Below are 118,110 nucleotides of genomic sequence, written 5' to 3'. Positions count from 1 at the left end.
TATGTATGAAACTTAAACTCTTAAGACATATTTATTCAAACAATATGAAGGTTTAAAATTAATAACTTATTTATATCATTTTATAGGTACAACTAAGCTATTTATTACGGAGCCTCCCTTTCTCTTGCACACAAGTGTTTAGTTTGAAGAGGAGGGTGGGTTCCAGTCATCTTCTGTCTTGCTCTTTTGCTGGTGCATGGACTCGTTACCCTGGGATACCCTGGAAGCACAGGACTGCACTACAAAGAATTCAGTGCACAACTCTCCATTTAATCTCTTGGATGTCGTAAGGGTTAGATGTGAATTGCTTTCGTCAATGAGGACTGGAATTATCCAGGCCCCTGATTTTGTAATAGATTAGATACAAAAATGATTGTGTCGCTGACTGCACAAGCTTCAGAGTGGAGGGGTTCGCTTTACCAAGATAGTAATTCCTATCAAGGAAAGAAGCAAGGCTTTGGAGCAGGCTTGAAAGGTTCTCCTTGACAAGGTTTATTTTTACTTTTCCTTAGTTAGGGTGGTATCTCCAGTAAATCAAGAGTTGGTCAGGCTGGAATCCAAATGCCTTTGCTTGCTTGCTTGCTTGTTCAGAAGCTCACTGTACAGCTGAGTAGAGGAGGTGAAGTCAACTAGGACCAGTCCCTTCTGCAAAGTGCGTCACAGTACTGCTGATTCTTTGTGCAAGGGGACCACAGGGAATTAGCTGCCCAAGTTTGTTTTGCATGCTGAGTTTCTAGCAGTTGTTTTTGAGGAAGTGGCTGGAACATGCAAAATATCCTTGACGGCAGAGATCCAGAGGAGTTAGCCGTGTTAGTCTGTAGTTGCAAAATAGTAAAGAGTCCAGTAGCATCTTTAAGACTAACCAACTTCATTGTAGCATAAGCTTTCAAGAACCACAGCTGTCTTTGTCAGATGCATCTGATGAAGAGAGAAGTGGTTCTCAAAAGCTTATGCTACAATAAAGTTGCATCAGACGAAGAGAGCAGTGGTTCTCAAAAGTTTATGCTATAATAAAGCTGGTTAGTCTTAAAGATGCTACTGGGCTCTTTACTACTTGACAGGGCCCTTTCTTTATGGCCATGCTTATCTGTTAATCTTTCTTTTAAAAAAATGTTATGGATAGTGTTTGGAGAGCAGGAGCAGCCAGTGGAGAAAGAGTTAAGCACACCCAAACCTGTACATCGCTGCTTTTCGGCTCCTGATGGTAGCCTTTTGAGGCCGCTTTTCCAAATGTGGAGAATGTTGCATTCAGCTGAGTATTAGTTGGGCCATTAAATGAAGAAAATTATCTGTGGAATAATGAATGATGCCACAATTAAGAGACTGCTTCTGATAATGTGCACGTGCTGTGCAATCTTTTTTTTTTTTTTAAAGCCAAATGCAGCACTTTGCCTTCTGGAGCACCACTGTGAATAGTATTTCCCAGCCATGCTGATGCTTAGAGGGACCAGAATAGTGAGGTTTCTCCTAAGAATTAAGAGGGTCGCCCATCTTAAAACATGCAGATTGTGAAGCGGGTCATGAATTGCCTCAACTACAGTGAACTTTTTTAAAGCCAGTTGTTATGCAGGTCATCTTTCAGTTATGAAATCCCAGCACTTTGCAACAAATCCCATTATTTAGAGACCTATTCTGAGCCATAAATTAAGATGGCAGTTTTACTAAGGAGCGTATTCTTTCCAACTTAATTTTTTTTTATTTTTCAGATGTCAAAGTGTCTAGGTGCCGGCCAGTGCCCCTTCATATGGTCTCCAGCCCCCGGTTCTGGAAAAGCACATCTCGTGTGAAGGGAACGGAGCTGGTGTTGTGCAGATGTGGTTATTTATTGAATCTGATTTCAAAGATTTCATAGGAAGACAAGTGGAGATGCCTTCCCAGGACTGGGGGGGTCTCTATGGGAGATACAGCAGTTCCGGAGAGCAGGGCACAGCAAGTATAAGCAGCCTTGTCAGTCCCCCCGCCCCCGCTCCCCCACTTGGAACTCACACTAGTGAAGCGTGATTAAGATGGATAGCTGTTAGTCTGTCTGTAGCAGTAGAAAAGAGCAATAGAAAAGTACCCAAATTTGTGGTAGGGTAGGAGTTTTCTTGAGCCACAAATTTTGTTAGTCTTATAGGTGCTACTGGACTCTTGCTGTTTTCTAGTGAAGCTTGGTATTTGAGGAAAACTTGGGCCCAAGATGAGGGGGCCACTTTTGCAAATATTAAGTCTTCAGAGGGCTGCATTTTCTCTTTGTTTTTCCCATCACTTGAACAGTAGAAGTGGCGTGAGTTAACAAAATAACTGTCAAAAATTCTGTCAGTGAGTCTTTCAAAACTCTATAAAGCTAGGAGTTGCTCTAAAAAGATAGATACATTTAGCTTGTTTTCCCTTGAGAGCAGCTAGAAACCAAATGCTAGAGGTGTTTTGTCCAGGGATTCTAGCCCCCATGATGGTCAAGCAGGCAGCATCGCAACCTGTTTAGATGCAACCAAATGCGTGTCTTGCTGCTTCTGAACCTTTAATTTAGAGCTGCAGCAATGATTGCATTTATTGGTTTAAAAACATGGCCCCTAATTGAGCAGACTTTGAATATTTTTTTAATAACTTTTTAATGTGTCCAGAGGAGTTAGCTGTGTTAGTCTGTAGTTGCAAAATAGTAAAAAGTCCAGTAGTACCTTTGAGATAAACCAACTTTATTGAGGCATAAACTTTCGAGACCCACAGCTCTCTTTGTCAGATGCATGCATGCACTGCAGCGACCGTCCAAAGAGCAGCCCTTCCTTTCCCTCTCACGTGCCCCTTCTAGGAGAGGGCAGCGGCACTTGCATGCATCACAAAGTAACGTTTCCCCTCCCTGAGGAACTCTTGTCTGAATTCACATGCAAATGTGTGCAGATGCAACTGGTGAAAAGGGTTGCCAACTCTGGGTTGGGAAATTCCTGGAGATTTGAGGGTAGAGCCTTGTGAGATCAGCACTTAGGGGAGGGGAAGAACTTCAGCTGCATATAATGCCAGAAAGTCCATCCTTGAGAACAGCAACTGTTCTCTGCCCTCTGGAGATCTGTTGTCATTCCAGGTGATCTCCCGGCTCCACCTGGAAGTTGAAAAGCCAAGCCAAGCGATTTGTCAACCAAGCCTCCTTCAGTTGGTTTGTACAAAGCTGCTTCTCCAGCCAAGCTGCCCAAGGAACTGCTTGAGGTGGCAGAGCAAGGAGACTGTGGACTGGCTGCAGAGGCTCACCTTGCTCCTGGCTGCCAGTGGCATGGAGGGCAGGGCCGTCTCGTCAACGTGGGGTTCAGCTTGGGCCTTGGTGGGACATGGATAGAAACAGCAGGCTTGAGTGACAAAACACCCTGAGTTTGGCAGCCCTAAGGCAAATAACAGGAGCCAATGGTCTAGTGCCGTTACGGGCACAAAGCTGCCCTGCCCTTGCACAGAGGGTTTCCGATCTAAGCACAACAGAAGTGTCAGAAGGAAGGCCTTGGTGGTTAGGTCAGGTGAGGGCTGGGGGTGGGCGGGTTGCTGGCACACCCTTGACTACAGGTGGTCAACCCTCTCAGCATCTAATCCTATCCACTTTTCTCCAGAAAGCTCCAAGTGGTATCCATAGAGCACCCTGCCTTTGTTTTGTCTCAGAGGAATCCTGTGAGGTAGGCTAGGCTGAGAGAGAGGTCACCCAGTAGGCTCATGGCTGAATGGGGGCTTGAGCCCAGCCCTTCCCATTCAAAGTCTTAATATTTTAGCCCCTGCTCTACGCTAGCTTGTAATTGCCTGCCTAAAACCCTTAACCACATTCCAAGAAAGGCCAAAATGCAAAGCCATATTGCTTCGATGTAACTTCCACTCAAAGGTAAGAGTGTTTTATTGTCCCTGGCTATGCATGAGACATTTCATTCTGGCAAGTCAGGCTGTGCAGCATTAAACAGGCTTATAAGGTTAGTAGCTTCTAGATGGTGGGTCACAAGAGCTTTGGCAATGGACTGTTCAGCTAGAAGACTCTGGGTGCTTCTGCAGCTGGGATTCAGGTTTCATTGAGCAGCCATGAAATTCTAATGGTGGTTCTCCAAAGGCTGAGGAAGCCCCATGCAAGGGAAATAAGGATAACCCGTAGAACAGAGCTATTCTCTCCCTAGAGTCTGCCGAGGGAAACAAGTTAACGTATCGGGCAAATTTGTATATACATTTTGTTCCCCTTTTAACTCCTGTTGGTGAAAGTTGGAGAGAAGCAAGTGAAGTAGAAAGGTTGCATGTTGGGAGGGGGGGTACAGCAGGAACTAGATGCTCTGGCATGAAACCAGGCCTCCCTTTCCAGTCACTGGAAGTTCTGGCCAAATAACCTCATTGGCACCCTAGCCTTCAGCAGGTGCGGCATCCTTATGAAGGCTTTGAGCGTCTGTGAAGATCTTTGTGAATCCAGATTCTTTGTTGGGCAGCACGTGCATGCCCACCGGGTCTATTGAATTCGGTGACAAAATGTTTGCATTTGGGGAGCGTAATGCCTGGTTGGGAAAGAAAAGCACATGGATGAAAAGTTCTGTGTGAGCTTATTTTTGCACTTTACTATTCAGAAGCATGAAAGCGAGTATTAAAAAATTGCTTCATTGGATTCTGGTTTCTTACAGAATTTCCCTTCCCCCAAAAAAGCTGTATTCTGCAGAGCTTTAAATTTGATTTTGAGAGCATGGCAGGGTGTGAAACATTGCTGTTGCAACATGTGCAGATACTCGCTACATTGAACTCAGGTGCCATACACAGCTACTCTCTTGGATGCTAGTACTTTCCATTTTCCTTCCCCCAGATGCATTAATTGTTTAAATCATTATACTGTGACCTTTTCAATGCAAAATTTTTAAACACAGGTGGCAAGCCATTCTAGACAGCCAATGGCAAAAGCTATTTTAAGGGCCTTTATCAGCACCATCGTAAGTTGCACTTTTCATCTTCTGATGGCCTTGCAAGTGCTACTTAAATTGTCCCCAGAGGGTGGCTGTCCACATTGACAGGCAAGGCTGGTGTCCCGCATGAGGACAAAGCCCTTTTAGAGGCACTGAACACCTGAGCTGCTCAAAAGGGCATTCTGAAAAATGTAAACTGAAAAAGCTGATATGCTCTTCCTTTTTTAAAAACAGCTGTTCATTTCTGTCAGCCAAAAAAAAAAAAAGGATCAAACTATATGCATGCATAAATGTGATGTTAAAGCTCCATTTTGGCAGGGCGAAGCTGTATATTGCTGGTATGTTTCTGTTCTCCATTTTCTGTAAATTAAAAATAAATCCGTAAATTGATCGAGCTGGGTGGAGCAGAGGTCGTGGTTCATTTACAGTGGGCTCCTCTGTGTCAGGTCAGCCCCGTGGAAATGTAGTGTGTCCCTATCCCTTAACCATGGTTAAATTATCAGGAATGTTGCACAACCTCATCCATTCACCGCACCCTTTCCCCAAGGGAGCTATTCTTGGATCAAGGTTAACACGAAGCCACGGTTAGCTAAAACCGGAACTCAAAAGAGTTGATCTCTGCAAGCTGTTTAAAGATGTCCAGAATCGGCATTTGCCTTTGTAAGTGGCACTAAGCTATGATAAATACTGTAATAGGAGAGGGGTGGAGTCTGGATGGCAACCTGCCTCTCCTAATTTGTTCTTTTAGCCACACTGTTTAAACAATTCTCAAAGTTTTAATGTAGTCTAAAACATGTAAGAACTTGGTTTTAAGAAAGACTTGGCTGAATTCTTAGGCTGAAGCTGCTTTTTAAGATCTGCCTGACTTCTGTCCTCTTCCCCCACCCCACAGGAACATGAAATGGGATCCATTGCAGATTTCATAGGCACGATGACTGACTGAACTGAAGACCTCTACTGGCCCTAAATCCATTTTCCCCTTGGTAATCTGCAGGCATAGTTAATTATTATCTGGGGAAAACATTGTATTGGATATATATATACTTGATAAATTGCCCTCTTTGCATCTTACGGTTTCTTCAATGCTGACAATTCACATTACTGTCCTTCTCAGCATGAGCAAGATCCCAAACCACGTCTGTCCTTAGGAGAGAGGTGGAAAACTCTCTTTCTCAGTGCGGAGTGTGCTTTGCCTCTTGTGCTGGGCTTCCTTCTGTTTTGCCCTGTTGGGCCTGCCGTACAGCTCTGATGTTGTAGACCCAAGCTCTTTCCAAACCATCACCAGTGAAGCCAGTTGGTGTCCATTCAAGGAAAGGGAAACGAGCCACCACGACACAGGCGTCCTCTGGCAGTTCTGCAAGCAGCTTATTCTCTAGGAGGGGGACCTGACAAGGAGGGAAGCGGTTGATACAGCAACAGCAAAGCTGGCTGAAAACAAATCCCAACAGGGACCCAAATACTGAGGAGAGCAAACGCTGCTCTGTATAACTTCAGCCTCAAACATCTGCAATTATTTTGTTGGTTTAGATATTTATAGCCCTGCTTTTCTGCCCAATGGGGACCCAAAGCAGCTTACAGCAGTATTCTCCCCCTCCATTTTTACCCCTAAGTTGAAAGAGCAACTGGTCCCAAGATCACCTAGCAAGCTTCCAAACTGACAAAGCTTAAAACTGCTACAGGAGGCTTCTATTCTATGCCAACTTTAACAGATTCCGACTTTCATATTCAGGTGACCCACGATGAGCCAACTCGGGAATTGTTTCGGATTGACTCTTAAGGGCTCAGTTTTTGGATGGAGATTCTCATACAGTTTAGTCAACCTACAGTGGGCTGTTCACCAGGCCTGAGACAGTCAGTGCTTATAAGGGACACCTTACAAAATGGCCTGCCTGTGATTAGTTTTGTGAAGTTGCCATCCGTTAGTATATTCGTAGTTGTGTGGTTGCTGAGACTGACTTAACGGTGTGCGTCTTTGTCACTGTTGATGCTCTCAACTCTCTTGCCCCACTGGCCAAAAATGCACCAGTACCTCTGCAGCTGGTTCTAGGGTGTTTTCTTTTGAGAATGTGTCTGTGTGGTGCAGGGCGATGGGGGAAATGTGGCGTTCAGACTGCAGCCTCTGCAGAAATTAGGTGCTCTTTGCTTTTGGCTGACTTTGCAGTCAGGGGAAAAGCCGAAGGCTCAGCAGCTGGTCGGAGCGAGTCTGCAGCAGCGACACTCTAAATGGAACATGCAGATGTGATGTTTCAGCACGATGGTGTCAAGTGCTTCTACAGTAATAGCTATTCTTTACTAATGGGTAGATTCTGCTCTTGCCCCCTGCTCCACGAAGCAGAAAGCCAGCTAATGTTAAAATGAATGAAATAGTATGCATTTAATCAATCAGTTATATATACCCCTTTGGCCATCAGCAGAGGGGAACGACCAAAGGAGTGTGTGTGTGATTGATGACTCAGGCTTTTGCTAATGCTTTGCATTTGTGTGTAGGAGATTGATCCTTAGTTCCAAACGGAAGTCCCATGTCCCTAAATAACAACCTGGGTGCAAAGAAGTGGGGCTTACAGGGCAAAGGGTGTGATCAGCACTGAGCAATGAGGCTCCTGACTCGGGGGGGGGGGAGGGGGGGAGTTCATGTTAGTGAAACTTGACAGGGACTCAGGGCTTCCCTCACCCTCCTTGCAGACTCGGAGGGTGAAAGAGAGAACAAGAAGGTAGTTGTTGTGGGTTTTCCGGGCTGTATTGCCGTGGTCTTGGCATTGTAGTTCCTGACGTTTCGCCAGCAGCTGTGGCTGGCATCTTCAGAGGTGTAGCACCAAAAGACAGAGATCTGAGAGACACTGACACTGAGAGTGACACTGAGAGATCTCTGTCTTTTGGTGCTACACCTCTGAAGATGCCAGCCACAGCTGCTGGCGAAATGTCAGGAACTACAATGCCAAGACCACGGCAATACAGCCCGGAAAACCCACAACAACCATCGTTCTCCGGCCGTGAAAGCCTTCGACAATACATCAAACAAGACGGTAGTTAATTCTTTCACAGTTAGTCTGTTTTTCCAGGCATTTGCCTCACCAAGCCACCCTTTCCCCAGGCTTCTAGCTGTGGACTTAATCCTGCTTCCAAAATCCCTTTTAACTGATGAAGACAGGAACTGCATGCAAAAAGCTGCTGCTGAGCCTCGGGGCCTCTTCTCATGCACATGAGAAGTCTGAATCCCTAGATCTGTCTTTGAATGCCTAGACAGCCAACAGGGCGTAGCAGTTAAGTGTCATCTTAGGATCTGACCATGCAGCTCAATGCTCTTGACTCATTTTGTGCCTTGCCTACCTCGCAGGGGTGGTGGTGCAGATAAAACAAGGCAACAGAAGTGTGTATAGGATGCTGAAAGGAAAGGCAGGATTACAATGTACTAGCTAAATCTGCAGGGGAGACTGATACAGAGGCTGCCCACTTCCAAACAGCAAACAAAAGCATACATTGCCTCCAGTGATAAGAACCAGTAGCAGGAGCTGGAGAGAATATTTTCGTCTGCTTGCAACAAGTGGCTAACTGTAATAAATCCAGAAGTTAGTCGTGTTAGTCTGTAGCTGCAAAATAGTAAAGAGTCCAGTAGCACCTTTAAGACTTTAGCAACTTTATTGTAGCATAAGCTTTCAAGAACCACAGCTCTCTTCATCAGATGCATCTGACAAAGAGAGCTGTGGTTCTCAAAAGCTTATGCTACAATAAAGTTGGTTAGTCTTAAAGGTGCTACTCGACTCTTGACTGTAATAAGGCAACCGTAGTTTATTTTATTTATTTTGAAACATTTGCCACCTTTCCAACCAAACAGGGTCCCCAAGCCAGCAACATTATATCATTAAAATAGTATTCAAAACATATATATAAATACGGTAAGAACATATAAACATACAAACACACACACAACCAGGGAAGAGGGCCAATTAAGAGTTTACTGGGGATACACCAAATGAAACAAAAAAGTCTTCACTTGTTGGTGGAAGACAATGACAATATACAATCTACGAAGAGCACTGGTCCGTAAGACACTGGGAAGATTGCGCCCTGCTTCTGAATATCCCTCCTTCTCTACTTAGCAGACATAGAAACAGTTGGTTCAAAACAGCTCTTACTCACCAGGCCAGGGGCCAGGAACGCAGTTACATTGCTGCAGTCAGTGAGATCTGCCTTTAAAGGAAAATAGATAGCTCAATGACCACCTCTTTTGGCAGGGCACCACCCCAGACCCCATTAGGCTCCCTCAAGCTAGCTACAGGGCCAGAGACTGGAATACAGCAAGATAGCAACAGTCGCAGCGCAGCAGCACGGCATGTGCAACCAGGAAGAAATGATTGTAGGATACACTATGTGCGCTCCCCGAAGGCTCTTCCATCTGTTTCGGGACTTCTGGTGCGGCGTAGGGGAGCCTGTGAGGGTTTCAGAACATAATGTGTTTTGTTGGCTCTCTGCTGTGCCTTGGGAAAAAGAAAGAACACAAGACCTGTGCTGGAGGTTCATCTTGTCCAGCAACTTCTTTCGAAACGTGACCAGGCAGACACCTCTGAGGATGTCCATGAGCTGAGTGTGAATTCCCCCCGTTCTTGGACCCTAGTCACTGGTAGTCAAGGGTATGCCTGCCTCTGGAACTGGAGGTTCCTCATCATGGTTCTGTATGGGTGGAAAGTATCCTGGGCTCTCTTCCAGCCCCACTCATGTCAAGAAGAGGGATGCTATGCTGATCAATCTATCCCCTGAGAATCTCTCTGATTTATATATATCTATATACATAAAAAGACAAGTGTCTTGACTGACTCATCAACGCCCAGCCCAAACCCCTGGGCCTAGAAACATGAAATTTTCGGAGAACTTCCCTTTCATGATGTAAACACCCTCTAAGAAGGGATTTTAAGAAATTGGCCCCCTAAGAGGGTAAAAAGGGGTCAAATGTGTTTTCCCACAAGGATACAACTTGTGTGGCTGGCAGGCTGCTGCTTGCTTGCACCTCCACCCACTGCCAGCTTGGCCACTCTTCCCTGATTGGGCCAGCCTTTCAAGGTTATTTGCATATGAGGGCTGATTGGGGTTCACAACATTCCACATCTCATCTCCCCCTGCCCCAGAGGTCATTTGCATATGAGGCCTGATTGGTCCTCACCCCTACATTCTAAACAGTATGCAGTTGCTTTTGGGTCTTTCCCTCAAAGTTCACTAGGATTGCCAACTCAAAAAAAAAAAAAACCCATGCAAACCCAAAAATGTTATATACCCGTAAGTATTATAACTGGATTTAAAGTAGTCAAATACCATAGCAAAACATGGGTATCAAGCTAATCTCCTATAAGCCAGTGGCTGTCACCCCCTTTATAGATGTCTGGGAATTTGGTTTTCTTGTGGATAACAAGAAGAAAAGGTTGGGATCCTGGGGATAGCTGAGCTGTGTTGCTTTTTGTTTCACTGTACCACCTCTGTTAGTCTCTTTCCATGAAAACCCCACCAGGGCCACCATAAATCATAAACTTGAGGGCACTTTCCTCCACCACCACCCTATTGCTTGTGCTTCATAAACCACAGCTGCCATGCTAGTTCGTAACAAAAACTTGGTTGTACTCAATTTTTAGGGTTTTTTTACTGATAGTTTCTATCTTGTTTGAGGGAGAAGTTCACAAGTAGGGCATGAAAATGCCCATCCCTTATCATTAACTTCCATCTTCTGGTAGGTGGCAGTATGTTTTTTGAGGGGGGAAAAACCAGCCATTGTACCCGATGCTTCATATTTACTCTTGTTATGAGGAAAACAGATCCAGCAAGATTTAGTTGTCTTTCCCTCTCTGCTATGGCTAATTACAACACAGGAGTGAGATTTCTTTGGGGGAAAGAGGGGTTTTTTTTAAGCCTCCCCTAGTACTGTGGCCTGATTCAAATTATCTTTGGATGTTTGGCCTGTATTTTCCACATCAAAAGAATTTACCTTCCAATGATCTTGCCGGAAGTAAACCTTTCCGTAACACCCAGCCCTCCAGGCACGAATGTTGGACAGATGCAACAGCCATGGATTGAGTTCATAGCCAATCACAGGTCTGAAGCCTCGTCTGTAGGCCTCCACTACCTAGAAAGCACAGCCTGAATCAGTTGCTTTGTCTGTGGCTGGAAAGTGCTTAGAGGGTAGGGCGGGTGTGACTGGACAACTTCCAGGTACAATCGTTTGGGGGAAATAGAAGACAGCATCGTTCTGGATTTCAGGAAATTATACTTAGTGGAGATCTCTAAGAGTCTCTCTACTCGAGACCTCTTACACAAGGACGCTCAAGTGAAGGGAGACCCCATGTTAGCAGGGAAACCGAGTTTTAAAAGACAGATGGAAGGCTTTGTCAATTTCGCCTCTCTAGAGCCTGAAGATATCACTCCTCAGAGGGTTTGTTTATTTCCTCTTCCCCTCCTGGAAGGCTCTGTCAATTTCATCTCCCATTCTAGGAGGCAAAGCAAAATAAACCCTCTGAGGAGCAATCTCTGCCTGCTCTAGAGAGGTGAAATTAACAAAGCCTTCTGATCTGTCTTTTAAAACTTGGCTTACCGGCTAACATTGCGTCTCCCTTCTCTTGAGTGTCCTCGTGTAAGAGTAAGAGTCAGATGCAACTTTATTGATGATGAGAGCTGTGGTTCCCGAAAGCTTATGCTACAACTAAGTTGGTTAGTCTTAAAGGTGCTACTGGTCGCTTTACTATTTTGCGACTACAGACTGACACGGCTAATTCCTCTGGCTTCTCATATAAGAAGTCTCATGTAGAGAGAGACTCAGCTCTAGTGTAGTACAAACAAAATAACAATGAGATGTAATTGTGAGAAGTGTATCATTGAAAATTAGTTGTTCCCATTTGTACGTCCTTTATACTGTTGGACTCCTGGGGCCATACAGCCAAAATCGTCTCTTCTGAGCTTTCCCTGTCCTGAGATCCTTTTAATGGGGCAGGGCAGGACTTGAACCGTGGACCATCTACAAGCCCTCTCCTACTGAGGGTTACAGTCTCTTTCCACTTAGTCTGTAAACCTTTGAAGACAGGCACCCATTGATGCTGAAGCCATATAAACCGTAAGGAAGACACAATCCTTTTTTTGCCTAAATAGCAGAAACGCACTGAACTGCACAGGAGAAAGAAAATTCCTCATGAGGGAAGTGTCCTGAGGTACAGGCAATGGGATGTATCCAGCCACTGGGGTCTCCTGGGAGGAGGGGGGGGGCATGCTGTTTTGGCTCATTTATCTAGTAGCTTTTTTTATCCCATCCATCCAGAGAGACCAGGGTGGTGTCTGTGGCTCTCTTTCCCCTCACTTTATCCTCCCAGCCACCCTGTGAGCTATGTCAGCTGCATGCTCTAGGCATAAACTACCTCACAGGGTTGTTGTGGGGATAAAATGTAGGAGAGGAGAATTATGTAAGCCACCTTGGGTCCCCACTGGGGAGAAAGGTGGGGTATAACTAAAGTGCATACACAGGCTCCAGTACCCCCAGCAAACTGTGTGCCAAAATGGGGGTTTGAACCAAGGGCTCTCCTTAGATCTTAGTCAGACACTGACTCTCCCGCTGCAGACCCTGCGCTGCTCACGATGGAATCATGACTACCAGAAGGGGGGGTGGATTCTATGGGCTGCAGCAGGAGGGAGGAGATATGGGCAATCCTGTTCTGTAAACTGCTCCATTTGGGTTTTGTTGGATATAATCCAGCGGATTATCTCAACCCAAGAGGAGTGTGAGAAGCCATATGTGGGTTTTTCCTCCTGCTGGGTGCTAGCTACACCAAGTGCTTTGTCACTCTTACAATTCTGCCGTCGCCCGATCCTAAATCCACCAGCTTCCCTGAGCGTCCCTCCAGCAGTGACATCATGTTCTCCACTTGCTTGGCACTTGACGGTACATACGGCACCTGGGTTGAAGGAAAGAGAGCAATGAAGTACACAAAGAACAGGGATTTTCTTTCTGCCCTTCGAACAAGCACAGAATCGGGACGTGCTAATTTATGTGGCCTGCATCACCTTCTAAGATCTCTGCCTACTCATCAGGGGCATGTGGCTGTTCTGTACAGTAACGTATTGCAAATTAGGAAACAGTGCAAAAGAACTAGAAGATCTAAACCACAATACTAAAGGGACTAGAGACTGATTCCACAAGCAGCCTAGAAGCCAGGAAAAACCTTACCACAGCAAAGCAGTGTGTGTATTTGTGATGAAGTAAATACTGTTTTTAGCAATGAAGGCATTTCATTTGACATGACTGTGATTATTAAATAATAACTTGTACAAGATAAATTAGGAAGAGCCAATCTTATTCTCTCGCCAGGTTAAAAGATGGGGTTACATGCTGTGGACCTGGAAGACCTTCCTACATCAGTGGAAAGCTCTTTCTGTCACAGGGAAGTGCCACGGAAGAGCAGATTTGCAGGATTCAACTCACTGTTTTCTAGTAGGCCCCTTTCTCCAACACACAATTTCTCCTTGCCCAACTTGAAAGTTACAATAAACTAGCTACCTGTAACCTGAAAGGCACTCTGTGGAAGCCAAATGCTTTTGTCCTCACAACATAGACTATTAAGCCTGTGCCTGCTGCCATCTGCCAAAGGTGCCAGCCTTTCCTCTTCCCATGCGACGTGGTAGGTGCCAGCTGTCCCAGATCCAAGTCATCAGCATCCATGTCTGAAAAGAAAAGTGATCTTGAATCAATTCTTATCCTTTGCATGTAGATTACTAATCAACTGTGAGGGTTAAATTGATCCTGGTAGAGAGGTTTTTCACATCACCTATGACCTGTTCCTTTTTTTGGCTGGACTGAACCTGTTTTTTTCTGCACAGCTTATACAATGTAAGTTTGCTGTATTTTCACTGTGCTCACTAGATATTCCCTTTCGATGCAGCTGGAGGTAAAAGTGACCCAAACACTGCCACTGTATATACTTGGAACTTTACAAAAAAAATTGTGTGTGGGGGGGCAGTTAGGTCCCTTTAAGTTCCCCACAGTTAACACACAGTTGAAGCAACTTTATTAGAGATCCATACAGTCCAAGGTGTTCACACAAAGGTGGCAATTGGCAGAAGTGACAATTCAAACAAAGGCATTACTAATTATAGGGAAACTTCCCGCCCTTTGGGTCTGTTGACATTTTGGTGCAAAAACCCAAAGGAGTTACATGGGAACTGATCAGCTTAGACTAAATGAAGCACCAAGTGAAAATATCCCAGTCACTGGGAAAAGATACAGCCTTAGCTGCTAGCAGCTCGCCTTCAAGGACACTTGCTGGAAAAGTGAAAGTACATATTTTCAACAGATAATGGAGAGGCCTCACTGGCTCTCCTGCATTTTATGTTAGCAGTTAAGACACTCTCAGATGACCTATACAGTATACAGAATATAACTTTGGCAAACAGTTATAATCAGCACAACACAATAATGGCAGGTATGCTGGCCTACGTGACATACTGCCTCCCCCAAGATTGGCTCCCCTCACAACGGGCCAGGTTTGTCAGGGTAGAGTCTATGGAATTTTCTTATAAGCCTTGGAGCATTCATGTTTGAGCGCTCTACCCACTCCGTGACTCTCAGCAAAATATTTCCAATGAACCAAGTAAAAAAGTCTTCCCCATTTTATTTCGGAGTCCAGGATGTCGGCTACTTCATGGTGTATTTGTCCATCCACCAGGATGGGGCAGGGAGCTCCACGCTCTGGATGCCATTTGTCACGGGGGGGGGGGAGCTTTTTTCAGCAGGCTAAAGTGAAATACTGGGTGGATGTTTTTTAAGTTCTTTGGTAAGTCTCCTGCTTGAAGTTTCCACTGGATGGATCGTTTCCTGTCAGCAAACTTTTTGTAATCCTCTTTGGCTTTTTCTAAAGTATTTTTTATGACCTCCCACTGGGTTATTAAGTTAGTCCACCACTCCCCCAGATCTTCTGGTTGCTGAGATTTTGGGGTTTGAGCAAAAGGCATTGCTGTACCCTTGTCGCCTTGTGCTACCATAAATGGGGAGGCACCTGCGGAACTGTGTATTGAGTTGTTATAACAATATTTGGCAAAAACCAAGAAATCAGTCCAGTTATCCTGTTGATAATTGATGTAGCATCTTAGGAACTGTTCTAACACCTGGATAGTTCTCTCCGTTTGCACATTGGTCTTGGGATGATGGGCGGAGCTAAGTCCTTGTTAAATCCCTAATACTTTTAATAGCCCCCGCCAGAAGTTGGCAACGAAGTGGACTCCCCTGTTGGAAATTACCTTCTTTGGAAAAGAGTGCAGCCTGACCACATGTTGCATAAAGAGGGTGGCCTGCTTCTTTACTGTGGGAATAGTAGCGCAGCGAACAAAATGAGCTTGCTTAGAAAACAAATCAACCACCACTAGAATTACAGTTTTCCCTTTCGATGGGGGAAGATCAGTGATAAAGTCCATCGAGACCACAGCCCATGGTCTAGGGGGTGTTTCAAGTAGTTGTAACAGTCCGGGGACAGTCCGGGGGGTTTCCCTCCTCTGGGTTTCCCCATTATACATACTTGACATGAAGATACATACTGAGAAATATCTTTTCTCATATTTGGCCACCAAAATTGCCTTTGACTAGATGCAATGTTTTCAAGTATCCAAAATGACCAGCCAATTTGGAATCATGACATTGTTTCAACACTTCTCCTCTTAAGCTGGCTGGAACATACAATTTATTGTTTCTGTACCAGTTACCATTTCCCCCTTCTTTCAGTTCAGTTTTTGGTACAGCTTCCCCCTACTTTTTCAACTCTTTTTTAACTCTTTCCTCTCAGTTGGGGAGGTCAGGCTCCACATTTGCCTTTGTAGTCTGACTACGGGTAATCATGGCCCCTCCCAGTTGGGTTGGTGAGAACATGGTGTCTCTCACCTCTGTCATGTCTGAGCCCCATCCATGCCAATGCTGATGCTGTTGCTAGCAAGACTAATGCTAATGCTGACATGTTGTTCTGAATCAACGTCTGTGTCTGAATCAATGCTATAACTTGATGTCATATTGCCAATGACCAGCATTCCCGCAAACGTGAGCTCGTGCGCAATGGTGCACGAATTTTAGTAGCCAGCGCACAGCGGGAGAAGCTCAGCACACAGAGAGTTGCCCTTTGCCTCTCTGTCCCGGACTCCCAGCTCTGGAAGCGAAGGCAGGCTGCCAAGCAAACTTCCTGTCCTGCGCGGTCTTTCTGCCACTGAGCAGACTCTCTGTCCTGGTGGCAGGAACTGGGAGGAGCCAGGGAGGAGCTGGAGAAAGCGGCGGCCCACGCAGTTTCTTTGCTGGCGGCGGGAGTCTGAGAAACACATGCGGTGCTTCTCCCGCAACTCCTTTGCTGGCTGGGGACGGAGCCGGAGAAGGCGGCAGCCTGCGCCGCTTCTGTGCCGCAGGCAGGAGTCGGAGAAGGGCATGCTGGTACTTCCTGCATGGCTCCTTTGCCAATTGGGGACAGGGCCGGAGAAGGCAGCAGCGTGCGCTGCATCTTTGCTGCGAAGAAGCCTCCTCATCAATCCCGGTGGAAGTGGCGGTGGGAGCTGGAGGAGAGGGCCACCAAGCAGCTTCTCTATCCATTTGGTGAGTCCAGTTGTGTGGATCAGAGTCCATGCTGGAGGCATTCCTCCAAGAATATAAGCCAACAGCTCATTTAACATAAAAATGAGAGGTGGTGGGTAGATGGTTTTCTTCCTTACAGTTGGGGAGCAATCCTAAGCAGGTCTACAGTAAGTCACGTTATTGAATAGGGCTTACTCCCAGGAAAGCATCCATAGGATTGCAGCAGGCTATTTTAATCCATTCTAAGCCAATTGAGGTAATTGGTCTTATACTGGAGTTACTCTGTTTAGGATTGCACTGTATATTTGTCAACTTATGATGATATTAAAAGCTTACATTTGTGAATTGTTACCATAAGGTACTAGGAAAGTGAAACCTCTTCCTCAAACTTGGATGAAACTTGTTCCTTTTTTTCCTCAACAAGCTTCCACTACTGTATACTTTCCTGAAGCATGTAAAATATATAAACTAGTACTGTCAACAAAGCCTTTCTCACTGTTGGTTAAACATCCACTTCACCAGAGCTATATTCAAAATTAATACTTGTAGGAGTTATAGTCCCATGAATCTCTCTTATGTTGCTTTATATTAAATGATTCTTTTAGCCCTTGACTTTTTTCTAAGCTTCTTAACACACACAATTTTTGATGTAATTTAATGTAAAAACATCTCAGGGCTCTACGGAACATTTTTCTTTTTATAAAAAATATGGAATAAAATTAATATTATAAACAAAAATATGGAATAAAGGATTTAAGCACTTCAGTTTTGAAGGAAAATTAATTTAGAAGTGCCTGTTTAATGAACTCGTATAGTCTGTTAGCAAAGGTTCTGACAGCTGTGCACACAATTCCCATTCTGCACTAGGTACAAACACGTGTTTTTAACCTGGGTGTGCAAAGTGGTGGCTGTCCGCCTATCTATTTTTTCTCAGCACTTCACAAGATAATTTGAATGTGTGTATTGATATTCATCAATGGTCCATGTCTGGGCAGGTACCCTGTGTGAAAAACTCATCTTTAACCAAGCAAAAAAATTGGGGTGGAGATATTTAGGACCTTTTCCTATAAAGAAATTAATCAACGAAGTGACTGTAGAAATTGAGCTCCCCAAGAATTTAAGACAAATCTTCCCATTTTCCATTTGACAAACGGATCATGGTCCTAAAGCCATGTGATCCCCAACACCAGAGGGAACTTGGTAGCTGTACTAACCACAAAAGTTCTTGATTCCCAGTGATTTTCCCTGCCCAGCGGGACTGGTTCTGTCTGACAGCGGGCGGGTTCCCCTTTTATGTGGGATCCATCCACTTGTTTGAACACAATGGGGTGTTCCAATTCATTTACACTCAGTCCCAATCCTGTGACTAGGGCTGGGGCTATTAAATCTCGAGTGCATCCCGAGTCAATTAACGCTTGCACTCGCATACGAGTCCCTCTTTTGGGGTTCATTAAAGTTATTGGCAGGTAAAGTAGGGCTCCTTTTTGTCTCACCTTCTCCGGTGCCGTTGCTTTTGGGACCTGCCACCGGGGCCTTTTCACAGCAGGTCATTGTCGTTTCCCGCCGGTTGGGCAGGCTGGTCCTCCTCTCCCTCTGAGGGGTTCTCACCTGCGCCATCCACGGTTTCGGTGGCTTTGAGGCTCATCTCAGTGCTGCTCCATTTCTTAGGCACCTTCTTAGTTGCTGCTTTGGCCGATGGCGCAACTCGTGGGGCGACTTCTCCACAGGTTCTCTCTTTCCCGGGCATTCGGCAGTGAAATGACCCACGCCACCACATATGATGCCTAGGCCGTTCCTCCAACAGAGGGCCTTTTGTGTCTCTGGAGAGTGGGGTTTAGGCAACTGGCGTTCTTTTCCTCCTGTGTCCGGGTGGGGTTTTTTAGCTCCCCCTTGATGCTGTATTTTCAAGACCTTCACTATTCGGTCTCAGTTCTCGAACTCACATGCAAGCTGGATCCATCCCAGAAAGGTTCTGGGGTCATCTTGCACTAGGACTTTTGCAACTAAGTCCGCATTTAGCCCCATTTGAAAGAATTCTATTTTAATTTCCTCAGACCAATCTCGCACCTTGGCGGCATATTGCCTGAATTTGGCTGTGTACTCCCGTACCGGCCGATGCCCTTGCCGCAGCATTTTCAGTTTTGTTCAAGCCGGTTCTTCCTCAAGGGGGTCCTCAAATTGGTCTCTTAGCGCTCGCAGGAACGCATCGAGTGTCTGTAGCTCGGATGCTTCCGCTTCATATCGGCTACATACCAATTGGCTGTGGATCTACCTAGTCTCGATCCTAGGTGGCTCACCCTGCTATGTTCGTTGGGGAAAACATGGCCCCATTCTTGGAAAAATTCCAGTGCTTGCACAATGAAGAATCCTAGTTCTTCTGGGTTCCCTTCAAACTTTGCATCTAACTTGTGTATTCCTGTTGTGGTCCCACTGCCAAGGGTCCTCCTCCTGGAGCGGCTTGCATTCCGAAGATCAGGACTGCAGGGGGGAGGTTGTGGTAATTGTCCTCCCAAGTGTAGTGGTGGCACAACTTGTGCTTGATACAGTGGAGGGGTCATCCGTGGTTGAAACATCGGTGGTGGTCCTCCTGGTATTTGTCATGGGCTCTGATTCCTCTGAGGATGAAGACTTCGTGGAGGATGACAGGGGACAGAGTATTCCAAGCTCCGCAGGAGTCAGGCACATGGAGGACCAGCAGGGAGTGGAACAGCAGGAGCCCTTGCCAGAGCAGGCTGAGGAATCCTTGGCAGAATCAGAGACAGAAGCTGTTCCCTTACCTGCACCAGCAGTCGAGACCAGGGCAACATCCCCACCCAGCTCCCCTGAACATGATAAGGAGCATAGGGTACAACAGCGACTTGTTATACACGACAGGAGACGAAGTGCGAGGCTTCAGGAACTGAAACAGCGGCGTAATGACCTTTACTAGCAGGATGCAGCACTGCCTTGGAGGTGATTGCTTTTAAGCCAAGACGTCCTTTCCCTCATTGCAGAAGCACCTGCGCAAAGACCTGCCTGGCTGTACTGCGACCCAGCTCTCTGCTCTACCTGTACTCCCAGCTCTGACCCTTGGACTCAGGGTTCTGGACCAAGTTCTCTTCCTTGTTCCCTGGATAGCTTTGGCATACTTCAGACTATAGTTAGGTTTGTGTCTGTTTCCTGCCTGTACTCAGCACAACATTCTGCCCGTAGGGTGCCCTGCCGGGGCACTCTGGTATAGCAGCCCTCATCGTAATCCGTTTCCTGCCGGTGCAGGGGGACCTGGAGGCAGTTGTCCCCTCCTTGGGGGAGGTGGTGGCAGGCCCACCACCATTCTTGGTAGTGGCATTATGAAGGGGCCCCTCTGAAGTGGCGGCTCCATTGGTGAGCCATGTCGGGACTGGCTGTGTTCCGATGGGTACTCTTTGGACAGGCCTCGGTGGGTAAGCTTGCCTTGGTAGTCCTCCTCTTTCTCCCAGCTGGATTGAGGCCAGTACGGTGGCCCCCAGTAATGGAGATCCAGTCGGAAGTGGTTGTCGCAGTGGTGGCACCATTATCCCCCCTTGGGGCTGTGAGGCAGCCATCTGTTGCGGAGTAGCAGAGATTGATTGTAATCCCGTCACCAATCTGACCTGTTGCGATGTCCCTGGACTGCTCTGGGGAGTCGATCCTCCTGGGGGCGGTACAGTGGCAGTAGGGCATCCAGTATCAATTGTAATCCCATTGCCAGTTCATGATGTGGCGACGCTTGAGAACTGTTCTGGGGGGGGGGTCAACCCCCTCCCCATCCTGTCCTGAGGTGGAGCGTTCAGTGCAAAGGGATGGTTGCACGGGAGCGGCTTGTTGCAGCCCTGATACAAGCCCACTTGTGTCAGGTAGCGCTCCCACTTGGGTCCCAGCTCTAGGTGACCCCCACATCAACTCTTGCAAACCTTGCATTAATTGTCCCATGTCCCACTGGAATTCATCCATTTCAGCTCACATAATCCTTAATTCCTGGGACTCAGTCGCCTCCGGGCCTCCTCCCATGAGACTTTATTGGGGCTCCAGCCCGACGTGTTCATTCCTCCCTAGCTGGGGTTTTAGAGAGTCATGCTGAATCTCTCCCAGCGGGGTGACCTCATCTTGCATTACTAAAGTCTTAATATAATGCTCCAATGTCATATTCCACATTGGGTGTATCGGCCCAGCCGCCGCTGCGCCAAGCCCACGCACTTGTGCAGGGTCTTTGATAACAGACTCCACAGGTAGTAGGGTTCCATACTCCATGGGCCACTTCTGCTCGGTGGAGGATCCCTTTTTCTGGGCCTCCTTGAGTTTGAAGTATTCTCCCAGTTCAAGAGACTGGTGGAGAAAAATTGCTCCACACCGCCGTACCTTTCTCTCCCTCATCTCTTGGGTTGCTGACTGACATGATGCCCCCTCTTGGGCAGTAGCTAGGGTCCAGTTCCAATAAGTAGCACCCCTCTTGGGTTTTGCTCCAAGTTCCTCATATGTTCGGGCAGCAGCCACTGCTGCAAGCCCACACATCTCTGCGGGGTCTTGGTCTACCAGGAACTCCACCTCATATTGGGGTCTGGGTACTAATTCAGCAGCAAGATCCCCAGCTGTTTAATCTCCCAGCATTGGAATCACCTGGGGTTCGAGGATGGGCAGTGACTCCTCCGGCTCCGTTGTCCCTGGGTCCAACTTGTGCGACATAATGCTGGTAGTCGAACTTCAGAGGTTTTGGGTCCAGAGGGAAAAAGGACTTCTGCCAAAATGTCAGTCCCTGGCAGTTAGGTCCCTTCAAGTTCTCCACAGTTAACACACAGGTGTTCAAGTTGAAGCAACTTTATTAGAGATCCATACAGTTCAGGGTGTTCACACAAAGGTAGCAAACAAAGGCAATACTAATTATAGGGAAACTTCCCGCCCTTTGGGTCCACTGACATTTTGGCGTGAAACCCCAAAGAAGTTGCATGGGAACTGATTAGTTTAGACTAAATGTACAAAGTGAAAAATTCCCAGTCTCTGGGAAAAGATACAACCTTCGCTGCTAGCAGCTCGCCTTCAAGGACACTTACTGGAAAAGTGAAAGTACATATTTTCAACAGATAACGGAGAGGGCCCACTGGCTCTCCTGCATTTTATGTTAGCAGTTAAGACACTCTCAGATGACCTATACAGTATACAGAATGTAACTTTGGCAAATAGCTATGATCAGCACAACAGAATAATGGCAGGTATGCTGGCCTACATGACAGCTGACCTCATTACAGTTTAAGAATACATGAGAGAGGGGATGGAGTTAGAGAAGTTGGTTTGAAAACAAAGTTTTGTCTGTTTCCCCTCCTCTCCCACATCCTCAGGTCAATTTAACCCCACTTTTTAAGCTAAGAGTTCTGATTATGCCACATCTCTGCAGCCAGTGTCTGGCACATTCTGTTCTGCATAAAATCCTTCATGTGTATGTGAGCAGCTGAGAAAGAATTGCCAGATCTCAGAATCTGATTGGAAGGGGGCTTTGCGTAATCTCAGGGTGAAAGAATGGATACATACAACACAGAACTCTCAACTCCTTAGTCAACTATGATTTCCAGGGTTCTTTGGAACAAACGATTACATCGTGATATAAAAGACATACCAGTATTGCGTGGATAGGGTCCAAACCACACAAAGAAATTAGTGTGAGAACTAGGGCTTTTTTTTCTGGGAAAAGAGGTGGTGGAACTCAGTGGGTTGCCCTTGGAGAAAATGGTCACATGGCTGGTGGCCCCACCCCCTGATCTCTAGACAGAGGGGAGTTGAGATTGCCCTCGGTGCGGCTGGGGCCACCAGCCATGTGACTATTTTCAAGAGGTTCCGGAACTCCATTCCACCGAGTTCCTGCTGAAAAAAAGCCCTGGTGAGAACCATCCTCACACTACCAAGTTTATTATATTGTATGTATTTTATTATGTTGTCTGTCTATTCTGAGCCCATTTACGGGGAGGGTAGAGTACAAATCAAGTCAAATAAATAAACTATGGTGTGACTACAATTTATTTACTTACTTCATTTATTCACCCACCTCTCTTTCCAGTAGAGGCCCAAAGCAGTTAACAATCATTCTTCTCTCTGCCATTATATCCTCACAACAACCCTGCGAGGTAGCTTAGTCTGACAGCATGTTACTGGCCCAGGGTCACCCAGAAAGCATCCATCACGGCAAAGGAAGGATTTGAACCTGGGTCTCCCAGATCCTAGTCCACCACTCTAATCACTACAGCACAGCAGCTGAACCAGCAGACCCAGACTGAAATCCCTCCTTCCCAGGAAACTCACTGGGAGTGGAATTCTAAAGAGGCAGTTACACTCTTCCTATTGGAGTCAATAGGCTTAGAAGGGTGTAACTCTGTTTAGGAATAACAAAAACAGTAATAACAAAGACATTCAATGTATATACCACCCTTCAGAACAACTTAATGCCACTCAAAGTGGTTAACAAAGGAACTTCCGGTTTGAGATCCATGGAGGTCTAACGCAGCTCTAAGTGCTGAGCTGACCGGGCTGCCATTTGGACGGCCGGCGGGGCAAAAGAGCCCGCGGCCAACTGTTCTCAGGCGGAGAACAGGCCTAGAACGCTCAAGAACCTCAGGGTGCGTTGATCTCGGGCGAGGGGGGGTCCTGCACAACGGACTCTCTCCCGTCCCTTGAGGTCCCACCCGAAGACAGGTCGGCTTAAACCTCTGCGGCAGTCCTGGAGCCAATGCGATTGGCATAAGACCTACATGCCCAAGCTTCAACAGGGACAAGAAGAATTGATGGGAATTTGAGATTGAAACAGCGATTACAACCCGTGAAAAGCGCTCGAGAAGGTAAAGATCACTATCTCTGGAAACGGGACAGATAACTGAAAGTAAGGAAGTATTAAAGTAGACTTTTAAACTGCAACAGATTGATTATAAGGAGGGGAAGACTCGGCAAGAACTATATTAGAAAAAGGACTAAGTTAAACGGAGTTATCAAAGAAATTGGACTATTGTTTTACATACCTGTGGTCACAAGGAGATATCAGGCTGTGAGAAAGTTTTACCATCGCAAGAATTGCTGTGGGAAGTCGGGAAACAGGAAGTACGTAACAGTGATAGAGTTGCTGGAGAGAAGCGGCTCTTTCTAGACGGCAGGAAGAAGGGAATCACCATCTTTGTAAGGGGAAGAGCTGCGGCTTCAGCGGAAGAGGAAGTAGGCCATACTGGATTACAAAAACCATAGAGGAACCATAGAGAAAAGACGCCCGACATTTTGGACTCTTTAAGTGACTTTGCTGGGAAAAGACCGGGACATTTAAATTAAAAGGACACCAAGCCAAGCGCCACGGAGTTAAGGAAGCGAGCAGACTCGTGGGAGCGAGGTAAAGCAACCCCCACGATGTCGAAAAAAGAGTGGCAAGCGGCGATAGAGAACTTGGATAAAAAACTTTCAGAAGCGATTAAGGAGCTTAAGGATATGAAACCTGAGTTGGTGAAAGGGGTTAAAGAGACAGTAAAAAATGAACTGGCAGAAGTGAAGAAGGGCATGGAAACAATACAAAATGACTTGCAGGCGACGCAGCAAAGAGTTAAGGTAGTGGAAAATGCGGTGGAGAACCTAGCAGACACGCAACGAACAGAGATAAGGGCGATGAGGGGAAGAATGGCAGTTGCGGAGAGCAAACACATGGAGAAGCAGCTGAGGTTTCGTGGCTTGCCGGAAGTGGAAGGAAAGACGGCCCAAGAACAGATTACTGAGGTGTTAGCTGAATACCTGGGAAAGGAGGAGGAGGAAACTGTGGCTATCCTAGATGTGGTGTACCGAATAAATTCAAGATTTGCGACCCAGAGGAAATTACCAAGAGATGTGATTGTGCAATTTACGACTAGAAATATAAGAGAAATGATTGTGTCTAAGCAATTTCAGGATCCACTGGAGGTTGATGGCAAGACGGTTATTATTATGAAGGAGCTACCCAGATTGGTGCTGCTAGATCGGAAAAAATACAAAGCTTTAGTCCAGATTCTGAAAGACATGAAAATAAGGTACAGGTGGGAATTGCCGGAAGGATTGTCTTTTGAATTTGGAGGAGTGAAAAAGCGCATCAGATCTGAATCTGAAATGGAAAAGTTTATTAGGGACAATGAAAAGGACTTACCAACAACAAGGCTATGAATATGGAGTGTAAAGTTTTATCTTGGAATGTAAACGGACTTAATTCACCGAATAAGAGGAAAAGTATTTTCCACTGGCTATCAAAACAAAAATGTGATATAGTGTGTTTGCAAGAGACTCATATTAGAAAGCAAGATGTAAAATATCTTAAAATGAATAAACTGGGCAATGACTTTGTAGCAGCCTCAAAAAAGAAAAAAAGGGGAGTGGCATTGTATATAAAAGAGGAGCTACAGCCAAAATTAGTGATGAGAGATGTGGAAGCCAGATTTTTAGCAGTGGAATGTACATGGAATTTAAAGAGAGTGTTGGTGATTGGAATTTATGCTCCGAACGGAGCAAAAGAAAGCTTCTTTGAGGATTTGAGGAAGCAATTAGAGGAACTTTCTTATGACCAGATAATTCTTGCAGGAGACTTTAATGGAGTTACAAATTTGGAACAGGATAAAAAATCAGCAACAACACAAAAGAAAAGAGGATTATTACCAAAGACTTTTTTTTGCTTTAATGCAACAGGAAACCTTAGAAGATGTATGGAGAAGACAGAATCCCAAAGGTAGACAATATACGTTTTTCTCCGCGAGACATTCTACGTTATCACGAATTGATATGATCTGGGCCTCAAAAGACTTAGCGCTTTGGACTAAGGATGTGGAAATAATGCCTATGGTAGGCTCAGATCATAATCCAATTATGTGGAAGTTTGGAAAAAGAACTAAAAGGAGAGGATGGAGAATAAATGAGGACTTGTTACAAGAGGGAGAAAATATGGAGACGCTGAGAAGGGAAACTAAGTTCTTCATACAACACAACATGAACAGAGAAGTACCAACCAACAAGGTATGGGATACTTATAAGGCAGTAATTAGAGGCATACTAATGGACTTGAATGGAAGAGCCAGGAAAAAAAGAGAAGAGAAGAGACAGGAGATTATGGAGAAAATAAAAGCCAAGGAAGTACAACTTAAGAAAAGACCAGGGAAAAAGAAAATATATCAGGATATTAAAATCCTTCAAGAGCAGTTGATGGCAATGAGTAATAAAGAACTGGAATGGAACCTTAAGAGAATGAACCAAAAGTCGTTTGAAGGCGCAAATAAACCTGGGAAATATCTGGCGTGGCAATTGAAGAAGAGAAAGGAGAAGAAGACAATAAATAAAATTTGTGAGGACAATAAAGTATACCTGGAACAGACGGCTATTAGTAGAGCCTTTTATAAATTTTATGCTAAACTGTATAACAAAAAAGAAGTGAAAAAGGACTTAATAGTGACATATTTGGAGAAAATGAAGCTCCCAGTAATTTCGGAAGGATGGAGAGATAAATTGAATAGTGAAGTAACGGAGGAAGAGATAAGGAAGAAAATACAGGCAACAAATTTGGGAAAGGCGCCAGGACCTGATGGACTTACAGCCAAATTCTATAAGGTAATGGTCAACGAACTGGTGCCATTCCTAAAAGAAGTGATTAATGGTGTTCTGAGGGATCAAAGGATTCCAGATACTTGGAGTGAAGCTAATATATCACTGATTCCCAAAGAAGGACAAGATTTGACTAATGTTAAAAATTACAGACCTATTTCGTTACTCAACAATGACTATAAAATGACTGGATGTACAAATTGCTGTACATGGCGGAAATGGACAAAATGACAAGGAAACTGAGAGACCTTGATCCAGGACAGTTCAACATGGATTGGGAAAAGTTGAAGCAATATTTGGTGAAAAAATGGGAGGTGGGAGAACTGTGGCAGTTTGAAAATTACTGAAATACAACAAAAGAAGAGGGAAGTGACTTTACCGAGGGGAGGAGAGTTAAATGAGAAATTCTAAGCAAATATTTTATTTGACTACTATACATAGTACTAAGTAATAGAGGTGTTACTATAAGAATTATAAGGATAGAAATTAACTAATTTTATTTCTGGCAGATAATTGTATAATGGAGGAATTATATAACCAAGAAAGAATGAATATAAGATAGAAGGAAGTAAAGAGCAACATATAGAGTATGAGTTAAATTGATTGACTTACAGTGAATGTATATAATGCTTATAGAAGTACTTAAAGTTATGCAGAATAAGGGACAAATTGTTTGCCCCATATTGACGAGACAAGAAATAAGATAGAATATGGAGTACAAAAGTAGACAAATGACTGTTATTATTAAAGAATATATGCCAGGAATGTAACATTTAGTCGATAAGTTAAGTGGGAAAGGGAATAGAGATAGCACTGTGTTATAATAGAAGCTGAGAAGAGAGTGAAAGTATATGTTTAATAGAATAAAATAAGTTTGAAATGAGTAGGGGGAAAAAACGGATAAGGGGTTGGAAAACTGTTGGAAGTCAACAAAAGGGGGGGAAAGGGAGGGGGTTAGAACTGGAATATTTAAAGGAAATTGATGGTAATAGATATTATAGAGATTTCTAATCCAATAAAAAAATTTTAATAAAAAAAACAATGACTATAAAATTTTTGCGAAGATATTGGCGGAAAGATTAAAGGGATGGCTATCCGAAGTTATTGAGGAGGAACAAGCTGGGTTTTTGCCAAACAGACAAATGAAAGACAATTTAAGGACAGTTATAAATGCTATTGAATATTATGACAAGCGTTGCGACAAAGAGGTTGGTTTCTTCTTCGTGGACGCTGAAAAAGCATTTGACAATTTGAACTGGGATTTTATGTTTGCGACTATGGAACAGCTACAAATGGGGGAAAGATTTGTAATAGCAGTGAAAGAAATTTATAGAGACCAGAGTGCAGCAATTGTAGTGAATGACGAGACTACCAAAAAACTGACTATAGGCAAAGGCACAAGACAGGGTTGCCCGCTGTCTCCACTGTTGTTTATCTTGGTTTTGGAAATATTGATGATACAGATTCGAGAAGATGATGCAATCCGTGGAATAAAAATAAAAGACTTTTCCTATAAGGTCAGAGCATTTGCGGATGATATAATGTTAATTGTGGAAGACCCAATGGAGAATATGCCAAAGGTAATAGAGAAAATTAAAGAATTTGGAGATTTGGCAGGATTTTATGTAAACAAAAAGAAGTCAAAGATATTATGTAAAAATATGACTAAACAAAAACAACAGCAACTAATGGAAACAACAGACTGCGAAGTAACAAATAAGGTGAAATATCTGGGAATTGAACTGACTGCAAAGAATATAGATCTATTCAAAAATAACTATGAGAAATTGTGGACTCAGATAGAGCAAGACTTGATCAAATGGAATAGATTGAATTTGTCATGGTTGGGAAGAATTGCAGTAGTTAAGATGAATGTGTTGCCAAGAGTGATGTTTCTGTTACAAACAATACCAATCATTCGGGACTCTAAGCAGTTTGAAAAATGGCAGAGGAAAATATCGGACTTTGTTTGGGCAGGCAAAAAGCCTCGAGTGAAAATGAAAGTATTACAGGATGCAAAAGAGAGAGGCGGAATGCAACTGCCCAATCTAAGACTCTATTATGATGCAATCTGTTTGGTGTGGCTGAAAGATTGGATGACGTTGAAAAACCGCAAACTACTGGCCTTAGAGGGATACAAAAAAATATTTGGATGGCATGCATACTTGTGGTATGACAAAGTAAAAGCAGACTCTATGTTTCTACACCATTATATTCGGAGAAGCCTTTTTATAATTTGGAAGAAGTACAGGAATTACTTACAGGAAGGAATCCCCGCCTGGGTGGTTCCTTATGAAGTAATAGATCCGAGAACTGTCGATAATGAACAACAGTGTTTAACGTACAAGTAGATAATACGAATAGAATTTGCTAAATTAAGAATAAAGACGCAAGTGAGCTGTCTCCAAGCTACGATTGGTTTCAATATAGACAGATTAGAGATCTCTATAACTCGGACTGTGCGAAGGGAGGGGTAAGAATGGAGAACTCGGAACTAGAGGAGGTAATTTTACAAGAAGATAAAAAGGAAATTTCTAAGACCTACAAAGTGTTGTTAAAATGGTTTACAGAGGACGAGACAGTTAAAGTGCAAATGGTGAAGTGGGCTATAAATTTCAACAAAGAGATAACAATGGAGGCGTGGGAATACCTGTGGAAAAATACGTTGAAGATCACGACATGCATTAACATTAAAGAGAATGTCTACAAAATGATCTATCGCTGGTATTTGACACCAAAGAAAATTGCGCTAGGGAACTTGAATATGTCTAATAAATGCTGGAAATGTAAAAAGCATGAGGGATCGTTATATCATATGTGGTGGACATGTGAGGTAGCTAGGCAGTACTGGGGGGAAATAATAGAAGCAATAAGTGAGATTTTACAATTTCAAATTAATAAGAACCCAGAACTGCTGCTACTGAACTTGGGAATGGAAGATATTCCAACACAACATAGGACATTGTTATTTTACGGCTAGACTTACGGCTAGCAGCGGCTAGACTTTTGTATGCGCAAAAGTGGAAAGTACAAGAAGTGCCAACTATGGAGGACTGGATTTATAAATTGCTGTACATGGCGGAAATGGACAAAATGACAAGGAAACTGAGAGATCTTGATCCAGGACAGTTTAATATGGATTGGGAGAAGCTGAAGCAATATTTGGTGAAAAAATGGGAGGTGGGAGGAGAACTGTGGCAGTTTGAAAATTACTGAAATACAATAAAAGAAGAGAGAAGTGACTTTACCGGGGGGAGGGAAGTTAAATAAGATGTTCTAAGCAATTGTTTTATTAGATTATAATATACAGTATTAAATAATAGAGGTGTTATTATAAGAATTATAAGGATATAAGTTAACTAAGTATGTTCCTGGCAGATAATTGTATAATAGGTAAAGCATATAATCAAAATGAATATAAGAAAGGTGGAAGGAAGTAAATAGTAACATATAGAGTATAAGTTAAATTAATTGACTTATATTGAATGCATACAATGTTTATAGAAGTACTTAGAGTTATGCAGAATAGTGGACAAATTGATTGTCCCATATTGATGAGACTTGAATAGAGAATCAGATAAAATGTTATATTATTAAAGAATATATGTTAGGAATGTAATACTTAGTTTGATAAGTTAAGTGGGGAAGGGAATAGAGATAGCACTGTGTTATAATAGATAAGCTTAGAAGAGAACGAAAGTGTATGTTTAATAGAATAAAGTAAGTTTGAAATAAGAAAGGGGAAAAATAGATAAGGGGTTGGAAAACTGTTGGAAGTCAACAAAAGGGGGGGAAAGGGAGGGGGTTAGAATTGGAACACATAAAGGGAATGGATTGTAACAAATAATAATTTGATTTCTAATCCAATAAAAATTTTAAAAAAAAGTGGTTAACAAAGTGTGTTATTATCCCCACAACAATCACCCTGTGAGGTGGGTGGGGCTGAGAGCGCTCTGAGAGAGCTGTGACTGACCCAAGGTCACCCAGTTGGCTTCAAGCGGAGGAGTGGGGAATTAAACCTGGTTTGCCAGATTAGGGTCCTGCCACTCTTAACCACTACACCAAACTGGCACATTGGGTCAGTCACTCTCAGCATAACTTGCATCACAGAGCCATTGTCATGACAAAATTCCAGAGGGAAGATCTCTGAGCTCCTTGGGGAAAGGTTAAAAAACAACAACAGGTGAAGAGTAAGCTGCTCCTGTAGGCCAGAGGTCAGCAGTCTTGGCTGATGATGGTGGTACATTTCCTAGTTGCTTGTGGTGCCCACTGGTTTCGAGTGGTAGATTCCCCAGTTGCACCTCACGACTTGTAACAACCTTTAATAATCATAATTGATAAGCACCAACCTTATAACAGATCAAGATGGGTAGCCATGTTAGTCGGTGTGCAGTATTAGAAAAGAACAAGAGTCCAGTAGCACTCTAAGACTAACAAAATTGGTGGTAGGGTGTGAACTTCCGTGAATCACAGCTCACTTCTTCAGATACAGCTAGAATGTGAGTCCATCTTGTCTCATTTCCAATCCTGATTTCTCCACATCTCTTACCCCCTCCACATCTCTTACCCCCTCTTACCCCCACCCTATCCAAACACGCCTGCTATTGTCATTCACTGGCTTTTGTCATTTACCTCCTATTGCCATTTGGCATCTCAAATCACTCCACTCTCCAAGATATGACAAATGGACTCACACTGTATCTGTATCTGAAGTGAGCTGTGACTCACAAAAGCTCATGTCCTACCACAATTTTTGTTAATTTTATAGGTATTACTGGACCCTTGCACTTTTCTACTTATAACAATAGTCATTAACCAAGACAGACCGCTACTAGTCCCCCCCCCCCAAACCACTGCTAATTTGTTATTTATTTTTTTAATTGTTTACATTATTTATAGCCCCCACCCCCGGCTCAATATGCATTAGCGTCATTCAATACGAATAACAGCTACAATATTCCATAAGCAACACGATAAGTGTAGATTGCAGAAATGTGAAAACATGCAGAAATCTGACACGTAGCTTAAACAACAGCAATAGTGAACAACGACAACGCGCAGAGCTGCCAGCCTGCCTAAAGAATAGCAATTCCTCTCCGCGGGATTTACTTCGCAGCGAAGCACGCACAGGAGCAGGGCCGGAGCGCGCAGCCGCGCCCCCAGGGCTGCGAAGCTGCGGGCGGTGCCATAGAGAGCAGAGGAGCAGAGCGGCCCAACGGAAGCGGGGAAGTGTGCGCCCGCTGTAGCCTTCGCCTCTGTGATCGGGAGCGGCCGCTCTTTCCCTCAGCGTCCCGGCTCTCCCCTCGGTTTTCTGGAGCGGCTCTATGGTTGGCGGGCTCTTCGAGGGCAGCGGCGGGAAGGCAAGAGGGAGCCGCTGCAGCCGCTGGAGTCCTCATGGCCAAAGGTAGTCCCAGGCGGGCCGGGGGGGCGCGGGCCGGGGGGGCCGCCAGCCTGTCTCGTTATCATCGGTGATGGGCTGACCGGCGGCAGGCCGCGGGGGCTCCCGGAGCCTTGCCAGAGGCAGCGCCAGACAAGGGATGGGTGGGTTTCTGGCGCTCCCTCAGGGCAAGGCTCAAGTAATGTGGCAGACAGAAATTCAACCGGGGAAGCCTTGGAGAGGGGAGGGCTGAGTGGCACCTGCTGGGTTTCTGGTTCTTCCTCAAAGCTGTGTTAACTTTTTTTCACCCATGTGTGGCAGACAGAAGTTCAGCTGGGGAAGCCTTGGCGAGGGGAGGGCCGAGTGGCTTCTGCTGGGTTCCTGTTTCTTCTCCCAAAGCCATGTTAACTTTTTCACCCATGTGTGTGGTGTGGAGAGTGCCATCAAGTCATAGCTGATGTATATCGACCCTTGGTGGGGTTTTCATGGCAAGAGACTAACAGAGGTGGTTTGCCATTGCCTGCCTCTACAACCCTGGTCTTAGTTGGAGGTCTCTCATCCAATTACTAACCAAGGATGACTGCTTCTGAGATCTGGCGAGATCAGGCTCACCTGGCCCATCCAGGTCAGGGCTTACCCATGTGTGGCAGAAAAAAATTCAACTGGGGAAGCCTTTTTCTAACAAGGATCACAAGAAAGAAAGGCCACCCGTTGGATTTCTGTCATTCCCCAGCAAGGCAAGACTCTTGTCACCTTTTAGCCTGTGGGTGACTGGCAGAAATTCAACAAGGGATTTGGGTACAGATGGGTGGGAAGAGGCACTTTTTGTTTTTTATCACTGCCTTACAGGAACCCAGCTCTGATCTCTTTTGTCACTTCCTGGTAGTGAACTTAGGGAACCTGTGAAATCCATATCATGTACAGTGCAGGCCACTTCAGTTGCAGGAGTGATGTTGCCTACTGTCTGTGCTTAATTTCTCTGCTCTCCCCCACTCCCCTTGCTCGCAGTGTGGCAGCATCCTTTCCTGAATGTCTTCAAACACTTTAAAGTGGAGGAATGGAAAAGGTCTACTAAGGAAGGCGACGTGACAACTGTTACGGTATGGCTGTGGACTCCTCTATTTATTTACATTATTTATAGTTCACTTTTCTCACTGAGTCTCAAACTGGATTACACAATGTAAGCATAGTCAATAGAATGGGACAGATGATAAGCAAGGTAACAGGATGAGTATTACGCATATCTGAAAGCAAAGCATAAGCACTGGACATGTGTTGACACAGTGTCAAATAGTGGAATTACATAGGTAAAAAACCATGTAGTGAGAGCAAGATATACCAATGGCACATAGATAATATATGTAAGATAATATAATGTAATAAGGGAGTAGTGTAATAGTAGTGTAAATAATATAATAAGGGCGTAGTTCCTGTTCCCTTTATTTTAAAGCACCTTCTTGAACCATTGCATCCTAAACTAAAAAGGCTCTTCTGTGTTTTACACAGTTTGAGGGATGCCAGAAGCGTGGGGGCCTTCCTGACCTTCTCAAGCAGCCCATTCCATATGATGGGGGCCCCAACAGAGAATGTGTGAACAGACAGTTATTGTTCTCCCCTACTTGCCGGGTGGTACCTACAGAAGGCCCCATTCAGATGAGCAAAGCAGTCATGGCAGGACGTAGGGAGAGAGGTGGCCCTTATCTTTTGTAGGGTGCCTTCAACAGGATATTGGCGGTGGGTACTCAGCTGGTGAAAACCTGTGGCTAGTGAAAGCAGCCTGCAGATGACTGGGTGTGATCTTATTGCTGCTGCACATGAGCTTCCCTTTCCACAAAGGGGGAGAGAGAGGAAACAGCCATTGTGGTGAGTGTTCTGTATTGTCATTCACCCTGCTAATAGTTGCTGTCCATGCTTTGATTTCTCCCTGTTGAAAGAGATGGTGTGCCCAGCTGGGGAGAGCGGGTTTACTCCACTGTCATTTCCCAGTGGGGACCATTGATTTATTCAGTGTATTTATATTGCATGAATTCAGTTAAAAACATTCTTGAGACACTTACAAAACAAACCAGCGAATACTTGAGGGGAGAAAATGCAACAACAGGTTATAGTTAGGGTTACTGTGAGGGGGTATGCAGGGAGGATATTAAGGAGCAAAATTTCAGATGCCTCAGTCAACCCGGAGGCCTTTGGAATGGATCAAGTCAAGTGATTTTGTTTGCACATAATGTTTGGGTTTTTTTCTGGTCAGGGTTGTTGTTTGTGTGTGTGTGTGTGTGCATGCCCAGAGGGAATCCTTCTCAGGGTCCTGAGGGGGCTCTCAGCAACGGAGGCTGCAGCTGCCACCAGCCTCAAGACTTGGTTCATTATCTAACAGACAAGTGCCATTTTCTCTTGAGAATGGTGGGGCTGTGCTGTGTTCATGGACTGGCTTTTCCTGCAGCAGTTTAATGCACCCATCCTCTGCTTAAGTACACGATTGCCCTTGGTTCGTTGAAGGGCAGCTCTTGTTTCACATGTCAGGAAAGACTTTCAGCTTCTCTGTGCTCTGAACTTGTTAGTGACCTCTGAAAGAGTTTTCAAGCTGGCCTTCAAAAAGCACCTGTGGGGAAGAAAAGCTGTGGATCCCAAGAGATGGAGGATTGGAGTTCTTTTTCTTTATCCACTGGCAAGAAATGCTTTGCCTTCATTACTTTGCATTCAGTTGTAACCTTGAGCTCCTTGTCTGCTAGTATCTTGGGGTCTTTGGCAACTGGTGGCTTCTGATGGTTTAACCTGAGCCCAATTCCTTGGCATTTTGGTGTCCCATTAAAGACAGCTGATAGCTAAACCTACACTGCACTTTAGCCAGTGTTTCTTTAACAATGTTAAGGAGGAAAGTGGCAGTATCGTATAGTGGTTAGAACTTCTGAGTGCTGGAATGGAGACCACGGTTCAAATCTCTGCCCAGCCACAAAGCTTGTGAGGCCCCGCCCCGCTGACCGCGCCTTCCCCTCATCCTGCCATCCTCCGGGTCGCCACCAGGGAGAGGTGGGGAGCTCCCTCTGCCTCAGACTGGGTAGGGGCAGTGGTTCAGGCACCAGGGTCTGCCTCCTACCCGCTGTCCTGGAAGCCACTCGCTCTCTCTGTTCCACGTTCCAGTCAGCCACTCCTCCCCGGCATCACTGGGAGCTTCCCCTTTATAGCCCCTCCTTGCTCCACCCCTGGACCCTGCACCAATCCCCACCTGTGATTCCGCCGCCCCCAGCCTGTGCACCTGGCTTCCCTGTCCCCATTGGGCCTGCTGCCCATCCTTCTCACCCCCCATGCCTTCCATTCCTCCTGAGCCCTGTTCCTCCCTCCCCCGTCCCTGGCCAATCCCTGGCTAAGGCAGGCCAGCCTCTACCTGCGCCTTAGACTGGGGAGCCCTCCCAGGAGCCGTCCAGCCAATCCAGGGCAGGGACGGCTTGTTTGCTGCCCCGCCTCCTGGCTTCTCCGCCCGCGCCCTCCCCCGGCCGGCATCCGACTGCGCCCGTCCTCGGGACGCTGCCCGGGACGGCCCTGGTGGCAGTGGCGGCGTCAGCCCCGCCGCGTTGCTCTCGGCCCGCAGCCCCGCCGCTGCTGGCGCGCTGAGCGTTCGTTCCGGCCCTGGCTGTTCTGCCGGCCGTGGCGGCCGCGGCGGCAGGCCCTTCTGCTCCTGTTCCGGCTGCGGCGGCGGGCCTGTCCGTCCCCTCGGCTGCACGCCGGCCGGCCCTCTGCTCGTGGCTTGCTCCTTGGCCAGGCCCGGCATCGCCGCGGGCTCTCCCATGAGTGGGGGCTGCTGGGGAGGGTGCTGCGGGTGGTGGCGGGGCCCCGGGGGGCTGGGTGGGGTGGCCGGGTGGGCCCAGTCCAGGGCGGGAGAGGCCTGCCCCGGACAAAGCTTTAGGCCAGTTGCTATCTCTCAGCTGTGTTTACCTCACAGGGTAGTTGCGAAAATAACATAATATGTAATATAGAATAATCTCCAGAAGTTTATAGTAGAATAAGATCTTGTTAGTCTTGAAGGTGCCTCAAGACTGCTGCTTATTTTTGTCCCCCAACTCTGGCTGGCTCGGTTTCCTGCTCTTCATTTTTCTTCTGCAGACCTTCATAGCTGTCTGTGTTCCCTGTTCAGGACAAGACTCTGAAAGGGACAGTGTATCGCATCAGCGGTTCTGTTCCTGCCAGTAACTACCTCCAACTTCCGAAGACCAGTACACAGTCATTGGGCCTTACCGGCTGCTACCTCTACATCCTTTTCAAGCCCATGCCTACCAAATACTTCGTGGTGCATCTGGACGTTGCCACAGAGGTGAGGGAATGTGCAGCTGCCTGGATGGCCACTGTAGCCATGTGAGCAAGAGGGTGAGGTGGGGTTCGTGAAGCAGGGATCACCTCGAGCAGTGTCTGCTTGCAGCACTGGTGGCCTGCATCTGCCCGCACCTTCCAAAATGCAGCTCTCTAGCTTTTTGACTTCGCTAAGCCTGCTAATGAAATAATGAGGTCTCTTAGAGTATAAAGAAAAATGGGGGACGAGAAGGCTGTAGAGTTCTTACATCTCCCTGTGTTCAGCTTAGGGGTGTGCACAGGGGAAAAATTTGGTTTTCCTGCTTTGGGTTACTCAAAGCAAGAAAATGATATGTAATACCCTGAGAGCCGAAGTGTCAAGGCGCTTTGGGTATTTAAATTGCTTTGGTATGCTCTGTAAAGATTTGAAGCATACCGAAGTGAAGGGGGAAGCTGCCTGTCTCCCAGCCCCTCCAGCCCCCAATTAGTCCCCCATCCTCCGCATCCCCAACTCACCCCACTTACCTGGCCATGGAGCCAGGAAGAAGACCAGCTTGGGCGCCGGGAATGCCGGAGCCAGTTCCTCCACCCGCTCTGCCACTGCAGCGACCAGCTGGGCAGTGAGGAAGGCCATCCCACGCCGCCGCCTCTGCTGCTGCAGTGACCAGCTGGGCGGTGGGGAAGGACAGAGCTGGCTCCTCCTCCGCCCGCTCCGCCACCGCAGCGACCAGCTGGGCAGTGGGGAAGGCTGGCCCACGCCGCCGCCACTGCAGTGACCAGCTGGGCAGCAGGAAAGGCCAGAGCCGGCTCCTCCGCCACCAACGCCGCTTCCTCCACCATTGCAGCGGCCAGCTGGGTGGCGGGGAAGGCCCAGATCATCTGCTTGGTGGGTATCTCCCCACCAAACAGCTGATCTGCGGGTTTAAATGCCCCTTTCTGTGCTGCTTCACCACGGCACGGAAAGGGACATTTAAACCCCCGCCGTCTAGAAGCTTTGATTGGGAAATCCCAAAGAATTGCAAATCAGGTCTGATTCAGGTACTTTACCCGAATTGGAAACCCGAATCGCACATCCTTAGTTCAGCTTAAGCAGAAGATATTTCTGTGGAGTAAATTATACAGATTCAGCGGATATGCCCAATTTACGCAGGTAGCCAGCTTAATTCTCGTCCAGCTCTTGGGCTGTCTTCTCGATCGCTGTTTGCCTGCCGCCCCTCCTGAGTCCGCTGTGTCCTTTCCCCTGTGCAGGACAGCCAGGTGGTCCGCATCTCCTTCTCCAACCTCTTTAAGGAGTTCAAGTCCACAGCTACGTGGCTGCAGTTCCCCTTCATCTGTGGGGCAGCCAGAGGGTCTGTCTATGAAAACACTGTTAAGGCTGCCAAGCGAGGTAAAGTACAGCAGCGCTGAGCATAGCCGTTGGCTCTGGGCTCCTCCCCATCAGGCCTGCAACAGGCTTTGTAGCTGAAATTCATGTCCCCAGAGAAACCCCGGTTATGGGATTGGACTGGGAACTGCTGCTTTTGTGGAGAGAGCCACTCATGGGTAGAGATGAGAAAGCAGAGCTTTGCCGTCTCCTTACACAAATGCAGCCTGGATCCTCCTACTCCGCTGAGGAAAGTCTGAAGCCTGCCTCTAACTTGAGAGGGGCTCCTTTAGGCTGGAGGAACTTAGAAACATAGAGCTGGAAAGGACTGCAAGGGTCATCTAGTTCAACCTCCTGTACAGCACAGGAAATTCACAGCTGCCCCACACCCCCAGCTCTGTTCCCAGAGGAAGGCAAAAAACTTCCAGGATCCCTGGCCCATCTGGCCTGGAGGAAAATTCCTTCTTGACCCCAAAATAGCAATAGGCTTTACCCTGGTGTCAGACATGCTTACTAGATGTCTGCCATACATCTCAGATACCTAACTGGATCCCTATGGGTGTGGGGGACGGGGAAGATAATGTGACCCTTCTGTTAGCTTCTACCAGCTTATCTGTCTCTTACTGTTGTTTACACATGCCTTTCTGCTATGTCCGAGGAGGGGTGGCCTTGAAGAACAGACTAACAAATTCCCGCTTAGAAGCTTCGTGCCAAAGCTAACAACTCTGGCTGGGGAAAGGGGGTGGACGAGGAGGAAGAGGGAATTATATCCATAGATGCTTTGCTTTGTACCAGCATTCCTGCCAATGACCTGTTGGAGTCATGAGCTTGTGATCCTATAATAAAGAGCTTTAACTCATACAGCCTGGTCTGATTCAGTGAAGTATCTGGGGGGGATCACCTGGCAGAACCTGACACCTGGTCATATAAGAAAGGGCCACAAGAGCCTAACACTGGCTCATCCCTTCATGCACTCCCTCTCCTGATCTGTGTACATTCATATTAAGTTAGAGAATCAGCATAGCTGTCAAGTGACCATCTAGCCTCTTCTTAAATACTTCCAAGTAAGGAGAGCCCACCACCTCCTGCTCTGTCAGAGAGTTCTTCCTAATGTTAGCAAAAAACTCTTTTGCTTTCATTTTAACCTTTTATTTCTGGTCCAACCCTCTAGGGCAACAGAAAACAACTCCGCACTATCCTCTATATGACAGCCCTTCAAATACTTGAAGAGGGCTATCTCACCTCTCAGTCACCTCCTCTCCAGGCTAAACATACCCAGATCTTTCAACTTTTCCTCATAGGACTTGGTCTTCAGACCCCTCACCATCTTTGTTGCCCTCCTCTGGACACGTTCCAGCTTGTCAACATCCTTCTTAAACTGTGGTGCCCGAAACTGAACCTTCCCCCCTGCCTAAGGCCGGCTATTGTCCAATGAGCATTTTATGTAGCACTCTTGGGTTTCCAAAGCTCTTCCCATCATTCAGTAATGCTGACAAGAGCCCTATAAGGCAGGCCACTTGTTAGGCTACTGTTGCAGATATGAGACCAAACCTGAAAGATCATGGGCTCCCAAAGGCCACCTATAGAATTGTGGCCAAGATGAGATCTGAACTGGGGGCTTCCTGGCTCATGCCTTTAGTTGGTGCTCTATGTTAGTTCAAAATATTTGAGAATTAAAGGCCAGGGAATGAACTTATGGTTTGTGTGAGTGCATTAAGTGTCTCTATGATCATGTTTGTGCTTGCTGGGTTTCTGACCCTCAGATCTGGTGGGCCTGGCCCCCACCAATGTGCGCTGGACTTTCCTGACCTTCGACCTCCGTCATGTCCTCTCTCTGTACTTGAACCGGAGCTACAGCCACCTGAAGAGCGTCAGGCTCTGTTCCAACCTGCTGGTAAAAAACCTGTTCACCAGCAACTTGCTCTTCGACCCAGGTGAGAGATTTTGAAAGCTTGGGCCAATGGCACCATCTTCAGCCATCATGTTCAAAACTACACCAGACTGCCAAGGTTTTATCATCGGGATCCCTTGAAAGAAAGTCTGGGCCCAAGCACTCCCAAGGTCCTTAACTCCCAAGACCTCCCTGTCTTTTCCTCTCTTGTGTTTTGATAAGATATGAATTTTTTTAAAAAGACAGGAGTAGGAAAGGAAGCTGAGATATGGAAGCTCCTGGAAATGGTTGCAATTCTCCTCTTCAGGTATGATCACGGAGGAGCTTCTCTCTTTCATGCATCTCTCTGCTGTGTTTTTAGGGGTGACCTTCTCTGAAGTGCAGCAGTCCAAGCAGACCTTGCAGGGTGTTGCCCCCATTCCACGAGAAATGGCATTCCCCATGCCAAAGGGTGAAAATTGGCACGACCTCTACGATTACATTAGGTGTGGTTTGCTAAATTCTGTTTCTGCCAGGAGGTTTCCTCTTTTTCTTAATGTTGGCATATCTCTTGTATAAAGGTGGAGGAACTGCGGTGGGTATGTGGAATGGAGTGGAGAACCACCACAGGTTGTGTGAGCGTATTTGGGCATTTTTGAACTATGATGCTGCTGCTGAAAATGCGCCCATCAAGCCACACTCTTGAGTACGCCATTGGTGCAACTCTTTTGTGGGACACTAGTCTTTAAATTGCAGCTTGCAGAATCTTCCTCTCCTGGTGATCATATTCAATTGGCCAGAATAGGTATAACTCTTGCATCCAGAGCTATACAGCAAAACTAAACTTTGCACAGTTATGCGTGCATGCCACCTTGATGCCATCCAGCTTCTCTCCGGTCTTCTTGCTCAGGTTTCCTTCGGATGGATCCAAGATGCCATTTGACTCTATTCAAAAAGGCACTTTGAACCCGGCGGCAGGTAAGGTGAATGAATCACAGGGCTGGAGGAAATTACAGGATCGCCATGCAATACTCCATCCCAGCTCAAGCTCTTCCTTGCACATATTAAGTCGTACAATTCTGACCACTCAGAGACCTCAGGATGGGTAGCCGTATTAGTCTGTCTGTAGCAATAGAAAATAGCAAGAGTCTAACAGAATTTGGTAGGGTATGAGCTTTTGTGAGCCACAGCTCACTTCTTCAGGTATGTATCTGAAGGTATCTGAAAAAGTGAGCTGTGACTCATGAAGGCTCATACCTTACCACAAATGTTGTTAGTCTTATAGGTGCTGGCCTCTTGCTCTTTTCTACTAATTCTGACCACTGTATGCCACAAGCTAAGAGTGGAGTAGGACAAAGCATATACAGGAGGAAAGTAGTTCCAGTTGATTGTGGCCAGAAACTCATTGCAGTTGGGTGTATTTGTTCATCCTGTTTATGTTTTGAGTACAGTCTGTTTGCCCAGGAATGAGAAACTCAGCCCCCTATTTTGGTAACAAGTCCTCCATTGTATAAATAAACTACTGATTTCTAGTCAAGAGTCTCTTTCAGTAATGAACAGATAGCTATTCTACATTGATGTCTGCTGGATTGACTTGGGGAAAGAGAATTAAGCTGCTCTGATGGAGGTTTCCAAGTTCCTGCTGTTCCCTTTTCTGCATCGATTTGCCTGTTGAGGAATGTCTGCATGTCACGCAAAAAAAAAAATCTGGGCCACAGCCTAGCGTGCCAGTGGCATGTGGGGGGCCCCTTCCAGGTTTGCTGGTCCTCGCGGTTGCTAGTTGCAAGCAAAAGCTCCCCTGGAATTCAGCCCTGACCGTTGCAGGGCTAGTAGGAGGAAGCTTGCAGGGCGCGTTACCCTGGTGCTTACTGACTGGCTGAGCACCTGAAGAATTGCCCTGAGCACAGTTTGAAAGCCAGGGTGTGAGGAGGAAGTGGGCTGTGATCCCCAGTGCAGCAAAACGTAGTGGGACTTTAACATCCTGATCACTGACACGGAGGACTTCTGGTAGAGGGCCTAAGGTGCTACTGGGCTCTTGCTCTTTGCTGCTGCTGCAGACTAGCACAGCTACCCATCCTGAAGAAATGAACTGTGTGTCTCACGAAAGCTCATACCCTACCACATTGTTAGTCTTCTAGGTGCTACTGGACTCTTGCTCTTTGCTGCTGCTGCAGACTAACATGGCTACCCATTTTGATCTAAGGACCTTAAGTCTCTCTCTTTGGCTTTTCAGATGTTCACAGTCTAGATGGCCCAGTTAGCCACCTTCCCAAGCAAGTAACTCTGAGCAAGCCTGTCCGGGACCGAGTGTCTCTCATCCAACAAATCACCAGTCCCAAGGAGGTGAACATATGCTTCAGTTGCTATTTTTTTACCCCGGGGCTTCTTGGGAGTTCCACAAATTCACCCCCTAGACAAGAATGTAGCTGTCACAGCTGTCGCCATAGAACAGCGATGGCGAACCTATGGCACGTGTGCCACAGCTGGCACGCAGAGTCCTCTCTGTGGGCACGCGAGCCAAGTCGCCAATCGCTAGGTCCAGGGCTCATTTGGAGGGGGAACGCCTGCAACGGCGTCCCAGTAGCTCTGAGCAGAGATCACATGGGTTTTGGCCCTGCCCACGTGATTCCTTTTCCTCAAGGCTGCCTCCCTGCTGCCCGTCTCTTTAGCAGCAGGAAGCGGAGGCAGCAGCGAGGCTGCTGGGGCTGGCTCTCTAAAGAAAAGTAAACTGATTTGATTTAACTTGCTTTACTTTCAGTCGTGGCTCTTGAGAGAGAGAGAGAGAGTGCTTGTAAGCAGGGCTGCTGGTCTAAAGAAGGGCAAACTGCTTTGATTTAACTTGCTTTACTTTCATTCGTGGCTCCTGAGTGAGTGAGAGAGAGAGAGAGAGAGAGACGTTAATTAGTTGGAACAACTGTATGAGTTGTTTTTTCTTAACTAAAGCCTCAGTATTCAGGTTTAATTGCAGTACTGGAACTTTGAAATAAATAAGTTGGTTTTGTGTTGCAGTTTGAGCACTTGGGCTCAAAAAGGTTCGCCATCACTGCCATAGAAGGAGAATTCCATGGCAGTTGCTTCTGGCAGGCCCCGAAACCAGCGCCTGGTGCATAGGAAGAAGGTGGAAGGAAATCTGCTGCTCAGGTCTCTGCTGCTAATGCTTTTTTCTCTCCCAGATGCCTCGTCAGTCTCCACTTCTAACCAAGAGCATCCCCAGAGTAAAGCTGGCAGCCTCTGAACCTCTCCGGGAAAGCAACCAAAGTGGCTGGAGAGAAGGGCTGCGATCCGGAGGAGATTCTTGCCTCCCATTGTCTTCACTGGATGATGGTGGAATTCACGTGTATGCTCACAAAAACAGGGATGTCACCGTCCATGAGGTCCGTATTGATTCTGATGAGGTAGGTGAGAGCACCGTAGGCTATAGCGACATCCCTTTGTTCTGATTTGGGGTCACTTCATATTGAAAGAAGTGGTCGAAGATGGGAAGGCCGCCTGCTAGTCTTCAAGAATGGTATAGAGTTAGTAGTCACATCCTTGGAAAGGGGGGAGGAGCACATGAATTTGCCTTCTGTGGAGTCAGACCTTTGCTCTATGAAGATCAGTCTCATCTACTCTGGCATCAACTCTCCAAGGTCCAGGCAGAAGTTTTGCCTTTAGTCCAGAACTTGAATGTGATCTTTTTCTCTCCAGAACATGTCTGCAAAAGTTCCTGGACCAAAAGTGATCACCAGGAATTCTACTCGCTGCACGGTGAGAAAACGGATCTTATTCTTTCACTTTACTGCTGCCTCTTCACCTCTTCTGGCTTCCTGGAAGGCTGGATTCGAGCTTGCAACTGTGGCCTCTTCAGACCCACTGATCCCCTTTGCCTTTCTTACCTCCTGCAGTCTCTGCTGCCTCCTGTTTCTTTCTTATTCTGCAATAGCCACCGGTGCCCCTGTCTTGACCATGAGCTGTGGGTGCAAGGGGTAGCTCCCGTGCTCAGGGTCCGTTCCAGGACTCCACTGGGCAATGCGATTTGAGACAGCTTCTGGTTTGGAGACTGAGAATAACAGCCCACGGTGGAGTGGAGGCCTGTTGCAGTACAAAATCCGCACTTGGTACAGGAGCCTCCCCGCTTGAGGCTGATCTGAGTTTGATGCTTGGCTTTCAGAGGCTCTTACCTGATCCAATCCTGAAGCTGAAGAGGATAATTGGGTTTGGAGGCTGCAGCACTAGATGGGTCAGTATATCGTTTTTTCTCCCCAGTATACATGCTCAAAGGTTTAATGGAGCAAGCTGAAAGTGCAGCAGGGTGCATTTGAATATGTGTGCCCACTCAGTGTTGTGTCTCATGGTATTAGGATAAGCTGGTTGGATGTGTCGAAGGTTGCAAAGGTAGCCCCTTGACCAAAGCCCAGAGGTCAAGTTGCCTTAGAGAAGTGGAAAAAATATGATAAGCCTTTGTTTTGAAACTTGAACAGCTCTTTACACTGCTTTTGTCTTAAGGAGGCTAAAATTGCTCCTTGGGATTTCATCCCCCCACCCTCCCAGTTACATATTTTTTTTGTAAAATTGGAGTGTCTGTGTAGGGTGTAATTTTTAACCCTAATTGCTTTGGAAGAGAGATGAGCATGTAGGGGGGAAGTGGCAAAATTCTGTTTTCTGTCCCACCAAAGGGGAATAAAGACTTTGGCTTTGTTTTGTTTTTTTGTCCCACCAGTGTCATGCTTAGTGCAACTTGCAAATTTTTAAAAATCGCTGTGACTTCCTTGGGGCCTGTTAAATCTCCCTACCCCTGCCCCGGCTTGATTTAGTATACTTTGGGCCAGGGTTAAACTTTCTTGCTAGAGAAGAAGGTTCTCTTGAAATCTCTGGGAAGACTCAGTGCACTCTCATCAGCGGGCAGTGCATCGGATCTCAAAGTCTAGAATTCCACACCATTTTATTTTATTCCTAAAGCCCTAAATTGCTTCTTTAAAAAAAATACTCCTCAAAATGATTTAAATTTAAAGATAAAATGTCAGCTAGCAAGTATGAGCAATTGTGCATAGATGCAGATATGCCAACATTTGCTTTAAAAAAAGAACTATTGTTTTCAGCTGTCAGTGGTCTGTTTTTATGATCTGTGTTTTTATGCTGGGCTGCTTTTTAATGCTGGATTTTAATATCTTTTAATTGTTTATTTTGTAAGCCACCTCAGGCAGGTTCTGAATAAGTAAATAATCTATATATTTTGTCACCCAGGCTCTCTGGGCTGCCCATGGCACAGTGGTGGTCTACCCTTGCCATGCTCTTATCGTGGCAGTAGCTCTGGACTCTGGCACACAGTGGTTCTTTGCCGGCCACACAGATAAGGTAACATCGGCTCCTTTCTGGATGTATTTTAGATCATGTCAATAAAATTCAAGAGAGTTTGAAAGTGTACACTTTGTGTGGTTGGAAAGTTGTATTCTGGGACTTGTCTAGACTGGTGGTTAATGTTGCCCCAAATTTGCCCAGCTGTTGTTCAAAGATTCCTGGGCCGGGAGGTCCCATCTGAATTGCACCTCATCCATGAGTTCACTGGGGGGTTCTTGGGCAAGCTCCTCTCTGCCTCCTGTCTACAACAGAGGGGTGATCATGTTGACCTGCCTAACTGGGTTGCGGCACCAATTACTGAGAATAAATTAGAAATTCTTTGAACATTCTCTCTAAAACATTACGTATAGACGTTCAGGAGTGGTAGCTGTCCTCGGAGACACCCCAGTCTCATTTCTTATGATTGGTTCAATCAAGTCACTGTTATCAAGGCCCTTAAACTTGCTTTAGAGCACCTCCAAGATGAGGCAAGCAACAAGAGTTTTATGTATAGTTTGGAGAAGATTCAAAGAAGTAGTTTAGCAAAACTAGAGTGGTATTTCATCATCAATGCGATGATAAACAATCTGATCAACATTGAGGACATTCAGTTAAAACAGAAACAATAGGGTATGGTAGCCACAAATTTGAAAACTATTAGAAAGCTGAACACTGAAATGAAACCTTCCTGAATTAAAGCATAAGTAATTAACATGATGTCTTTAACAATGTCGAACTGCCCAAGAAGAGCATATCTACACCAGCAGATAGTATCCAATAGTCTATAGTCCCTCTCCTTTACCAGGTATCGCTCTGAGCTATTACTTATGACACAGCCTTATAATCTGAGTAGAAAACTTTCCTGAATAATTAAGTCTTGCATAATTTGTGGAAAGCCCGGAGTTTTCCTGATCTCCTCAAGCAGGCTGTTCCACAAGGTGGGGGCTACCACAGATAAAGTGCGTGTACAGGCAGTTGTTGGTTTAGCCCAGCTACAGGATAGTATCCGCATAAGGCCCTGTTCAGATGAGCAGAGCTGCCATGGCGGAACATAGAGAGAGAGGCATTTCTACAAATATGAGGGGCCTAAGCCATGCAGTCATGATCTTGAATTAAGCCCGGTAACTGATGGGTAGCCAATGGAGTGACTGCAGAATGGGAGTGAGGTGCATGTTCCATCTAGCTTCTTAAAGTAAACAAGCTGAATTATTTTGCACCAGATGGAATCACTGAGTTGACTTTGAGGGGAGACCTTTGTAGAGTGAATTACAGTAGTCCAGCCTCTATGTTACCTTGTCATGAATCCAGGGGGTCAGATCAGCCGTGTCGAGGTAGGAAGCCATCTTTCGGGCTAGTCTAAGTTGGGAGAAGACCTTTTTTGTTGCTGCCTTTACTTGTTTCTCTAGCAGGAGTGCTGGATCCAATATAACCTCTAGGCTTTTCACTTAGTCAGCCAGGGACAACGGGACCCCATCAAAGGTTGGAAGCACAGAGTCCTTCAAGAGCTCTGCTTTTCTAACCAGCATCACTTCTGTCTTATCTGGGTTCAGTTTTCAGTTTGTTTGCTTAAAGCTAGTTGACAAAAGTTGTCAAGCAGCAACTCAGTACCTCTTCTGCATCACCAGAGGATAATGAGATATAGAGCTGAGTGTCATCTTGCATATTGATGGCGTCCAATTCCATAGCTATGAATGATTTCTCCTAAAGGCTTTACATCGAGGTTAAGTAATGTGAGGGATAAGATTGCACCTTGTGGAACTGCATAAGATGATTCCCACAGAGGATAGCAACACGTGGAGGAATGATTTAAACCAATCCAAGGCACATCCCTTGATGCATACTTCTGCCTTCAAATGCCTCAAGAGGATGGCACAGTCTACTGTGTCAGAGACTGTAGAGAGTTCCATGAGGAGAAACAATTAAGTGGTTAGAGTGTCAAGGCAATCTAGGAGACTCAGGTTTGAATTCCTTTTCTGCCAGGGAAGCTCGCTGGGTAACCTTGGGCCAGTCACACAGTGTCAGCTTAACCTAAGAGGGTTGTTAAAATAAAATGGAGAACAACATCAGCTTTCCTAGGATAGTTTGGCATAGTGTACTGTTTTAATTAATTTTAAGTAACCTATACAAACTGTGATAATGGATTTCATTGTTTATTAGTCGATGTTTGGTAAATTGTGACGGCCTATGGCTATAGACAATGAACTCTTTGGAAACATAAGCTGCTTTGGGATCCCCATTGAGGACAAAGACAGAGGGATAAAAGCATAGTATAATTAAATAAAAGAGGAGTGGGAGATTCCCTCATATGACACAGGCATGCTGTTCTCTGCTTTAAAAATGGAGAAAGTTTCCACAACGGTGTGATTTTTTTGTAGGTGGCGGCACTGGCATTTAATGGCAACAGCACTCTGCTGGCGTCTGCCCAGATAGGGCACCTGAGCATGATGCGCCTTTGGGACTTCACCACGACAAAATGCCTCTCCATGTTTAAAACGGGCATGCATTCAGTCTCTTGCCTCAGGTGTGTACTAGAGCACCTTCGTGGGGGTGGATGGTCAGAGGGGCCTAAAAGGAGAGGCTGAGAGGTTGGGCTGGCGATGAAAGGGTTGACCTTCCAACCTGGGTGTTTGTCCTTCTGCAGCTTTTCCTACAACGGAAATATCTTGTGTGGCACAGGAACAGACGGGCATGGGAAAACGGTGAATACATCAACATTTCTTCCTTTTCTGACAGAGTCCAAGATGTCACCGTTCTGATAAATATTAGATTTTGGGTGCAGATGGAACATCCGGTCCTCTTACCAAGGGCAGACCTTTTCCTTCTCCCAGACTGATCTGCTTTGCATTCTTTGCTTTCTGCCATGGCCGAAGGTCCATGCCATCAAGGTCCACTAACCACCTTGGGTGTAGTATCCAAATCATAAAGCTCCATAAAATGAAATAAAATCCTATTTTGTTAAAATATTGTTAAGATTCCCTCCCCCCCCCCCATTCATGCTAATGTGGGAACAGGCTCCATTAAGCATAGCAGGACTTTAGCTTCTGAATAAAAGTGCCAAGGGTCAGCTAGGAGGATTTCACTCCCTTTGCATCTCTCATGCTCTTTATTGAGGGAGGTAACTGCCTTGTAGCCCTCCCAAAAAATTCTTGAGCTTGGACTCTGAAAGTCATTTCCCCCCCATAAATATGCAGGAAGATCTTTGGTTTGGCAATAGGCAGTGTGTGTAGTGGCTAGAGTGACGGGCTAGGATCTGGGCAGCTCAGGTTCAATTCCACACTGCTCACTGGGTGATTTTGGGCCCATCACACACACTCTGCCTAACCTACCTCACAAGGTTGTTGTAAGGAAAAAATGTAGGAGAGGAGAATGACACATGACTGCTTTGGGTCTCCATTGAGGAGAAAGGCGGGATATAAACGAAGTAGAATAATTTAATAGCAGAAACTGCAGAAAAGGCAGCACTGCTGTGCAGAAGAAGTTACCCTTGGCAGATCGCACTCCCTTTGCTGGGGTCATCCAGAGAGCTATTAGGGCTGAGGGCTTGTGCTTTGGCTTCCCACCTCCAGCCCCAGACCCTGCCCTCTGTGCTACCCTACCTGTTAACTTTCTCCTCTCCCTCTAGGTGGTGGTGGTCTGGAACACGGCCCAGGCAAGCCGTGGCGGGGAAGTGGAGCTGCTGGCCAAGGCGCATACGGATGTGGACATCCAGACCTTAAAGATTGCCTTTTTTGATGACACCAGGTAAAGAATGCACAGATTAAACTGTTCTTTCATCTCCAAGAACAGGTGTCATTAACAAACTCTAATTTATCCTTGGATTGGTGCCCTCCCTCCTCCCCTTGCAGAGGTGAGGGACTCCCTGGTTTGAAAGAAACCACCTTCCTTTTGAAAGCCAGATCAGGGCAGTTTAATAAATTGCCTGTAACCTGCAGGTTCTATACCAAGGTGGCTTAGAGCTAAACCCCGTGAGACGAATTACACAAGGATGCTCAAGTGAAGAGAGATGCGATGATAGCTGGGAAGCATAATTTGAATTTCCCCTCTCTCTCCAGAGCCGGCTAGATTGCTCCTCAGAGGGTTTGTTAACTTCATTTCTCTACAGGGCAGGGAAAGATCACTCTTCAGAGGATTTGTTAATTTCCTCTTTTCCTCCCTTAAGGCTCTGTCAATTATTAACAAACCCTCTGAGGAGCCATCTTGCCTGCTCTGTAGAAAGGTGAAATTAACAAACCCTCTGAGGAGCGATCTTTGCCTGCTCTGGAGAGAGAGAGAGAGAGAGAGAGGTGACATTCAAACTACGCTTCCTGGCTAACATTGCATCTCCCTTCACTTGAGTGTCCTCTTGTGGTTTAGCTCTTAGAAGACCAATTTGTAAGCAAGAAAACAAGATGCAGTTTGTTAAAAGCATCTGATTCACTGTTGTTGTTGTTATTATTATGTCTCAGTCAACTGAAGGCTCCCATATTTGAAGGGGGCTGCAATCTCCCCTTCCACACATGAAAAGGAGAAGCATGTGGGGGCCTGAGGCTGAACTGGGATTGTTTGCATCATGAACAAATTGGAGTTTGTTCATGACATCTGAATGCAGACAGAGAGAGAGAAACTGGCAGCCAGCTGGTAACTGTGTGACTCAGAACCAACAAGTTGTAGAAGGCAAATATGTACACCTTGCAAAGATTTTTGAGGCCCAAGAAGACTCTGTTAGCACCAGACTGCTCCCTTTTTCTGTCTGAGATGAATTTTTTTCTGCTCTTGTAAAGATGCATTCCTTTCAGTCCTCAAAATGAGCTCTTTCTGATTCCTCACCCTTTTCTCGTGGCAGAATGGTGTCGTGTGGCAGAGAGAACGTGAGGCTGTGGCGAGTCCGGAGTGGAGCATTACGATCCTGCCCAGTGAACTTAGGCGAGTACCGTTCTCTGGAGTTCACAGACCTGGACTTCGAGGCTGGCCATTCCACTGAGCGCGAGCTGGAGGATCGGACTCTGTAAGAAGCCGCTTTCTTTTTTACAAGTAGTTGATGCGTTCTTTAGAGAAGTGTTGGTGGAGCTGGGTGGAGATTTTGTAATCTCTTCCAAAGTAACATGGGTCAGTGGAGGTGCACAGAACTATGTAGGCCACCCTGAGCCCCTGGGAGAGGCAGTGGGATAAAAATGTAACAATGAACCTCCTTACGGAACTTGATTGTCAGAAAGAGACTGTGGCTGTATCAGACAGGAGAAGATCTGAGATCACTCAAGCCTGCACAATAAAGAGAGGTGCCCTTAGCTCACTGCCCCACCAATTACCTACCCATGTCTCCTGCTTCGTTTGCAGCCCTGGAAATCTTGTAATGACTTCTGGCCATTGCTCATGCCTGCCCTTGTTCCTTTCTCAGGTTCGTCTGCAGTAGGAGTGGACATGTTTTGGAAATTGATTATAAGAATGTGACTGTCAGAAATGCCCGGCGCCTCCTGCCATCTGAAGTGCAGCACTCTCACCGACGGGAGAAACAGACCTTTAACTCAGGTGTGGCAGGTGGGGGTGGGAGGCAAAAGTGTGTTTATTCCATAGTTGCTCACGGAACTCGAGTGGTTTCCAGATGCGTAGCTTGTAGCTAGGAGATGGATGTGGCCGCTATGCAGGAACCAAAGAGGCTTTTCAAGCAAAACCTCCCATTTTAGATAGCCGCATTTCCCTAGCTCTCAAATAACCACCACTTATTGGTGGTGGAGGTAGCCTGTTACCGTTAAGAGAGGTGGGCAGATCTGACTTGCAGGGCGGGATCCTCCAGGGAGTTCTGCACAAGCCTCGTTGAAATGAATGAGGCACCCTCGTGCTTACTAAAATCTTTGCATACCCCCCATCTGTTTAAAAAAAAAATCCCCGTGATGGCTAGAAATACGCACAATTTTAAGACAAATCTCTTTAAAACCCAGCAAGAAGTGAAAGATGAACAGTCTGAACGCACACGCAATGATGTTATGAAGTAGTCCTTACGTCAGTCAACACAATACTCAAAGCACTCCAGAGGTTCTTGAACAGAGCCACTCTGGCACCTGAATGCTAACAGACAAAGACAGAAAACCTCTGAATGCCAATGCTAGGAAGGCTTTGGTATTTGCCGTTTGTTGGCCCTCCAGGGCAACTCCAGGGCCCTCCAGGGCAACTAGTTTGCTGCTGCGTGAAACAGAATGCTGGACTTGATGATCCATTGGTCTGAGCCAGCAGGCTCTTTTTCTATTCTTATGAATGAGACAGGCTTTCTTCAGGAGAGCATTCTGTAGTTTGGGTACCGCTTCAGAAAAGACCTCTGCTGCCCATTCTTACTTTGCATTGCATCTCGGGTCCTTGTTCTTTCAGGTCCTGGAATAGCACTAAATGGTATCTGTCTCTCGTCAAGTTTCTGTGCCACGGCCTCAGAAGACGGCTACCTGCGCTTGTGGCCGCTGGACTTCTCTGAAGTCTTCCTGGAAGCCGGTATGAAGGTCTTAAGGTTCAGTCTGTTAGGACTGCATGTGTGTGTTTTCTTTTTACTTCCTGCACTCAACTCTGATGGTATGATGGTATATATTTCTGGTCCGTTGGGGACCTAAGCCTGAAAAATTTCTGACCTAAGCCTGAAAAATAACCTACCCTGAACTGTGAGAATTTGTACTGCTTTAGTCTCAAAACATTGCATTAAACTCTATCACATTGAAGAAGGAAGGGACTTTTAAATGTTAAAGTTAAAATTAGAGTAGAACAAGTATCATCTTTTGATTACTTCAAATGGAAAATTGGTATGTATTCCTATTATGTAGATACTTTTTGCTTTTTCTTTTAGTTTTTTTATCCACTCTTTTTTTCTTAATTTCTTTGCTTTTTTTCTTTTCTCCTTCTTCCATTCTCTGTTTTTTTTCTTTTCTCTCTTTTTTTTGACTGTATGTTTTATAATTATGTTGGAAATTTTAATAAAAGTTTCTTTTTTAAAAAAACCTATCACGGTGGTGTGCATCTTTGTCTCCAGAGCACCACAATCCAGTGACCTCTGTTAGCATCGATCCTGATAATTTGAAGGTTTTGTGCACAACTGCCGCTGGGAATGTGGGCTTCCTGGACATCCAGTCTCGGGACTACAGCACCGTCATGCGCTCCCACACGGATTCTGTTTTGGCTTTTTCTGTGGAGGGACTGCAGAAGCAACTAGTGACCGTGTCTCAGGATAACACCATTCGCATCTGGAACCTTGAGTCTATGCAGCAGGTGATGCAGTTTTTAATATGAGGAGAGTACCAGAGGTTTGAATTAAGCTTTTTAGAAAGGGTGGGTGTTCTTTTTAAAGTCCCGTTGCTCTTCTGCTGCAGACCAACACAGCTGCTCACCTGAAACGATTGCTTTTGAGACCACCAAACATCCATTCTATGAGGGGTGGTGATGTGATTGTTACCTGGGAGGAGGAGACCGATGCAAATGCGGGTTGCCCTCCCCTCCCAAACAGATCAATTTATTTAGCTTCTGTTTATTTAGAAACTTCTGCCCTCAGTTACGCAGGTGTTCTGTATAGGGCCCCAAGGTATAATCAGCTAATGCAATAAAGCATTGACAAGTTAATGGGTAAGAGCCATTTTTAGTCAGTGATGCTGAAAGAGGTAAGGACAAACTTGAGGCTGTGCTGATTTTGTTGCGTTTCTGTAATACCGAACAAAGGTAAATTTGTGGCATCTTAAAGACTAACATGTTTCTGTGCTGGCATTAACTTTTATGGGCTCTGACCAGTAAAAATTAGTCAGTCATCGAGGTATCAAGACTCCTGCTTTTTCTTGCTGTAGCCACACTCCCAGGGCTACAGGAAATATTAAACAGGGCCTTTTCTCCCTAACAATGAGGAGTCATCTTTTCCTTACGAAAGTGTGAGTTATCTCCCTCTGAAAATGCCAAGAAGATATCCCTATGAGATTTGGGGTAATGTGCCAGCAGAAGTTGAATGGGTAAGAAAATTGGTTCACTGGATAAAAGTAGATGATCTAAAAATATCTAATAGTGCAACAGCATTAATATCGACATCTTGTTTATGCTGATTCATCCTTGCTTCTCACGTGATATTTTAATCCCATTAAATCAGTTTCCACCAAGTACTAGGAAATGTGGTTTAAACCCTACCAAGCATGTTGATATACCAGGCTAGCATGGGGTCTGCCTGAGACATGTTTTGCTGCGTGCTTCGACCAGTCTTTGCGATCATGTCTGATCGGGGTGTGCGCTTATCCCCTGCAGCTGTATGAATTCACTGCCTCTGATGAAGTGCCCTGTGCTGTGGCTTTCCATCCCTCGCAGCCGATCTTTGCTTGTGGTTTTGAGACGGGTGTGGTGAGGACCATCAGCTTGGCTGCCTCAAAGCTTCTTGAAGAACACAAGTACGTCAATGTCTTGAAGGTTTTTGTGGCCTGAGTGTTATGTTGTGCAGCAGTGCGAGTTTGTTAATGATGACTGGAAACAGAATCTCATCCAGAGTGGCGGGTGAAGGGAACGTGGCTGTATAAGCCATTGATAAATAATATATTGTGTCGACTTCCTTGTTTTCTGAGTCTGGGTTTAAAAAGTCCTGCACCTTCTGCTGGTTTTCAGCAAGGTGGTCTAATCTATGTCTGCCTTCCCCAAGTCAACTGTGATAAGGTAATTTATTTGGAGAAGGGGCTGGGGAGCAAAGGGATAGAGTGTGGTGTGAAGTGCTGTGTTTACAATAAATTAGCAGTGGGCTTACATTGGAGTAACTCTGCATAAGATTGCACTGGGCCCTAATTATCAAAGGAGCCCAGTCTATCTACCTCCGCCACAGGAGGCTGGAGTTCACAATGATCCAATTGGACCCTTAAACATGCTAAGCACATACTTGACAGCTGAGAGGTAAGCATGGCCCCCGAGAGACTGAAAGAGGAATACCTCTCCCTTGGATGTAGTTTAAAGGTCCCTGATCAAGACCCTTCCTAGGTGTCTTGGAATGCTTTCCTACAGCACTTTTGAGACAAGTAGCCGTTCTGTCTGCTCTGTAGTGTTCTGGTACATCTTAACTTGTGAGCTGACAAATTGTTATTCAAAGTTCGGTTTGCCTTGTCTCAGATTCTGTAACATATTTACATTTTTACCACATCCTTTCTCGTAAAAGGGGCATGCCTGGGTCTTCTGTCCTCCATTTGACCCTTACAACTACATTGTGAAGTACGTTAGGTTGAGAGGTTCACCCAATAAACACTGTGGCTGGGTGGGGATTTGAACCTGAACGTCCCTGGTTCTGATCGGATGCTAGCCACCACACCACAACTAGCATGTTAGGGAGAAGGCTAGATTCGGCCTCCTTGTTCATCACCTCATCAGCTGTTTGTAGGATCGAGGTCACAAGAACCTGAGCAGTCCATTTAGATTTCGTCCATTTAGATTCCAACCTGAATTTTAGTTTCCCTGCCTTATCTTTGCATGCCCTTTCGTTTCCTTCGTTTTTTTGCTTCCTACAGGCAGCACCGTGGTCTCATCACTGGCCTGACCTTTTCCCCAAATGGCAGTTTCATGTACAGCTCCTGCAGTCATGGGACCCTGGCTCTTTACAACTGCACCATGCAGAAGAGTCATATTCTTAGAGTTCTAGGTAAGGTTTCCTGCGCCTGAGATGATCCTGTAACGTCTGTTGGGTGGAAGGTGGTTGGACTAGCTAGAGAACTGCAGCAAATAGAGGCCTAGAGGTGTGCAGGTATTCTATCCAAGGTAATGAAATGCTAGAACTTGTATTCTTGTATTCCCTTTAAGGCGCACTCTTCATTGAGCCACAGTTTTCTGTTATCTCTCTCCCACTGCCCCAATGCCTATTAACTGAGTCAGATGGGCGATGGATCCTTATGTTTTTATGGGACCCCCATAATACTGGCTTTAGCAGAGGCAGATGCCATGTTTGTAAGAATCGCTGTGAACCAACCTGGCTTAGCAACCCTCAACACTGTGGCTCTCAGTGCTCCTGCAAGGTGCTCAGTTATCCTCATGCTAGAAAAGTTTTATGTGGGTCTCCTCCTGTGAAAGACGAGAGCAGCGCCACCATGCCTGCATCTCTTTTTCTCATACAAGAGGATGTTTGTGTGAACTCCTGCCCTACATTGTGACTTCAGACCTCGCTCGTCTGGGATTCTGACTTCCCGTTTTTTCGTTTCTCTCTCCAATGACTGGCCTGCCATTCAGCCAACGTGGTGTCGCAAGATGCCGACCATGGTCCTGATGCATTGTCTGTCAGTGCCAACGGGCACCTCTTGGCTTTTGTAGGACCTTCAAAATACGTTGTGACACTCATGGATGCTTATTCCCTGGATGAGGTACCTGCCTTTCACTCACTGCCTCTCATCTCACTGCCAGTGTGAGACAGCCAGTATGTACAGTGGTTAGAGTATCGGACTAGGCTCTCAGAGGAACAGGTTCAAATCCCCACTCCGCCACGGAAGCTTGCTGGGTGGCCTTGGGCCAGCCACACACACAGTCAGCCTAACACACCACACAGGGTTGGTGTGAGCATAAAACGGAGGAGCGGAGAACAACTTTGGGTCCTCCTGAGAGAGAAAGGTGGCTCAGTAAACAAAGTGAGTAAATGTTGCAGGACTCCTTGGGGAGGTAGGAAAGGAGCTTATTGGGGAAATTGTCAAAGCTTTGAGCCCTCATGCTTACAGAGGAGAAAGTGGAAACATGTTGGCAATCTCTTTTTAAAAGCTTTGAAACTGAAGAGGACCTGGAATAGGGTTTTCTTCAATGGGGAAACTTATTTTATTTATGTTATTTGTCATCTGCCTTTCTCCCTCAAGATGGATTACACAATGGAAGTCAGTGCAGTGAACAGCAATGAGATAGGACTCGGATTGCAGAAGTCTGAAATGAGCAGTAATTTGAACAAAGCATAAGTATTAAGCTTGACATGTTAAAGAAGCAGTAAAAGGTATTACATAAGTAGAAACTTAGTACCTTGAGAAGAAGATAAGGTATCCAGCAACAGATAGCACATGCTATACAGTAGTAGCGGCCTAGTTCTTACCAGAAGTGGGAATCTTGGGTCTGGGCTGTACCACTTGAGACAGTAGGGGTGTGTGTGTCTGTGTGCACGCTCATGTGCACGCGGGGAGTCCCATGACCAATATCAAAAGTAATGGGGATCTTTCGGTTTTCACCTGAGGGTTAGATGATGCTCACCTTCCACATGTAACTATTGCTTTCAGCACTCAAAGTCCTCTACACACATTATCTGGTAGCCTTGCACCAGCCATGGAAGGTAAGGGAATATCGTCTCTCCACATCTCATGTGGTAGGCTGAGCAAGAGACACAGACTTGACTAGGGCCACCTTGTGCGTTTGTGGCAGAGGTGGGATATGAACTGGGGGCCTGCTGCATCACAGCTTGTTCTCATAGCCATTATGCAGTAGTGGCTTCCATGCTCTCAACTGCATGTAAACCCTTTAAGATTATCCGTTTATTGGATGTTCCTTGTTCCTTATCATTTCTCAATGCTAGAAGCTTAATATCTTTCTTCAACCCCGTCCCCCTCCCCCCACTCTCTGCTTGATAGTTACTAAGAATAGATGTCAGCATTCTGGATTTGGAGAGCACTGCTCTTGACATGGCCGTGAAGCTCCAGTTTGCCCCTTCTTCTCCTGGCCACCTTTTAGTGACCACTTCCTCCCACAAGCTGCTTGTGCTGGATGCCAAGTCCGGACGCTTGATCAGAGCGGTAAGGCGCGTGCGGCGGTGCTACTCTGCATTAAAGGGGAGGGCCTTTCATGCAGCTTGGAAGGGTTTTTTCCTCCTCCTGCTTGGGTTCCATGGTAATAAAAACCCCTAATGGCCACAAGGTTCTAACATTTATGAAATGATTGCCAGCTGTCACTTTTAGTTGTACCCTTCTTGGAAATTTTTGTGGTAGTTTTGAAGCTATCTTCCATCTTCCTACTTGGGTGTATTTATGACCTTGGCTAGCAAAAAATTTTCTGGGAAGCTGCCCTTGGAGGAGCAAGCCAGTGGCAAGGCAGCAAGTTCTGTTTCCACAAATGTCATTTTTGATCATAGTTTGCAAGTTGGCAGTTGTGGGGATGGGAAGGGGGCAGATTCCCCCCCCCCCATTATTGACCCTTATTTTATGATACCAGAATAAAGTCCCCAGATCTTTGGTGTTTTAAACCATGGCGAGGACAAAAGATTAGACCAGAACGGCCTTTTTAAGTCCAGCGTTCTGTTTCCCACAGAGGCTAAACAGATGTGCCTGGAAAGTCCCCAAGTGGAGCATGAAGGCAGGTGCTGTCCCACGCCATTGCTTCTGGCTCCCTCCAGTAACAAAAAGAGACTGGCTCTGAACATGAAGGCTCCATTTAGTCACTTTGGCTAACAGGCATGGGCGGTCCTTTGGTGAAAAAAGATGGGTCTGACTTTGGCCATGGGCTCTTTTTGATGGCAGGTCTCCCAGGTGCACAAACATTCTTGTTCTTCATTGGCCCTGAGCCTGGACTCCTGCTATCTCCTGACCGCTGGTGACAGAGTGATCAAAGTGTGGGATTACGGGATGAGATTTGATGTCAACTTTCAGGTACTGCACCCAAGAGGAAGAAACTGTGCTGTATTCTTGATTCCCCCCCATGCCAATGTTAGGGCCAGTTGATCATTTCAACATAATCAATAAGAAGGCCTTGTCTTAGATTGTACCACTGAAGGCTGGACAGAGTACCCCTCTGCGTGTCACTTCCCATGCATGGATGCTCCTACATGTATAACAAACTGGGAGGAACCAGGAGGTGTAACTTTGTCTTTGGGTTCAGACTGGCGGGGTAGTGTCAGTCCTAGGGTGTCGGTCCCTGGCAGTAAGATCCCCAAGTCCCTCACAGCAAGCAGGCAGGTGCACTGGTTGAAGAAACTTTATTCAGAGATCCATACAGTTCAGGTGTTCACTCATAGGTAGAAGTAACTAGTCAAACAATAGGACTGCTGATATAGAGAGAGACGTTCTCCAGCCCCCTTTGCATTTAGGCGCAAAAGCCTAAAAGTTACATGGGAACAAAAAGCAGTTTAGTCTGAGATAAGGTACGCAGTGGAATCTTCTCTCCTGTGAAACAGATACATTTCAGTACCCAGCTCTCAGCCAAGGCCACACAAAAATGAAAGTGCATATTTCTTAGAGATAAGGAGAAGCTTGCTAGCTCCTTTGGCAATTAATATTAGTAGTTTGGACACCCTCAGGAGTCTTTTCATAAAATGCATAAGATACAGATTTAACATAAAATGCAGTGTAAGATGCAGAATACAGCAATGGCAGAGATGGCCTCATTCTCAGTATAAACTGCAGAACACGGTGAGGGCACATAACATAACCATGGCACGGATGCTGGCATACATGACAGGTAGTCTAGCTGGTCTTCTGCCTTCCTTCCAGACCTAGAGAGCCTTTAACTAAACTAAATATAGAGAGCTATATTTAATTGCAATTAACCTGAACTATCTAGGTTCTCCCTTTTAGGATTTCCTTCCGTCATGAGCAGCTTCCTCCTGAGAGGGGGGAATCTGCCGCCGACAGGGAGAGACCAGCTTCTGCTCTGTCCTCCCTCCCTCTCAGGTGTTTATTGGCCATTCTGAGCTGGTGCGGCAGGTGGGCTTCACCCCTGATCGAAGACAAGTCATCAGTGTAGGCGATGCCATCTTCCTCTGGGACTTCCAAGGTGTGTTTGCTGAGGAGCCCTCCGAGGATGAGTAAGAGCCCAAGATTTCTTCATTCAGATCCTTTTGTTTGCATCGGGAATGGTGTCTCCTTTCTCCTGACAGTTGTGTGTGTGTTCACCTCCCCATTATTTTAACTCTGGGCTCTGTTACCCTTCCAGAATCCATTTCTCTCTTGTTGAAGCCTCGGGTTCTCCAGAAGTTGGTAAGTTTGCCACTGTAGTTTAGATGCTTGGCTAGATGTCACGTTCCTTCCACAATTTCCACATAAGGCACAGAACAGCTATTAATTCCAGGTCAAATAATGACAGGGTGCTTAAAGGGAGATTTTCCTTCCTCCCCATGTGCTATTATGAAGCAACTAATCACAAGCTGGACTCAAATTGTTGGCAGCAGCAGAGCCAAAAGAGGACGGGGGATTGGTCTCTCCTCTCTGGAATCTAGGCTGATTTCCCTGTGCCAAGATCAGTCGCCTCTGATTGCTTCTCTGAGTGGAAAGAGATACCCCCGTACCGAGCAACGTTCGTGTAGGCACTGGACATGCCGGCCACCTGCACTGTTGGGCCCTGTAGTGTACAAGACGTTTAGAACACATCCAGTGCGAATGTGTGAGAAAATGGCCAACAGCGTGTGTGGAAAAAGACAATGAAGCGGGGTGTAATAATTTTTCAGAACTATCCTAAGCAAGTCAGAGCAGTTGAAACCAGTGTGTGTCTGTGTCAAGAGTGTGATCCAGACTGTCTTTTGTCATGCCGCGGAGCACAGAAGCTAGTACTGAAGAAGTGCAGGATTTGACCCCTGAAGCCAACGATACTCCTCGCGAGCTGGTTCCTCTGCCGACAGCAATCTCCCCACCATGTTTGGATCTCAGTTCTATCCAACAAATGGTACATCAGAGTGAGTAAAGTGTAGCTCCGTAAACTCTTGCAAGCTCCCCGTCTCCACCCCCCCCCCCAATACCTCCATTGCCTCCCAGTCCAGATACAGTCAGCAATGGCACCCTTCCTGGTTGTCTACGGCATGGAGAAACAAAGGCTCCCAGCGTTCTCCTGCTTTGCCCTTTTTCTAACTGCCACGGCTGAGTTCAGATAACAGAAAGGGCATCTCCCATTGAAACGGGAGAACTGTGGATCATTTAAAAAAATGGATAAATAGAATTGCTTGTATTTTACGGATCTCATGGGCCACTTTGGGGACTCCAGTCAACTCCAGTAAATGGATACTGCTGACACTGGTGCTGTTCCACAAAGCCAATCAATATTTCTAGCCAGTGGCTGCCACCCCTTCTCTCCCTCTCCCTTTTCAGGTACTTTTTCAGAATCTGAAGAGGAGGAGGATGCATGTTTGAAAAAGAATATCACAGCTGTCAATGGGACCAAGACCACCTCTCTTCTTCCTGTGGAGGAAGCCATGCAGAGTGAGGAGCCCACAGCTGCCACACCTGTTGTCATTCAGCCTGGTTCAAGGCCCTGTAGTCATGCAGGAGATGGTAGGTCAACAACTTCTGGGGCTTCTCTTTCTTGAGGCAGACAATGGAGCGGATGTGGTTTCTTGGGGAAGGCCCTGTCTGTGCGCAATTGTGCTGAGTAAACGCAGCTAGGAAAGCTGAGCTGTTAGGACCCGATCCAAACCTGCTTCTTTTGACTGTTTCCCTCAAAGTGTTGGTGCTTTCACAAGATCTTGCAAAAACAGCTCTTTAGCAGGGGGAGCGTGCCATCTGAGACATCTTTACCGTTTTAAAGCAAAGAAGCCTTTGGTGTGTGAAGGATCCTGCCCTGCCTGTTGTAGAGTAGACCAGATTTCCTCCTGAAACTTCCCAGTTCTGTGGCACTTTGTGTTCCTTTATGGCAACAGGGACAGTTCATGGACAGTCCATGGTGTGTGCATGCGCGTGCGCTGTACATAAATATGTCTGACATGTCTGGGTTTTTTGTGTCAGAATGTAAGAAGGAAACGAAGAGACTCGAGCCCCAAAACCACACCCGCCCAGACTGCTACCGACATTTCGCCCCTCGTTTCAAAACGTCTGTGCCCTCCTCCCAGGTAAGAGTTAACCTGGCACTCTGTGAAGGATCGTGGGAGGGCAGAAGCCAAGCTGATACAAGATACAAGAGGTGGTGCTTCTAGCTTTGCACTGGGGCACCACCAAGGAACAGATCACAGGGCGGGGCTGTTTAACCAAGGGGAGAGAACCAGGCTTCATTTTTAAAATAAAGTTCCATAAGACAGTTTTGCCAGATACTGTTATATCTCTGAACGAAAGAGAACAAGCGAAAAGAGTTATGGTAACAGGAAGTTAACCAAAGGACTATACTGTAACATCCTAACTAATGCAATTCAAGCCAATATCCAAGTATAATTACAACAATCATACAGACCCAACTTGTAAACAGACTCATTATTCAATTTCATCGAGAAATCTTACTAATTCATAAGCATATACAGTAATAAGCAACCATCTTGGTCTCATAAATACTTAGTAATAAATACACTTGCAAATTCCAGGTAAAAGTCAATGAACACATACAAATTGCATATGCTGCGGGAAAAATGCAATAAAGTGACATCAGTACTATTAGTCTCTTGTTTATAAAGGGAGAAAGAGAAGTTCCCACAGCTTTGTCTCTTTTTTTTCTGTGCACACCCTTCCCAGCCCGACTGTAATTTCGCTAGCCTCAGAGAGTAGAGGGTTTGGTGAAATGCTTTGCGGGGAAGAGAAGGGATAAACATATCCCCAAAGTCAGAGCTTTCAAGAGCACCTTCTTCCCATCCTTGCTCCGAGCCACGTTGGAAATTTCTTCATGATTCCTACTTTAAACATTTTTGGTTGGTCTTTTTCAGGTGCTCTCCCTTCCTCTAGCTGATGCTGAAGGGCTGAAACTAAAAGCTGTCATTGGCTATAATGGGAATGGCCGGGGAAATATGGTCTGGAATCCAGATACAGGTATCATCTGTATTGAGGAAATAAATGACATAAATAAAATGCAGCTGCATGTTTTTGTAACCCTCCCATTCCTCAATGGTACTGGATGATAATTTGCTCTTAAATGCTTTCTGTGAAAGTCAGCCCCTCTGGAAACTGCAGACCATATTCTGGATGTGGGTGTAAGGCTGTGGCTGTAAGCGCACTTACCCAGAAGGAAGCTCCATTCAAATGGGTTCATCTTCAGTTCGTGGCTGTGTGTTGTGCTTACCCTGTGGCAAGTAGGCAGGCTTTAGTTTGCGCAGAATTCTGAAGGTTCAGCAGCCCAAGAGGGAAGGCGGGCTTCCTCTGTTCTGTCAGCTGATTTTCCCTACCTGTTAGGAGGGGGCAAACCAGGGGATTTTAGCTGTGTGAGATAAGGGGAAAGAAAAGTATGACTTCCGCAAGCCCCTGTTGAGAAGGAAGTACGTAAACGGGCCATTTTAGACACTGAATATTACCTCCTCTTGTTTTTCTGTATGAGGTCTCTTTGCCTACAGCTGTGGTTGTGTGGTCATTGTCGAAGACCTTCACTCAGGATCACAGCAGCACTGGCTCGGACATCCTGAAGAGATTTCAACATTAGCTGTCAGCCATGATGCCCAGGTTCCAACACCTCTTTCTCTTCTTCATTGGTGGAGGACAGGATCCCGGCTAGGTTACCTCGTGGTTTTGGTGTATCATGTTATATTTTATAGTGTGGTATATGTTAAGACGAGGATCCCGGAGGTCGGAGTTCACATTCCCCACTCTGCCATAGCAGATGCTGGATGACTTTGCTGACTGGCTCCTTACAGGCCAACAGCATGTATTTATAGATGAGCTTTTGTGAGTCACACTCATTTCTTCAGATGTAAGAGAGCTCTGGAGGGAACCACTCCCACCAGCCCCTCTCCAGTATTCCAAGTCTTGGAGCCTTTAACAAAGCGAAAGGCCTGCATCTCCAGACTTTCCCCTGGCATTTCCTTTTGTCTTCTGGCCCCAGTGGCAACGTTTGCGATTATGAATGAGCTGCCTCCTGATTTCTGGGTGAGCCCTGAGCAGTGACAGTGAACTCTTCCTCCAGGTTGTCGCTTCCGCCTCTGGCTGCGGCCACAGAGACTCACGCTGCCAAATTCGCATCTGGAACGTGAAAGCTAGGACCTGCCAGAAAGTGCTTTTCCATCACGAGACCCAAGTACAGGCTATGGCGTACTCTCGGGACGACCGGCTTCTCGTCACCCTCGGTGGGTTTGACTGGAAGCGATAAGCGGGCTGCCAAAAGTCGAACCCTCTTGGGTTTTTTCTCCTGTGGAAGAACAAAACTCCTTGAGGCTGGAATAAAACAAGCTCATGGATCACATTGACAGAAATACTGGCCCTGTGCATGACTGATGATTTAGTTTGCACCAAGTTGCCACAGCCGCACTGGGACCTGACCTTGGCTTGGGGGCTTCAGAGGCTCCTTCTCCCTCTGTGAACCTCCTGCCCCCTGTGCCCCGTGCTGTTTAGGCTTGACAGATCAGGCCCTGCTGCCTTCTGGGATTTGGAGGGTCAGCATTGACTGCAATTGGCCTAGCGCTAGGACCAATGTTTTCATTGTTTTTTTTTGTTGTTGTCTGCATATGTATTTGAGCTCTATTTTTCATTGTTTTAATTAGGTTTTTTTTTACTGGCTTTAATGCTTTAAAAATGTGACTTTATTGTGTGTTTTTTAATTAGCCTCCTTGGGGGCCCTCATAAGGGTAGAAAGGGGGGATATCTATTTTGAAAAATAAAATATAGAGATTGCAATTGGTCCAGCGCTGGGGACCCACCCACCCCGGTACAGAGCGTACTGGCACACTCTCTTCATAGGCAGCATGATTTATTTTTACTTGATTGGTGGGGAGGGGTTGCTTTCCATTTTGTTTTAGCAGTGCCTTGATTTTATGATTTCATGCCTTTTATTAAAACCGCTTTGAGGTGGTTGGTGGAAAGTGGGTTGTAAGTCTTCAGAATCCTTCTGGATGCTTTTAAGAAGTTGTTCCCAATTGTTGTTGGCCAGGAGACTATGTTGATCGGGTCATTGCCCTCTGGAACACTCACACATATGAGCTGATGTCGTCCACCCGTTTCTCTGACCCTGTCCACGAAGTGGCCTTTAGCCCACTCCAGGTGGGGCACCTGGCCTGTGTGGGGAGAGGAACTGTGACTTTCTGGCTTACAGAGCTGCAGGGAACAGACATCAGTCTGAAGGTACATCTTTGATGCCTTATGCAGTAGAGTTGAAACCCTGGGTTTCCAGTCTCAGCGGAAGAAATGGGGATTGATGCCGCATGTGGCGGAAGTGCCCGCTAATAGACCTTTCCTCCTGGTATCAGGTTCACAGGGTCCCTGCCCCTGATGCGATCGGGCCGGTGGAGCTGACGTCACTCTGTTACGGCGCCAGCTGTCTTTTGTACACTGGGACCAGCACTGGGCAGATCTGTGCCTGGGACACAGAGACCAGTCGCTGCTTCATGACTTGGGAGGCTGATGGAGGGGAGATTGGTGAGTGCTCATGGCCCTTCTGGGCTTGTGTGCTAAAGAGGAGACACACCCAAGTCTCACACCCAGGTCTTGAGTCCAGCTTTGTAGGTTCACAGATGCTAGGAGTTTGAATCTTTGTGATTTTCTGACCCGGAGACATGCCATCAATGTTCAGTGGTGTATAGTTGGGCTTTCAGTACCTGTTCAAATGGACCAGGTGGCATGTCTCTTGTGGCTGCTGCTCCAGCAGCCGGTAAGGCAAGCAACTGTTTGGTTTTTCAGAGTTTGGAGAACCATGGGGGCAGAGAGAGATCTTCAGCTCACAGCCCTGGTATCCTGCTTCTGGAGACCTCTGAATAGCCAAGGGCTGCCTTCAGTACAAAACCTTACTCCCCCCCCCCCCATCTCCACATTGCTCCAATATCTACAGTGAGGAAGACTAGGGGTTAATGAGAAGAAATCCTTTGCTGTCATCTAGGCATCCTGCAGTGTCATGGAGACAGGCTGGTCAGCGGCAGCAACACCAAGCGAATCCGTCTGTGGTCAGTTGTGGCAGTTCATGAGTTGCGAGTCCGAGGCTCCAGTGCCAGGTAGTATATTGTGCAATGTGGGTTTATGCAACAGTTTCTGCAGATATCCAAAGCCTATGCACATGGTGTAGGCGACAAAGATATACAGCATCTTGAGTTTTTAGAAGAGGACAGAAGAAAAGGTTAATGTAATTGGCAAACCTTCCCCTTTGCCTTCAGAAATGAAACCACCTGAAACCACCTATGCTCAACAACAAAAGTAAAAGTAATGGCCCATTTAAATTACGAGGTGTCTTTTTCTCTAGTCAAGGAAAAGTTGAAGATATCATACATTGCATGGTCCCAGAGTTAGTTTTGGAAAATATTCTTGATAGTTGCTCCTGACAGAGAGAAATAAACAAGATTTGGGTTTTATTCTGCCCGTTGAATAAGTGTATCGCCTACTGCGTATCTTCATTTGCTTTGGTAGCTTGTAAGTTCATCTGATGTTTCCAGTTCATGGGGCCTTGTAGCGTAGCCAGTGCCTGTGGATCATATATAAACATATTTTAATCTGCACAATGCATTTTGTTTCGTAATATTTGGCCCTTGTCTATTTTGCATGATGCTGGGCATATAGCAAGATGTGACCACCTTTTGGCTTTAAACCAATGAACCTGACTGAATGAAACACCTTTCTCAGTGACAAATTCCCTTTCTATTCACGGTTAACCTGTTTGTCTCCATGACTGTCCACCAAATTTACAGAGGCGTGGCACGCGAGCCAGCACACAGTCTTGATGGTTCTTCCAGTCATTCCAGCTGGGGAGGGGAGCCCTGCGCCAGTCAGTCCCATTAGTTCTGCAGTCAGCTGACCTCCTCCTGTGTCTGCGGACTGCACATATTGGGGAAATGCTGAAAGAGAGCATCGGACCTCTTAAGTGAGAGGCATGTGGCTGTGCTCATAGGCATTTTGCAGCCAAGGCAAAGATTAACGCATTCTTTCCTTTCTGGGCTGTAGCTCTAGCTCAGTGCTCTTGGAGCAGGAGATGACCTTGGATGGTACCGTTGTCAGTGCCACTTTTGATGATTGTATGGACATGGGAATTGTGGGCACCACTGCAGGGACGTTGTGGTACATCAACTGGATGGAGAACACCAGCATCCGACTGATCAGCGGGCACAAGAATAAGGTGTGGGACGCGCAAGAGTTTCTTGGTGGTAGAAGTTAAAGGCAGGTGGACCAGTTTCTAGGGCAGCGGCCTGCTTTATTCCCCAGCAGGAGCAACTGAACATGTGACTGGAAGTGGCATGGCAAAAAGAGAAGGAGCTTGAATCTCTGAACTTGCCTGTGCTTAAAAAAAGGCATTCTCACTTCTCCAGAGTTGCCTTGCTCCCTTCTCCTATTAGCAAAGCAGCAGGGGCTGGTGTATGTGTGTGGGTCCCTGCTGCTAGTGCATGCACGCTAGCAACAGGTCCTTCTAAAACCAGTCTTGACCCAGTAGGTGGACCTCCACAGCCCACCTGAGGGTCCCGACCCTTGGTTTGAAGCTCTCTGCTCTTGTTTCCCCATCAGCCCTCCCTCTTTGTCTCTGCAGGTGAGCGAGGTGGCCTTCAGCCCTGACGAGTCACACTGCGCTACGTGTGGGGAGGACGGCAGCGTGAGGGTCTGGTCGCTGGCCAGCATGGAGCTGGTGGTGCAATTTCAAGTGCTCAACCAGGTAAGCACTGAGCAGTGCTCAGCTTCTTCTGTATCTGAGAGATGATTTTCCTGGAATTTGCTAGAGCCGAGAGATTTTTTGTTAGGCAGTCTCCTGGCCAAAGCCATGTGGCACGGGGGAGCAGATCTTGGCCCAGCGGTGTGTCCAGGGAGACAGGGAAGGTGGTGGCCTTGTGGTCGAGGTGATGGGATGGTTGAGAAGGGGGAAAGGAAGTGGGTGTGGTTCTGGCATAGCTGTTGAAAATGTAGAGGAGTCTCTTTACAACTCTGCAGTAAGTCGAGGGAAGTCAATGGAAAAGCAAAGAGCAGGAGGAATTTACTGACCCCTCCATGTGAAGGCCACAGCGAGTCGCTGGTAAATCAGCTGCTAGCCCACTGAACCTCCATCTCTCTTCGGCTAGAAGTGGTGGCCTGGCCTGATTGAAGAGTTGCATGGCACGGGGAATGCCTTGACATGCACACAAAACATGCTCTGTTCTCACATGACATCCCTTTCTTACTATCCCCACCAACTACCACAGTGCATTAGTCCATACTTTTCCATCGAGGCACTTGGATGTCACAATACAGCCTGGGGCATTTGTCTATTCTTGCACACTCCCTTCTCAGAGCTGAAGAGGTCAAGAAAGAGGAAAAACTAGAAAGCTAAAAGAACAAAGTTTAAATGATTTTTTGATGGACTGGAAAAAATTTAAAGATTATTTGGAAAAGAATTAGGATGTAAAGGACCAACTGTGGTCCATGGACAACTTTTGACGAGCATTATGTAATTTGTTGAATTTTATATTGACTGTAACTTTACCTTAGAAGAGTATGAGAAATAATAGAACTAGAGGGAATACTATGTGAACTAAAGGGTATAAGTGCTGTTGGAGGTCAGAAGGGAGGGGAGGGGAAAGGTGGGTTGGGATGAAATATGTATTTTGTAGGAGAAAGAGATATTGAAGTGATTATGTTTTTCAACCTATCCAATAAAAATGTTTTTTAAAAAAAGAGGAAAAATTGGCAATAGTGCCCTCCGCCCCCACTTCCAGATGTTGTTCCTTGGTCTTACCGACATGTTTCTTGTCCCATCCCTCCCAGAGTTGCTTGTGCCTGGCCTGGAGCCCAGTGCCTGGCTCCCTCAGTGGACCCAAAGGCCAGCATGTTGTGGCAGGGTACAGTGATGGCACGCTCCGGGTGTTTAGCATTTCCCGGACAGAGATGGAACTGAAGATGCACCCCCACTCTGCCGCTGTGACAGCCCTCAGCTACTCTGCAGATGGTAAGAGCCTGAAGTCTTCATTGTTCATGTTGAGTTGTGCCTTGAGAAGCAGAGCTCAGCTGTAATTGTTTCGCTTGGGAGGTGTGAGGTCAGTTTGAACCGAGATCCTCTTTCCTTCTGCCGTACCTCCTCCCCAAAATCAAAAGACCTTTACCACCCCAGAATACAAACCCACACTTGTTTTTCATATGCCACTTCCAGAAATCCACTTGCCAGGAGGAAGCATCCCTGGCCCTTTGGCCACAAGACTACTCAGCAGCACACACCTGCCCAGCTGAAGTTGAGATAAGGTTTAAAAAGCCAGGAATCTTCTCCCACTCTTTCTTAGCATCTCCAAACCTACAACACAAACAAGTGTTTCCCATGTCTTGTCTGAGCACTCTGGCCAGCACAGACCCCCAGGGTTACACTGGACATTTGCCTGCTTTACTTGGAAAGTTTTCAGGGAGGGGGGAAGCATTACTTGAATTCACTGTAAGAATAGTCGATTCCCGTCCACTCCCACTGCCGCTGGTCCTGCTATTAGTTCCCTTCTCTGCTGCGGCTGTTTTGCTTCCATCACCCAGACGTGGAAGGAAAGGAGGAGCCACAGCATAATTCCCTGAATAAACCCGGTCATTCAAGAAAATAATCATTTGCTTCATACTCAGTCAGCAATTCAGATGCATTAAAAGGGTTAACCAGATAATCCGTCTCCCTGCATTTCTAAATCCCTGCACGTCTCTCTGTCCCCACCCACAGCTCCCCAGCCACAAAGATTTTATCAGTTATAAACTTATTAAAAGAAGCAGGTGGCCAGGAGAATGGAACTCTCCTCCCTTGGCATCTATCCCGACTGTCTGGACTGGTTTCCCAGGTTTAACTTTGCCCGTTTGCTCAGTAATCAGGGAAGTGACAGTACAGGGGTCAGAGGGGGAATGGATGGTGTTATGCGATCTGAAAGGGAACAGAGAAATTCTTGCCTTCACTTAGGGCTGGCACCAACATAGCCTGAGGTTGGCATCTGCCAAGGCCCAAAACTTAGAATCATAGAATAGAATCACAGAGCTGGAAGGGACCTCCAGGGTCATCTAGTCCGACCCTCTGCACAATTCAGGAAATTCACAACTATCTCCTCTCCCCATACCCCCAGTGACCCCTGCTGCATGCCCAGAAGATGGCAAAACACCTCCAGGATCCCTAGTCAAACTGGCCTGGGGAAATTTGCTACCTGGTTGTGATTGGCCTTACCCTGGGCATGTAAGAAGGGGCCACAAGAACTAAGCCCTGATGTAACCCTTCCTGCCCCTCCCTCTCAGGATCTGCCCAGGTTCACAGAATCAACATTGCTGTCCGATGGCCATCTAGCCTCTGCTGAAAAACCTCCAAAGAAAGAGAGCCCACCACCTCCAGAGGAAGCCTGTTACACTGAGGGACCGCTCTGTCAGGAAGTTCTTCCTAATGTTTAGCTGAAAGCTCTTTTGATTTAATTTCAAGCTGTAGGTTCTAGTCCGACCTTCTGGGGCAGCAGAAAACAACTCCGCACCATCCTCTATATGACAGCCCTTCAAGTTCTTGAAGATAGTTATATCACCTCTCAGTTGTCTCCAGGCTAAACATTCCAAGCTCCTTCAACCTTTCTGCATAGGACTTGGTCTCCAGACCCCTCACCATCTTCATTGCCCTCCTCTGGACACGTTCCAGCTTGTCTATATCCTTCTTAAGTTGTGGTGCCCAAAACAACACAATACTCTAGGTGAGGTCTAACCAGAGCAGAGCAGATACCATCACTTCTCGTGATCTGGACACTATGCTTCTGTCGATACCGCCCAAAATTGCATTTGCCTTTTTAGCTACCATATCGCACTGCTGACTCATGTTCAGGGTATGGTCTACTAAGACCCCGAGATCTTTTTCACACATACTACTGCCAGGACAAGTCTCCCTCATCCTATCATGCATTTGTTTTTTCCTCCCTAAATGCAGAACTTTGAATTTATCTCTGTTGAAATTCATTTTATTTGTTTTAGCCCAGTTTTCCAGCCTGTCAAGATCATCCTGTATCCTTACTCTGTCTTTGACCATAGTTGCCACCCCTCCCAACTTATTATCATCTGCAAATTTAATAAGCATTCCCTCTGTTCCTTCATCCAAATCATTTATAAAAATGTTGAACAGAACAGATCCCAGGACTGATCCCTGAGGAACTCCACTTGTCACTCTTCTCCAAGAGGATGAGGAACCATTAATAAGCACTCTTTGGGTGCAATCTGTCAACCAGTTACAGATCCACCTAATGGTAGTAGGATCCAAACCACATTTTACCAACTTGTCGACAAGGATATTATGTGGAACCTTTTCAAAAACCTTACTGAAATAGAGATAAACTATGTCTACAGCATTCCCCTGATCCAGCAAGGTAGTAATTTTCTCAAAAAAAGAGGTTAGTGTGGCATGACTTGTTCTTGAGAAACCCATGCTGGCTCTTTGTAATCACAGCCATCCTTTCTAAATGCTCAAGGATTGACTGTTTGATTTGTTCTAAGACTTTTCTAGGTATAGATGTGAAGCTGAAGGGTCGGTAGTTACCTGGATCCTCCTTTTTCCCGTTCTTGAAGATGGGGACAACATTTGCCGCCTCCAGTCTTCTGGCATTTCTCCTGATCTCCAAGAATTCTCAAAAATAATGGACAGAGGCTCATCTGCGAGTTCTTTTAGTACCCTTGGGTGCAATTCATCTTGCCCTGAGGACTTAGTTCCATTTAAAGAAACTAGGTGTTTACGTACTACCTCTGTGCTGATCCTAGGCTGTAACTCCCTTCCCCCATCATGTGTTCGGTTATTGCCATGTTGAGCATCATTTCCCTCGCAGGAGAAGACTGAGGAAAAGTAGGAATTGAGCAGTTCTGCCCTCTCTTCATCACCTGTTGCGATTTCACTTCCCTCTTCCTGCAATGGGCCCATCATGGCCTTGCTCTTTTTCTTACTTTGAACATAAGCAAAGAACCCTTTTTTGCTGTTTTCAATATTTTGCTTTTAAGAAACTCCCACTCCTCTTGAACTCCTTTCTCAAGTATTTCTGACCACGGGATTCTGCCCAGCATAGCTTTCATTTTGTTAAAATTTGCTTTCCTGAAGTTCAACCTGTATGTCTGACAATGCTCTTCATTTGATACTGTATTCTGAGGCTTGGTTTCCAATGTTTTGGAGTGTGGTTCATCACAAAGATGATAATCTAGAGGAATAATCTTTACATACATTTATACAAAAATCATATTTGCTTTTAAAATGAACTCACCCTGCACATAGCAAACCTACAACTTCTAAGCCTGCTTGTGAATTGTGTTAGAGCTGTTTAGCCTCTCCTCTCCTTTCATGAGTAACACCAAAAATCAGCTGTTTAGCCTCTCCTGGGTCAGTAGCACCAGAAATCTGCATATCTTTACTCCTATTGTCATGGTCAAATCCATTACACCTGTTGCTTAAAGCCACAGGAGCCTTTAAATGAAAGGTGTATAATCTGCCTTATTAAGACCATAAAGAGTATAAGTTTTATACTGTTTATATATGAGTATAAAACATACACCTTATGCAAAGATTATTCTTTTAGATTATGTTATTTGCTACACAGCAACTGGTGAAACACAACTCTGAGGAAGGCTTTCAAATACATGGTAAAAGCAGATGTGCATAGGTCATGCTTTCATCAACAGAAGGATTGAAGATTGAAGACTGATATTGTGAAGAGAATATTTTCTATATATTGTGTATTAGTTTGGTTTGTGGTTATATGCCTGCCTGTACATTTTGTATCAGACAGTTAAGCGCTGTTACAAGTAAACTTTGTATTGTGTTTAATTTAGTCCATAGTCCATGGTGTTATTTGGTATTTCTCATGTTCACACCGTGGCCCAGTTGTACCCTGTTGATCTAGATGATGATGATCATAATAATAACAATAACAACAACAACATTCGATTTATATACCACCCTTCAGAACAACTTAATGCCCACTCAGAGTGGTTTACAAAGTATGCCATTATTATCCCCACAACAATAATCACCCTGTGAGGTGGGTGGGGCTGAGAGAGCTCCAGAGAGCAGTGACTAGCCCAAGGTCACCCAGCCGGCTTCAAGTGGAGGAGTGGGGAATCAAACCCGGCTCTCCAGATTAGAGTCCCGCGGGTTTAACCACTACACCAAACTGGCTGCAGGGGGCTGTACTGAGATGAGATTCTGGACCACTGAAGTCAAAATGGCTTTAATTTTTTATGCTGCTGCTTCAGAAACTTGCCTGAGGCAACTTATAAAATAATAAAAAGTAAAAACAAAGCATTAAAAAGCATTAAATAAAATCCAGCATTTTTTAAAAATCCAACTCAGCATATGCCATAAACACTGGTTACTGGCAGCTTGAAAGAGCTGTTTTCAGGCTAAAATAGTATTAAAAATAGTATTCTTTGGCATAGTAAAATCTAGAGCTAACCAAGGAAACGTGTCTTGAAACTATAGTTGCCTGAGAGCAAGCTGTTGTGGCAAAATGGCCTCTGCGTGACCTAATTGTGTCTGAAAGCAATTTTGAATGATGAAAAGGAGTCTTCTTATGAGGTACTTCAGTCAATGGGCTTTCAGCCAAGGGCAGTATATTAAGGGTGTCCTGCCAACATAGTTCCTTTTGTGACCTCGTTGGCATTCCTGAAGATTCCTTGGTGAGCTGGGCTGCCTGTCTTCAGTGAGGCTCTTCACTGTATCTTCTGTCTCTAGGAGAAATCATCTTGTCTGGTGACAAGGATGGGCTGGTGGCCGTCAGCAGCCCACGAACAGGAATGACTGTCCGAGTTCTGAGTGAGCATCGCTCATCCCCCATCAACGTTCTCGACGGCACGAAGAAGCAGGTGAAGCGGCACCCTGCCTGGCATGAGGGCTCATGTGGCAGCTTTTCCCCATCGGTCCACGGCTGGGTAAAGGCATACAGTGTTGATTGGTGGCCCACAGCCAGGGAATAAAATTTAATCGACCGCTTCCTTTGGAACATGGGAGGACGCTTTTGTCTGGAGCGCTGGGGGCATTCTGGTTTGGTGTTTCTCTCCAGGATGCTGAACTTGGGGTTGAAGGCAGCGATCTCTGGTTGGCCGTGAGTGCTGACCGACGTGTGAGCATCTGGGTCTCAGACTGGATGAAGGACAAATGTGAACTCCTGGATTGGCTGAGTTTTCCAGCTCCGGCAGGTCCCGAGGTGAGACTCTCTCTCGGGCTTCCAATCTGCCCTTTGCAATCAGAACTGTCAGTGACACTTTTTGGCTGGGGAACAAGGAGGGGGTGTCATTTCATGATTTATTTGCTGTCCAATCTCCAAAAGGGTAAGCAGAGCAGGCTCAGCATCCTCTTTGTTTTCTTGGCCTTTATTAGCAGGACATGGGAGAAGATGCAGCAATCTTGTAGTCTGGGACTATCTCTTGAACTGTGTCAAGTTCAGCAGATAATCCGGTTTTAAGGGTTTAAAATTGTTTCCTGTCGTTTTTGGCAATTCAAACCCATAATATTTTATAATATTTTAAGCTAACTTCTACTGATAACTAAATATATTGAGGTCTAGCACCAGCTTTGCTATTGTTGCTCCGCTGAATATCTGATACGCCGGTCCCACCCGACACAGCCGGGGAGGAGGTGTGGATCAGCCGGGGAAGTGAAGAACCAGAGTGGAGAACTAGACGAGAGAGAGATAAAAGAAATTGACATGCAGGGACGAGAGAGAGAGAGAGAAGCGAAATTGACCTGCAGGAAAGGACCTACAGCACCGAGTGAGCGGCGGGCGTTGAATTGTGTTGTACTGCAGAGGGAGCAGCTGTTTCGATCCATGGGATAAGTGGAGACCCGGAGGAAGTGGCGAGAGCAGGGTTGTGGCTACAGCGTGAGGGCCCGCCTGGATTGGCCGCACATTGTGTCTGAGCTACCAGTGGAGTTACCTCGCTGCCTGTCGCATTGTCGAGCTGAGATGAGCTGTGTCGGGCTGACTCTAGCCTCCCTGCTGTGTGGATCCACCATCTTGCCACCCCACCATTTTTCAGCTGAGCTGAGCTGAGCCTGGCTGCCCAGTGTTGAGTTGTCCCAGTAGCCTGCTGCTGCTGAGCTGCTGCCGGGGGGGGGGGGGGGCTGCCCGTCATCTCACTGCTACGTTATCTCACTGAATCCAGTGTTTCGCTGAACCCAGCTTTGTAGAAATTGGTGCTGGCTGAGCCCCGCTGCTTGCCGCCTCATTGTGAACTGCTCCCAGGGGCTGCCTTGCTGCTATGTGACCTGCTGAGCCCAGTGTCCGTTGTACTCAGCGTGCTTGGAGCCTTGTTGAATTGTGGGATGATGGTGTGTGGCTAGAGCCTCACCCAATGCCCTGTGGAATTAAGCTTCAATGTAAACCCCTGCTGGGTAGGACATTGAACTGCCTAGCTGGCGGTGAGGTCTGCTCTGGCCGCCTGTCTGCTTGGCCATTTTAACATCGGGAAACTTTGAAGCTAGCTGGTTAGAAGTGGGGGAGGGGTGCTGGGGTGCTGAGAAACTGGAAGAGGGTCCCTGGGAGACGGCTGGAACCAACTACTGGCTGAATGCACATATGTGGGAGGAGAGTGGAGAGGGCACGTTGCAAAGGCCGTGGAAACTGAAGCCCAGGGGGGCTTCGCCCAGGGGGGCGATGTTGTCTTTGCCCACCAACCAGTAGGGTTGTGCTTTCAGGGTGGAAAGGAATGGAAGCTGAACCGGATTGGATCAGATGCTATATTTTTGCATTTATTCCACCTGATTGTGTTTGTAATTATTTTGTGTGTAATTGGGGGGTGGGGGCAATGATGGTTGAATTGTGGGTAGCTGCTCTGATCTGGTGTTGTCATTGTTGTATGTTAATTTGTGGGGTGGGGATTGCGGAGGGCGGTGGATATGAGGGGGGAGACCAGGGTGGGGCTGGGGATCCCAGTACTCCAGGGTCAAGGGAGGTATGGTGGTGGGATGCAGGGCTGGAAGGGAAGGCCACGGAAACGTGATAGGGCTTGGTGTCCTTCCAGCCTGCGTCCCATCCCAAGGCATGCTGGTACTGGGGCTAGGAGATATAGCCTCCCTCTGGCACTGGTGTTGTGCAATGCCAGGTCCATCAACAATAAGACGAAAACGTTGCAGGATTTTATTGCAGCGGAGGGAGTGGACCTGGCGTGCATGATTGAGACCTGGGTGAGAGAAGGTGGAACGGTCGCCTTGAAAGAACTGCCCGCCTCCCCCCAGGTTTCTTGGACCTTCACCAGTCTTGGCCGGATGGTCGGGGGCGGGGGGGGGGGGGGCGGGAATGGCAATACTCTTTCGAGAGTCTCTCTTTCAGGACACTCTCCGCTCCTAAGATCACTGGCATTGATTGTGTTGGTCTAGCGTGGGATGCTGAGGAAAGTTTGGCTATCTACTGTCAGACTGTGGCTAGATAATGTCCTCCCTACAGGTTCTCCTCTACAAGCAAACAAGAGTCCATTGTTTGAATAAGGAAACTTTACTGTAGAAATGATTCATTATAGTCCACTGTCCTGAATAGGAGACTCAGGATGGCACAAGAGCATTGTTACCAATGAAGAGCAAAGCATGAGGTACCAAGTAACAGTTCCCAGCTGAACCAGCCTCCCCCCACAGTTCTCAAAACAACATCTTTCAGTCTTGGGAAGCTGGACTCCTTCAAGGCCAATCTTGGGTGGAACGTTGTTAGACAAAACAATCTCTTTCGGTGAGAAGTCTGCTTGGGAACTTGTGCACCTGTGGGGAAAGCACTTAAACACTAGAAGCATTATAAAATGGAGACAGTGCAGCTCATATAAACACTGAACCTGACATTCTGCCCCCCTTAAAATAAATCTCCCCCAGGTTTATATGGATAGCGAGTATGAAAAGCTTTGGTTAGTCTAGGAGCATGAACATGTACAGAATTCACCCACTCATCGAACCCAGAGTCAAAGTCCTTCCATCTGATGAGGTAAAACAACTGATTGCGTTTGATTTTAGAGTCCAGAATTTGTTGTACCTCATAGTGTATTTGATCATCTATCAACGTTGGAATGGGTGGAGCTTTGACATGCCATTTATCATCTGTTGGAGCCTTCTTCTTTTTTTTTTTTGAAAAATTTTTATTGGGTTAGAATCCATTATTTCCACATTTACATTCAATTTTCCCCAATTTTTTCATCTCTAACCCCCTCCCTTTCCCCCCCCTTTTTGTTGACTTCCAACAGCTTTCCAACCCTTTGTCCCCTTTCCCTTACTTTTATTAGCTTCCTCTATCTAAAACAAATATATATTCTCCATTATTCTAAGCAGTACATCCTTAACTATTTTTAACATTATATGCCCAAACTGTAAGCCTTTGTTTCCATCTTGGATAAACAATTTATCCCAATTTTTCAATTTCAGGTATTTCTATATATCATAAACCATATAGATCATACGTTCGTTTATATCAAACAATTTGACTTATTCTCTATATATATTACTCATTCTATCTTTTTATAATAGTTCTATATATCTCTCCTCACGTAGTCAATCAATTTGACCCATCTATATCTTCAGACATTCAGTTTGGTACAAAACTTGTCAGAAAAAAAAGAAAATATTGTTAGTTAATCGCTCCTTATATTTAGTCCTTATAATTAATTATTTTCTCTATGTTCTGTTTGTTAACCTATATATATCTATATATATGTCAATCTATTAATCTGACTGCTTATTAATTCACATTTATCTCTTCTCCCCCCGGTAAAGTCTCCCCCCTCTACTTCAATACTTCAGTAGTTCTCAAACTGCCACAGTTTTCCTCCCACCTCCCATTTCTTCTCCAGGTATTGTTTCAGCTTCTCCCAGTCTGTGTTGAACTGCCCTGAGTCCAGATCTCTCAATTTTCTTGTCATCTTATCCATTTCAGCCATATACAGCAATTTGTAAGTCCAATCTTCAATAGTTGGCACTTCTTGTACTTTCCATTTTTGCGCATACAAAAGTCTAGCTGCTGCTGTCATATAAAATATCAACGTCCTGTGTTGGGCTGGAATTCCCTCCATTCCCAAGTTCAGTAGCAGGAGTTCTGGGTTCTTATTAATTTGAAATTGTAAAATTTCACTCATTTCTCTTATTATTTCCCCCCAGTACTGCCTGGCTACCTCACACGACCACCACATATGATAGAGGGAGCCCTCATGCTTCTTACATTTCCAGCATTTATTAGAAGTATTCAAATTCCCTAGCGCAATCTTCTTTGGTGTCATGTACCAACGATAGATCATTTTATAAATGTTCTCTTTGATATTAATACATGTCGTTGTCTTCATTGTAGTTTTCCACAAGTATTCCCATGCCTCCATTGTTATTTCTTTATTAAAGTTTATAGCCCATTTCACCATTTGTGTTTTAACTATCTCATCCTCGGTATACCACTTCAACAGTACTTGGTATACCTTGGATATTCTTTTCTTATCTTCTTTAAGAAGGGTCTGCTCTAGTTCCGAATTCTCTATTCGTATACCTCCCTTTACAGAGTCCGAATTATATAAGTCTCTGATCTATCTATACTGGAACCAATCGTAGTTAGGTGATAGTTCCTCTTGTGTCTTTATTCTAAGTTTGGATGCTTCAGTTTTAGTTATTTCTTTATACGTTAAACATTGTTGTTCATTATCAACAGCTCTCGGGTCTATCACCTCATATGGAACCACCCACAAAGGGGTTCCTTCTTGTAGATAAATTCTGTACTTCTTCCAGATTATGTATAGACTTCTCCGAACAAAGTGATGCAGGAACATCGAGTTGACCTTTACTTTGTCATGCCATAAATATGCATGCCATCCAAATATTTTTTTATATCCCTCTAGGGCTAATAGTTTCTTGTTCTTTAATGTCATCCATTCTTTCAACCAAACTAGGCAGATTGCATCATGATAAAGTCTCAGATTGGGCAGTTGCATTCCGCCTCTTTCCTTTGCATCTTGTAAAACTTTCACTTTCACTCGAGGCTTCTTGCCTGCCCAAACAAAATCTGATATTTTCCTCTGCCATTTTTCAAATTGTTTGGAGTCTCTGATGATTGGTATTGTCTGTAGCAAAAACATTACTCTTGGTAACACATTCATCTTAACTGCTGCAATCCTGCCCAACCATGACAAATTCAATCTATTCCATTTAATCAAGTCTCTCTCTATCTGAGTCCATAGTTTTTCATAATTGTTTTTGAATAGATCTATGTTCTTTGCAGTTAATTCGACTCCCAAATATTTCACTTTACTTGTTACTTCACAATCCGTTGTTTCCATTAACAATTGTTGTTTCTGCTTAGTCATATTTTTGCATAATATCTTTGACTTCTTTTTGTTAATGAAGAAACCTGCCAAGTCTCCAAACTCCTTGATCTTATCTATCACTCTTGGCATGTTCTCCAATGGGTCCTCTACAATTAACATTATGTCATCCGCAAATGCTCTGACCTTGTATGAATAGTCCTTTATTTTTATTCCACGAATTTCATCATCTTGACGTATTTGTATCATCAGAATCTCCAATACTAAAATGAACAACAATGGAGATAACGGGCAACCTTGTCTTGTTCCTTTACTTATCGTCAATTTCTTGGTCAATTCATCATTCACCACAATTGCTGCAGTCTGGTCTCTATAAATTTCCTTAATTGCTCTGATGAATCTTTCTCCCAATTGTAGCTTTTCCATAGTGGCAAACATAAAGTCCCAGTTTAAATTGTCAAACGCTTTTTCAGCGTCAACAAAGAAGAAACCAACCTCTTTGTCACAACGCTTGTCATAATATTCAATAGCATTGATCACTGTCCTTAAGTTGTCTCTTATTTGTCTGTCTGGCAAAAAGCCTGCTTGTTCCTCCTCTATGACTTCCGAGAGCCACCCCTTCAATCTCTCCGCCAATATCTTCGCAAAAATTTTATAGTCATTGTTGAGTAGCGATATAGGTCTATAATTTTTCACATTAGTCAGGTCTTGGCCCTCTTTTGGGATCAATGATATATTCGCTTCACTCCAAGTTTCTGGAATCCTTTGATCCCTTAAAACCCCATTCATCACCTCTTTTAGGAATGGTGCCAGTTCATTAGCCATTGTCTTATAGAATTTAGCCGTAAGTCCATCTGGCCCTGGCGCCTTTCCTAGATTTGCAGATTGTATTGCCTTACTTATTTCCTCGTCAGTTACTTCACTATTCAACTTATTTCTCCAAGCTTCCGAGATTTCTGGAAGTTTGGTTTTCTCCAAATATGACGCTATTGATTCTTTGTTTACTTCTTTTTTATTATACAGCTTAGCGTAAAATTTATAAAAGGCTCTACTAATGGTAGCCTGCTCCAAATACGTTTTGTTATCTTCGCAAATTTTATTTATTATCTTCTTTTCCCTTTTCTTCTTCAATTGCCATGCCAGGTACTTCCCAGGTTTATTAGCACCCTCAAACGCTTTTTGATTCAGTCTTTTGAGATTCCACTCCAATTCTTTATTGCTCATTGCTGTTAGCTGTTCTTGAAGTATTTTAATTTCCTGGTATACCTTCTTTTTCCCTGGTCTCTTTTTTAGCTGTGTTTCTTTGGCTTTTATTTTCTCCTCAATCTCTTGTCTTTTCTCCTCTTTCTTCTTTCTTGCTCTACCATTTAAGTCCATTAGTATGCCCCTTACAACCGCCTTGTAAGCATCCCAAACTTTATTGGTTGGTACTTCTTTATTCACGTTGTATTGTATAAAAAACTTTGTCTCTCTTCTCAGTATTTCCATATTCTCTCTTTCCTGTAACAAGTCCTCATTTATTCTCCATGCTTTCCTTTTTCTCTTTTTTCCAAATTTCCACATAATTGGGTTGTGATCTGAGCCTACCATAGGCATTATTTCTACCTCCTTAGTCCATAATGCTAAGTCTTTTGAGGCCCAGATCATATCAATTCTTGATAATGTAGAATGCCTTGCAGAATAAAAAGTAAACTGTCTGCTTTTAGGATATTCTCTCCTCCATACATCTTCAAGAGTCTCTTGTTGAATCAACTCAAAAAAAAGCTTTGGTAATAGTCCTCTTTTCTTTTGTGCCGTTGTAGTCTTTTTGTCTAGTTCCAAGTCTGTCACTCCATTGAAGTCTCCAGCAAGAATTATCTGGTCGTATGCAAGATCGTCTAAATGCTTCCTTAAATCCTCAAAGAAGCTTTCTTTTGCACCGTTAGGTGCATAAAGTCCGACTACCAACACTCTCTTTAAATTCCAAATACATTCCACTGCTACAAATCTAGCTTCCACATCTCTCATAACAAATTTTGGCTGTAGCTTGTTGGAGCCTTCTTCAACAGGCTGACATGGAATGTATCATGAACATGGCGCAGATTTTTGGGTAAATTTACCGCAACAGTCACTTTGTTGATTACTTTGCGCACTGGAAAAGGTCCGAGGAACTTTAAGGCGAGTTTGCGGCTGACTTGTGCTAGTTTTAAATTTTTGGTGGATATGTAAACATGATCTCCAGGTTGCAAATCCCATTCGGCCGCACGGTGGCGATCAGCGTACTTTTTGTAATCCTGTTTGGCTTTCTCGAGGTGTTTCTTAATAAGAGTCCATTGTTGAGCCGCCTCCCCCCACCATGAAGACACTTCTGGTGAAGTCGAGGGAAAGGAAGGGGGAGCGTCCAACGGGAAAGGGTTGAAGTGCGCTCCATATACAACTTTGAAAGGGGCCTCTCCCGTAGAGGCGTGTACACTGTTGTTGTATGAGAATTCTGCTAGAGGGAGGAGGTCCACCCAGTTATCTTGTTGGAAGTTGATGTAGCAACAAAGGAATTGCTCTAAAATTTGATTAGTTTTTTCCGACTGCCCGTCGGTTTGTGGGTGGTGGCTTGAACTGATTCCCTGTTCAATATTCAACATCTGCAAAAGCTCCCGCCAGAAGTTGGCAACGAATTGTCCGCCGCGATCCGAAATCACCTTGGACGGAAAAGAATGTAATTTTACAATGTGTTTTAAGAATAGATCCGCCAATTTCTGAGCGGTGGGTATAGTGGTACACGGAATGAAATGGGCTTGCTTAGAAAACAGATCCACTACCACTAAAATGCAGTTATGTCCCTTGGAAACTGGTAAATCAGTGATAAAGTCCATGGATATCGTTTCCCAGGGTCTGCTGGGTGTTTCTAATGGTTGTAATAGACCTGGAGGTTTCCCTTTGCGGGACTTGGCGCTGAGGCAAATAGGGCAGGAGGCTACGTATTGAGAAATGTCTTTGCACATGCCCGGCCACCAGAATTGCCGTTGTACTAAGTGGAGCGTTTTTAAGTACCCATAGTGTCCTGCGGTGGGGGCATCATGACACCGCTGCAAGACCTCCTTTCGTAGACTGTCGGGTACATAAAGTCTGTTTCCCGATAACCAGTCCCCCTGTGGGGATTGTTTCAGTTTGGATTTGGGCGCCTTATCCCCCTCCCTCTCCACCTCAGCCTTTAGTTTCGCTTTCCATTCCTGGCCTTGGGAGAGGGGTTGGATTGCGCGGCTGCGGGTAGTTACCACGCCTCCCAATTGCGTAGGTGAGAAGATTGTGTCTATAGTCTCCTCCCGTTTGCTTTTGTGTTGGGGCATGCGCGATAGGGCGTCGGCGAGAAAGTTAGTTTTGCCCGGGAGGTAATTCAAAGTGAAATTAAACTTGGAGAAAAATTCTGCCCATCGTAATTGCTTGGCATTCAATCTGCAGGGGCTTCGAAGGGCCTCCAGATTTTTATGATCTGTCCAAACCTCGAACGGGTGGCATGCCCCCTCCAACCAATGCCGCCAGTTTGTAAGGGCTGCTTTTACTGCAAAGGCTTCTTTCTCCCACACATTCCAATTTCTTTCTGCCTCAGAAAACTTCCTCGATAGGAACGCACAAGGCCGAAGTTTTCTATCCTCCCTTTTCTGCAATAACACTCCCCCAATTGCAGTATCGCTGGCGTCGACCTGCACTATGAAGGGGTAGTTTTCATCGGGGTGGCAGAGGATGGGTTCCGTTACGAATTGCATTTTTAGGCATTCAAAGGCTGTTTGGCAATCAGGTGTCCATGGCAATTTGGAGGAGGGTTTTTTCGCTTGGTCCCCTTTATCTTTGGTTTTTAACAGTTCTGTTAGGGGAAGAGTGATCTGTGCGAAATTCGCAATAAATTCTCTATAGAAGTTGGCAAATCCCAAGAAAGACTAGTTCTTTACGCGTAGTGGGAGTTTGCCATTCTTGGATCGCCCGTATCTTGGCTGGATCCATTTTTAGTCCATCTTGGGATATACAATAACCAAGGTAAGTGAGTTCAGTTTTATGGAATTCGCATTTGGATAGTTTGATGGGTAACTTATTATTCATTAAGGTTGCTAGGACTTTTTGAACCAATTGTACATGATCCTCCTCCGAATTTGAATAAATTAACACATCATCTAGATACACCACCACTCCTTTATACAGGAATTCATGCAGTACTTCATTTATCATGGACATGAATACAGACGGAGCTCCAGTTAATCCAAAAGGCATAACTAGGTATTCATATTGTCCGAGGGGCGTATTAAACGCGGTTTTCCACTCATCCCCAGCTTTGATACGAACATGGAAGTAAGCATCTTTTAAATCCAATTTTGTAAAGATCTTACCTTGGGCCACGACGTTGAGAAGGTCGCGTATGAGTGGAATGGGATAAGCGTTGTTGGTTGACACAGCATTAAGTCCCCTAAAGTCTGTGCATAGCCGGAGTCCCCCGTCTTTTTTCTTCACGAAGAGTACCGGTGCGGCATGGGGACTATTGGCTGGACGGATGAACCCCCTCTGCAGATTGGTGTCAATGAATTTTCGGAGTTCTTCCCTTTCATGGAGACTCATAGGGTAGAGTCGGCCCTTTGGGAGTGAGGCTCCTGGTAAAATCTCCAGTGCACAATCGGTCCGTCTGTGCGGGGGTAGGGTGTCGGCTTCCTCTTCGGAGAACGCCGGTAAGTAGGACCAATACTGTTCAGGTATTTGATTTATTTCTTCTTGTGTAAGGAGAGCTGTCTCGGTGTGGGTTGGGTTGTTACCCCAATTCTGGTTCCACCGATGGCTTTCACAGTTGGCGTGGCTGAAGGTGATGCTTCCTTCTGCCCAATTTATGTAGGGGTTGTGATCGCACAGCCACTTGCTGCCCAGAATTAGCGGGTATTTGGCCGTGGTACTAATGACAAAAGATCTTTTTTCCCAGTGTTGGCCCATGCCCGTCACCACCGGGGTTGTTTCCGTGGTGACAGGGTTCATATTGGTGCCATCCATTTGCTCGAAAATGACCAGGGTTTGTAATTCCCACACCGGTAATATTAGTCCATTAACCAGGGCTGGGGCGATAATGTCTCTAGAGCAGCCTGAGTCAATTAGGGCTTGTACACGGATGTGCATCTTCCTTTCAGGGTTTACCAAAGTCACTGGTATGAACAATATGGACCCATGTGGCCAGTCCCTAGTTGGGACGGATCGAGAGTGGATCTGTCGTTTGGGTCCTTTTACGACAGATCCATTTCGTTTCCCGATTGGGGGCTTTCCGGGCTCTCCTCTCCATTTAAGGTAGTGGGGTCGAATTCCATGATTTCTTCCGCTTCTAACCCCCTGTCTGGGGCGTTTCGTTGGGAAGTGCCGCGACCCCTACCCGATCTGGGAGCTGGTGTCGGGCGTTGTAATGTGGGGAGTGGAGCAGGAGTTGGACGCCGTAATTGGAGCGGAGGTCTTTGCACAGGCCGATAGGGGCATTGTGCTGCAAAGTGGCCTGCTTGCCCGCATTGCAAGCACAAACCCTGTTGCCATCTAGCATCTCTCGCTCCTCGAGTAGCGTATCCCGTACCTCGTCCCCCCTTCTGCAGAGTTAGGGGCCATCTCTGTCCCGATTGTTGTTGTTGTTCAACTAACCGGACTTCTAATATACGATTCTCAACTTCACATATGAGTTGAATCCATCCCAATAGTGTAGGAGGATTATCTTGCATGAGAGCCCTGTCCAGGAGTCTCGGGTTCAGCCCTTGTTTGAACAGTATAATTTTGGTGGATTCTTCACACCTAGGGCATTTAGCGGCCAGCTGTCGGAATTTTGTAACATAGTCTCTCGCCGACATGCTGCCTTGTTTAATAACTTGCAGTTCTGTTCTGGCTCTGGTCTCTTCTAGGGGGTCTTCGTGTTGTGCCCGTATAGCATCCACCAACCCTTGCAAAGTATTGAGTTCTGGGGCCCCAACATTGTATAGTCCTACATACCAGTCTGCCGCTTTGCCTTGCAGCCGAGAACCGAGATGTTCGATCTGGCTGGCCTCACTTCCGAATAGATGTCCCCATCGATTGAAGAACTGTACCACTTGTACTAGAAAGAATCCCAACTTGGAGGGGTCTCCGTCAAAAGTGGCTTCCAGTTTCACCCAGCCCATGGGAAGATCTTGCCTTGGCGTTGGTGCAGGGTAATAGTCCATCGGAATAGTGGGTGGCGGTTGCGGCGCGATAGGAGGTTGCTGGGGTGGTGGGGGTAGTTGGGGCCAGGGTTGCGGCGGCAGTAATGGCTGCCCAGGACCCCCCGGCTGCGGCGGCAGATACGGAGCGGGTTGGATTGGCGGAGGCCTTATCGGTTGGATTGGTGGCGGTATCACCAGTTGGGCTGGCGGCGGCCATACCGGCTGAGTTGGGGGTGGCCGAACCGGCTGGGCCAAAATTGGTTGCAGAGGTGCGGGCCGGTGCAGTCGAAACGGAGGGGGCCTTAGCGGTTGATCGGGAGGTGGTAACACGGGCTGAGCTGGGGGTAACCTTACCGGCTGTTGTGGCGGTATCTGTTGCGGTCAGAGCGGGAGGGGCCGCTGCGGCGAGGGCCTGATGGGTGCTGGGCCGCGCGGGCTTGCCCCTCCCGGCGTCGGTAATCTCGGACTCGGGAGTTGTCCCTGGGGTACCATCTGCAGTGGTCGATCCCCCCCTGGGGGTTGTATTGGGGTAGTTGCCGGCGTTGGATGTGGTGTCTCCCCCCTTGGAAGGGCTGGAGGCTCTTCCAGCTGATCCGGTTGGGTGGTTATTGGAGAAGTTGGAGGGGGTATCACCGGAGACTCTGCCGGGCGGGTTGGCTCCTCTCCGTTCCCTCCTGGGACTTCTGTTGGAGTCTCTCCAGGGCAGGAATCCCCCTCTTCCTCCGATTCTGAGGTATCGTCAGGGCACTGGCTATCGGAGCAGGAATCCCCTTCACCTCCCGTCCCTGGATTGTTCGGGGGCGGCGGCTGCAACAGGGCGGACTCCCTTGGGTTGGAAATGACGCTCTGTAGGGTAGCTATTTGTATAGCCATCTCTTCTGGTGATGGTCTCTCTCCCGCCACCATTAACGAGAGTAGATGTATGGCCTGAGCTAGGCTTTCTTCCATATCGACTAACCTAGCTTCTAGCAATTGAATTCTACTTGGACCCAGTTGGTCCGTCGTGGAGTCCCCTGCAGCTGCTGCTAACGGGGTACTCGGCCTCCAAGGTGGAGGATCTCCCTGATCGTCTTGCGACCTCGCTGCTAGAATTCCTTTGGCTAGTCCAGTAACTGCCGAAATGCCGGAATCCACAGCAAGGGTACGACTTTGCATCTGCACCCAACTTTGCTCGGAAATCTCTGGTTGCTCCGTCCACGGAGTGAGCTCCGAATAATCCCAGCTTAGGACGCCGCGGCGGGACATTTCCCATTCTATATGCTCGGTCGTCCTATTCCAAAACAGCCATGGTTGGCTACTGTCCAGTTCAGGAACGGTTTCTAAGCTTCGGCGTCCGTCCATGGGTACCTGAGGGGGCACCCCGCTGGCCCTGCGCTCTCTCGTTTCTCGAGGTCTGGGTCCCCACTCCAAGGGTGTTGGTACCGAGAACAATGGGATGGTGGCAGCCGTCGGCTTTTCACCTCCACTGTCGAGATCGATGAGAGGAGGGGTGGTAGTTGAAGCACCGTTCCCTGCTGGTGCAGGGCCTTGAGGTTGCACTAGTTGATTGCCGGGAGACGCATACGGATCAAACAAAGGATCCCTGTCCGGGACTGCTTTGGATTCCGATGGGCCCGACTCAGACATGATTGGTAACAAAATGTCAGACTGTGGCTAGATAATGTCCTCCCTACAGGTTCTCCTCTACAAGCAAACAAGAGTCCATTGTTTGAATAAGGAAACTTTACTGTAGAAATGATTCATTATAGTCCACTGTCCTGAATAGGAGACTCAGGATGGTACAAGAGCATTGTTACCAATGAAGAGCAAAGCATGAGGTACCAAGTAACAGTTCCCAGCTGAACCAGCCTCCCCCCACAGTTCTCAAAACAACATCTTTCAGTCTTGGGAAGCTGGACTCCTTCAAGGCCAATCTTGGGTGGAACGTTGTTAGACAAAACAATCTCTTTCGGTGAGAAGTCTGCTTGGGAACTTGTGCACCTGTGGGGAAAGTACTTAAACACTAGAAGCATTAGAAAATGGAGACAGTGCAGCTCATATACACACTGAACCTGACATCTACTTGGTGTACCAACCGCCTAGCGCACCAGTAGCTTTTGAGGTGGTGTCGAGCTTTTAGAGGTGGTATCGGGGTAGGTATTGGAGCACCCTAGGCTGTTGGTCTTGAGTGATTTCAACGTCCATGTCGATGATGCTGCCTCTTCTCAGGCTGCGGACCTGGTATCATCCATGGCAGCACTGGGACTCCCCCAGTTTGTTTCAGCTCCTATGCATCAAGCGGGCCATGCGCTGGATCTGATCTTTGAGGCAGGGATTCATGTGGACCTGGATGCTATTAAAGCGGTGCTGTGGTCGGACCACCATGTCCTGAGGGCGGATTTGGGTATGCCAGTCCCTTCCTGCATAGGCAGCAAGCTAATTTATGCTCGCCGCCAGATCCAATTGGCTTCCAGAATGCTCGGTGGGAGCCAATGCCCCCTGGCAGTTTGTTAGATGAGCTGGTGGGGGATTGGTAGGACCGTCTCTCGAAAGCCATCGACGAAATCGCTCCCCATTGCCCTCTCCGTCCCCGTGTCAGACTGGCTCCCTGGTACATGGAGGAACTACATCAGATGAAGCGGGAACCGAGATGGCTAGAGCAAGTGTGGCAGCGGAATCGGGGTGAAGAGGCGAGATCATCTTATAGAGCATTTATGAAGGCCTATGAGGTGGTGTCAGTCCCTGGCAGTTAGGTCCCTTCAAGTTCTCCACAGTTAACACACAAGTGTTCCAGTTGAAGCAACTTCATTAGAGATCCATACAGTCCAAGGTGTTCACACAAAGGTAGCAATTGGCAGAAGTGACTATTCAAAAATGGACACTACTAATTATAGGGAAACTTCCCGCCCTTTGGGTCCATTGACATTCTGGTGCGAAACCCCATATAGTTACATGGGAACGGATTAGTTTGGGCTAGACAGAGTACAAAGTGAAATCATTGCAGTCTGAGAAAAGATACATTGCTCACTGTCCACAGCTTGCATCCAAGGACACTTGCTCCAAAAGTGAAAGTAAATACTTTGCAACACATAACAGTCAACCTCCACTGGCCCAATACATTACATGTTAACAGTTAACACACTCGCAGATGATGCAACAGAATACAACCTTAGCAAACAGTTATGATCAGCACAAAATGCATAACACAATATTGGCAGGTATGCTGGCATACATGACAGGTAGCTGTGAAGGCGACAAAGAATGAGTACTTCACCGCCTCCATAGCATTTGCAAGCTCACACCGGCAAAATTGTTTCATGTAGTTCGGTCCTTGATCTCCCTCTCGCAGGGGGACTGCCAAATTAGAAATTCGGCCATCAGCTGTGAGGCTCTTGGGAGCTTTTTTGCAGACAAAATCTTGTCTCTGTGCCGTGACCTGCCTGCCACGGTTGATACAGTAAGAGAACTGGAGACCCCTTGGCCGTCTTCTGGTCCAACTTTGGATCACTTCAGCCTGGTCACCCAGGAGGAAGTGAACAGGATCCTGTGGCTGGTCAGAACCACTACATGCTCCCTGTACCCCTGCCCGTCGTGGCTGGTGAAAGTCAGTGTTGACCGGTTGGGGGCCCAATTGGAGGATATTATTAATTCATTATTGAGCTCTGGGGTTTTTCTCGGGGCGTTAAAGGAAGCCGTAGTGAGGACTCTTTTGAAAAACACATCTTTGGACCCCACTGACCCATCCAGTTACTGCCCAGCATCGAATCTCCCATTTTTGGGAAAGGTGATTGAGTGAGTGGTGGTGGAACAGCTGCAGGTCTTCCTGGAAGAGACCTCTGTCCTGGGCCCATATCAGTTCAGTTTCCGTCCAGCCCATGGGACAGAGACAGTGTTTGGGAGTGAGGCTCCTGGTAAAATCTCCAGTGCACAATCGGTCCGTCTGTGCGGGGGTAGGGTGTCGGCTTCCTCTTCGGAGAACGCCGGTAAGTAGGACCAATACTGTTCAGGTATTTGATTTATTTCTTCTTGTGTAAGGAGAGCTGTCTCGGTGTGGGTTGGGTTGTTACCCCAATTCTGGTTCCACCGATGGCTTTCACAGTTGGCGTGGCTGAAGGTGATGCTTCCTTCTGCCCAATTTATGTAGGGGTTGTGATCGCACAGCCACTTGCTGCCCAGAATTAGCGGGTATTTGGCCGTGGTACTAATGACAAAAGATCTTTTTTCCCAGTGTTGGCCCATGCCCGTCACCACCGGGGTTGTTTCCGTGGTGACAGGGTTCATATTGGTGCCATCCATTTGCTCGAAAATGACCAGGGTTTGTAATTCCCACACCGGTAATATTAGTCCATTAACCAGGGCTGGGGCGATAATGTCTCTAGAGCAGCCTGAGTCAATTAGGGCTTGTACACGGATGTGCATCTTCCTTTCAGGGTTTACCAAAGTCACTGGTATGAACAATATGGACCCATGTGGCCAGTCCCTAGTTGGGACGGATCGAGAGTGGATCTGTCGTTTGGGTCCTTTTACGACAGATCCATTTCGTTTCCCGATTGGGGGCTTTCCGGGCTCTCCTCTCCATTTAAGGTAGTGGGGTCGAATTCCATGATTTCTTCCGCTTCTAACCCCCTGTCTGGGGCGTTTCGTTGGGAAGTGCCGCGACCCCTACCCGATCTGGGAGCTGGTGTCGGGCGTTGTAATGTGGGGAGTGGAGCAGGAGTTGGACGCCGTAATTGGAGCGGAGGTCTTTGCACAGGCCGATAGGGGCATTGTGCTGCAAAGTGGCCTGCTTGCCCGCATTGCAAGCACAAACCCTGTTGCCATCTAGCATCTCTCGCTCCTCGAGTAGCGTATCCCGTACCTCGTCCCCCCTTCTGCAGAGTTAGGGGCCATCTCTGTCCCGATTGTTGTTGTTGTTCAACTAACCGGACTTCTAATATACGATTCTCAACTTCACATATGAGTTGAATCCATCCCAATAGTGTAGGAGGATTATCTTGCATGAGAGCCCTGTCCAGGAGTCTCGGGTTCAGCCCTTGTTTGAACAGTATAATTTTGGTGGATTCTTCACACCTAGGGCATTTAGCGGCCAGCTGTCGGAATTTTGTAACATAGTCTCTCGCCGACATGCTGCCTTGTTTAATAACTTGCAGTTCTGTTCTGGCTCTGGTCTCTTCTAGGGGGTCTTCGTGTTGTGCCCGTATAGCATCCACCAACCCTTGCAAAGTATTGAGTTCTGGGGCCCCAACATTGTATAGTCCTACATACCAGTCTGCCGCTTTGCCTTGCAGCCGAGAACCGAGATGTTCGATCTGGCTGGCCTCACTTCCGAATAGATGTCCCCATCGATTGAAGAACTGTACCACTTGTACTAGAAAGAATCCCAACTTGGAGGGGTCTCCGTCAAAAGTGGCTTCCAGTTTCACCCAGCCCATGGGAAGATCTTGCCTTGGCGTTGGTGCAGGGTAATAGTCCATCGGAATAGTGGGTGGCGGTTGCGGCGCGATAGGAGGTTGCTGGGGTGGTGGGGGTAGTTGGGGCCAGGGTTGCGGCGGCAGTAATGGCTGCCCAGGACCCCCCGGCTGCGGCGGCAGATACGGAGCGGGTTGGATTGGCGGAGGCCTTATCGGTTGGATTGGTGGCGGTATCACCAGTTGGGCTGGCGGCGGCCATACCGGCTGAGTTGGGGGTGGCCGAACCGGCTGGGCCAAAATTGGTTGCAGAGGTGCGGGCCGGTGCAGTCGAAACGGAGGGGGCCTTAGCGGTTGATCGGGAGGTGGTAACACGGGCTGAGCTGGGGGTAACCTTACCGGCTGTTGTGGCGGTATCTGTTGCGGTCAGAGCGGGAGGGGCCGCTGCGGCGAGGGCCTGATGGGTGCTGGGCCGCGCGGGCTTGCCCCTCCCGGCGTCGGTAATCTCGGACTCGGGAGTTGTCCCTGGGGTACCATCTGCAGTGGTCGATCCCCCCCTGGGGGTTGTATTGGGGTAGTTGCCGGCGTTGGATGTGGTGTCTCCCCCCTTGGAAGGGCTGGAGGCTCTTCCAGCTGATCCGGTTGGGTGGTTATTGGAGAAGTTGGAGGGGGTATCACCGGAGACTCTGCCGGGCGGGTTGGCTCCTCTCCGTTCCCTCCTGGGACTTCTGTTGGAGTCTCTCCAGGGCAGGAATCCCCCTCTTCCTCCGATTCTGAGGTATCGTCAGGGCACTGGCTATCGGAGCAGGAATCCCCTTCACCTCCCGTCCCTGGATTGTTCGGGGGCGGCGGCTGCAACAGGGCGGACTCCCTTGGGTTGGAAATGACGCTCTGTAGGGTAGCTATTTGTATAGCCATCTCTTCTGGTGATGGTCTCTCTCCCGCCACCATTAACGAGAGTAGATGTATGGCCTGAGCTAGGCTTTCTTCCATATCGACTAACCTAGCTTCTAGCAATTGAATTCTACTTGGACCCAGTTGGTCCGTCGTGGAGTCCCCTGCAGCTGCTGCTAACGGGGTACTCGGCCTCCAAGGTGGAGGATCTCCCTGATCGTCTTGCGACCTCGCTGCTAGAATTCCTTTGGCTAGTCCAGTAACTGCCGAAATGCCGGAATCCACAGCAAGGGTACGACTTTGCATCTGCACCCAACTTTGCTCGGAAATCTCTGGTTGCTCCGTCCACGGAGTGAGCTCCGAATAATCCCAGCTTAGGACGCCGCGGCGGGACATTTCCCATTCTATATGCTCGGTCGTCCTATTCCAAAACAGCCATGGTTGGCTACTGTCCAGTTCAGGAACGGTTTCTAAGCTTCGGCGTCCGTCCATGGGTACCTGAGGGGGCACCCCGCTGGCCCTGCGCTCTCTCATTTCTCGAGGTCTGGGTCCCCACTCCAAGGGTGTTGGTACCGAGAACAATGGGATGGTGGCAGCCGTCGGCTTTTCACCTCCACTGTCGAGATCGATGAGAGGAGGGGTGGTAGTTGAAGCACCGTTCCCTGCTGGTGCAGGGCCTTGAGGTTGCACTAGTTGATTGCCGGGAGACGCATACGGATCAAACAAAGGATCCCTGTCCGGGACTGCTTTGGATTCCGATGGGCCCGACTCAGACATGATTGGTAACAAAATGTCAGACTGTGGCTAGATAATGTCCTCCCTACAGGTTCTCCTCTACAAGCAAACAAGAGTCCATTGTTTGAATAAGGAAACTTTACTGTAGAAATGATTCATTATAGTCCACTGTCCTGAATAGGAGACTCAGGATGGTACAAGAGCATTGTTACCAATGAAGAGCAAAGCATGAGGTACCAAGTAACAGTTCCCAGCTGAACCAGCCTCCCCCCACAGTTCTCAAAACAACATCTTTCAGTCTTGGGAAGCTGGACTCCTTCAAGGCCAATCTTGGGTGGAACGTTGTTAGACAAAACAATCTCTTTCGGTGAGAAGTCTGCTTGGGAACTTGTGCACCTGTGGGGAAAGTACTTAAACACTAGAAGCATTAGAAAATGGAGACAGTGCAGCTCATATACACACTGAACCTGACATCTACTTGGTGTACCAACCGCCTAGCGCACCAGTAGCTTTTGAGGTGGTGTCGAGCTTTTAGAGGTGGTATCGGGGTAGGTATTGGAGCACCCTAGGCTGTTGGTCTTGAGTGATTTCAACGTCCATGTCGATGATGCTGCCTCTTCTCAGGCTGCGGACCTGGTATCATCCATGGCAGCACTGGGACTCCCCCAGTTTGTTTCAGCTCCTATGCATCAAGCGGGCCATGCGCTGGATCTGATCTTTGAGGCAGGGATTCATGTGGACCTGGATGCTATTAAAGCGGTGCTGTGGTCGGACCACCATGTCCTGAGGGCGGATTTGGGTATGCCAGTCCCTTCCTGCATAGGCAGCAAGCTAATTTATGCTCGCCGCCAGATCCAATTGGCTTCCAGAATGCTCGGTGGGAGCCAATGCCCCCTGGCAGTTTGTTAGATGAGCTGGTGGGGGATTGGTAGGACCGTCTCTCGAAAGCCATCGACGAAATCGCTCCCCATTGCCCTCTCCGTCCCCGTGTCAGACTGGCTCCCTGGTACATGGAGGAACTACATCAGATGAAGCGGGAACCGAGATGGCTAGAGCAAGTGTGGCAGCGGAATCGGGGTGAAGAGGCGAGATCATCTTATAGAGCATTTATGAAGGCCTATGAGGTGGTGTCAGTCCCTGGCAGTTAGGTCCCTTCAAGTTCTCCACAGTTAACACACAAGTGTTCCAGTTGAAGCAACTTCATTAGAGATCCATACAGTCCAAGGTGTTCACACAAAGGTAGCAATTGGCAGAAGTGACTATTCAAAAATGGACACTACTAATTATAGGGAAACTTCCCGCCCTTTGGGTCCATTGACATTCTGGTGCGAAACCCCATATAGTTACATGGGAACGGATTAGTTTGGGCTAGACAGAGTACAAAGTGAAATCATTGCAGTCTGAGAAAAGATACATTGCTCACTGTCCACAGCTTGCATCCAAGGACACTTGCTCCAAAAGTGAAAGTAAATACTTTGCAACACATAACAGTCAACCTCCACTGGCCCAATACATTACATGTTAACAGTTAACACACTCGCAGATGATGCAACAGAATACAACCTTAGCAAACAGTTATGATCAGCACAAAATGCATAACACAATATTGGCAGGTATGCTGGCATACATGACAGGTAGCTGTGAAGGCGACAAAGAATGAGTACTTCACCGCCTCCATAGCATTTGCAAGCTCACACCGGCAAAATTGTTTCATGTAGTTCGGTCCTTGATCTCCCTCTCGCAGGGGGACTGCCAAATTAGAAATTCGGCCATCAGCTGTGAGGCTCTTGGGAGCTTTTTTGCAGACAAAATCTTGTCTCTGTGCCGTGACCTGCCTGCCACGGTTGATACAGTAAGAGAACTGGAGACCCCTTGGCCGTCTTCTGGTCCAACTTTGGATCACTTCAGCCTGGTCACCCAGGAGGAAGTGAACAGGATCCTGTGGCTGGTCAGAACCACTACATGCTCCCTGTACCCCTGCCCGTCGTGGCTGGTGAAAGTCAGTGTTGACCGGTTGGGGGCCCAATTGGAGGATATTATTAATTCATTATTGAGCTCTGGGGTTTTTCTCGGGGCGTTAAAGGAAGCCGTAGTGAGGACTCTTTTGAAAAACACATCTTTGGACCCCACTGACCCATCCAGTTACTGCCCAGCATCGAATCTCCCATTTTTGGGAAAGGTGATTGAGTGAGTGGTGGTGGAACAGCTGCAGGTCTTCCTGGAAGAGACCTCTGTCCTGGGCCCATATCAGTTCAGTTTCCGTCCAGCCCATGGGACAGAGACAGTGTTGGTTGCCCTCATGGACGACCTCCGTAGGCACCTGGATCGAGGCAGATTGGCACTGCTGATATTGCTAGATCTCTCGGCGGCGTTTGACACGGTCAGCCATGAGTTGTTGCCCACTGCCTCGCTGATGTGGGGATTTGAGGGACGGCCTTGCAGTGGCTTGTCTTTCTCCACGGTCGGGGACAGAGGGTGGCACTGGGGGAGAGGTTGTCCACACGCCAGCCTTAGGGGTGTGGTGTCCCTCAGGGGGCGATACTCTCTCCCCTGTTGTTCTGTCTTTTTATGTGCCTCTTTGCCCAGCTGGTGCGGAGGTTTGGACTGGGTTGTCATCAATATGCAGATGATACCCAGTTGTATCTGTTGATGGGCGATCAATATGACTCTACCCCTGATGCCCTGTTGAGAGCTTTGGAGGCCATGTCAGGATGGGTGGCACAGAGCAGGCTGAAGTTGAATCCCGCAAAGACAGAGGTCCTGTTCTTGGGCCATGGGCTGTCGGAGGTGGGGATCCATCTCCCAGCCTTTGGGGGGGGGCACCATTGTGCCCGTTCCATCGTTCAGGAGTTTGGGCGTGATCCTGGATTCCTCCTTATCTGTGGAGGCCCAGATCGCAACGGTTGCCTGAGCTGCTTTTTTCCATCTTCAGCAGGCCAGACAACTAGCCCCGTCTCTCAGCCCAGGACCTAACAACAGTGATCCATGCAACGGTCACCTCCAGGTTGGATTACTGTAACTCGCTTTACGCAGGGCTGCCCTTCAGTATGATCCAGAGACTACGGCGGGTACAGAATGCTGCTGCACATGTTCTCACGGGTGTTCCTTACAGGACACATATTACACCAATTCTGCAGCCGCTCCACTGGCTACCTGTGGAATTCCGGATTCGGTTCAAGGTGCTGGTTTTGACCTATAAAGCCCTAAATGAACTGGGACCAGAATACCTGAGGGACTGCCTCTCCCCATATGTACCCTGGAGAATGCTCCAAACAGCTGGAAAACATCTGCTGGTGGTCCCTGGCCCCAGGGAGGCTCGGTTGGCCTTGATCAGGGCCAGGGCCTTTTCAGTCCTGGCCCCAACCTGGTGGAACTCTCTTTCTGAGGACACTTGAGCCCATCAGGATCTTGTATCATTTCAGTAGGCCTGTAAGATGGAGATGTTCCGCCAGGCGTATGGTTGGGGCCAGCATGAGATCCTTACTGAGCCTCCCACTGGTCTCCCACTAAGTGTGGGGTTGTACAGCGTCCACTGACCGGCTGCCCGATGTATGGGTATTGCATGGGGCTATGTAGTGCTCATTCATTAGCTGACCCACATATGGGTTGCAGTATATTATCTGTCCGCTTTCCTCCCCCTGTATGTTGATGGGCAGGAACCTGGAATTGACCCCATCTTGGGACAGTTAAAATCTGTTGTTTTTATGATGAACCGTTGTTTTATATTGTGTTGTATTTTTATAATTGTTGTACCTCACCCTGAGCCTGCTTGTGGGAAGGGCGGGTTAGAAATGTAAGAAATAATAATAATGTATTGTCGAAGGCTTTCACGGCCGGAGAACGATGATTGTTGTGGGTTTTCCGGGCTGTATTGCCGTGGTCTTGGCATTGTAGTTCCTGACGTTTTGCCAGCAGCTGTGACTGGCGTCTTCAGAGGTGTAGCACCGAAAGACAGGGATCTCTCAGTATCACAGTGTGTAGAAGAAGTTGGCAGGGGTAATTTATATCTACTCAGGAGGGGTGGGGTTGGGCTGAGTTAGATATAAATTACCCCTGCCAACTTCTTCTCCACACTGATACTGAGAGATCTCTGTCTTTTGGTGCTACACCTCTGAAGATGCCAGCCACAGCTGCTGGCAAAACGTCAGGAACTACAACGCCAAGACCACGGCTATACAGCCTGGAAAATCCACAACAACCAATAATAATAATAATAATAATAATAATAATAATAAGTGAATCCTCGTGCTGAACAAGAGTAATTTTCTAGCCCCCTCCCCCTTCTGACAATAGCATACAGATGCCAGGCGATTTTAATTAGGTAGGTAAAGGTAGTCCCCTGTGCAAGCACTGAGTCGTTACTGACCCATGGGGGGACATCACATCACGACGTTTTCTTGGCAGACTTTTTATGGGGTGGTTTGCCATTGCCTTCCCCAGTCATGCTTTACCCCCAGGAAACTGGGTACTCATTTTACCGACCTCGGAAGGATGGAAGGCTGAGTCAACCCTGAGCCAGCTACCTGAACCTGGCTTCTGCTAGGATCGAATTCAAGTCACGAGCAGAGCTTGGGCTGCAGTACTGCCGCTTACTACTCTGTGCCATGGGGCTCTAGTAATTTAATTAATAAATCAGATTTATATCCAGCCCTGCTGTTTAATAAGCACTCTAGATGGCTTCCACTAAATGCTTAGGAGCTTGGAATGGTGCAGGATGAAGCTTCCAGTTTTGAAGAGGGGGGAAACCCCCCCCCCCCCCGCTCGCAGCAAAAATATTCATTATCAAATGATTTTGGTTTGATAAACTTCTTGCTGGTTTATTCAGGTATGAGTTGCTAATGCCCATCTCAGAATCTGAGTGCTTTTGTCCCTGAACTTGAACTTTGTTGCCTTGAAATTGCAGGCACGTCCTGGTTGCAAATGATTCCTTTTTGCCTTTTTCCTCCCAGGTCCCTCAGCCTCTGCCTCCTAGCCTGGCAGCATTTTGCCCTTGGGACAAGAGCACTGTCGTTTATTCGGGCTTTGGGCTGCAGAAGGAAATCCTTTTCTACAGTCTGCTGCAGAAACAGGTACTCCCCTTCCTCAATAGCTTGTCGCAGTTATTGCTGCTAGATTTCAGAAGCACAAATCAGAGAGCAAGAAGGGTCTGTTCCCTTGCCTATAATGGACTCAAACCTCCAGATACTTTACCAGCATATTTAAAGTCAATGACGATACTTCAATATTGAGGTATATTCTTGGCTGCTAGATTGAACGCTGTACTAACTGCAGAAATGAAAGGTTGCTTTTTGGAAATTCCCTTTTCAGAACATAAATGCTTCTGTAATACAGAGAAGATAGACACCTTGGTTCATCTAGTAATTGAATGCCCAAATTTCAGTGAGGAGAGACAAAGATGGATTACTTCGATACTTGAGAATCATAGAATCATAGAGTTGGAAGGGGCCATACAGACCATCTAGTCCAACCCCCTGCCCAGTGCAGGATCAGCCTAAAGCATCTCTGACAAGTATTCATCCAGCCTCTTCTTGAAAACTGCCAGTGAAGGGGAGCTCACCACCTCCCTAGGCAGCTGATTCCACTTTTGAACTACTCTGACGGTGAAAAAGTTTTTCCTAATATCCAGTCAGTACCTTTGTGCATGTAGTTTTAGCCCATTGCTTCGCGTCCTACCCTCTGCTGCTAACTGGAACAGCTCCCTGCCCTCCTCCAAATGACAGCCTTTCAAATATTTAAAGAGAGCAATCATGTCCCCCCTCAACCTCCTCTTCTCCAAACTAAACATTCCCAAGGCCCTCAGCCTTTCCTCGTAGGGCTCAGTCTCCAGACCCCTGATCATCCTCGTTGCTCTCCTCTGCACCCTCTCGATTTTGTCCACATCCTTTTTGAAGTGAGGCCTCCAGAACTGCACACAATACTCCAGGTGTGGCCTGACCGACTGCTCATATTCAGTTTACAGTCCACTCTTACCCCAAGATCCCTTTCACATATGTCAGGGCTTGCCTTGGCTGCCGCTGGGCGTGGCACTGGGCGGTCTGCTCCTGACATCACAGGGGGGCCAGGGACTCTGCAGGACCCTGCTCTGTGGAAGGAGGGGCGGTATACCTCACCCAGACTCCCTCTCAGTCCACTCGCTGGCCTGCTCAACCTGGCCTGCTTACCCTCTGCGTCCTCCTTCATCTCCTCCTTCCAGAACTCTCCTCCAAGCCTCCACCCTTGCATTCTACTGCTCTCACTCCACATCATCACTCCTCACTCACACCCACCCCCCCAGAGCTCTTCCCAGCCACCCTTTATAGGGTTTCCTCTCTCTGCCCCGCCCTCCTTCCAGGCTTGTTCCTTCTCCGGACCGGGCCCAGCTGTGCGTCCCTCCAGGTGTTTCCCTCCAACCACTAATCCCTCCTGGGCTCCTTTGCTTTGCTGGTAGGGTGGGGTTGAGTGCAAGCCATCCCCAGCTGAGGGCTCCTTGGCCTTGCTCACGAGGAGCTGCCCCAGCCAGCCTCCGTGCTATTGGGCTTGCCTGGCCTTGCTCATGAGGTGCTGCCTTAGCCAGCTTCTGCGCTGCCAGCTCAGCAATGCTGGGCGGGGCTACCCATCTCCTCCCCCAGAATGCCTGTGGCAGCCCCCCCTGGAGAGGCTTGGCTTCTAGCAACTCCTGAGCCAGGCTGCTGTCTTCTAGCCATGGTGTGGCTCTGGGCTGTAGAGGCTGCTTCCTCTCCCTGCCAGGTAAGGGCTCTGCTTGGGTTGCTGCTGCTGCTGCTGCTGCTGCTGGTCCCACATTCCCCCTGCTGTGGCCCTTTCCCTCTGGCCTGCTTAGCCCCCTTTCTTCCCCCTGGAAGGTGGGACTGGCTGGTCTCTCCTTGCCCCCTCCACCCCTCTGAGGTTCTGGCCTTTTACCCCTTCCCCCTGGAGTAGGTAGGTTCTGGCCCTGGTTGCCAGCTTGGGGGGTGGGGTTGCTGCCACCCTTTTGTCCCCTGCTGTTCCCTCTTGTCAAGTCTGGGGGCTGGGGCTCAGACCCCGGACACACACCCCCTCTTAGCCTGGACGTTGGCTCGGAGGGGCCCGGCTCGAAGAGGCGGGACATGAAATCCGCATCCAGGTGGTTGGCCCCCCGGCGGTACACTACGGAGAATTGGAATGGCAGAAGGGAAAGGTACCACCGCAGGATGCGGGGGTTGTGCTCCTTCATCCTGTGCATCCACTGGAGTGGCGCGTGATCCGTCATTAGCGTGAACGGGTTGTTGGCTAGGTAATACCGTAGTGCTCCTATGGCCCATTTGATGGCGAGGGCTTCCCGTTCTACGGTGGCATACTTCTGCTCCGCGGGCTGGAGCTTGCGGCTTATGAACAGGATGGGTACCTTTATTCCTTCTTGCTCCTGCATTAGGACTGCCCCAAGGCCTGAGGCCGACGCATCGGTTGCCAATATGAAAGGCCGGTCAAAGTCCGGGTTCCACAGCTTTGTTGTGTTGGACAGGGCGGTGCGCAGGTCAGTGAAGGCAGCCACCTGTTCCGGGGTCCAGCTGAGACGATTGGGGCTGCCCTTCTTCAGACAGTCAGTCAGGGGGGCTGAGTGGGCCGCAAAATGTGGGATGAAGCGCCCATAATACCCCATGAGCCCCAGAAACCGCCTGAGCTGCCGCTTGGTTTGTGGTTGGGGCACGTCTGCGATGGAGGACACCTTTTCAGGTGGTGGCCGGACCTGCCCTCCCCCTATCACAAAGCCCAGGTACCTGAGTTCCTGGAACCCCAAGTGGCTTTTCTTGGGATTGGCCTTCAGACCCGCTTTCTGTAGTGCCTTGAGGACCCTTTCCAGGTGCCGTAGGTGGGTGGGCCAGTCAGGGCTGAAGATGACGATGTCATCGATATAGGCCATCGCGAAGTCCCGACAGTCCCCCAGGACTTGGTCCACCAACCGCTGGAAGGTAGCTGCCGCCCCGTGGAGGCCGAAGGGCATGCGGCGGAACTGGAAGAGGCCCCGGGGGGTGGCAAAGGCGGTTTTCTCCCTATCCTCAGGGCGCACTGGTACCTGCCAATACCCCTTCGTCAGGTCGAGGGCAGACAGGTACCGGGCTGGCCCCAGCTGCCCGACCAGGACGTCCGCCCTGGGCATGGGGTAGGCATCGAACTTGGCCACTTTGTTCAGTTCCCGGTAGTCGATGCAGAAGCGGGTCGTCCCATCCGGCTTCGGCACCAACACTATAGGGCTGCGCCACTCACTCCGGGAGGGTTCAATGACCCCCATGCGCAGCATCTCCTCCGTCTCCTGGTTCACTGTCTCCCACTGCTTCCGGGGAATGGGGCGCCAGGTCGACCGGGCAGACTTCCCCGGCTGGGTTGGGATGGCATGGTGCACTAATTTTGTAACCCCGGGGCGTCTTGAAAAGACCCCGGGCACTCGCTTCCATAGGTCCTGCAGCTGGGCCTTTTGGGCAGGGTCGAGCTGAGGGTCCACCTGTGGTTCCTCGAACTCTGGGGCCTCGGCAGTCCATGGCAGCTCACTGTCAGGAAGCTCCAGGGGGTCCTCAGCCAGCCGGCACTCCTGGCTGTCCCGCTCATACCACCTCTTCAGCAGGTTCACGTGGAGCGTCTTCCTCTGACGTCGACGAGGCCCACACTGGACCTCATAGGTTGTGGGACCTAATACTTTTGTCACCACATAGGGGCCTCGCCAGGGGTCCCCCTCCTCCCTGGGGAAAACTGTGCGGTGGACGAGGACCTTCTCCCCTAGCTGGAAGGTTCTCTGTCGCGTACCCCGGTCGTACGCAGCCTTCTGCTGTGTCTGGGCGTGGGCCAGCTGTCGGCCTGCTTCCGCTTGAAACTGCTGCACCCGCTCGCGGAGTTGGCTCACATACTCCTGGACTGGGGGAGCTGGGGGGCTGGCTTGGGGACCCCATTGCTCCACCAGGCGGGAGAGCATTCCCCGTGGCTTCCGCCCGTACAGCAGTTCAAATGGGCTAAAGCCAGTGGAGGCCTGGGGGGTCTCTCGGAGGGCAAACATCAGGGGATCGATATACAGGTCCCACTGGTGAGGTTTGTCATGCGTCATCTTTTTCAGGGCCTCCTTAACCGTCTGATTCAGGCGCTCTGCCAATCCATCTGTTTGGGGGTGGTAGGCAGAGGTGAACACCTGCCGGATCCCCAAGTTCTGACAGAGCTGACGCATGGCCTTTGCTCGGAAGGGCCCTCCCCGGTCCGTCAAGATTTCGCTGGGCAGCCCCACCATCGCGAACAGCTTGGACAGCGCCCGGACCACCCCCGGGGTCTGCATAGTTTTTAAAGGAATGACCTCTGGGAAACGTGTGGCGTAGTCCACGATCACCAGGGCAAAACGGTATCCCCGGGGTGTGCGCGGCAGTGGGCCGATGAAGTCCATTGCTATCCGCTGGAAGGGCACCCCCATCACTGGCAGCGGGGAAAGAGGGGCCTTTGGCGGGCGTCTCGCTGCCACCCTCTGGCAGGTGGGGCAGGAGCGGCAGTGTGCCTTCACGTCTGCGTTCACTGAGGGCCAGAAGAAACACTCGAGGATCTTCCTCAGGGTCTTGTGGTGCCCCAGATGCCCGGCCCATGCATGCTCATGGGCCGTGCGGAGGACTTCGGCCCGGTAGGCTGCTGGCACCAATAGCTGGCGGACCTCCCCCTGGCCATTTGGGGCACGAGCTATGCGAACCCAAACCCCTCCTTGCTTCTCGATGCGAGGGAGCCGTTGGGCCCTCCGCTCATCCCGCACCTGCTCCTCCTCCCGAGCTGCTGTCTCTCGTAAGTGCTGCAAGGACTCATCTGCCCCTTGGGCATCGCGGAATGGGCGGTCTGCCGGGGGTCCAGCTGGGTCTTCAGCCCGTGGTTCTGCCCCTGGTCTGACAGAGGGACCCTCGTCTGGGTCGGCGGCCTCCTCCACTTGCAGAACTGGGGCGACTTGTGGGCCTGCCAACCCCCCTGCTGCCCCTCTGAGCAGCCTGTAGAACTCTGGGGCATCTCTTCCCAGCAGCATTGGGTGGGGTAAGTGGGCTACCTTGACGACCTCTATGCGGCGGATCGCCCCCAGGTATTCCACCATGACCCAGACCGCAGGATACGGCAGGGTGCGGCCCATCACATCCGTCACCGGGATCCAGCGGTGCACTGGGGTGGCAGCTGGGACGAGTTGGGTGTGGATCGCCGAGACTGCGCTCCCTGAGTCCAACAGGGCCTGCAGGCTCTGCCGGCCTATCCTCACGGTGGCGCACAGACTCTGTACCCTCTTGCCAGCTGGCGGGTTAATTTCCCAAGCCAACGCACATACCACGGGCGAGGAGGCTGTGGGGGCGCAGGCTTGCATCCGCTGCTCTACGGCTTGCATTAGCTCTGCCTGAGCTGTTTGGAAGGCCGCCTCCAGCTTCCTCCATATCCTGTCCAAGCGTTCCTCCAGCCACAGTCTGAGGTCTGCTGGGGCTGCGGCGTCGGGATACATCCCTTCGACTGGCGCCTGCGTCGGAACGACTTTCCCCGTACGGGCCACCAACTTGTCAGGGCTTGCCGCGGCTGCCGCTGGGCGTGGCACTGGGCGGTCTGCTCCTGACGTCACAGGGGGGCCAGGGACTCTGCAGGACCCTGCTCTGTGGAAGGAGGGGCGGTATACCTCACCCAGACTCCCTCTCAGTCCACTCGCTGGCCTGCTCAACCTGGCCTGCTTACCCTCTGCGTCCTCCTTCATCTCCTCCTTCCAGAACTCTCCTCCAAGCCTCCACCCTTGCATTCTACTGCTCTCACTCCACATCATCACTCCTCACTCACACCCACCCCCCCCAGAGCTCTTCCCAGCCACCCTTTATAGGGTTTCCTCTCTCTGCCCCGCCCTCCTTCCAGGCTTGTTCCTTCTCCGGACCGGGCCCAGCTGTGCGTCCCTCCAGGTGTTTCCCTCCAACCACTAATCCCTCCTGGGCTCCTTTGCTTTGCTGGTAGGGTGGGGTTGAGTGCAAGCCATCCCCAGCTGAGGGCTCCTTGGCCTTGCTCACGAGGAGCTGCCCCAGCCAGCCTCTGTGCTATTGAGCTTGCCTGGCCTTGCTCACGAGGAGCTGCCCCAGCCAGCCTCCGTGCTATTGGGCTTGCCTGGCCTTGCTCATGAGGTGCTGCCTTAGCCAGCTTCTGCGCTGCCAGCTCAGCAATGCTGGGCGGGGCTACCCATCTCCTCCCCCAGAATGCCTGTGGCAGCCCCCCCCTGGAGAGGCTTGGCTTCTAGCAACTCCTGAGCCAGGCTGCTGTCTTCTAGCCATGGTGTGGCTCTGGGCTGTAGAGGCTGCTTCCTCTCCCTGCCAGGTAAGGGCTCTGCTTGGGTTGCTGCTGCTGCTGCTGCTGCTGCTGGTCCCACATTCCCCCTGCTGTGGCCCTTTCCCTCTGGCCTGCTTAGCCCCCTTTCTTCCCCCTGGAAGGTGGGACTGGCTGGTCTCTCCTTGCCCCCTCCACCCCTCTGAGGTTCTGGCCTTTTACCCCTTCCCCCTGGAGTAGGTAGGTTCTGGCCCTGGTTGCCAGCTTGGGGGGTGGGGTTGCTGCCACCCTTTTGTCCCCTGCTGTTCCCTCTTGTCAAGTCTGGGGGCTGGGGCTCAGACCCCGGACAACATATACTACTGCCCAGAAGTGTATCCCCCATCCAGTATTTGTGCTTCTCATTTTTGTGGCCCAGATGTAATACTGTGCACTTGTCTTTGTTGAATTGCATCCTATTCACAGCTGCCCACTTCTGCAGAGTATTCAGGTCTTGTTGAATTTTAATTCTATCTTCTTGGGTTTTTGCTACCCCTCCCAATTTGGTATCATCAGCAAATTTAATGAGCAGCCCTTCCACTCCTTCATCCAGATCATTGATAAAAATATTGAAAAGTACCGGGCCCAAAACCGAGCCCTGCGGCACCCCACTGGACACCTCCCTCCAATCTGATGAAACGCCGTTGACCACTACTCTTAGAGTGCGGTTCTCCAACCAGTTCCCTATCCACCGAACTGTCCTATAGTCTACTCCACAGTCTTCCAGTTTGCCCATCAGAATGTCATGGGGGACCTTATCAAAAGCTTTACTGAAATCCAGATAAATCACGTCAACAGAGTTCCCCCGATCCAGTAAGCTGGTCACTCGATCAAAGAAGGAAACCAGGTTGGTCTGGCAGGATCTGTTAGGAACAAAACCATGCTGACTTCCCCGGATCACTGAGCGGTCCTTCAGATGCTTACAGATTGATCCCTTTAAAATCTGTTCTAATATCTTCCCAGCAACAGAAGTCAGACTGACTGGCCTGTAGTTTCCCGGGTCGTCCTTCCTCCCTTTCTTAAAGATTGGGATAACATTCGCTCTTCTCCAATCTTGTGGCACATCCCCAGTCCTCCAGGAGGCCTTGAAGATGATGGACAGGGGTTCTGCAAGTTCTCTGGAAAGTTCTTTCAGCACTCTTGGGTGCACCCCATCCGGCCCAGGGGTGCAGCCAGATGCCTCTCCACAACCTCTCTGTCAATGTCAATTAGCCACTCAGGTGTCCTGCCACATTTTCTACTATCTCTAGATGTGCCTGAGTTCTTCAGGGAGAAAACAGAGGCAAAAAAGTCATTAAGCCTGTCTGCTTTTTCTCTGTCCTTCATCAGAGTTTCTCCATCTACTCCCAACAGTGGTCCAATTGCCTCTTTTACCTTGCGTTTGCTTCTCACATATCTGTAGAAGTTTTTCTTGTTGTAGCGAGCCCTCCTGGCCAGACCCAGCTCGTACTGAGCTTTGGCCTCTCTGATGGCTGATCTGCAGTACCTCATATACTCCTCTTTAGACGTCTGTCCTTCTCTCCATTTCCTGAACATTTCCTTTTTCTCCTTTAGCTTATTCTGGAGCTCTCTGTGCATCCACATCGGTTTCTTGGAGCCCTTACCATGTTTCCGTCTTGCTGGGATAGTGAAGGCTTGAGCTTGCAAAAGCTCATGTTTGAGAATGGCCCACCCTTCACTCGCTCCTTTTCCTTCCCGCACACTCCCTCATGGAATGACTCTCATCAAGCCTCTGAGTTCATCGAAGTTGGCCCTATGAAAATCTAACCTACGCGTCTGGCTACGAACTTCCTTGGCCCCCCACAGCAACTGGAATTCAAGGAGGACATGGTCACTTCCCCCTAAGGTCCCCATCACCTTCATCTCATCTACCAATTCTTCCCTGTTGGTTAATATCTAGTATGGCCGAACCCCTTGTAGCTTCCTCCACCTTTTGAAAAAGGAAGTTATCGGCCAGGCAGGTCAGGAAATTGCGTGATTCATGACGCTTTGCTGAGCCTGTCTCCCAGCACACATCAGGGAAGTTGAAGTCACCCATAATTACAAGGTTCTGATGTCTGGATACTCTGCCAATTTGTTCAAAGAGGGCAGCATCCATTTCTTCTCGCTGGTCGGGTGGTCTGTAGCAGACTCCAACAACAATACCCTTTGTCCTTCCTCCCCTTATTTCTACCCATATACTTTCCACTGGGCTGTCAACCACATTGTCCAGGACTTGCTGACAATCAAGCCCTCTCCTCACATACAACGCCACTCCACCTCCTCTTCTACTCTTCCGGTTTTTCTTGAACAACTCATACCCATCCACTAGCACATTCCAGTCATGGGAATCATCCCACCAAGTCTCAGTAATTCCTACTATGTCATAGCCCTCTGTTTGCAATAGAAGCTCAAGCTCTTCTTTCTTATTGCCCATACTTTGGGCATGGGTATATAAACACTTGTAGCCTTGTACCTTTGTTTGACCTTTCCTACCCAGGTGGGTCCCCACTGTGTTCACTTCATCATTGAAGTCGCCATGTCGATCGTCCCCTGCCCCTTGCGGCATCAGTTTAAAGCTCTCCTGTTGAAGTTCTCCAGGTTCGTTCCAAACGTTTTCTTCCCTGCCCTTGAGAGGTGAAGCCCATCATGTGCTAAAAGGCCTTCTCTAAGAAAACCTATCCCATGGTCCCAGAACCCAAAGCGCTGCTGCTGGCACCACCATCTCAGCCAGCGATTCACCTCAAGTATGGTCTGCTCCCGGCGTGCTCCTCTTCCTGTGACTGGAAGGATAGAAGAGAATACCACCTGAGCCCCCAATGTCTTCAACTGCCTTCCAAGGGCTTCGTAATCCTCTTTAATTCTTGCAACAGTATTCGAAGCCGTGTCATTCGTTCCCACATGAATCAGCACAAACGGGTACTTATCAGCAGGCTTGATGAGTTTTGGCAGCCGGTCGGTAATATCCTGAATTCTGGCTCCCGGCAAGCAACACATCTCTCGGAATAGGGGATCTGGCCCAGAGACATGGCGTTCCATACCCCTGAGCAAGGAGTCCCCGACAACTACCACCTTCCGTTTTTTTCCACTTCCATGAGGCCCCATGTCTTCTGCACTCCCTCTTCCAGATCTTTGCGGTTCTCCTTCCACTGTCACCTCTGTCTCCATCCTTAGCACTTCAAAGCGATTCTTGAGCTCAAGTGGACCAGAGCATTTTCTTCGTTGACGCCTTCGGGTTTGTACTGTAGATCTGAGAGGAGGCTCAGAAGGGAGATCGGCACTTTCCCCTCTTCCTTGACTTTCCTCTTCTTGGCTGTGCGGAGCCCCCAGGCTGTTGTCAATAAAATTGTCTCCCTCCTTGATCTCCTGAAGGGTGGTGATCCTTTCCTCCAGGCTCTGAACCTTTTCTTCCAAAAGTCTGACCAGCTTACACTTCTGGCAAGTGAACTCTGTCTTCTCCTCTGGGAGGAAAACAAACATGGCACACTCCATGTGTGCCTTCCAAATGTACCTAGAGTACTAGCAGAACCAGTATACTAGCAGAGTTTCAGGTCCCCCAGGCAGATCCCCAGGCTAAGAGCCCTTTAGCTCTCGCCCTTCGGCTCGCGCCAAAGGCTCGCGCCTCTGGCGAGGAGGAGCCTTTTGTTTCAAAAGGTGCCTTCCTGCCTAGCCCAGCAGGGCCCCAGGACACTAGGGGGTGGGGCTTGTAACCACGAGCAACAGCAACCAGCTGCAAACAACAGCAATTCACTCAGCCCCCAACAGGGGAGAAGAATGAGCTCACAAATATTAATCAGAGCCTTTCTTTTCTTTTACAAGATAAGGACCCATACACTACCAGGTCACTGGTATCTGACCTTTTAGTAATCCAGCCTAAAATTAGGAAATTTTTGTGACTGGAGTGAGATCTTTTTATCACTATTATTGGCAATAGTAGTTTTAGTATTCTGGTCTTCGTTTGTTAACGTGGGATCAGGCTTAAGGCTGTGGCCAAAAGAGCTGTAGCAGGAAAGGAAAGGAAAGGAAAGGAAAGGAAAGGAAAGGAAAGGACTCCATAGCTTGTCTGAGGTCTTGTGTAGACCATCAGTGATGATGCCAAACAAACCAGACTTAATGTATGTCACTGGCAGAATCATGGATGGGTTCTGGCCTGGGGCAACTCAGAGTCTCTGTTTTTTTGCTGTCAGCCTCAGTTCTCCCTCTGTAAAATGGGAATATTAACAACACACTGCTTGGGAGAACTGAGGAGTTGGAGTTGTAATGCAATTGAGTACATGCCCAGTGCAATAAAATACTCAATTACTCAAGCAGTCAAAGGTTTAAATGCTCCTCCCACCCTGCAAGAAAAACCCTCTGTTGGTTTTCTACTTGCTGAGAGCTTTTAACATAGCAGAACGGGGCGGGGCGGGGCAGGAGGAAATAAAAATAAAACTTCGGAGCCAGTAACACCATCAGTAAAAACCTTTTTTTCGGCGGGAGAGCACAGAAACGGCACCACAGCAGAACCCCACTCTGCAGCCAAAATGGCCTCCGTCATTACTGAAGAAACTAATGACACAGCAACCCAGGCACAAGAAACGAATATGAATCCTAAAATAGATTAATTGGAGGATAAAATTGCTAATAGAATGGAGAAACTTCTGAAACCTATGAATGATCAATTATCTGCAATATCTGAGTCCCTCCAGCAAGTAACTCACACTGCAGACTCTGCTTTAGAGCTCAGCTTGTCCTTGCAAAAAGAAACACGCACTTTGCAGGCTAGAGAGAGCTGGATGAGAAATAAAATCATGGACCTAGAAAATAAAAGGAAATCAAAAAATTTAAAATTTCGTGGTTTCTCAGAATCAGAAGAAGGCTCAGCTGAGTTAACAGCCTTCCTGTCAGGGTGGTTGGCCCAGGAATTACAGTTGGAAGACGGAGTGGCGCCAAATATTGTATCTGCGTATAGGATGGGCTCCCTCGGTAACTTGAGAAGAAACACTAATAGAGATATTATCGTTAAATTTATGGACCCACGCACTAAAGAGAAAATCCTTCAAGAGGCTAGAAAAAGAGGCTTTTTCCTTTTCCAAGGGCAGAGAATTCAAGTTTTCCAGGACTTGTCAAGTGAAACCCTCTTGCAGAGAAGGGAGCTTAAACCCATAATCACTCAACTAAACAACGCAGACATCAGATACAAATGGGTGGCCTCCTCTAAACTCCAAGTAGTACATCAGGGAAGAGCCCTTCAAGCAACAGATCTATTATCAGGTACATCTCTCCTTAAAGAACTGAACTTATATACACCGGATCTGGACAAAAGTTCAACTACAGATGTCATCGCACAAAAATCCTCGGCCTTGGCAAGATGGGCCACGATACCAATGAAACCAAATGCCTGAGGAAGAAAGTGCATGCAAGCAACAGAATTCCGTCTTTGTCAGAAACCATCGATATCTGGAGTTTTCCTCTAGTGTTTCTGTCTGTTCTTATTGTTCCTGCCTTTACAGTTCTTTTTCTTCTCTACCTGTAGCTTTAAACCTTTTAGTATCTGTAGTTCTTATCTCTAATCTATCTCTTCGGTCAGGGGGCGGGGAGAGGGGAGGGATAAACCTGGTACTCATTCTAGTTCCCAGTTGTATAGGACCTTCCAGAAAAGGAGAGAACCGTTCTCCCTACTTTTGTTGGCACAGGCAGTTTCGACCTGTGTCTCTGGAGAGATTGCTCCTTCACATGAAGGAGTGATATTATGTCAACTGGTGTTTTGTTTTTGTTCAAGGGGCTGGGTTGGGATTTTTGCATTAATGTACAAGTTCTGTTTGACAACATATACTATGCATTATTGGAAGAATCATACAGGGTGGCCGAAACTATGTTATCAAAGTCTCATATGGTATCTTACTTCCTCCTACTCACAGGGTTATGTCTATCTGGTATATCAATCTATTTAACATGTAACTCATAACAGAAAAAATCAAAATTATTACTCTGAATTGCAGAGGATTAAATAACCCTATAAAACTTAAACGCGTTACGGCAGCACTAGTGAAACAAGGGGTAGACATACTGTTTTTGCAGGAAACCCACTGTAGAAAAGAAATGCCTCAGGTACTGAAGTCCAACTGTTTCAATGTGCATTTTCAAGCCCCAGGCTCATCCAATGCCAGGGGTGTCGCGATGTTACTTTCAAAGAATGTTAGATTCCAATGTGTAGACTCAAAAATAGATCCTAGGGGCTGCTTTATATTTGTCAAAGGGGTACTGGAAGAAACAAAAATAACTTTGGCATCTATTTACGCTCCAAATGACAAACAAATTGAATTCCTTCATGAAACTTTATCTGATCTATGGTTGTTTGCAGATGGTGAAATTTTGATGGGGGGGGGATTTTAACTGCATAGCAGATTCAAACTTAGATCGATCCCAAAGCAACAGGGCATATCAGAGAAACAAAGCAAAATGATCGAACCTCAACCTACTATTTGACAAATTGGAGTTTAAAGATGTGTGGCGTTCCCAGCACGATCTAGAGAAGGACTTTAGATATTTCTCTGCCCGTCACCAAATCCATTCTAGAATAGACTACATATTGGCTTCCCCAAAAATCTATCATAACCTAAGCTCTTCCAACATAGACAGTAAAATCTGGACGGACCATGCCTGGGTGGATTGTTTTTTGTCCTTTCAGGAGAAAATAAAGCAAGGCACTCAATGGTCACTGAACCATTTTATTACACCCAACAATTAAAAAAGAAATTGAATTAGAACTGGAAAATTATTTCAAAGAGAATGCAGCAAGCAATAATTTGGGATGCCATGAAGGCTGTAGTCAGAGGTAAAATCATTTCATTAGCTTCATTCTATAAAAAAGAGAGAAAACTAGATTAGAAATTATATCCAAAATCTTGAAAATAAACACAAAAAATACTGTAATAAGAAAGTCTATAATCAACTGATCCTAGAAAGGAAAAAACTAGAGGCACTTGAGACATGTTCCATACAAAAGAATCTACTGTTTCTAAAACAGAGATATTGGCACAAAACTCCAAAAACGTTGCGCCTCCTAGCTTGGAAGGTTAAAAAGAAATCTTCCAACGAAATTTCCTCCATAAAAAGAAATGGCACATCTTACACTTCCAATAGCAAGGAAATCTTAGATATATTCCATGACTTCTACTTTAATTTATATAAATCAAAGAACCCAACACCACCTGATATAGAGGACTTCCTAAACTCTCTCACAACCTTGAAACAAATCACCCCAGAGCACAAAGCTTTCCTAGATCAACTGATCTCCTCTCAGGAAATCACTGAGTCCACAAAAAATCTCAGATTAAATAAAACTCCCGGTAGAGATGGCTTTCCTGCCGAAATCTATAAAAAAATCTATAAAAAAATTCTAGCAGAACCCCTCAGCCACACTTGTAATGCAATCCTATTATAAGGCAACTTTCCAAAAACATGGCATGAAGCTACAGTCATTATAATCCCCAAGTCAGGGAAGGATGCCACCCTTCCATCTTCTTATCGCCCCATATCATTATTAAATCAGGACGCAAAGATATTTACAGCAGTATTAGCTAACTGTCTGAATAAAATTATAAGTCACTACATACGATCTGACCAAACTGGCTTCATACCAAACAGGAGTATCACAGATAATGTGAGAAAGACACTAAACATCATCAATCACGGTAAAACCAATCAAATAGAGTCAATCCTGCTCTCTCTAGACGCAGAGAAAGCCTTTGACAGCTTAGAAACTATTTAATAAGACTGCTCTATAAGATGGGATTTGGTCATATTTTTACTCAAACGATCAAATTATTGTATGCTTCCCCTAAGGCCCAAATAAAACTAAATGAATTGAACTCAAAAGACTTTGAGCTCACAAGAGGAACCAGACAGGGATGCCCGCTTTCCCCACTATTGTTTGCCCTATCCATAGAACCTCTGGCTGAAGTTATACGGCAAAACAATGCCATTAGTGGCATCACTATTGGAAAACAGGTTTACAAAATTTCCCTCTTTGCGGATGACATGGTCCTTTACCTTGCACACCCATGTGCCTCATTACTAGCCCTGGAAAAAACCCTGCAAGATTTTGGTCACATTTCAGGACTTAAAATTAACAAAAACAAATCAGAAATCTACCCTATCCACCTGACTCCAACCACTAGATCAGAGATAGCTTCTAATTTTACGTATCAATGGACTCATAAGCAATGGACCTACCTAGGCATTAAGATACCAGCTGATTTCCTGGCTTTAAAAGAAACCAACTATAAACCATTACAAAAAAAAGGTTAAAGACAAATTCAAGGATTGGGCAGAATTGAAGTTGTCATGGGCAGAAAAGATTAACTTGGTAAAATCTATGATTCTCCCGCAATTTTTATTTAATTTCCGTATGCTACCTATTAAACTTACAGATCAAGATTTCCAAAATTGGCAAAAAAATATAAACAGTTTCATATGGGATGGCAAACGTCCCAGGATAAACTATTTAACCATGAAACGGTCTGCAAAGAAAGGTGGATTATCAGTCCCAGACTTAAAACAATATTACATAGCTGCCCAGTTAGCAAACATCGTAATGATATTAAATCCTGTAGAAGATTCAGGTTGGCCGCAAATTGAAACGTCACACATCTACCCACATGACCTACATGATGTAATTTGGGCTGAATCTAAGAACAGACCACCTGAAACTCATACTAACCCCTTTCTAGAAACCGCCTTAGACATATGGGACAAGCTACGGCAACGTCTTGCTCCAACCATCTCGCCATTATCATCTTTTATAGATCAGATTTGGTTCCCACCTGGCAAGGATTTAAATTCTTTTAAACTATGGAAAGTAATTTAAAAAAACAGGATTATTGATATGGGTCTATCCTGAACAAGGCTCAAATAGAAAAGGATACAAATGCTGTGATCCCATGGTTTCAATACCTCCAAATCAGGCACTTACTAGAGAGTCAGCCTCTTGTAACCTCATTAAAGCGTGAACTTAACTGGCTTTGAATATTTACTTAAATTAACACAATCTCACAGGAAAGGTCTGATAACTAAAATTATACGCTATTATAAATTTAAGGGATGATCAGCATGCGCTAAAATACCAAGCAAACTGGAGCAGAGACTGTAATACAATCTTATCTGATGCTCAGTGGTCTTCCATCTGGTCAGGAAACTGCTTGCAGTCTAAAGCAGTGCGCATCAGAATGACATCCTTCAAAATAATGGCGAGATGGTACCTGTCTCCCATTCTTCTCCACCACATCAATCACGAAACACAACCACTATGCTGGAAGCAGTGTGGTCAGAATGGAGACTATATTCATCTATGGTGGTCGTGTCCTAAAATCCAGTTGTTCTGGGATCGAATCTTACAAAAAATTAAAACAATAACAAACTATACAATACCCAAGCGCCCAGAAGTAATCCTGCTTGGACTCTGGGAAGACCGGACGGTCCCATCTATTAGGAAAAATCTGATATTTTTATTGATTGCTGCGGCAAAACTGCTTTTAGCCTCAACTTGGAGACAGGAAAAAACTCCACGTGTATCACAATGGCTCAGAAAACTGTGGGACATTTTTATCATGGAAAAAATAGCCGACCACCTTAGAGGCATAGACAATCCACAATATCAATCGTGCTCTCTTGTACAATGGTTACCCTCTTTAACCTATTGTCATAATACCAATCAGTTACCTAATGTAGATTTTCATACACTCAGCTTCTTTGCTATAACGTGACTTCTTACACTCAGTGTATTGTTTTCTATGTTAATACTAGCTGTTGTTAAAACATTAAGGTCTTTATCTCTTCCAAGTATTGCCCATACTCTGTATTATGCTGTTGTTGGATGTGGTTATTCATAGCTTTGGAAAATAAAAAGTTTTAAAAAAAACCATAGCAGAACATTTGGAATTGATGCTCCTCCTCCTGCAGTCTGGTGTGGTACATTCCGTTGTACCACCTGATTCTCTTGCATATCCTCAACGAGGCCAAAATGGTTGGCTGCTGCCTTCTGCATTCTCTTCCATTTGTTTTGTGGATGTGCAGTTGTCCGCATCTGTAGCCTTTAGGCAGGCTGTTCATCTGTCCTCTGCAGAATGCTGGTGTATTTGTTCCTCTGTTGTTGCTGATTGGGAGGGGGACAGTTTGCACATTTTCTGCCCACTTCCAGACAAGCTCGTCCACATTCTTGGCATCCACATGTTCTTTAACATGGACACATTTCTGCTTTTCCAGCACAGGCATCAAGATGCTGATACTCACATTCCCTTCTTGTGTCTTGGGATGAAAATACACACGTGTTGCCTTTCCCATCTTGCATACTGCATGCTTCCTACACAAGAATGTTTTTTAAAAAACATAATACGAACTTTGGTTCTTTGTTTAAAGTGTTTAACGTCTTGGGATCTTTCTTTCCTTGTGTGCAGGTGATTGACAAGATTCCCTTGCCTTATTTTGCTACATCGCTGAGCTTGTCTCCTGCTGCCTGCATCATAGCAGTCGGCTTCAGTGGTGAGTATGCAGACATCAGGATGTTCACAGGTTTCCTATTGCCAGGGTTAGGCTTTGGAGCCCATATGTAGGAAAGCAGACCTGGAAAGAGAGCAAGCTCTTTGAACCAGATATTGTGGCTCATATCTTCAGCACAGGGCACTGGGTCATCAGACCAATGGGGCACCTCGGCAGGAAACTGGACTTGCAAGAGATTGAATAGGCCCTGGTCTTTTACCCACACACCTTCAAGCACCTGCTTTTGGCCATAAGGACTAGAAACTAGTTTATTCATGAAAGCAGAATCATGTCTGATTCCAGGTGGCAAGATGGAATAGATGATGGCCAGCAGGGAATAGTACTGTAGAAATGCATAGCTTTCCAAAACTGGCTTCTTTGCTTTTGATTTCGTCTGAATTAAGCTTGTGATTGTCCTTGGTTGGAAGAAAAAGATGCCAAAATGTATATATTACGTTTACAGAACAGTGCTGTGTGTGACACGTGGCCCAGTTTATTTGCAGGAGCCTGCTGAGTTTGTCTGCCAGCTCCTCTGCTCCTTGCTGCCCAAAGGGGCCCACTGATGATCACCTACCTGGGGACCTCCAGAATCCTGAACACTTTGTCAGCCCTGGCTGAGATTCTCAGGAAACTCCATTCTGGGCCCTGGGCCTGCTCCCACATCCTCACAGTATAAGTGCGCATCGTTCAGTTTTATCACCTCCTTTCTCCCCCAGAGCGTGTGCTGCGGCTGATCGACTGCACAGCAAAGACCAGACAAGACCACCTGGGGCACGACGATGCGGTTTGCCTTTGCAGATTCACCCTGTCAGGGAACCGCCTCTTCACCACTTCCTATAATGAGATCTTGGTATGGGAAGTCCCAAACAGGTGCTGAGCCAGCTTCTTCCAGCTGTGCATGTTCCCCTGGCCTGGAGCCAGATGCAAGGACTCAGTCATCATGTTGCTACCTCATGGGACTGGAAAGCTAGCTCTTCAGCAGCCAAAATATCAATTATCAGTCAGTCCCAGGGCTGTGATATTGCAGCAGGCAGAGCCGCTCAAAGAGATGAGCTTGCATCTTAGCATCTGACATTAGATGTCTGTCGTAGAAGAGGTCTGCAGCATGGCTAACAGCCAGTGCATAGAGAAAGTGAGAGTGAGCTTGGGGTGGGGAGGAGGGAGACATCCTCTGGACTTTTTTGTGCCCGGTATTCCTCTCTCCATCCAGGTCTCTGGGTTGGTGTGAGTCCCTGCCCTTCCTCATTTTAGAAGGTGATGCAGGATTCTGCGACTCCTCTGTATTTTCCCCGAATCTTGGCTTTGCTTCATCCTTCTTAGCTTGATAGAATTGCTTGCTCGCTTGAGGCGAACAGCTGATGTTTCAAGCACCCTTTTGATTAGGCATTCCCTGAGAGTTGACAGGAATTGCTTGTGGTGTGCATTTAATCTGATTCAGGGGCAAAACCCAAGGGAACTTTTAACTGACTTCCCCTGAGCATTGCAGGGCATTCTTCAGCCACCGTTTTAAACAGAGAAACACCAACAGTTTGCTAAACCAATCCTGTAGCATAGCCAAGGCCAGGCTGTTTTGCACTTGCCCTTTCACAGTATCCCACTTCCTGGCAGAGAAGAGAAACAGGTTTGGTATTCAACCACACTTTGGAAGTCTTACTTGAGAAATGAAGGGCAGAAGAGGTAGTATCTCTCTTATTGTATAAACCTGAGATATTTGGCATTGTGAGTGTGTATGTATACACACAAATATGTAACTGCATTAATGTACATTTTTCTAAAACAGATTCCACTTTCCTTGTGCACTATCACCCGTACTAAGTTTTGATTTTATCGCTGTATCTTAGCAAGATTTTCTGTTGATAAGTAAGCCTGAAAGGAGCTTTGCTATCTCAGCTGTGGCAGTAAGTTATATAAAGTTACAAAAATAAATAAAACCCCGCAAACCCAACAGATACAAGATAACCAGATGAAAGGAACAGATTGTGAATACAAATTTGCCCTCCTTTTTTAAAAAAAGAATTGCTTTACTAATATTTTTAATGAGGATCAGTGAAGAAACTAGAATATTTTACACCTGGCGTTTACAAGAGTGACTCCCGGATATGTTTCAGAATGCAGTTGAAGACCAAGCTCAAGTTACCTCCTCCTGTGGTACAAAGCTGGTAAAAGGGAAAACCAGCTACTAATATCATTAGTATCAATGCAGAATTTTGTTTACTTTATATTTTGTTTACTTGTGATTTTTGTTGCACAGGCAGAAGGAGGAAGCTGCTCTGCTTGTGTAGAAATAGATTCCTAATAAATTGGTGTTCACTTACATTTTGAACTGGTGCATTTTTTTTCATTCAGAGCTTTATGGGCATAACTGACTTTGAGCCTTTAGTGCATTAAGCTGGGAAAACACCCTGAACTGACTGCTTCTGTAAGGAAATCAGTCAGTTTTGCTTATTTCTAGTCTTCTATCAACTGTGCAGGCTGTTCCATCCAGTTAGGTGCTTCTGGGTAGGTATCCTGGCTAGTGAGGAAACCCACCGGCAGTTTGGTTACCCAGTTTCTTGACAAAGACTTCCTGTCCAGTTTGGCGAGGTGAACTCTTCCCTGCAGCTGCAGCAAACAAGAGGACCCCAAGCTTTAAAGGATTTCTTGGCCGCAGCTTTGGTTTCTCTTTGATGCACCAGGCAACTTAATTATAGCTGTTACAGAGAAATTCCTTGCTTGTGTGAATATAGAATAGTGTAACGCCTTGACTCTTCCCCAGTGGCGACGGACTGAGACTCATTTTATGAGTTCTGTCCCATTTCTGCTTTAAAGGGCTATATAGATAGCCAGGCAGGACTGAATCAGTCCGAAACCTGTCTCTTATCAAGAGGCACCCAGCGGGCAATTATCGGATTAATTGGGGAATTGTTTGGCTCTCTTTAATTAGAGAATTGGATACTCCCCGACTCCCGAAGTTGCAGGAACATCTTGCAAAGCAGAACTGAGGTGGCCAGAAGCCAATTAAGTCAGCCGGAGGACCTTTGTAAATATAATTCAGCTATATATTTGTGCTAGGACCTGTCTTTTTCTCTCTCCCTCTTTTTTTTTTTTTGCAAGAGGAAGGAAACTGCTTCATTTCCCCTCTTTTTTGCTTTATTTTCCATCTTCGGATGTAATCCTGATCTACTGACTAAAAAACTTTTGAAAACCAGCTTAACTCTGATTCATTTAATTTTGTTCAGCTACTGAGAGCTATAAATAATTGGAACTTTATCTTTTACTGGTAAGCCACTGATATTTACACAACTGCCTTAATCTTAATTGTATTTTGGGACTTGCCAGGATTACTTTCCTCTCCTTTTTTTGCATTTTTCACCTACCTTATTGCATTCTTGTTTTATGAAGGAATATAACAAGTGACTCTAATATCTTGGTTACTGGATTAATTTTGAACTACAAATTACTCAAAGGGAAGGATATAAAACTCTTATATTAGACATTTAATTAATTGGTTGAAATAAACAAGTATGAAAAAGATGATGGTAGAATTTGAACTGTGCAATTGTTGAACTGAAAACTATTTCTGATACTTTACTACCATCTACTGGCCTAAAGATGAAAGCGGAAATCGCTCAACAATTAATTTCCAAGATCTCAACCAAGCTTAGAATTTGATAAGCCAATTTAAGCGAGACTATGGAAATATTTTAATGAAAATATGTCAAGAGGGCCAAGACTCCCCAAAACTAAATTTAGAAGGTAAGAAACTAGAACTGCAATCAGAACAATTTGACCAGACCGTGAAAGACGTTTCTGGAGATTTGGACCATGGATTTGATGGATTTGGACTGCCTAAAATAAACCAAGCACCTCAAAGAATTAAGCCATTCAACAATTCAAGGAACAGGGGAGGAAGAAGACTACCGATGTTGGGAAGGGAGCTGGATTCCTAGATTCACTACAAGCAGACCCTGAACTCGGGGGAAAACGATGTGGGTTTTGGTGAGGACCACGTGAAGATCCAGTGGCCACGTCGATCCAGGAGGTTTTACCTACTGGAATTTTAATGGTTAAAGTGGCAAATGTAGGCATATATTTTCAAAATGCGATTATAGTTAACTATTTTATATAACAATTGTCATCAATTTATTCTATATATAAAAAGTCAAATAATTCAACCCACAATGTATAATCGGTGCCGCAAAGTTTAATTTTAGAAGATCTGATATAATAAATAGAAAAATAAGACATAAATATAACAATCAAATTTTTTAACATATAGATTTCTTCTTTTTTATTTTAACCTATATAACTAAAAAGGGTTACTCATAACAATTTGAATTTTATATTTCCCTAAAGTAAATGTTAAGTTTTTTATTCCTTTTTTTTAAAAGTAAGGCTCCTCCATATTAGGCTTTTATTAATTCCTCCAACTTTGGGTTTCAATGGACTAACAGATTATATATAAAAGAGGCAAATCTGCTAATTCAAGATTACACCAATATCAAGTTTTTAAGTTGAATAATGGATTAATATTATAGAATTTAAAGTGGACAGTTTTATTTTTGTTAGATTCCAGTAATGGGTGGAAAGTATAATTACTGTTTGTTTTTATATATTTTAACTATATCCTGCATTCATTTTACTTCAGATACATTAATCAACTTCTGATATTTAAGCACAATCCATCAGATGTATTTCATATTTTTATGTATAAGGTTCTATGCACTGTTAACTGTTTTTTCCCTTTTTCTTTAAATAAAACTATTTTTTTTAAAAAACCATAGTCTAAAGCCTTTTACAGGCACCCGAGAGGGAGAAAGCCATTGAACAATTTTAAAAAACTAATTTTAATTGGCTCAAGGACTCTCGGCCATACTTTTTAAAAGAAAGAGAAGGGTTAGAACCGAAGCGCCCTGACCTGGGTAGCCCAAGTTAGCTAGATCTCAGAAGCTACGCAGGGACAGTCCTGGTTAGTACTTGGATGAGGGACTACCAGAGAAGACAAGCAATAGCAAATCACCTCTGAAATCTCTTGTAGGCTTAGGAAATTCCTGGAGATTTGGGGATGGTGGTTTGGGGTAAGGAAGGGAAAGGATGCTGTCATTGGAGCACGAAATTGAGCATCTGCATGGCTAAGACAGGCTAGGGAAAGAGATGCTGCTGTCTAGTGGTGACAGTGAGAAACTGCATGGCTAAAACGGCCGCTAAGACAGTGGTGGAATCGAGAAACTGTGTATCTAAGACAGGTAAGCAGGGCGTGCCCTGCTTAGTACTTGGATGGGAGATCAGCAAGGAATTCTAGAGTTGTTATGCTGTGATAAGCAATGGCAAACCACCTCTGAACGTTTTGGAAACCCTATGGTTGCCATAAGGCAGCTACAACTTGATGGCACTTCACACACATGCACACAACCAAAACACCACAGGGAGAAGGCAAATGACCATAAGAGCAGTTCTGTTATCTTATACATTAATAGCTAATGGCCCTGATCTGTGGATACTTAAATCCAAAATGACAAAAGGAGTGCCTGTAGCTTTAACCAGATGCTCTCAATGGCTGTTTCTAAGCAATCATAACAGTTTTTTTTTATTGTATATTTTTTGTGCATTTCCTTCGAAACATCCTTATTCCCGTACATATATACCCATTGCCCAACCCCTCCCCATAAGTTCATACACAGTTTCTATATCTTCGGCAGAAGTCCCTTGTAAGAATCATTCTTCTATTTATCTTGTTTCTTCACATCCGGATAAGAGGAGTTAGTCTCTGAGTCCTCTCCTTCTTCTATTCCTCCTTGATTCTCCTTCCTCTTCCTCCTCACTTAATTCATCGCCGAAGATATTGTATCCTATAGCCGGGGAGGGTTGAGAGTTTTAGTGTATTTTGGATGACTATTTCCCATTCAAGTTATTCATCTGTATTTCCATACCCTTATCCCTCCCGCCCTCCCTTTAGCTACTCATCCTTTCTAGCCAGGGGCACAAGCTTAGGAGCTTCCACCGAACGTCCCGTTGAGCAATCATAACAGTTTAGACAGCATTCCAGGCTTGGTTTTG

General features: G+C 46.8%; 2 protein-coding genes across 3 annotated transcripts; one reads left to right on the top strand and one right to left on the bottom strand.

Annotated features, from left to right (window-relative positions):
* Positions 1 to 4,060: 4,060 nt before the first annotated feature.
* On the bottom strand, positions 4,061 to 31,187 carry LOC129338266 (adenine nucleotide translocase lysine N-methyltransferase-like). Its single transcript, XM_054992343.1, has 6 exons — positions 31,120 to 31,187; positions 13,399 to 13,562; positions 12,692 to 12,796; positions 10,846 to 10,983; positions 9,015 to 9,065; positions 4,061 to 6,262 (listed from the first exon to the last, which is right to left on the bottom strand). Exons 2-6 carry the CDS (start codon positions 13,558 to 13,560, stop codon positions 6,050 to 6,052), a joined length of 669 nt encoding a protein of 222 aa, XP_054848318.1. The 5' UTR covers positions 13,561 to 13,562; positions 31,120 to 31,187; the 3' UTR covers positions 4,061 to 6,049.
* A 146-nt stretch (positions 31,188 to 31,333) lies between these two features.
* Positions 31,334 to 114,388, top strand: WDR90 (WD repeat domain 90). Of its 2 annotated transcripts, none has more exons than XM_054993447.1 (43): positions 31,334 to 31,414; positions 32,396 to 32,487; positions 35,517 to 35,693; positions 36,917 to 37,055; positions 38,795 to 38,965; positions 39,284 to 39,407; positions 39,812 to 39,879; positions 41,135 to 41,244; positions 42,075 to 42,296; positions 42,589 to 42,648; positions 43,052 to 43,120; positions 44,125 to 44,235; positions 46,593 to 46,738; positions 46,859 to 46,916; positions 47,840 to 47,958; positions 49,040 to 49,201; positions 49,592 to 49,722; positions 50,557 to 50,673; positions 51,203 to 51,438; positions 52,450 to 52,589; positions 53,685 to 53,815; positions 54,397 to 54,527; positions 55,764 to 55,925; positions 56,646 to 56,774; positions 57,795 to 57,928; positions 58,057 to 58,100; positions 58,661 to 58,792; positions 59,202 to 59,384; positions 59,835 to 59,938; positions 60,737 to 60,839; positions 61,342 to 61,463; positions 61,924 to 62,083; positions 62,884 to 63,074; positions 63,200 to 63,368; positions 63,826 to 63,937; positions 64,878 to 65,049; positions 65,455 to 65,577; positions 66,660 to 66,840; positions 71,584 to 71,714; positions 71,912 to 72,055; positions 95,247 to 95,366; positions 111,993 to 112,077; positions 112,791 to 114,388. In XM_054993447.1, exons 1-43 carry the CDS (start codon positions 31,405 to 31,407, stop codon positions 112,949 to 112,951), a joined length of 5,586 nt encoding a protein of 1,861 aa, XP_054849422.1. In that variant the 5' UTR covers positions 31,334 to 31,404; the 3' UTR covers positions 112,952 to 114,388. The 2 variants fall into 2 exon arrangements, with proteins under 2 accessions (XP_054849422.1, XP_054849421.1); XM_054993446.1 differs by having other exon boundaries at positions 71,584 to 71,780.
* Positions 114,389 to 118,110: the final 3,722 nt, after the last annotated feature.

This window comes from Eublepharis macularius, chromosome 12 (assembly GCF_028583425.1).
Source record: "Eublepharis macularius isolate TG4126 chromosome 12, MPM_Emac_v1.0, whole genome shotgun sequence".
Lineage (NCBI taxonomy): Eukaryota > Metazoa > Chordata > Lepidosauria > Squamata > Eublepharidae > Eublepharis > Eublepharis macularius.
Note: the sequence above shows the minus strand (reverse complement) of the source record. Positions and strands in the feature narration are given on the sequence as shown.

Bases quoted from the DNA above. Each gene is read 5' to 3' on its own strand.
- LOC129338266 (XM_054992343.1), bottom strand. From the start codon at position 13,560: ATGGATGCTGATGACTTGGATCTGGGACAGCTGGCACCTACCACGTCG. The intron at 10,984-12,691 runs GTAAGAGTGACA...TGTGCTTTCTAG, and splicing joins GATCGGGCGACGGCAGAATT to GTAGTGGAGGCCTACAGACG. The intron at 6,263-9,014 runs GTGAGTAAGAGC...CCTCCTTGTCAG, and splicing joins CGTTCCTGGCCCCTGGCCTG to GTCCCCCTCCTAGAGAATAA.
- WDR90 (XM_054993446.1), top strand. The intron at 37,056-38,794 runs GTAAAGTACAGC...TCTGACCCTCAG, and splicing joins TGTTAAGGCTGCCAAGCGAG to ATCTGGTGGGCCTGGCCCCC. The intron at 63,369-63,825 runs GTGAGTGCTCAT...GCTGTCATCTAG, and splicing joins GGCTGATGGAGGGGAGATTG to GCATCCTGCAGTGTCATGGA.